This window comes from Lissotriton helveticus, chromosome 1_1, assembly GCF_964261635.1.
Source record: "Lissotriton helveticus chromosome 1_1, aLisHel1.1, whole genome shotgun sequence".
Lineage (NCBI taxonomy): Eukaryota > Metazoa > Chordata > Amphibia > Caudata > Salamandridae > Lissotriton > Lissotriton helveticus.
The window spans coordinates 1,712,832,828-1,712,959,641 of record NC_136057.1 but is presented as its reverse complement, the minus strand read 5'-3'; the positions used below and the strand labels follow the sequence as shown (position 1 = coordinate 1,712,959,641).

Here is a 126,814-nt window from a genome sequence, read left to right as displayed (position 1 = left end):
GACACCTATCTGGTGATCTCCTCGTATTCATTTAACACTCTCGCTACAGTATCAAAGAGATGTATCCATCTACACTCGCGACAGAGGGAGAGTGGATACGCCGCAAACATCCAAGTGATTACAGACACCATTGGAATTGGTTGCGAATATTGGCACCATTCTGACTGTCTACCTACTAAGATGAATACCCAATGTGAAGAATTGACTTGTTTAATTTAGAACAAGGCTATCATCGCCACGTATACTTGAAGCTTTGAACACTATAAAATTCTTGAGAAGAGAAAAAACTTTCGACATATTCTCAATATCTTTCGCCCTGAAGAAGTCCTTCGGACGAAACGCGTTGGCTACGCTTTGTATGAAGATTTTGAAGACTACTAGAGTATGTGAGGGTTAAATGGACAAAAGGAATTGCTTCCTTTCCCACAATCTAGTGGGTAATAGTTTAAAGTTCTCTTTCATTCTTCCCATTTGCATTGATCTTTTAGACCTCGCCTAGAAGCTCGTGGGGTACTTGTTGTGGTAGATAACATCTGAACCCAACTGTAACATCCCTTTACCCTTTGGGTTTTTTAAGTGAAGGTCTAAGTTTTTTAAATGCTATTTCCTAACTAGAACATCCCAAGAACCTTTGCTTTTTTTCTGTGAATTTCTAAGGTTTCCTCAATTTCGACTTCCTCACTATAACATCCCAGTAACCTTTGGTTTTCTCAGATAAATATACATACATACATATACACACACACACACACACACACACAATCCTTTGATTTCTTTTCAGACTTAGATACGGAAATTTATACGAAGATACAGTTTATAAAGAGTAAGGCTCCTTCATGCTATTGCAGTTGTTTCCATCAATGTCTCGTAGAGCTCAGGCGGGTACTGTTACAGTTCATCCATTGTTTGATGGTCATTGTGATTCCAGCCCGACGTGCGATTTCCTTTACTTTGTTTAGTTCTAGTTTGCATATGGGCAGGGAAACTAGAATTGTACGATTGTGCGGCTGCAGCATTTTCAGCTTAATTATCAATCTGCCATTATTTTATCATATTTTAACAACAAAAAACTTTTTGTAGCTCGAACGGATCAGAAATTACAAAAATGAATATGCTACTTACCAGTATGCATCTGTTCTTGGCATGTAGGGCTGCTAACATTCATATCTTAGCATTAGATCGCCGCCTAGTGTTGGGTCCGGATGATCGCACATTGTTGTCCTGGAAGAGTCTTCAAAGTATCCTGAGATAGGTGGCTCCTCCCCTGGACTACAGTGCGCATGGGCATCGGCTCCATCCCCAGATTGTTTTTCGCCATTGTGGCAGAAGATGGAGTGAAAAGTGTAAAGGATGTCCATGCTAATGATTGAATACAATAGTATATCTGCAGCTGCGACAGGCACCGGGGAGGAGGGTGGGCGATATGAATGTTAGCAGCCCTACATGCCAAGAACAGATGCATACTGGTAAGTAGCATATTCAGTTCGAGGCATGTGGGCTGCTAAATTCATATCTTAGCATAGAATACATAGCAGTCCCTCCATCAGCGGCGGTTGCCCGTGCCAGCTGCAGAAACCTGAAAAAGTGTTTTGAGAACAGCCTGTCCTACAGCAGCTTGCTGCTTGGAATGTACATCAACACAGTAGTGTTTTGTAAAGGTATGTGGTGTAACCCACGTGGCTGCTCTGCAAATATCCTCTAAAGGAATGTACCCTAGGAAAGCCATGGATGCCCCCAATTTGCGTGTGGAGTGCGCCCTTGGGGGTATCGTTAAAGTGCGCTTGGCTTTTTGATAACATATCTGGATGCACTTAACAATCCACCTGGCTATTCCTGCTTTGGAAATAGGGTTGCCTTTGTGTTGTGGTGCGAAGGCAACAAAAAGTTGTTTTGTCTTTCTAAAGGGTTGTGTCCTGTCTATGTAGTACATCAACGCCCTCCGTACATCTAAGGTATGGAGCATTCTTTCCGCCACCGTTTGTGGGTTTTGAAAGAATGCCGGCAAGTCAATCGTTTGGTTGAGATGAAACTGTGACACCACCTTCGGAAGGAATTTGGGGTTAGTGCGTAGCACTACCCTATTTGGATGAATCTGAATGAATGGCTCTTGGATTGTGAGCGCTTGTAGCTCACTAACACGCCTCAGTGACGTAATAGCTATTAGGAAAACCACCTTCCACGTTAGGAACTGGAGTTTACACGAGTGCAGTGGCTCAAAAGGTGGTCCCATCAGTCTGGTGAGGACCACGTTGAGGTTCCACACCGGAGCTGGTGGTGTTCTCGGGGGAATGACTCGTTTCAGGCCTTCAAGAAAGGCTTTAATGGCAGGCACTCTGAAGACCGAGAGATGCTGCCTGTTCTGAAGATAAGCCGCTATGGCGGATAGATGTATCCGAATGGAAGTGTACGCTAGATTGCACTTGTAAAGATGCAACAGATAGCAAATGATGTCAGGGATAGATGCATCTAGCGGGTTGATGTCATTGGCTGTACAGTAAATGACAAAACGCTTCCATTTCGCAGCATAGCATGCTCTGGTAGTTGGCTTCCTTGCCTCCTTGATGATATCCATGCATTCCGGAGGTAGGTTAAGGTATCCAAACTCTAGGACTTCAGGAGCCAGATCGCCAGGTTGAGCTGTTGCGGATCTGGATGCTGAATTTCTCCATGGTTCTGCGTCAAAAGTCTGGGCGTGAGGCGCAGTCTTTGATGCGGTACCACTGAGAGTTCGAGGAACGTGGTGTACCATGCTTGGCGTGCCCACGTTGGAGCAACTAGGATGAGAGTCATCGCGTGCTGCCTTAGCTTTCTTGCCACCAGCGGTATCAGAGGGGCTGGCGGAAAAGCGTACGCAAATTTGCCTGACCAGTTCATCCATATCGCATTCCCCTGCGACTGTGGGTGAGGGAACCTGGCGGCAAAGTGTTGGCATTTTGCGTTTTCTTTTGTGGCAAACAGGTCTATCTCCGGATGACCCCACTGCTGGAAGTACGGGTGGAGGACAGACGGGTGTATCTCCCACTCGTGCATTTGATGGCTGTACCTGCTGAGCAGATCCGCCATCTGATTGTCCTTTCCTGGGAGGTGTTCTGCCATGAGGAAAATGTTCCTCTGAATGGCCCACTTCCACATGCTCTGAGCCAGATGAGACAGCTGTGGCGAGTGGGTGCCTCCCTGCTTTTGAATGTAGTACATCGCGGTCATGTTGTCCGTCCGGACTAACACTACCTTGTTGCACAGATGTACAATGAAGGACTTGATCGCCATGAAGATTGCCATCAGTTCCAGATAGTTGATGTGCATCTTTTGTTGCTGCGTCGTCCATAGTCCCTGCACTGTGTAAGTGAGCAGATGAGCTCCCCATCCCTGGAGAGATGCGTCCGTTGTCAGGATAACCTGTGGCACTGGCTCTTGGAACAGTCGGCCCTTGCAAAGGTTGTGTGGAGTCCACCAATGCAGAGAGTCGTATGCCCGACTGGTAACCAACACTAGGTCTGTCAATTGTCCCTGAGCCTGTGTCCACTGATTCGCTAAGCACTCCTGGAGCGGGCGCATATGTAACCGTGCGTGAGGGACTATGAAGATGCAGGAGGCCATCATGCCTATCAACTGCATGAACACTCTCGCTGGAAGCGAGTGTTGTGGTCTGAACTTCCGGATTAGAGACTGCATGCTGTCTATCCTGACTTAGTTTGGTTGAGCCATGGCCGTCAGGGTATTGATTGTCGCACCTAGAAACTGCCAGACATGTGCCGGCTGAAGATGCGACTTTGGGTAGTTCAACGAGAAACCTAGATTGTGAAGGAGGTGAATGGTGGTCGACATGTCCGCGGCGCCCTGTTGTTCCGACTTGGCTTGAACGAGCCAGTCGTCCAGGTAGGGGTAGACATGGATGTTCTGCCTCCTGAGGTGCGCTGCTACTGTCGCCAGACATTTGGTAAACACCCTTGGGGCTGTGGTGACTCCGAAGGGTAGGACCTTGAACTGGTAATGCCTGCCTTGAATAGTGAACCTGAGGTATTTCCTGTGGGACGGGTGTAGTGGAATGTGGAAATAAGCATCCTTGAGATCTAAGGTTGCTAAGAAGTCCCCTTGGTTTAACAAGGGAAGAATCTGTTGCAGTGTGAGCATATGGAAATGTTCTGACAGTATATACAGGTTGAGGGGACGTAGATCTAGAATGGGTCTGAGAGATCCGTCCTTCTTTGGAATAAGGAAGTACACCCCTGTGCCTTCCTCCTCCACCGGCACGAGCTCGATTGCGCCTTTTTGCAGCATCACCAGTACCTCCTGCTGCAATAAGTGCAAGTGCTCTGCGGACATAGGCCGTTGCCTTGGTGGAATGTTGGGTGGAGTGGATTTTAACTCCAGACAATAACCGTACTGTACAAGTTGTCGCACCCACCTGTCTGTGGTGATGTTTCTCCAGACGGGCAGGAACTGCTGTAGTCTCCCCCCGACAGGTGTTAAGTGGTCGGGGGGCAGTGACAGAGAGTCACTGTTTGCTTGGGGTAGAGGAGCGGGAGTTGTTGTTTCCTTTGCCGCGACCTCTGTTGCTGTTATTTCTGTAACCTCCCTTGTTCTGTTTTGTGAACGAGGATTGTGCTCCACCTCTTGAGAATTGCGATTGTTGACCCATTTGTCCTCTGGTGACTCCACGTGCACCTGAGCGACGAAAATTATTGCCACGAAACTGTTGTGACTGTAGGGCCCCCATGGACTTAGCAGTTTCTGTGTCCTTTTTTATCTTTTCGAGGGTGGTGTCAACATCTGGACCAAACAGTTGATCAGGATTGACTGGCTGATTAAGGATGGTTGTTTGAATATCAGGTTTAAACCCAGATATGCGGAGCCAAGCTTGTCGTCTCAGCATGACGCTAGTGTTGATCGCCCTAGCTGCTGTGTCTGCGGCGTCAAGTGCACACTTGATGGCTGCGTTGGAGATTAATTTGCCTTCCTCTATAAGCAGTTTTGTGCCCTCTTGAAACTGTGGAGGCAGGTGTTGTACAATCTGCTCTAGGGTGTCATAATGCGCCCTATCGTAACGTGCTAAGAGTGCTTGTGTATTAGAAATACGCCAAAAGTTAGCAGCCTGTGCAGCTACTCTCTTGCCCCCTGCCTCTAGCACTTTGGACTCCTTATCCGGGGGAGGAGCTTCACCCGTTGTTTGGGAGTTGGCCCTTTTGCGGGCATTGGCGACCACCAGGGAGTCTAGCGGCAACTGTCCCCGAATGTATGCAGGGTCTGCAGGTGCTGGTCTGTACTTCTTTTCAATACGTGGATTGACCACTCTCGCCCTGGTAGGTTCTTTAAAGATGTCCGCAGCATGTTTGAGGACTCCCTTGAGCATAGGCAGCGTCTTTACAGTCCTCTCAGAGACTGAAAAGGTGTCAAAGAGAAAGTCTTCTTCAACTGGGTCAGCATGCATGTCCACATCATGATTAGCAGCTGCCCTCTCAATTAGTGCATGAAAACCTGCAGAATCCTCTGTTGGGGATGCACGTGCACTGAAAGGTTGTGGGTCTTGCCCCACACTCTGGGTGCCTTGGTCACCAGTGTCATCATATGCATCTGGATGTGCATCTGGTTCATTGATGGGGAAGGGGTACTGGTCCTCTTCACCATATCCCTCACCCTCAGATTGTTCTGGTGAGGGAGTAGGGCTTCTTCTAGGAGGAGGCTGGATAGGCTCTATGAGGTTAGAAGCGTCCTGAGGAACCCTTTTTTTCTTTAGTGGGATGACATAGGAGTCCAGAGGCTCTGAAGTGATCCTCCTTTTGTATAGGGTTAATTTGCCTGTGTTGGCGTCGATGAAGTGCTCAGAATCGTCCTCTGATTCGAGTTCTCGACCTGAAGGTGCAATTGCCGTAGAAGAATCCGACTTCTTTGGCGTCGATTTAGTGGAAAAGGCCTTCGGAGCCTCTTTCGGCGGCAGAAGGAAGAGAAGCTTACTTTTAGGCTTTGCCGGAGCGTCACTCGGCGTCTGAGGCGACGGCAACGGAGCCGACATAGCAGCGGCCTTATCCCTGATTCTCTGTAGCGAAGCGGCGATGGGGGACGCTTCACTCACAGTGGCTTTTGGCGCCGACGAGGATGTCTTGACCTTCCCCTCGGATCCGACGTCATGGTGTCCTTTCTTAGGTTTGGACGCTGAGGCTGTTGTCGCTGACCCAGAGTCCTTGGATCGATGCGCAGATGTGCCAGCTGTCGATCCGTGCGCCTGCGTCGTTTCCGTGTCCACTACGCGACCGACTAACGGAGTCCCAGGCGTAGCCGGAGCCGTGCCGCTGGCCTTGGCGTGCTTAGACGGTGTCGCTGCGGTTGATCCATGCCGACCACCCTTTGTAGAGGATCCCTCCTCTTGCGCCGTTTTTGACCCTTTGGAATCGACCGACTTCTTCGACTTCTGCGGACCGGAGGTCGACGGAGCCGATGTGGCGGGTGCAGTAGTTTTCTGTGGGCCGGCCGCCATTTTAGGGACGCTCGAGTCCACAAGTTTCGGTTTCGTTTTCGGGTCGGCCATTTTAGGTGTAGTCGACACCGTAGTTCTCGGTTTCGATGTGGCCTGCTCAGCAAGTACGTCCGTGGCCGGGCCTGATGGCGGGGCCGTGGCTTGCGGCACAGGGTCTTGGGTAAGGCCGACTGGCGATCCCGTGACCCGATCGTGATCCTCGAAACCGTCGGGGCATAGCTCGTCCCCTGAGCTATCTGCCGCGGCCCCATAAATCTCTTCGACGTCCCCTACCTCGTCGACGTATTCAAGGCCCTGATCCGCGACTCCGTCGTCGTCCACCGGATCCGCCTCGACGTCCGTTTCGGGTGAGGATATCTGGAGATGATGACCCTGTTCATCTTCTTCTTGGTCGCCGAAGATGTTTTCTGGATCCGGGGCCGCTTGTCTGGCCTCCAGGCGCACCGCGCGCCGGAGCTTAAGAGTCTTCTTAGACCGGAACTGAGCGCAAGCCTTGCACTTGCCGTCGTCATGGTCCGGTGAAAGGCACTTGTTACAGACCGGGTGCAGGTCTATATGTGGGTACTTAGACCCACAGAGCGGACAGTACTTAAACGGACTCCGCTCCATGCTGGAAAGTTGCGGTCGTGTCGCGATGAGAAGGCCTCGATGTCCGAAGAGTGAAAAAACTCCGCTGAATCCGACTCCAAGAGACGGAAGAACTCGAGACCGTGCGCAAACAATACCGACGCTATGAATACAAAGCCTTTTGGCCTTAAAAAGTTAGTTTTACTCGGTTTCGACAGAGAGAAGTCGAGACCGCATCCGAACCCAATGGCGGAAAAAAACAATCTGGGGATGGAGCCGATGCCCATGCGCACTGTAGTCCAGGGGAGGAGCCACCTATCTCAGGATACTTCGAAGACTCTTCCAGGACAACAATGTGCGATCATCCGGACCCAACACTAGGCGGCGATCTAATGCTAAGATATGAATTTAGCAGCCCACATGCCTCGAACATGTTGTTACACTTTTGTTATTATGCTGTGGAAGGTCCATCACAAATGTTGATATGTTACTTCTCAATTTCTTACTGCTATATCTGGGTGTTAAATTGCTATTAATGAGGTCAAACTTTACCCAGTGTTAACGTGTTAAAATGTCAAAATAATGAATGCTAAAAATAAGTGCCACCTTACACTGCATAACTTAGTTAAGCCTGTCACATAATTTGGTCCTTCGTGGTTGTATAATTCCAGTAGCCCTACATATAGACCAGTTGTAACACGTACAGAATACTGTAGGTTTGTTCAAGTGTTGTTGAAGGAAGTGTTTGTCGGTTAGTTAACATATTCTTACTGGCATAGTATTTGCTTGAGATTTTTGGTTCCCAGAAAACAAATTTGTGGAGTTGGTGCCAATGACTCACTAATGAATGGATTATCAGGCCTCGAAAAATCTGCTCGCTATGGCGAGCAGATATTTGGTCAGGTAGAGCTATTTTCAGAAACTAGCTATCTGTTCTAGGAGTAAACTTAAGCTGGAAAGGAACTAGTGTTCTGGTCATTCAGAAAGTGAATGAGCAATCACGATGCCTTTAAATGTTGTTTTTATCTTAACACATTTGCTGTCTGTTCAAGGATAGACAGCAAATGTAATTTAGTCTTTTTACGAATTGCTGCTTATCTAATAATGGAAAATGGTGTTTACTTTTCTTTCTCTTACTGCTAGTAAAGGTTTTTGTCAAGTGAGCTATCTGATAGTCGTTGCGGAACAAAAGGCTGTAAGATACAACACTTAAACAGCTTGTAAATGAATAGTACAAATATTTCAAAATATATATCAGGAATTACGAAAGCACTTCTTTTGTATTAAGCAGCGTGATGCAAACAAAGATTTAAATAGGAGCAAAACAAATCAGAACACTTTACGAGGTGATGTGCAAATTACAAATATTTGCAAAGACTCGATTTCCAAACATTGTTTGTACAATGGAGTTACAATAAAACCGCATGTCAGTGAAACATTTTGTGGGCATTTCAATTACAAGTCTGCTGATTGCAAATGACAGCGTGCTACCACTTCATAATTTAGTTATATATTTATTAAAAGTGATAGTTTTTAAACATGATTTGAGAAACATTCCTGCCCTTGCCCTGATGATAATGCTGTTAATGAACTAAGAGGCTAGTCAGGGGTCATATATATCCTATATGTGGCTCGATTTGTATTATATATGGAGCAAATGTTTAGTCTATTATCAAACAAGAGTTTTTTGTACAGCAAATATGCTGTATCTGAAGGTGCTCTCATATGTGATAATGAAGAAAATGGTGACTGTGAATTAAAACATTTGCCCAGGATCACATAATTTTAAACCAGTTTATAGGTCAAGAGCCTTACAATTAGGTTTAGTAGATTATCAAAGTCAGTAGACCTACAGATCTAGTACCAATTTTTATGATTTTTGAGGCTTGGTTAGTAATTGCCAATGACTTCTGAGGATCTTTCTGATGTGATAGTTGGCTTAAGTGGCATGGAAGAGACCAGGCTCGAAATAAACGAATGCAAAAACGTCTAATCCTGGTCTCATCCACATTTACATAAGGAGGTAAAAAGACATTGTTAATAAAATCGGGATCTTGGGCTTCCACGCGAGATTTGATGGTGCATTGTATTTTGCAGAGGATCTGTACTTGGGCACAGATTTCTTGGGGTAATTTGTGTTTTCTTTCAATTAACGGCTAAGTTGCTACTTCATTCAGCGACACGGATTTCTCCAATTAGGAACGACATTGGGACAATTACTGCAGATGGGAGCAGCAGAACGCCAACAGGGGTGACAGATCACCAGACCAGGTAGTACAAATCCTCAGGAGCAGATTCGAGAACACTTGCGCAGAAGTAGGTTAAGTCTCCAAAATAGGTCAATTCAGCTTGGCTACTTTCACAGGCATCTTAAATGAATAACACAAAGAGCAATGAATGATAATGTGTGCAATCAGCTTAACCCCTTATTACTCTGGGAACATTCAATTCCTCTACAATCTTCTGTGTGCCATTACAGAGATGAATAGTCCAGCTTGAAGTGCCCGGCCATGTCCCTTCTGAACAGATCCAACCAGGACTGGTCTCCTCATCTCTACCCACTTTTTTTCTTGTTCATGCATCGGGATGTGCAAGTCGTAAGTGCGACACTCATCAGGGTCCGAGATACCACGTCACTGGTGGAGATTATCCAACAAAACTTACACTTGGAGGAGTTCTCTAGTACTAAAGTGTCGCCCTGGACAGCCATATGTTTTTACCCCCATTATTATATTTTAAAGTAGTCACCAGCTTCTACCCTTCTCCCTTATTTTAGTTCTTCAATTAAGCACAATGTCTGCCGTCCTTGGCCTAAACATCAGCACTGGTTTTGGCACCCTGTTTTTCTTTCACTCTCGCCTCTAAAATCGGTTCAATATCTGTACCATAATGATTTGTAGCAGATAAACCTAGGAATGGAAACATGGTTCATGACGACATGGAGTGAGGTGGCACCCGTATGAACGTAGTTCAGGCCAAAATCCTAAGGGACTATGAAAAGAAAAGCATTTGTACATTAGGAGAACTCGAAAGATGGCCAAACCACGCAAGAAAACAGCAGTTTGGGTCAACCATGTGCATGCACCAGCAAATCAGAATTGAGCCTGAATATTGGGCCTTCAAGGAAACAGTGCCAATGTTACATTCCTTTGCATACACAAGAACTTGCTATTTATTTCAATACAGTTGCGCCTTAAGTGTCTGCAATAGATTTTCATGGACCTTCGATTTAAAAATCTGAGGCAGATTCTTTTCTATTTGTTTTAATAAGGCATCAAATTAAGACTTTTCCATGCTGCCTACATCAATGTATTTAGGTCGGTAAGGTTGGATATTATGCAGGCACTCAGTAATGGTTCTTGCTACATAAAGTGAAAAAAACTATATCTATACCAACGATGGCCAGGAAGAAGCTTGTAAAGAGACATTTAATAACATGCTGAGGGCTGTACATTCACGTGGGACCTGCTTAGTTAACACACTATTTGTAAAGCGTATTTGAATGAATGTGGATATTATTTTCATGAAAGAGGCAAGTTCATCAAATTTCCATTAAATCAGTGCAAAGAAGCTCCCTTTATTTTAAATACCGACTAATCTGTGCCCATTTATTGACCACAACATGTGATTTTTAAGAACATTTTCCCAGAAGACAGTCTATGATTACGAAGAAGGCCACCATTGTCCCAGAAAGGCCTTCCACAGGACCTAGAGACCACCCGTCAGCATGAGACATGAAGGCCGAGGGAAGGTGGCTCCGTCAGGGCTGAGGCGGCATCAGGTATGATGGTATGATGGTATGAACCGGGCCACATCCGTTTGATGGTCCTTCTAAGTGGATAGTTGGTGCCAAGGCCACATCTAATCCTTCAGGATCTCACTGGTCTGGCTCTCAGCAGCCTGCTTGAGCACTTCTCTGCGCTGGAAATAACGGTATGCACGGACACTGCACAAGTACCCGCCGTAGAGTGTAAGTAGCATCATTGAGCCGGAGAAGGCCTTGTACCCAATGTCTGCCAGGCGTTTCGTGGACGGCATTGCTGCTCCCTGAAAACCAAAAGACATCTAGATAAACAGGTCAGCACTGAAACTTCTCACTGATCATTCCATAAGCCCTTCAGGACACAACTCTCGTCTTGTAACTCCACCCAAGTCACAGTATAACCAGGAAGCCTCTTAATACATTAATTCACAACACCCCTCTTTGCCCCAATTGTACATCCACATAACAGGCTAAACACAATAAATGTACTTGTTAAATACTTGTTCGACAGGACAGTGATACTAAGGATCACTGATGGGTGCGGTTGCAGATCGTTATCCTACTCTCAGGATCACTGCAATTCCCATTTTCTCTCTAAACCCCCTCATCATCCCCTTCCCCTCAAAGTAGGAGTTGCTGTTGGGGTGCAGCTACAATGGACACGCTAAATAGGGAACCATCATGTAGCTTGTGAGAAGTTTAGGATTTCATCAAGGGTAGTTTCCCTCCTCTGAGCCTCATTAAATGCAATACTTAGAGGAGTGGCTATCATGGAAACCCATGCAGCCACCACCATGGTGACCTTCCTTTCCATCACTGATGAGTACCGCACAACCAGGACAAATTTATAATGTTTGGGATGTTCTCTTTACTGAGTGTCATTGTGCTTCCTTCTCTTCCTCTCCACTCCAATTCCTTTCCAATTCCTCTCAACTTACACAGCTCCATGAATGAAAGAAACATATGTCTGATGATAGGGCATGATACCCCCACAACAATAATACGGTCACCATTGTACATCCTGTTGAAGAATGCAGGGTGTACCTATATCGCTTGAGTATTCAATCCAAAATAAAGCCCACAAATCTATTTTCTGCAATTTGGAGGTCTCCACCACTCCACTGGCCTGTGACCAGTCACAAATGATCAGCAGTAGTGGGTACTGAGAGTCCCAAGATCACTTGTACACGCAAACATTTCCCCAGAGGCCATAAATGTGATCTGTGCCATGCCCAAGGGCTGCATTGATGCGTGCATGGTGAAGATCGTGGTGGTGTAAAGTGAGCATACATGGTGTGTGAGAAGCTGGCTTGGTATATGGTGCACACTTATGTAAATGGGCACCCTGAACCAATCCAGATGACCCTTATGGGGATTTTAGTGGTCTTGTACAAACTGTTAAAGCTCTCTAAGTGGTAGCTGTGAAGAGCAGCCTTCAGGTTTAGTCCAGAAGGAGTGTAAAGCAGCTTATTTTATCAGAGCATAATCTTATTGGTATAAGTTAAGTGAAAAATAACCGCACAGTGTATTTATAAAAATATGTATTGATTATAAGACGCTCACTAACACATACAGGTATCTCCTAGCTGGAGATATACACAATGCACACCATACTTTGCAATAGAAATAGGTAAGTAGCACAGATACACAGTGGTCACCAAGGGGAGAGCAAACCATATACTACAATAGTGGTATGCTAACCACGACTAGAGTCAAGACTATACCCAGAAAACGTAGAAGTGCCGGGAACCCAAGGAACCACCCGAGGTAAGTACCCGGGAACCCCACGAAGGCCATGTGCAGAGTGGCACCACGACCGGGGGCTCAATATAAGTCAATGGAAAAGTTGCGGGTGCAATTTCTAAGAAGAAGGACCCTGCCCAGTGGACCCTGAAGAAACCCTATAGAAGACAGAAGGTTGGAGAGCCACCCCACCCGTGCATACTCTAGGAACCAGGATACCTACACCAGGGAAGCCGGGTACATAGGTGTGAAGTGGCATCGGAAACTGCTGTCAAACGAAATGGAGGACTTCAGGAAGATGCCGCTGCTGGAGAAGGTGAAAGTGTCCAGTGGAACCCAAAGGTGGATTCAGGATGAGAAGTACCTGCAAGGAGAGGGGACAGAATCTATGGCACTTGGAAGTGACCAGGAGGTCCGGAAGACGAATGCCCACCGAAGTAGAGTGTTGCAGTAGTGCTGACTGTGACCTTCAAACTACAGCTGTGCGGACCAAGCAACGCTGTGGAAGACCAGGAGCTGTGCACAAATAGTCCCATGTTGGATGTCGAGAGTTGAAGGGTCGGTGTCTGTTGGAAGCACCAACAAGCCTTTGCAACTGCTACCAACGTGGAAAGTGAAGAAGGTACAGAGTCGGGACCAGCAAGGTCCAGGTGACTCACCACAAGCAGGGGAGTCAGGGCAGGCCTGAGCATTCAGGGGAGCCCGCAGAAATCAAAGGAGACCCTCAGGAGGACCACAAGCCGGAGGTACCGGAGTCGCAAGAGGACCTCGAGCAGCTCACCAAAGATGCAGGCCCATGACGCAAGTGATGCGGTGAGGACGAAGATCTTGGTCACAGGAAATGCTGGAGGTGAGGGCTACGTGGAGCACGAACATCTCAGTGGAAGGAAGCCAACAAGCCTTTGCAACTGCAAGTAGACGCGGTGCCAGGGGTTTGGTTCCTGTGGCTCCGACGAGGGATACTGACCTCAAACTTGGTGAGAGGTCAGGGCAGGCCTTGAGGGATGTGAAGAACCACCACCTGTGTTGCTGAGCCTTTCAGAGTCCGTGGGAGCCCAGGATCAGCAGACCGGTCAGCTTAGTTGCTGTGGCTGCAGATGCAGGTAAGTGACTCCTTCACTTCAAGGGAGATTCCTTCAGGTGTCTTGGATGCCCACAGGTCTTGGTAGGTTCCTGTATGGAGCACAGGCACGGACGTTGCAGCAGACTAGCAGGGCAATGAGATCAGGAGTCTTCCCAGTTGCAGCCTTGATGCCCACAGCGAAGTCCAGAGTGCCCAGACCGTCAAAGAAGTGGTGTCTTGAAATGAATCTTGTCCCACAACGAATCTAGGGACTTAACTAAGCCCTTAAGTACCCTAGGGAAAGTGTTGGGACGATTCAGGTTTTCTTCTTCGGGGGGGGGGGGTTCAGCCAGTGGGGAGAATACTCCCATGTCCTTTGTCCAGTTTCACGCCAGAGTAAGAGCACACGGCTCCCTAAGCTTGTTTGAACAGGATTTTTCAAGGGGGCACCAAATGTTTCCCCTTCCAGCAGACTGAGTGGCGCTGGCAAGCGCTCGCACCCGGCCCCAGTAAACTAAACCCTGTCTGGGAGGTGGTCACACCTCCCTTTGACAGGATACCTATTGTTCTGCCTTCCCCTGCCCGAGCTTGGCTCAGCAGCAGGAGCGCAGAATTGTGTCTCTGGTCAGCAGCAGCCATGTTGTGCTGTCCGGGTCTAGAAGACTGGTACTGGTAGCACTGAGGGCCTCCTGGAGGAGCTTTACAGTGCATAGAATCATAACTCCCACACCGTGTATGATGATACCAAACATGACATGGTTAAAGCCAGTTTAGAGCTGGTCATCGCCTAATGACGCATGGCCACTCTATGTATAGTAATGGCTGATGCACTTACAACCCGGGATGTAGTATAGTTCCTATATTCCCAATAGGCTCTGCACATTGGAATATTATATCCTATAGTTTAGACGTAGGACTGAGGTCGACTAGGTCTCTATAGAATATAGAGAACTTAATAGTGAGAGTGCCAGCTAGCTCAGAGGTCACTAGAAACTTTCTCAAATACACAAGAAGGGATTAGTTTCTGACAACTGCATAAACATGACAACTTTGTTTCCCAAGAATAAGAACTGTATCTCTAGAGTCGTGGAAACAATAGATAAGAATTTCACTCAGTCAATCGTGCATCCTTCGTTTCAACAGAGGTGCAGAGAAATAGAGAGACGGGCGTTTTCAATAAAAGGTTTTATTGAACAGTCTTCTTTCTTATGCAAGTAAAGTGAACTGCTACAATCGTAATGCAGGCTGCAAAGAATAATGCGTACAGCGAGAATAGTATTATAAAATAATACTGTAAAAGCATTGTATGGTTTCTAAGCCATATAAAAATACATACATAAATACACAGGCTAAAATACTCAACTGGTGTTTCTAAAATACACCTACCCCAATGTACCTAACCTAAGTCTAGTACGCGGGAGGGAGTAAGTTGTTTTCTTTGCCAAGAATCTATCCAAGATTTCTCTTAGGTTCTAATTAGCTCCATACCTTAGTTTTAGAATAAAGGAGGTCTGGTATCTCGTTTCGAGACTCTATTTCCCAACACCCCGCAAGGGGAGCTTGGAAACACTGGAGCTGGATTCTCAGCGAGAGAAAGGACAGCTTCTCGATCAGTGCATCAGCTGGAGGGTCGGCTTCCTTCGGCACTTGCTGTAGCGAGCTGCATCGGGCAAGTAGATAGTCGAACTGCTCCGAACCACCGTGTCTTGCTATAGCAAGTGAATGCATATTTATACCTTTACGGTGTCTAGTTTGACGTAAAGTCGGGCATAAGAACGTCAGTAAAGAACCCCAAGGGAATAGCAGTTTGTTGTAAAGTACATGAGTTCTTGGACAAATCAATATTCAAGCAAGGGGATGTCCCTGACTGCTTAAGCCGATTTTCCAAGAAATCGTTGTGACGTTTTGGTACGGGTGGAAGTAGCCATGCCTGTATTTGGACTGCATGGGCTATGTCTAAATAAGGGTATGATTTCTATGCCTATATTAGGGCAATGTGAATTGTACTTATATAAGGGCATGAATCGGGATAATTCGCTTGGATCCTAAAATGCCATACAACAGGGAGAATGAACTCCGCAGGTTGTAGGGGTGTCCTGCTCATGCAGGGGCACCCTCACACTTAGAAAGGAGCACCCTGCCTTCAGGATTGAAAGGCCTGCTTTAGGGGTGACTTATAGGTTTAAGTGCAGTGACTTTACATATAGGAAAAACTATATCTTTCGTAAGAGGGGCTAGCACCAGCTTACAAAGGCTGCATTGGCAGGTCTGTAGTTACAGTTTAAATGGTCTCCCATGGGAGGCATAATGAATGTACCCTTGGTGTACCTATGCCCCAAGTACCTCAGTAGTTTATACTAGGTATTGATAAGGATATACCAGTGTCCAATCTGGGATGTACCCAAGTACTTACCATACCAAATTAAGAGAGAAAGCACAGAGTCTGGGAACCTGATTAGCAGGATCCAAGTCAGACTAGTCAGAAACAGCATAGCATCAGGCAAAAAGTGGTGGTAACCATAAACGCAGATCCTACTTTCCTACAGTGTGAACAACAAACCGAGCCTTAATGTGAATTCTACCTTCCACCCTTACTCAAATCTCATCCACCAATAATTAAAGATAAAGCATTAACTTTCTGTGTAAAACGTGGGGGGGAAAGAGATACTCATCTAGTGGTTGAACTACACAATGTGAAACCCAGAAATCTTGGGATCAAACTCAGCTTCCTGACTAACCAAGTTGTGTAACTCTTGGCAATTGTTGCATTTGACTTTACCTCCTTTTTCTTCATAACCACGTATGAGAGCACCGTAAAATACATGAGTTCATGTTGTGTGCTGTGCAAAAGCATCAGTTGTGTTTGATTTAATAAACCATAGCGATGATCCAAAACTAGGCCACACAGAGGGCGCACCTTATAAATGACTTGTCTCATGGTTCACCAATGGCATTGTTGTCAGGTTAGGGGAGGGGGGGGGAGACATGAATGTTTTTAAGTTCATACCTGAAAATTACCACAAGTTCATTTTCCCGGCGCCTTCCCAGCACTACTGTTATGGCATGGATATATATCAAGACGCCCTCACTGACCTCATATCCTGGATTGTATTTTGATAACTTCTGCCCCAGAATATGCTCCAAACAATGACACCAAGAACCACAGAGAAGGTAATGGTATGTCTTGAATCCAGATGGAGTTCCCCACAGATTGGGGCTCTGAACTTTTCAGTGGAACACAACATTCTAACTTTCTTTAATTGTTTTCTTCAAGTAAATGTAGAAAGGAATCAAACTGTGGTGAAAGGGCACTAGGTGGCACTTTGTTAATATGCAATCTATCCTCCTTACTTGGAGCCACCTTAATGTCTATGAAGATTGCCCATACATTATTCTAGAAAATCCTTGACTTCACACGTGGACACCTTTTACGACTGATTGAGGCAGCTGCCACAATCGAGCATGCGAGGAGTTCATCCATCTCCCGCAGGAATAGTTGTCAGATGGTGCACTATTTTAGTGCGGCGCCAGATTTACTAAAACCTATCTAGGCTCTGTGTGTATTTGCCCGCATAAGCAGCGTTTTTTGGCATTGATTCGCCTTCATCACATTCTTCACGCTGAAGTATCGGGCGGATGGCCTTGTGTTCTACTAAGGATTTATACCGGAGCTGTGGATAGAGTAGTGTTCTTGAGTTCGTTACTCACCTTTAAGCTGGAGGGAACGCTGGCCTTCATTTGTTAACGTTACGTTTAGAAGCCAGATTTGGCATCGGATGTACCTCTTGAAAACCCTACTATAGAGAGTTGTTTTTGCAAGCTGAATAAGGTGTGTCAAAAATTGCAGGTCTTCACCAAAACGCACGTCGCTGCAGTTTTAGAGAACAAGACTTGATTAATGGAATGTTTGTAACTTCAATCAATAATGTTCTTATAAATAATAACAAAAGAATTACTTGATTAATATGTGTATGTAAAATAATTGAATTTTCAAATTTTTGTTTCTCTTTCTTTTGGCTATGTTTGTTTTGGTTATCAGTTTATTGTGATAATTATTGGTTTTGTTTTATTGTTGTCTTATTCACTAGTTGATGTGGAGATGTGAGAGAATATTTGTTGAATGAGTGGGGTGAGAGTGGTATGGGTGTTATGAATTTCAAGTCGAAGGGTTTTAGCTACATGGTTCTTAAACGTTTGGTACATCAATATTTGTATGTATATGTATTTGATTGTTGTAATGTCCTGAATTGAAAGTATCCTCATGTGACGGAATTATAATAAATAACATTTTTGATAAAACTTTACATGAATGTATTGATGATTATTAATATGTTTGATGGACTGATTTGTAATTGATATATACATTAAGACTTCTTGATGACTTTGTAAGCATCTTTGAAGTAGGGAGATATACTCCGCCAACTAAAATGTTTACAGGCATGTTGTTTTGTCTTTTTTTGGTAATTCTATTTGCTCCCCTGATTTGTCTGCCTGTGTATCTATGTACCTCCCAGAGGCTCCCCTTTTGTTGTGGTATACACACGTAGACACAATCTGTATAAAATTTAACATACTGCAACACAGCAATGTGTACATGTCTATTACAAACCTTTCCATCTATTTCCTCCATATGCACAGGACCACGTTACAGTAGACTGCAGAAATTAGAATTTTAAGTAGCTCAGTAGCGCTATTGATTCTGACTCAGTGTCTGAGTTCTCACAGTTCTAGTCCTCAAATGTTCACCTTGCACTTGGTAAGAGACTAGTATTTACGTCAACTCCTTCTCTAATATAGAGACCACAAAAATACCCACAGTGGGATGGCAGCATGAAGACAGTCTATACACCGGTATCACTTCTGCCTAGTGCACCACATGCCTTCTCTGCAGATTTAAATTCGAAAGTCATCCTGTTGCATGGTTAGTTTTTTCATCATTTCACCAGGCCTAAACACTCCATATTAGTGTAGGCATATTCAGACACAAACCATTGTGTTTGTTTGCTCTTACAATCTCTCCACCATGTCAAGTGGTTCTTGTTTGACAGGTTTCAGCAAAAAACATTCAACACTGATTGCCTTGGCGTGCAAGAGTTCTGACACGCCACATTTTGAACATGGATTTCTGAAACATTCCCAGCTCTCATATGTGAGCCAGTCTAACTTGGTGGACCGGAAATCCTAGATGAGCTGAGCCCTCACCTCATATTTACATTCCAATAGTGTGCAGGTGCTATCTGATTCCCTGAAACATCTATGCAAGCCATGAATATACCCTCCCGTCTGCCTGCTTGGTTTTGTGTAGAATCTTTTTTTTTCATAGTCCGCATTTACCTTAAGCCCAAAATGTGCACGGAGATCATCACTGATATGCATAGTTGGCACCAATTTGTGCACCATAGAATTTCACCATGCTGTCCACCTCCCGGTTCGACACCAAATAACTAATAGCCACGCAATCCATAGATTCCATCTTGGTACCAAGAAAAACAAGCATTAGAAATGCAATCGGGCTCGGATTTATTTGAGTTTGAGCTAATGGCATTGTAAATGGTAATGTATTTTTGCTAAGTGTTATGGAGTGTGTTAATGTGGTGTGTAGTGGAATTATGTGTGTTAGATTATAATTGTAGCAATGGTGGCATGCTGTGTTTTTACATGAATATGTTTAAAACTAAAGTGTACCATACTGAGATTGCTACAATACTTAATTGTGGATGTGTAACAATCGATGCATGTACTGATGGCCGTGACTGCCTGTAGAAATTGTGCACTGATGGCTGGTGGTGAGCAGTAGCATTGGTGGTGGTGGTACTGCTGGCCGTAGTACTGGTAGTGGTAGTACTGGTGGTGGTGGTACTGGTGGTGGTGGTACTGGTGGTGGTGGTACTGGTGGTGGTAGTACTGGTGGTGGTAGTGGTATTGGTAGTGGTAGTACTGGTAGTGGTAGTACTGGTGGTCGTGGTACTGGTAGTACTGGTGGTGGTGGTAGTGGTAGTACTGGTGCCTGTAGTACTGGTAGTACTGGTGGTGGTGGTGGTACTGGTGGTGGTAGTACTGGTGGTGGTGGTGGTACTGGTAGTACTGGTGGTGGTAGTACTGGTGATGGTGGTACTGGTGGTGGTGGTAGTGGTACTGGTAGTACTGGTAGTGGTGGTGGTGGTATTGGTAGTACTGGTGGTGGTGTTACTGGTAGTACTGGAGGTGGTGGTACTGGTAATGGTAGTACTGGTGGTGGTAGTACTGGTAGTGGTAGTACTGGTAGTGGTAGTACTGGTGGTCGTGGTACTGGTAGTACTGGTGGTGGTGGTAGTGGTAGTACTGGTGCCTGTAGTACTGGTAGTACTGGTGGTGGTGGTGGTACTGGTGGTGGTAGTACTGGTGGTGGTGGTGGTACTGGTAGTACTGGTGGTGGTAGTACTGGTGATGGTGGTACTGGTGGTGGTGGTAGTGGTACTGGTAGTTCTGGTAGTGGTAGTACTGGTAGTGGTGGTGGTGGTGGTGGTGGTATTGGTAGTAGTAGTACTGGTGGTGGTGTTACTGGTAGTACTGGAGGTGGTGGTACTGGTAATGGTAGTACTGGTGGTGGTAGTACTGGTGGTGGTAGTACTGGTAGTGGTGGTACTGGTAGTGGTGGTACTGGTGGTGGTACTGGTAGTGGTAGTACTGCTGGTGGTAATAATGGTAGTGGTAGTACTGGTGGTGGTACCGGTAGTGGTAGTGCTAGTGGTGGTGGTACTGCACGCGGGTCTGTAAAATTGGAAGTGTATGGCGGCCCTGCGACTGTATGCATTTGTAAAGTCTGCACGTTTGAAGCCTTGTGGCGCTGCAAGCACGTGTGTCTTAAACATTGCAAGGTTGGTGGCACTGCACTTATGTCTGCATAGCTCACGTTCTACGTGGCACCGCACCCGTCCCTGTGAATATGAAGACACGTTCATAAAGCACGAGTTCGTCGTAAAATCAAAGCGTTACTAAATTTCTCATTTAAAAATGTAGAATTTTGGAAACTATCATGTGCACTGGTAAAAAAACACACATTGAGTCCATAGAAAGGAGACATAGCTAAAGCTATTCTCCAGTAGGTGCAGCAGAGTGGGCGCGGGTTGTAATTGGGATGTACAGATTGTGTTTACCTCTGGATAGAATGTTGATTAACCAATGGACAGTAGAGAGATGGCAGCGGCTGTCGATCATGATGATGAAACCTATGTTTCACAGGGACTGGGATGTCTTGTTCATATTTACGGATCCCTAGGACCTATAGGCTTATACCACTGCATTTTGTTAAATAAAAGCACTGTGTATGTGGGTATGCAGCTGTGTGGACATGCATATATATATTATTTACATAATGTGTGTGTATATATGTATATACATATATATATATATATATATATATATATATCAACGTTTGTAGACATCCGTGCAACATCGGATGTATTCATAATGCATTCTTACCAGTGGTCAGTTGCACGGATGTCTACAAACGTTGACTGTATTTTAGCACCATACTCTATAGGTCCACGTTCGATGAGACTGCCACTCTATTTCTGTAAACATGCATGCACCTTTCCATTGTTTGATGAAGAAGGTGCGATGCCAGCTCATACAGGATTTCGTTACAGAAGTATTTGAATTGAATTTCGTTGTATGTCAGTTACTTTTGAGAGTTCAAAGAGTGTGCATACGTAGCTGCAGCGCTGTGCATGACGGGTGCTTCTATTACACGCTTTACATAAGGGGCACGCTGTTTGCAAAAATGTATTTAATGTTTACTAGTGCGGCTTCAGTCGCTGGATTATATTTAGGTCGTTTATATTACAGGGGGGTTATGTGTTCTGTTTGCAACCTGCCTGCCTTATTACAGTCTCTGATATTCTAATGCAGTTATAACTAGGCAGATCATTGGCTAAACTCTAAACCAAGCCTTTAGTTTTTACGTGGTCGCGGGGCCACACATCAGCCTGCCCCAGGTCACACGGCTTTGTGAGATCTCCAAATGTACAATGCGAGAATAGTAGAAACTGGGCTACCTCTCCTCACGAGGCGCAGTCCTTGAACTGCGCCATAATTGCTGTTAATTCTGCACCCTTTAACTCACTACAAATGCTGAAACGCAGTCTCCGTTTGAAGATATATCCGTATATTTTGCATTGCGGCCATGTCATGTCGCATTCGTTTTGTTATGGCGGCTCTCTTTAAAAACACTTATTCTCCACGTACAGCAGTCTGGACGTTACTCACGGCCTTGTCGCCCTTCGTGCTCGTATACACGGCCTCGCTGTTAACTGCGTCATTCATTCCTTCGGAGCGCTAGGCGCTGTGATATTGCGCTTTACCTTGCTGGTTCTGGGAGGGATACTGTGTTTGCAGATGTGTCCTGGGGAGGCCCCGAGGTCACTCTATAACCTGCAGTGGGGGCTTCAGACAACCGCTGCCTATGTGGGGCCTCCTGCAGACTGCGCCCACAGGACCGCACGGCCCTGCAAATAAAACTGCTTCCCCGCGGCTGACACAAGCCAGATCACTGCAAATTGATGGCCCTGCTTTTCTCGTGAGACAGACCCGGAAAATGTAGTTGTGTCTGATGGATATTGGGCTCCGTCTACACGAAGCTGCAAGAAACGTCCTGGAGGTCGGAGAAGCTCTGTTCAGATCAGATGTTCAGTGCACAGCTTCAACCGAGGGTACGTACCTGCAGGAATGTAGCGAGGTACAATGCGAAACTAAATTACAAGACAGTATGTGGAGGGAGAAACCCGCTCTGTAACGCGCTGCAGAGTTCTACGAGTGTGCATCTCAGGAATCCCTTTCAGAGAAATAAAAATGTCTTAAGAAGTGTGAGTATACGAATCATATTGATTTGTGTGATGGATTGTGCAATTATAAATAAATTGGTCCTGAAGTTTCCAATTCTTCAGTTAAATAAACAAAAACACCTTTCGGAAATACTGCTTATTTCGCATGGACAATTTGGCGAAAATGTCGGAAAGAAACTGGAACAGAAAAGTGTGCAGGCCCGTCCCTTGCGGTCTGAGCGCATGCCAGGAAACTAGATTTCTGTTCGAAAGTCCTCATTACCGGCCCTTGCTATCTGGCGGCAGCGTTTAATGGGCTGCGCGGGATTCTTTCCGAAGCGCCGTGTGTTTTGGTTGCTCCGTATCCTGAGCCAGCTAGCGCCTTAAGGAGGCATGCGCCTACGCCTGGGCGCCAAGGGTGCTCGGCTCCTTTTGTTTCGACGTAGTTACCTCTCGCAGTCCACGACAAACTTGGGAAATGTAGCTCTAGTTTACCATGGGCATGTTATCACGGTCCTCTCAGGAAGCTGCGCGCTGAGAGCTGCAGAATTGTGAACGCGCCCGGCCATCTGGATTCACTAACGGAGGCACGCTGACAGCTCCTAATTATAATTTATGTACTTCTTAGCGCGAGCACGCACGAAATATGCCCAAAATGGCGGAACTAAACTACATTTACCCTATCACTTCAAGCCTATTAAAACGAAAACACAAGGAAGACGAATCACTGACCAGATGACAGAAAACGCTAAGGAATGTCTGGAATTTCTCTCTCCAAGGCCCTAGGAGATACTTCTTCTTTTTTTTCTCCTTTAACATTAGTTCTCAAACTCCTCCCAGTTTCACTGGGAAGGAGTCCGAGCCCTAAAAAGCGGAAAGTGTTGGTAGAAGACAGGTAATGGTATATTTGGTGCATGCAGACCTATCGGAGATACTAGACGGATTTTCCTCACAAAATCTCCTAAATCACAATTACCAACAAAATGCAGGTCAAGGGATATCTAGGATCCTCTTAGACAGACCTAGCAAATAAAGAATCTAACATATTACCCACGTAATTAGGCAACGAGGGGGAAAAGAAGAGAATCTCAGAATACTGATGCTGAGGAAGGGACCATAGACAGTGCAATGCTAATGTATGTGCCATGTTAATAAGAATCCCTTTACAGAAGTTGATATCCCGGAATATACACGGATTGTAACAAATGAACTGTTTATTGCTTTATTATGAATAAACTTTAATAAAGTAATGTTTCCAAAATGAGCACAGTACCGTGATGAACAAGAATGAGAACATGTATTTTTTCCTTTATCAATGAAATCAGAAAGAGTCTCTACAAACACCCCCTCGCAGAAAGTTTGAACTTCCTACTTAAGCAATTGAAAGGGACTAGGTACAAGACAGGTCCTACCAGAGACTACAACATCAACTTTTACATAAGCCGGCCTCACCTCTTAACCAACAGACATCACACAAGATCTCGGACATTCATACCATTAATTCAACTGCCCCACACACCACCTCCACTAACAGCTCACCTTCTCATGCTGCTATGCTTTCTTCCCACTTTTAAGTTACTCGGTCCATGCTCGGCTCATCAAAGATCCACATACATCTGCTTTCCTCCATACTTCTCCTCCCCCATCCTCCAGTTGGTATTATTGAAAACCAGACTTTTTCCCAGAGAATAATATCTCAGTCCCCTCGGTCTGGCTCTCGTGAATTTCAGTTACGCATAGTGTCCTTTTTAGGTCTCGACTGGCGTACATTGCGCAGCAGTGTCGCGCAGCTCGAGAATTTTTGTTTTTCAGTACTGGGGTTGAACCCACCTCTCTCTTCGATTGGCTAGCTCCATAAATGGAGGCTAGCCATTGGAAGAGAATGATGTCAATCAGTCTTGGAGCAGATTCGTGGGCGTTTCTGTCTTTCTTAAGCCCCGCCCCCTTTTCTCCGTCATGTAGAGGTGGGCGTTGACTTTTTTTTTTTTTTTTTTACACGGATGTTTTTCATCATTGCTAACCTCGTCCCGGTCCCGCGTGGTTGTGTCCTGCCCCCCTCCCGCTGTCCGTCCCCCCTCCCACTGTCCGTGTCTTTGTTCCCGCCCCCCTCGCGCTGTCCGTGTCTCCGTTCCCGCCCCCCCTCCCGCTGTCTGTGTCTCCGTTCCCGCCCCCCCTCCCGCTGTCCGTGTCTCTGTTCCCGCCCCCCCTCCCGCTGTCCGTGTCTCCGTTCCGGGAACCAAAATGTCTAAGAGAGGTAAGGGAAACTTTATTCTGCACTGTGCTATCTCCTGCCATCTCCTGCAGGAGGGACGCGAATGTCACAAGTAATGGCGTGCGCTGCTAGGGAAGGGCATCTGCCATCCCCACGAGCCTATATGTTTACGGAACGCTGCAGCTAGAGATGAAAACCAGCTAACCGATGTAAGCTCTTGTGCTGGGCTCTGTGAAACCATGTTTAACCCATGGGGATCCGGGAATTACGGAAGGGGGAGCGGGTTAAGTTTGATTTTAAAAATCTGCGTGTGTTTGAGGTAGTGTTTCCACAATATGGGGGCCGTTCAGTTTTGGGGTACAGCGTGGATGGAGATAGCTGAATAGAGTCTGTACCTTCGTTATCGGGAGACAGTGTTGGAAAGATACCAGCCTTAATGCAAGCGCTTGTGCGCTAATGACTCTGGGATTGACCGAAACGTGTTGCATGTCTGTGTTATTAGAAATGTCAGGACTAGCTACTGATTGTGCCGTTTTGATGAGCTGCTAGGGGACAGCTAGCAAAGCAGGGGCGTTTACTTGTTAAGAACTGGTTATATGACTGAACTTTAATGAGTGATTTGATTAATTAGGGCTAAACCTACTGGAAATGTGGGTAATGTCACTGTCCTAATGGCAGGTTAGACTTTGAGGGGAAGTGATAAGTAAATCTCAATGTTTTGTGCGAGCAAGGAGTAGCGTTGCATTTACTACCTAGATCCCGTATACTTCTCTGACCATTCATGGGGCGTCGATACCTTTTCCAGGGAGGCTTTCTCTGTGTTTTAGAAATTGTTATATGGTTATGTCGGACAGGTTAGTTTAATTGCAAGCCAACGTTATTCTTTAACTTAGTAACTTCTACTCCACCATTAGAAAGATAATGTAGCAACGTCTGCCTCATTTTTTGACTTGCCCTCGTACTAACAGTCACTCGTTCATTCAGGCTTTATTTTCCCATAACACTGGTTGTCCGCACCAGAAATGTTTAAAATGCTTTGCGCTTGGAAACTTAAACACGTTGCGTCTGTGGGAAAGTGCAAAACGTGTATCAGTACTTACTGTTTTGTGGAGTTCGACCAGTTGTTGCACCCCATACGTCATGTCTACATCCTTTCCTGTTTCGAGCGCGAAAGCGGTGTTAAATCTGATCTGTGTGCTTAATCCCTCACATTAACTTGTTCGAGATATTGACCCCAATAGAAAGGGATGTGTTGATAGCCCGACAAGCACACAACTGGTTCTTTGAATGACCCCTCCAAAAAACACTTGCTGTGACTCTTGTGGCTCAGTGAGTTGTCGTTGAAGTCTATTCCCGGAGTTCTTGGTCCGACTGATCTTCACGCAATCTGGGCTACAGCTATCGCAAGAAAGTCTAGTAGAGCTGTGCGTCCAGAGAATATCCCACTAAACACACCCCGAAGAACCCAAAACTCCGCTTTCATCCCCGAGTACTGCTGCTGCTCTTCTAGGAGACCCCGGTTATAACCCCTTCCCCAAAGCCCCAAGTCATAGACACTCCAGAAGAATGCGGACACAGCCGTCCCCAAACAGACGCAACAGATAGGATGGATCAGATTTTTTAAGGCACAAATGTAGGACTCTGTTGGCACTCATCGTGGACATAGGGGAAGTAAGGTGCCAGCAATCGCTGATACAGAAGGAGGATACATATGCACATTGCAGGACACTTGCATGGGCGTAGAGCTCTCGCAAGCAGCGATACGCTTTACAAATGCGGTGCGTTAGAAGATGTTTATTGTGGGGTGTGCACGAAGAGTTGCTGATAGCATTTTTGGTGATAGCTTAAACTCCCCACTATCGCTAGCTTAAACTCCCCACTATCGCTACCTTACCACCACCACACACACCACCACACCACATCCACCACCACCACACACACCACATCCACCACCACCACACACACCACATCCACCACCACCACATCCACCACCACCACATCCACCACCACCACATCCACCACCACCACATCCACCACCACCACCACCACACACACCACATCCAGCACATCTACCACCACCACATCTACCACCACCACATCCACCACCACCACATCCACCACCACCACATCCACCACCACCACATCCACCACCACCACATCCACCACCACCACATCCACCACCAGATCCATGTGTGTGTGGCTCTGTGTGTGTGGCTCTCTCTGTGTGTGGGTGCAAATGCAATAGGTCTCGCATTTGCGAGAGATTAAGCTATTGGCATTGTAAATGACAATGCCATTTATTTATCTGTTTTCAAATCCAACACATTAATAAAAAAATTGTCATTTACAATGCCAATAGCTCTAACTTTTGCAAAGGCGAGACCGTTGCATTGTAAATGCTTGTTTAGGTAACCGGTCACCCACTGACACAATGTTATAATCAGACAGAATATGCACATTATGTGACAGTTCTGCAAATTATGCACATTATGCAATATGCATATTAGGTGACTGAGACAGTTTATGAATGCTGGATAGGTCTTAAAAGACCTTGTGTCCAGTAACAATTTAAGCGCCTTCTCTAAACCCAATCATAAATGTGGCGGAAGTCTGCTTTTTTTTTTTTTATAAAGGTTATAACTGTAGCCAAACAAAATGAATCTCAAGTGGCTATCCAGGTGTTTCAATCGGTTCCATAAGTGCTTCTATAACTTTCTTCTGATTTATCCCCCCAGACACTGCTCCCACTGTGAATTCAGCAGGTAATAACCTACTTGCTGAACATGCTTTACAAGCTGCCGCCGGCACATCTGACACGGTTTTGCCACGTGATCTAAATGTCCATTAGGACCAACCTTCTCAACCACTCTATCTACTATACTGAGTTTTCCTATCAATAGGCTGTAAAACCCACCCACCCACCAAAAAGGTACACTGGATATTCCCTATAGTGACTGCTTTGTAATTCCCTGGACATTGTTGGGTAAATAAGAGATGAACCAAAGATGCAATTCCAATAAAGTTTACAATTAGCAAAAATGGAAGGCAGTTTCTGTTGGCAGCCTATCGACTTTTATCCAATGTTCAAGGGTCCAGAGACTGTCAACCCTCCAATATATTTTTCTGTATGTACCAATCTCTTGTACGCTATTGCTGAGAAAGTAATCTCAATAAAATCAAGTTATGCTTGGAAACTTGGTAAAACAGAACTGTAAAAATTTGAGCTTAAACAGATGAAAACGTGGAAAGTGGTGGTAATTGCTCACACTTCGCTAAATACAATGGCAACAGTTCATTGCAGATATAAATACGCTACCAACATATCCACTGCTATTTTTTCTGTAATAAGGTAAAATAAATCTCCAATTTGCAAAGTAGAGGCGATGTCAGATGACAGTTGCAATGACTTTGCAGACTTTTTTAATGATAAAACTACTGACATTATCTGCAGGGAGCTTGAACTACAGCTAACTCAGTTTCCATTTTGTGCCTCCCCTCCCTACAACTCAGGTGCACCATTTATCCTCATTAGCTGTTAATTGCTGTCAGCAGGCCCTTAGAGAATTTTTTACCAGCAGGCTTGCCTATAAGCATGTTCCTTATGAAGCGCCTGAGAGTCAAAAACATGATCAATGTGTCCCTGGCATCAATTCTGAAAAAAACTAGACAGAACATATTGATCAAATATTGGCCCATCTCCCAGCAGCCAAACCGCTCTAAATTATTTAGGAAAAAAGCTTATATACAACTACAATATGATGTTGGAAATAATTCTATTCAACACCTGATGTAGGAAGGAACTCATTCTGGGTGCAATAGTGAGGCGGATTTCGTAGCTGCACTAGATGATTTTTGGATAGCTTTCGATAAAAGACCTATTTGTAAATTTCATCAATGTGGCCCATCAGGTCTTAAAGTTTAAACTGAACACAGCTGCATCCATGGTGTGCCGTTCAGTTGTTTTACTTATGTCGTGCCAACAGAACACAGCGTGTTGAACTGGGAAGTTACTGAGTGTCTAATTCACTCTTTAGATCCTTTAATCTTGGAAAATCTTAGACCCATTTCTCTGGGTGGACTAAATTGGAGTGGAGTGGATTGAGTGAGGTGGGGTGGGATGGATTGGGGTGAACTGGAGTGAGGCGGATTGGTGTGAATTGGGATGGGGTGGGATGAATTGGAGTGGGGTAGATGGGATTGAATTGGGGTGGTTTGAATTGGTGTGGATTGGACTGTAGTGGGGTGGGTTGGATTGTAGTAGGGCGGAGTGGATTGGTGTACGGTGGAGTGGATTGGGGAGTAGTGCACTATTTTGTGTTACATCATCATTTTGGAAATTACATACAAGAAACAATGTTGATTTGGAATATTTAGAACAAGATAATCGTCATCTTTTGAGAACAGAAAACATGAGCAAAACCAAAACATGAGTCTGTAAATTAAGAAAAGAAGATTTGACAAAATGAAAGATAGTTAACTATAGAAAATAAAAACATAGCAATTTTGTTTGTCCTGCTACGCATGTTTTGCCAGTCACACTGATCTTCAAAAATAAATTGCAGACCAACCTTGAAAATGCCAATTCAGCTCCTGTGGTTTGCCAATAATGCTGGCATGCAGCTAAAAGAGTTCCCTTTTCCTGAACCCTGGTTTAAGTAAAGTTCTCTTCCCATTATCTGCATTATACATGGGTTCACACTTTTGAGCCTGCTGACTTCTGTTTGCAGGGGACTAGAAGTTAACAAGCATTGGCATAGCCAATAGGTCTCGCTTTTGGGACCTTATAAGTATTTAGTTATGCAGCACAATACCTTTGGTGCAACAACATCAACGGTTACATGGCTAAACACTTATAAGGTCCCAAAGGCGAGACCTATTGGCTATGCCAATGCTTTTTTTTTTTTACTTTCAGCAATGCTGCACTGCAGCTCTGCTGCTGTACAACATGGATAAGCAAAACAGTGACAAAACCAACAGCCCTTGCTTAGACAAGGTCTTTAGGCTTAGCTATTGCTAGTTTTCACTGAGTGGGGTAGTGGTAAGCATTAGAAGAGGAGTGTCCAACGTAAGCCCACGAGGGCCAGCGATTGAAAATATTCACATAAGATCCATTCATATACAATAAATCTAACTGTTTCAACATAAATCACCATTATCCTCAAAAGGTGTTATGGATTCAGTCTCGCTGGACCATTGTTGGACATCTGTTTCAGATAGTCTGTGGGACTGGAGAGGAAACAATCACTGGCGGTGGTGATGCATGGAGGCCCATGTGACACATTCTTCTGTCTATAGACGACAGATATGATTGTTATCATCACCCAGGCCTTCGGTTTGCAATGATTTGGCCTCTGGTGCGCATCACTCTCCATTAATTATTTGGAAGCTTTCTTCCTTTGTGGGAGGAAAAGGAGTCCTTGATGCGCCTGTGCCTTATGTTACACAGTCTGCGACAATCTGCAAGTGCTGTGAAACGCTGACTCTGAAGCGCTCAGCAATAAATCAAACCTCTTTAGAGCGTCCCCGCATGCCAGCAATCATAGCGTTCCTTTAATAAATGCACACCAGTATGTCACCAAATGCAGGCAATCACAGAATCGCTATAATAAATGCACCCAAACTCCGCAGTACTGTGCCCTATTGTCCCCATTGCAGACAAAGTGGGTAAACTGAACCATAGTCTTGTTTTGGCAAGCAAATTTCCAAAATACTGCTTATTCGAATAACATTACAAATGACATATCTGAAGGAACAACAGAATAAACGAGCTTGAGGTGAATATTACTTTGACATGCAAATGCGCTATTTTGCGCAAGTGGAAAAAAGCGTTCTGAGAGACAGCGCTTTTTTTCCAGTTTTATACTTCGCAACCCAATTGTATTGTAGCGCTTTACATTTGCACCATTTACACTAAACAAGTTCATGTTAATTGTTTAGGCAAGGTAGATAATGTAATTTGCCCACAATCACAGGATGTTGAGCTAATGCTGCGACTATAACCTAGATCCCTAGTTGGCTTCTCTGGCTATAGTACCACACTCCTCTCTCCTGGGAATGTTACGGAGAAGAGAGGTGCTGCTGCATTGAGTGAGGTGAGGGGGCGGGGGGGGGTTGGGGTAGGCCAGGGAAGCCGTAGGAGGGATGGTGTGCTAGGTGGGAGGGTTAGTGTCTTTTGGCAGTGCATGGCGCTGAGGGGGGGGGGTGATTGTTTGCAGATGGGAGCAGCGAGGGGGCATGCAGAAGGCCCACGTGCGGTTTGGAATCGGGCGCAGGAGCGCATGGTGGTTGCACAAAACAGTGGCAGTGAGGGGCAAGATATAAGGAGTAGGGGCAAGGCTCGGACCTGCCTACGTTGGATCAGGGGAGTAAAGTTTGGGTCTTGGAGTAGCTCAACAGTGCGTAGGTGGCGCGCAAGGGGGTGCACACAGGCTTGGTTCGGCCGTCTGTCATTCTGTGCAGAGCCAAGCACTGTGGCACCTTGATGTAGGAGGCGCAGATGAAGCGCTTTCGGTTTGCAATGTAGCAGTTGCAAATAGGGTGCCGCCGCAATTCAATTGGGGATGGGTATAATGTTTATGTTGCCCGAGATGTGGTTTTCCTGCCTCTTTCACACCGGGATACCCATTGCACAGCAGGGTAAATGCAGCGCAGGGAGAGATGCCGTGGAGGCGGGAGGGGGTTTGCGCAGATGGCTGGGGAGCGGACGGTCGCTGGGGGGGTTGGAAGGGTGGCACGAGGCTGTGGCTCCGAGTGGGGAGAGGATTCAGGGAGCTGCTGGGGTCCTTCGATGTTAGCTATATGGAGCCCCAATCTGCTTTCTACAAATGCCATCAACTAATAAAAAATACTAAGCAACTACGCTTAGCAATGTAGTCGCAGATTCCCGGCGTTCTAGACCGAACTTCAACTGTGAGAGGTACAGTGCTTCAACGAACCACGACTATTCCCATGACGAGCTGGCTTTAAATCTCAAACCACGTACGCGACCCGGAAGTAGTGTGGTAATCCGTCCTTAAAGGCAGAATGTACATAAAGTTGCGAACAAAAATGTGAGAAACTAAAATAAATGAAAAAATTAGTGAAAATAGAAAAAGAAAAACAATTCTAAAGAGAACAAAACAAGGCCGGATTCTAAAGTGGTGCGGGCGAAAGTGAAAGCACATATGTTTACAATTAAGGCGAGATGCGGCGGAGGAGAGGCAGAGGAGCGTTCAGAAAGCAAGCAAGAGGAAAGACAGATGGCACCTGATCGGGCGCTGAAAGCTGGCGGCTGCGCGTATGCACGGCATGCGTAACCGCAAGCGCTAGGCCAGCAAAAGCTGGTAGCACTTTTAAAAGCCCACTACAAAATGTCTCGCAGAGCAACGCATGTGCTGGCTCAAGCGAGACCTAAAAACAACAAAACAGTACCTCAATCACGTTTGGAGCAGCGGACGGGCACTGATTAACTTGAATAAATTAGCGCTTGGTCTCTGCTTCACAGAATGGAACGGCAATTAGGCTTGGCCAATTACGAATCTGTAAAGAAGAATGCCGCGCAAACCAACAAATGGTAAGCAACAGGGGGGCCCAAAGCCCTTTTTGTAAACAACAGTGTCTTGCAAGAGAGTCACATGCGCTGGCGCATGCTATTGCAGACTCTACCCTAATAACCTGGGCAAGGGAAATAAAGGAATAAATAGCACTAGAGCTTCCACTTCAGTTGGAATGATTCAATGTTTCCAGTCCAAATCTATTCTGGAAAAATCATAGTTATTGGCACAATTGGTTCAACTGACTTAATGAAAGCAAACAAAGATAATAACTCCCAGAAGTTATAAAGTTGTGAAATGAAGGCCAAAGCACAGCAATATGGCACCCAAATGATATGAAGTTATGAAGCACTTCTCACCGCACAGCCAACACAAACCAATAGGTGGCAAAGCCAATTGGTCTCCCCTTTAAAAGGCATTAGATGTTCTTTTGGCTTTGCAAAAGAGTAATGCGGATGCTAAAAAGCATCTGAAAAACAATTACTGACAAAGCTCAAAGGTCTTGTCTTGGGAGGTATTATTGGCTTTGCCAATGATTTTTGGTGGAGGTGTACAGCACTGCACTACTATACAGCATGGCTAAACAAACAAGCATTGAAAATGAAATAGGTCTTACCTTTGATTAAGTTAAAGCCATTTGCTTTGCTAATGGTATTGTATAGCAAAGCAAATGGCTTTAACTTAATGAAAGGCGAGACCTATTGCATTTTTAATGCTAGTTATTTCCCCCCCCAATCAATATGAGGGGCGGGGTGCGGATGCTAAAGACGTACGGATTTGTACATTTGCATGAAACCACAGCAAGCCTCTCTTTTAGAGTAATACTTCATACACAGTACATGGCATACATTAGAGATTTTTATTTATATTTTAAATGATTTCAGCTAACGTCTGACTTTTCTCTTTTCCATTTGATAAGGAACAAACAAAAACTTAACCCTACTCAAAACACATCCCAAAAAACGTGCAAAACCAAATGAGTTTGAGTCATCTTTGTTTTTCGAAATGAGTGTCGTTTGGCTAAACCCCAAATATTCCTACCACAAAATGGGCTAAATTGTCAGTAAGTCAGGCTGAAGGAACTGTTTTTTTTTTTTTTTTACACTTTAACCCCTGCGGTGCTCATGACGGAGCGGTTCCGTCATGAGCGCCGGTTGAGCTGTGCTCATGACGGAACCGTTCCGTCATGACCACACCCGTTTTTAAGAACGTTCAGCACAGCGCGAAAATTCGCGCCGCGCTGAACGGGTTAAGGAAGGAGGAAGAACACAGTACGAGCAATGATCGAAAGCGAAAAGGCCCTGTCTGTTAATCAAGCAGGATTGCATTTGGTGACAAGACGCACAATATATACATTATAAGTTATTATCACTTTAACCGCATCGCTGCTGCGGCTTTTCCCGCTGTCTGCGGCAATTAACAAATTACCGCGTTACATGACAAGCTCAGCTCGTCATCCGCGTACGGCAGGTTACGGTAATGACGAGCTGAGCTCGTCATCAGCATGGAAGGGGTAAAGAGAGAGGTACTGCCCCGCTAAATGTATGGCAGCCTTCTGGGGACATGCTGGCCCGACCCTTTGACAATATAGCAATCTTTCAGGGGGCGCCATTACAGTGGCAGCAGCCCCTCTGGGAAGCGATGAGCCTGCGAACCTAACAGGACAGTAGCCTTGCTTAGAGTGCAGCTACAGTTCCATTAAACTATGGAACTCATGCTCCGAAGTTCTGATACTATCCCATTAAAAGTATGGAATACATGCTGAGAAGACCAAGCATTATCCCAATAAAACATATCCTGAAAAGTTCTGGTAATGTCTCTTTATAAGTATAGAATACATGCTCACACGTGCTAGTACTGTGTACATACAATTATACAAAGCATCCTGAAAGGTTCTGGTTCTTCCCCCATTCAAAGTACAGAATTCCTGCTGAGAAGTGCTGATACTGTCTCACTAAAAGTGTAGAATATAAGCTGAGAAGTGCTGGCACTGTCCCACTAAAAGTGTGGACTATATCCATAGTGGTGGAACTGTCCCATTAAAAGTGTGGAACGTAATCTGAAAAGTGCTGGCGCTTTCCCAGGAGAAGCTTTGAATAGAAGATGAGAAAAGCTGGCGCTGAACACTTTTAGCAGACCACCCCTGAGAGGCTCATTGAAAGAAAACCGGCTCCGTTTCCTCTGCAAAGGATGTGTGCCACTCCCTCCCGCTCTGCGTGGGGACCATCTCGAACCGGCACCTACCAGAGGTCACTGGGGGAAGGTCACAGAGAACAAGTTCAGAGGTTAACCCTGTGTGAAGGCACACTGGCCTTTGGTGCTGGGGGCCGGTGGATACAGGGAGTGTCTGCAGCCCTCTGGGTAGAGAAAGTAGGGTGACCTCGGCGAAGTGGGGCTGCGTTTCCGGTTCCGAGGGAGGAGGTAGGAAGTCTGTTTAGAATGTGAGAAGAGCTGGTGCTCCTACAAGTGCAGCAGCTGTGATCAGACGTTTTTGTACCAGCACATGACTGAGCCGTCGTGTAATGCACAGCAGGAAGGGAAAGGGTAGATTCCGTGCCCATCCTTGCCTTGCCAGCTGATCCTACCAACACCTTCCACTGCTTCTGTGACATGCTCTTAAATAACTATACCAACTCCCTGCTAATCAGCCCGCACACATTTCCACTGCAAACAAACCTACACTTGTTTTGCCTTTAAAATGTCTGCTTTCTTGTTGTCCGAAGCAGACCTTCCTTCCTTACTGCCTTCGGTTACAATGGCTTATCAATTGTCGATCAAGTGTTTACCTGAGGACTTTATAACCGCAAATCTGATGGCAGCCTCAGAGCTGTACTTTCAAAATCCGAAAATACATTTTCCAAAAAGGACAGTCCAGCCAAGTATCACGCATCATGTGTTAGACTAACGCATTCCAGTGTGGTACTCCGCATTACCCGCACTGAAATGCATTGTAACGCATATGCATAGTCTCCGACTTTAAGCTGTGACACTCACCGAAGTGCTGCCTAACTGTTAAGTGTGGTACAAAAGGGGGTGGTGATGGACGGAGCATTTGAACTAATCAAACACTCACACCCAGTCAACAGATCTGGGTTTAATCCATCACCGTTCTTTAGCCCACTCTGCCACCCCAGTTCAGACATGGCCATATGCAAATCAGTCTGACCCTGTGCCTCATGCGAACAGTCAAGAAAGAATGGTGATGGCTTAAACCCAGATCTGTTGACTGGGTGTGAGTGTTTGATTGGTTCAGATGTTCCGTCCATTACCACCCCTTTTTGTACCGCTTTTGGCCGCATCAAGTGTGGCAGGGTATGCTCAGACGTGAGTCCCTTGCTCACTTTGCCACTGGATTCAAGCAAGCCAGGCTGAAGACGGCTGTAATGCCAGAAACCGGTCCTCGGAAGCTTGTTTCCGGTCCAGGGAAGGCATGGCTTGGCATTTCGGGCTGGACCATGGTACCATGCATAGTGGGTTAGGAAAACTCATTGGAGTACTAGGTTCCAAACCATGCATTAGAGCGCTACATCAAGCATAAAGAAAGTAGCTAATGATATGTGCAACAAGGCACTGCTGGTCTCAGTTTGGTCGTTGGTGCTCAGCAGTCATCGCATTTGCTGTGCTGCCCTGGTTGTTGGTGTATGAGCTCGGACTCTCGTTTCCTTATGTAGCATATACTGAGCCAGGATATTATGCTTACATCCAACTGTTCTGGCAGGCAGTGTGCTCGGATTGGACTATGAAGTCATGGACATGCGTTTCCTTTTGCAACCGCACAGACTGAATGGCACTTCTCTGCCCTGTCCCAAGGTGAATGAATGTGAGCACTGCTGCACTTTAAGATCTTGCTGTAAAAAGCACTTGGCAGAGGGTGTGGAATCTTAATTAAGCGGTGTGCATGTTGTATTCATTAAACAATGCTCAAACAACAGGTTTTCTTGTATTCATCTCTTTACATCATTTCATTGCTTGGTTTTACTCATGACAAAGTGTCACTCGAAATGTCACACATTTGGCAGTAGAAGGTGCCTTATTTACGGAAACCATAGAAATGCAACACCTAAGCAATCCTAAAATGTGGGACCTCGCACACTTGGAATTTGTAGTTCTGGTTTGCTTTAGTTGATATATTTTAAGTAACAAAATGTTAAATAATTATTTGGTAAAGAAAGCCTAGGACTAGGCCGCCACGACTCATTGAGAACGGGGGGTTGCCATCTGGTCAGTTTTTTTACCCACATTTCCAGTATTTTAATATCCTGACTGTTGTATAAATAAATAAATAATAATAAATCCACATTTGTAAAGCGCACAATCACCCGTAAGGGTCTCTAGGCGCTGGGGGCCGTCGGGAAGATTAAGCAAGCTATTACCCAGAGTCACATGGTGCTGGGCTAATCTGCCGCCGGTGCCGGGGATCGAACCATGATCCCCAGATTCCGGAGTCAGTCGCCCTGGCCGCGGCGCCACACCTCTTCCACCTCTTGTATCTTGGTAACATGCTTGCTCTCGGTATCCTAGTGATGTCTGAGCCTTCCATGTTCTGAAAGGTTTGCCAGAGAGTTGGACTGTTGCTGCCAAGAGAGGAGTACTTCAGTGGTTATTCGTGTAAACTTAATAAACCATCTTCCACCTTAATGTGTGGTCCCATTCTTAAAGATGGCGACGAGGATGGGATGAAGAAGCTGTGAGGAAAAGCTGTTACCACCAGGATCAACACTTTAATCAGTGCTGGAACTCAACCCAAAATTTCAATTTGCGAAACGTTTGAGAAATTTTCACTTCTAAGTTGCTAACCCAGCTAAATGAGAGTCTCCTTTGGACGTAGCTATGATCCACCTGGATCAATTACTAGGAGTATTGAGGAGAATCAACACAGGGTTAACATTGAGCTGCATGTGTTACATCAGTTGAACTGAAAGAACTGGTAGACAAAGTGAGCTACGCAAAAGTGAATTGCTTGGTTCACACAATTGGGGCAGTGGTGACAGCGAACCAACGGCAGCGGTGAGTAACAACGATGTTGTTATTGTTTAATTTCTCATCGATGACTATCCCAACGACTTCCAAGCATGCTGAGGAGCACAGCCAGCGGGAAGGAGACCAACGATTCCTGTGCGTGCTGAGGAGCGAGGCCATCGGGGGCGAGGGCGATCATTTCATGTACTGGAGACAACATTGTCGCGTTTCACGTTCTTGGGACGTGTAAATTTGCATCCTAGCAACTGGAAACAGCGTTGTCGTGTTATGCAGCATTCTTACAGCATCGTCACGGGACGCGCATCAGTGGTGTGTGTGGTCACTGTTTCCTAGCAACAGGAGACAATATTTTCGTCGTTGTATGAGCAGAAGTTGTAAATTTCCTCTGTGGCAGTGGTGAATTTTTCCGAGCAAGAAACCACTACAGCGGTGAGTTTTTACAAGCGTAAAGTGGTGAATTTCTTTAGAGGCCGCAGTGAGTTCTTCCGTGCAAGAACGAGCAAGGAACTAGTGCAGTGTGATAACTGCACATTCAACAAGGCCATTGTTTGGGTAGTTAAATATGCAGTGATCTACAATTTCAGCGAGGTTGTCCATATATTCATATGACGACTGTGACAACTTTATTTATTTTAGTTTGTTACTCACTTGTTGACTCTGTTTCAGAATTACAAGGTGTATTAAGGCACCTATTTGTAGTACTATTTTAGGGCAATTGTATTGTGCTGTGTACCGTGTCTCCTAACTTTTAAAAATGGATTTATCTACCATTACAGCTCCACCTACATTCCTGCAAAATCCAGGTAAACCCATTACACCTTGGGAGGATTGGTTGGAGTCTTTTGAGACTTATTTAGAAGCTATAGGTGGGAAGGATGTTGTGGCTTTCAGTAAGGTTGCTTTACTAAAACATAATTTAGGGATTGGGGGTAGAAAGGTTCTTAAAACATTAACTATCGCTACCAGAGCGCCCATCTCTCACGAAGCTGGTGAAGGTGACACAAATGAGGGCACACGTGCGGATAACACTGATGAATTTGTGGAAGAAGTTAAGGCACCTGGAGGAAAACTTTGCTAAAAAGGTCAGTATAGTAGTTGAGAGAGACACATTTTTCTCCAGGGCACAAAACACTGGTGAATCCGTTGAACAATATATTTCAGTACTTAGAACGCTCGCATCTACATGAAGATTTAAGCAACTACATGAAGAAATAATCAGGGACCAATTTATCAACAGACCAAATAGTGTTAAAATCCAAGAAAGGTTGCTAGAGTTAAAAGATCCTTCATTACATAAAACCATTGAACTAGCCAGGCGCATAGAAAATACCTCCAGATATCTTGAAGAATTGAAATCTGACCAAAGTTCTGATAAGGGTACTAAGGCAGAAAATACCAAAGTTTGTGCAGTAAATATTTAAAAAGGTGATACTATTGTCAAAAGGTGATACTAATGTCAAAATTACTCCAAGCGCACCCGTTTTTGTTTTACGTGCGGCAGTACAAAACATACAGCTGATTATGACAAGTGTTTTGCACTCAAAGAAAGGTGTAACAAATGTAAGAAGGTGGGCCATCTTGCAAGCATGTGCAAAGCTGGTAATCCAAACAGTTGGAAACCATCAGTTCATGCCATCACTGAATACAGCGATGAATCATAAGATGAAGTTGAGATATTAGTGATCCATGTTAACACTATTAATGAAATTCAGGAAGGTTACATTCCATCTAAGTGTACACTAGGTTTTAATGACATCAAAGTTTCAGTTTGGGCGGATTCCTGCTCACCATACACTATAATCAATAAGGATGTTTGGGAAAAGATTGGCAAACATAAATTGGACACACCTAATGTCCAACCAGTTTGGTATTGTGGCGTTAAGTTGCCATTGTTCAGTTTTTTTAAGTGTAAATTAACATATAAAGACAAAAAACTCCTTGCAAAGTCTATGTGGTGGAAAAACAGAGATCTTTACTGGGATGGGGTGAATAGAAAATGCTGGGCATAGTGCTAGCCCCTATTCACCCCCAGCAGGTGTTAGTGACTAATGACACTGAGAAGAATAGATGGAGAGCCAAGTTTCCAAAACTGTTCAAGGAAGAGCTTGGTTGATTAAACCAATTTGAACATCGTATTGTATTAAAAACTAACAGTGTACCTTGTGTGCATAAAGCCAGGAATGTCATTTTTTGCGCGGAGGGAACAATTGAAGAAAGAATTACAAAGACTGTGTGATGCACAAATTATTGAACCAATCGTCTTAATGGCTTAGTCCTATAGTTTTGGCAGGCAAACCGGACGGAAATTTGCGCATGTGCATTGATTTAGGAGATCTCAACCGTAAAATTTTAGTCGACCAATATCCTCTTCCACATATCAACGAATTTGGTCTCATCTGTAATTGATGCAGAATATTTTTCCTTGACCGATTTATCTAGCGCCTACCATCAGATTCGATAGCACCCTACATCCAAGCACCTCACTTCTTCTATAACACCAGAGGGTGCTTTTCGTTTTGTACGAATGCCTTTTGGTTTGGCGTCTGCTTCTGCAGTGTTTCAGAGAGTAATGTGTAAAATTTTGAAGGATATATCCAAAGTCTTAGTATTTCAGGATGATGTACTAGTGTGAGGTTCAAACCGTGGGGAACAAGACACATTTTTTAATGAAACATTGAGCACATTACAGCATGTTGGTTTAACAGTGGGTATGCACAAGTGTAAGTTCAATGTAGAACAGATAGATTACTTACGTCACACTTTATCCAAGACTGGTATAAAACCCAAAAGAAAGTTATTAGATGCCATTGCACCCCCTCCAAAAGACAAAGAACAATTACGATCATTCCTGGTTCTGGCAGAATTTTATGCTAAATGTGTCCAACACTTTGCAGACAAGGTGCGCATTTTAAGAATTTTAATGAAAAAAGGTAACAAATTTATATGGAGTGAAGAATGTCAAAGTGCCTTTGAAGATATTAAGAAAAAAATTGTGAAGGCCATTGCACTTAAACCTTTCAGCCCAAATGACCAGACGATTGTAGCAGTTGATGCAAGTGCATACAGGTTAGGTGCTGTTCTAATGCACAGGCATTTGGGGTATGAGCGAGTTTTTGCGTTTGCCTCTCGAACACTCAAGGGAGCTGAACCCACATACTCGGTGATAGAAAGGGAAGCTTTAGCATGCTGGTGGAGGATTGACCACTTCAAGACTTATGTGTGGGGTACTCACTTTGAAGTTAGTTCAGACCATAGACCTTCATTAGATTTATTCACCACCAAGGGGGCAGGGAAAGCCACCCCTAGAATTGCCAAGTGGTTATTTAGACTGCAAGGATTTGACTTTACATTGAACTGTGTCCCGGGCATCTGCAATATCAATGCTGATTGCTTGTCTCGATTGACATTGCAATGCATGAATGAAGATGAGGTCAAGGAGGATTATGTGGTTGCAGATATTTCTGAAGCATGCAATGGAGCCATTTCTGTAGATTAACCCCTTCGACGCTCATGACGAGCTGGGCTCGTCATGGCGTAGCCTCCTCGCACGCTCATGACGAGCCCAGCTCGTCACGTAACATGCGTTTCCGCAAAACCCAGCGTACGGGCGGAATTCCGCCCGCACGCATGCGGTTAATGGAAATCTGCTGTGAGGGAGGATGACACTACATCGACTTGTTGAAGGAATTATCTTGTCCCTCCTTACCTAATATGATGTTGAAAAAGAAATGTGGTGAGTTTTGGACTGTTTGGGATGAGTTGTCTGTTGAGGAGGGGTGATCAATTTGTTGTACCTAAGGGTTTGTGTTCTAGATTGTTAAAATTGTTACATGAAGGACACAGTGGGATGTCTAGTATGAAAAGGAGAGTGAGAATGACTTTCTGGGAGCCAGGTATGGACAAGCAGGTTGAAGAATGTGTATGGCGATGCAATGATTGCATGTGCAGTGATAAGTCCCATCGTGTTGAAGAATCCACCATTACATCCACTGAATTTCCTAGCAGACCTTGGGAAAGGGTAGCCATGGATATTTGTGGTTCCTTTTCTGCTAAAGGCTTGGCTAATGTATTTGCAAAAGTCATGATCGATTATTATTCCTAATGGCCTGAGGTGGCATTTTCAAGTGAAGTTAAGGCCTCTAATATAATTGAATTTTGTGACAAGATTTTCCACAGAGAAGGATGTCCCAGTACATTAATTACGGACAATGGTCTTCAATTTGTAGCTGAAGAGTTAAGAAATTATCTGTCTAAGATGGGAGTTATACATCATACCACTGCGGTTTGTAATCCTAGGGAGAATTGTCTGGTTGAGCCATTCGACCGCATCCTGAAGGAGTGCGTGCAACTGAATGATAGTAATGGGTGGAACTGCAAGGATGCGGTTATGGAAATGCTTTGGCGCTATCGCACCATTCTACATTCTGTCACTTTAGAAACTCCATTCATGCTTTTGAAGGGTAGACAGCCGGGTACCAAAGTGTCTCCCACATGGATGTTCAAGGGTCATACTCATTCTATAGACAAGGATTGTCTGGTACAAAGAGAAATAAAGAGTCAAGCTAAGTATGTGGACAGACACAATGATAAGATAAAGAAGAGCAAAATAATATTTGGTGTGGGTGATTGGGTTAGAACAAATAGTTTGGGCACTCAGAAAATGTCAAAATGATCTGTGCCTAAGTGTGTAACTAAGATAGTTGTCAACAATGTGTGGTTGTCAGATGGAACGTGCGCAGAGTCACCTTATATAATGCTCTGGCAAAGGAGGTTCGGGCCAAAAAAGGTTTGTGTGACAATTCAGAGGAGGAGGTTGTTGATGGTAAGTCTGCCAGTGGGAGTAACAAACATGTTGCAAGATCTGGTAGGTTAACCAGTAATAGAAAACTGGATGTGGAGGCCTGTGTCAGGAGGAGACCTGTATGGCTTGATGATTATATTTGTGATTGATTGTACGTTTGACACGGTTGACCATGACACTCTGAAACAAACACTTTATGAAGCCGGCATAGTGGGAACTGCTCTAGACTGGATCGCGTCCTACCTTCGAAACAGAACTAATGTCATCCACACCCCACCTTTCTCGTCCAAACCGTACTCCACAAAAGCAGGGGTCCCTCAAGGTTCTATCATCTCGCCGATGCTTTTCAACATCTACATGAAGTCTTTACCTGTACTGATCAATAAATTTCACCTCACGTGCTACAACTATGCAGATGACACGCAAATACTCCTTCAACTGGAATGCCCCAAAGACATTGGAAAATCACAATTTTTCAGCTGTCTCAGAACTGTGTATCAGTGGATGACTTGGAGCCATCTCAAATTGAATGCTTCAAAAACTGAAACACTCACGTGTGGCGATTGGAAAAATGACAACCCGCTTGCCGTATGGCCTGATGAACTGGGATCACTGCCTAAAGTATCGAAGGAAGTAAGAAACCTCGGAATGACCATGGACTCCAAGCTGTCGCTGAATGTCCAAGTGGATAAACTAGCAAGATCAAGCTTTGCTACTATAAAAACGCTGCGACAAATTTTCCCTCATTTGGGATTTCCACACAAGGTCCAAGCTACTATCTCCCTTGTTCTATCCAAACTCGATTACGCCAATAGCCTCTACCACGGATCACCTTTAACGACCATGAAAAGACTACAACGGATTCAGAACTAGGCTGTCAGACTACTCTTGCATATCAAACCACGAGACCACATCTCCCCTGCCTTGAAAGCCCTGCATTGGTAACCGGTTGCCAGAAGATCCACGTTCAAGCTGCTTTGTATTACCCACAAAGCAATACATGGAATAGGACCACTCTTCATCAAGAATAAAATCACCAAACACATTCAACAAAGGAACCTCCGCTCTAAAGGAGCATCTCGCCTCAAAATCCCACCATACAAGAAAAAACCAATGGGTGGCACATCCTTCTCTATTCAAGCAGCCAAAACATGGAACTCTTTACCCCCAACATAAGATCCACCGACAACCACCTTATCTTTAGAAAACTACTCAAGATCTGGCTCTTTCCCACATAAGCACCATACGGAAAAAGAAATTTACAGCATATCGCTCTGTATATAAGCATTTGTTTTCACTATAGATTTGTACCTATCTTTGTGTATTACTTTATAAAACATGTAAAATAATTATGTTAAGAGAAAATAAAATAATAATAATAATAATAATAATAATATTCATCAATAAATAAAAATCATCTTTGGTCTACATGTACATACTTCCATTGTGTATCGATGTACCTTTCATGTACTTGGATCTGTGTGTCTGTTACTTTTCTCCTGAAAAAGCATTTCCAATGCACTACCCTATTTCTCATCCTGTGCCTCTATCAATATATTTAATCTAAATATACTTACTTCCTTTATGTATCTATATACTTTCAATGTACTTATGGATCTATATATGTATCACTTTCTTCTAATTTAGCATTTCCAATGCACTAGCCTATTTCTCAGCCTATACTTCGCTCTATATATCTTCTAGCCCAACCTTCTGACTCATCTCAAACTTCTTTCTACTACTCCTTCTAATGCACTACTGCTCCTTCTAATGCACTACCCTATCTCTCATCCTATACATCTATCAATGTATCCTCTACATCCACTCTCTCATTTATCCCAAACCCCATACCACTACTATGATCGCCAAAATAACCCTTTCTAGACTCTCTCCTGCTCTACCCCTCCTTGCATCATCTGACACCTCTTTTTACTAAACCGATCCCCTAAAACAAACCTTTCTAAACTCTCCCCTCTGACTCCTTCCCTCCAAAACTCCTTTTTACTCATCCAAAAGCCTCTTCCTACTGCTAAGACCTTAAATAGTAATTACAAAAAAATCCTTCACTCTTTTATCCCTCAACTAACCTTTTCAATCAAAATTAACAGACTTAATGTGTGTTCCCATTCTTAAAACTGACCGCTACATTAAAAACTCGGAAATTCAACTGGAGCTGCTATTTTTGTTCATAATCTGCACATAATTTAAACAGTAAACAGGAGAATAAAACACTTTAAATGTTTTCAAGAGCTGTCATAATGACCCATGGCTGTTAGTTAAGGTAAACAAAAACAGAACAGCCAGGTTAAAATAGAATATGGTTGACTTTAAGTCCTATTTAAGTAATATGCCCGGGCTTTGCAGAACTTGAAAAACATGAACAAATTCCCGGTATGCTTCTTTAGGAAAGGTGCAACCCTGCTGATGTTGACATAGAGCCACGTGTAGCCTTATTCTGCTCCCACGCCTACCCATGCAGTCTTCCTAAATACAATCAACGGAAAAAGTTTGTTTTTTCATTTCGGATTATTTAGTTCTCCGATTCTTATTTTCTACCAATACTACCAATACTTAAATATTATACTAAAGTAAACGGCATCAATCAAATTTACTACTTACACATACAGTCCGTGAAGTCAGCTTGTATCCTTCTTTGATCTTCTAACGAATGTCATTTGTCCTCCATATCATGACCATTTCCGGGTCGCATAACAACCAATCCCACGGATGAACATATTCTAGCGGCCATATGCGAGTGAGAGGTAGTGACCTAGGATTGGAGCATTAGTGATCATCGGCCAATCCCAAAGCGCTAAACAGAATTACGGAGTGCTGATTGGCTGTTGGAAATCACTCGTCCTTGCAAGCCTTCCTCCAACACAGCCAGTTCCGGAGCGTGTTGTGGTTAATAGAACGTCCGCTTCAAGATGTGTGATCATGGGTAATGTGGTGACAGCAGTTTGTGGGCGAGACAGGCAAGACTAGGCTGCTACCGCATGTCTCTAGGGGGAAAGGGGAGGCGGAGGGGTAGGAGGAGAAGAAAGGAGCAGGGAAGGCAGGGTAGGACGGAGTAGGGTGAAAGTTGGTATGTTATTCACTTCCACGGTATTCTAATGGGTGACAGCCGTTCTTAGCATGGACAGATAACTTCCACAGACAGGCAGTTTATCATCATTAAAATCTTTGGCCCGTGGGTCGACTTTGAACATTTTGGAAACCAACAACAGAAATGATCCTTTCTTAATAGCATCCACTCACCTTTCCCTCTTTCCACCGTTAATACTTGCCCAGTTTCTATACAATCAAAAGTTCTTTGAAACGTATAGGATATGTCTGAAGGTCTGGCTTTCCGCTGCTCAAATTGAAAGTAAATACAGCTGCTGGCCCCGCCTTGGTACTCTCCAACTCAGCCATAGTTCAGTGTTCTGCCCGGAAAAAACTGGAGGAAACTCTGACATCCGTAGTCAATTAAGGGATGCCAGATGTACTCCGCATCAGACTATCGACCAGTCTCACAGTTTAGGAATAACAGGCATGCAAGGCTCAGGCCAAGAAAGAGCTCCTATGTGTGAATTTGACTTTGACAATACTGTTAATGTTTTGTTTGAAATTCACGGGGGGCTCAGTTATAATACTTATTAGCCATATAATAAGTGAACTACAAGAATGTGGTGTAACGTTTACATTTCTTCATCCTTATTTTTAGGTTCCTCCTAGGCATTGCATTTTCCTTCGAGACATGCTGTATCTAGAACATGCGGTACAAAAGGGGGTGGTGATGGACGGAGCATCTGAACCAATCAAACATTCACACCCAGTCAAAAGATCTGGGTTTAATCCATCACCGTTCTTTAGCCCACTCTGCCATCCCAGTTCAGACATGGCCATATGCAAATCAGTCTGACCCTGTGCCTCATGGGAACAGTCCAGCCCGAACTGCCAAGCCATGCCTTCCCTGGACCGGTAACAAGCTTCCCAGGACCGGTTTCTGGCATTTCCGACGTCTTCAGCCAGGCTTGCTTGAATCCAGGGGCAAAGTGAGCAAGGGACTCACGTCTGAGCATACCCTGCCAACTTATGGCAAACAAAGTGGTACAAAAGGGGGTGGTGATGGACGGAGCACTTGAACCAATCAAACACTCACACCCAGTCAAAAGTTCTGGGTTTAATCCATCACCGTTCTGTAGCCCACTCTGCCACCCTAGTTCAGACATGGCCATATGCGAATCAGTCTGACCCTGTGCCTCATGGGAACAGTCCAGCCTGAACTGCCAAGCCATGCCTTCCCTGGACCGGAAACAAGCTTCCTAGGACCGGTTTCTGGCATTTCAGCCGTCTTCAGCCAGTCTTGCTTGAATCCAGTGGCAAAGTGAGCAAGGGACTCACGTCTGAGCATACCCTGCCAACTTATGGCAAACAAAGCGGTACAAAAGAGGTGGTGATGGACGGAGCATCTGAACCAATCAAACACTCACACCCAGTCAAAAGATCTGGGTTTAATCCATCACCGTTCTTTAGCCCACTCTGCCACCCCAGTTCAGACATGGCCATATGCAAATCAGTCTGACACTGTGCCTCATGGGAACAGTCCAGCCCGAACTGCCAAGCCATGCCTTCCCTGGACCGGAAACAAGCTTCCTAGGACCGATTTCTGGCATTTCAGTCGTCTTCAGCCAGGCTTGCTTGAATCCAGTGGCAAAGTGAGCAAGGGACTCACGTCTGAGCATACCCTGCCAACTTATTGCGAACAAAGCAGTACAAAAGGGGGTGGTGATGGACAGAGCATCAGAACCAATCAAACACTCACACCCAGTCAAAAGATGCTGTATCTAGAACATGGGCTTGTAGCACCTCCCATGTTTTCCATTGGCTCCTGTTAATGCCCTTTGTAAATGGCTGCTTGCGATTGGTGAATATTGTATTGTATTGTAATTGCATTTATATAGCGCTTACTACCCCTGACGAGGCATCAAATCACTTTTTCGGCGAGTAGCACGCTACTCCGGCACCCATAGAGGATTAGTGTTGAATTAGTATAGTGAAACATGCAAGTACATTTTAGGTGGTGGATAGGTTAGTCAGTTATTTGGATTTGGAATGATAGCAGACGGATAGAGGAGGACAAAGGTTTGTATTTATATAGCGCTTGTTGACGCACGCTATTCAGGAAGCCTACAAAGGATTAGTGGTGAATTAATATGGTGAAATATGAAGTAATTTCAGTGGTGGATATTAGTCAGTTACTTGGAGTGAGAAGGATAGCGGAGGGATAAAAGGGGAAGAAAGATTTGCATTCATATATCACTCGTTCCCCTGATGGGTGTTGAATCGCTTTTCTGGCGAGTAGCATGCCACTCCGGAACCCATAAAGGATTACTGTTGAAAATTAGTCTAGTAAAAAAAAATATGAAGTAATTTGAGTAGTGGATATGTTATTCAGTTATTTCGGTATTTTATTTGCCTCTGGAGCTCTCACTGCCTGGGCTGCAGATAGTAGCGGCTCCTGGAGGGAGTGCTGTGGAGCGGGGCAGGGTGGGGAGGGTAGTAAATCCCAGCATACGACAGATCGGAGTTAGGTAAAGAAATAAATAAAACAAATTAAATTGCGCGCGTTGCAAAAGCATTTGGTGTTGCAGCATGCGCAATTTAATTTGTTTTATTTATTTCATTACCTAACTCCGATGGGCCGTATGCCGGTGTTTACTACCCTCCCCTCCCCCACCCGTCCCACTACCCCGCAGCACTCCCTCCAGGAGCCGCTACTGGCTGCAGAGAGCACGCAGCAACATTCAGCAGGCTCCTCACTGTACCGCAACAAATGCTTTGTCTGATGCCTGTTCTGCTACAGAGTGCATTTCTCTCCTCCTCAAGCATTCTGTTAGTAAGGTCAAGTAACTTGCCCGTTAGAATGAGGAGAGAGGTATTCTAAGAATTTGCTTGGCAGTGTCTTCCTGAACTATTATTGACTCATGCCGAGAACCATTTCGGTAATCGTTTCTCTCTTCCTGACACAATGCTCACCAAACAGTATCTGTATTTTGTTTTATACTGCATGACTTTTTTAGCCATCGGTGTGCTTCCTATCAAATTCTTCAGGATTGCAGGGTGCAGTTCCGTATGTGGCTAATAGTGGTCCCATTAGAACTCCAGAGGGACACCTAGTAAAAACCTGTGGTACTGCACCCTTTCCCTACTTCGTGAATTTTCCATTATTGCTTATGTTTATTTTTTTACTTATCGGTGTACTTCCAATTGGATTCTTCAGGATTTCAGGGTACAGTACCTTAAGTGGCTAATAGAGCACTCATGGCTGCAACCAATATGCAGGGGGTCGGGGGGTTGCAGGGCAGCAGCAGAGGGGATTTGAAATAAAAAATAAACATACCTGATCCTGCTGGCCGCTCCGTGCTTCAGTAGTCCTCCATTCTCATGCTGCTCCTGATAGACCCTGGGACTTACCCCCAATCAATCCAGATGCTGCTCTCATACAATGAAAGCAGCGTTGGGATTGGCCTGAGCGGGCTCGTTTGATGCTCCGCTCAGGCACAGGGAGTCTGTGCCGTTTCTCCACCCAGCAGTAGAATACAGCTGGGTTAGAGAAGCCTAACTGCGCATGTCTGTTTGGTTGGCCTGAAACAGCAGGCCAAACCACCATGCACACTTAGAAGTGCAACAGCCACTCCTTTCTGTGACCCTAGCTGCGCCCTACACACGTTGGCTCCGCCAGCAGCTGAAAAAAATACCAATAATAAAATATTGTTTTATTTTCCAGCTGCTGGCTCTGAGCCAGTGGGGCATTGCTCCTCTGCAGCCACTGCTGCAATAGAGATCCATAGGGATACATAGTAACATCCTGTGGTCCTGCACCCTTTCCCTGGTTCGTGGATTTTCTTTTATTGCTTATGCTACTGCTGAGAATCCGAGACTCCCTTGTGTCTTGCACAGTAGAACACTTGTGGCCAGTGCTTTAAATGGGGAAAAAATAAGTGCAGGTACTCATTAATATCAGCTAGAGGCGTGGCGAGTGGCCGGGTCTAGGGGCGGAGCTTAGGACAACATATGAGGGTACATAATGACTTCTATATCAGTAGCAGCAACTATGAACAACACATGAGAAATGTGCTCATGTAAACGAAACAGGTTAACTCATTTCACAAAATGAAACCCAAAAAGGATGACGTGAACAGTTCCTCGTTTTGTAATACTTGTTGCTTCTTAATGCCTTACTGTTATTTGTTTGACACAATACTATATACTCTCAAGCGTACATACACACACACGCAAACACACACACTCTTACACATTCTATCTAAAATCTACTGAGTGTTCTGATTCTCTCCCTTTTCTCTCACAGAAAAACAGGCGCACACACACAAGTAAAAGCTACATGAACAGATTTGTTGCACGCACGGTATACAACCCTCAACTTTTTTTTAAGCTCTGCATCATTGTGCTCAGGATATGGTTTTACTCCAAAATTGACATGATTAGACTAAAAAACATAAGTGTAACTAAGTATGTCGTTTTGGGTAGCTCTTCTTCACTCCTTGAGTTTGAACCTAGGGGCATGAAAGGTTTTTTTGTTTTTGTTCTAGAAAAAGATAAATGCAACCTCGGTGCAGGTTTTCTTTGCCAACTGTGTACTCTTTCACCAGGCGAGAATCTAACATTTGCAGGATTTGTCTGGAAATTATTAGTGTAACCTGCATGTAAGTAGTTTTTGCTAGCTGTTCCTCAAGACATCCTCAGTTTGCACTTCTGGTCATATCATGTGATGTGATGGTAAGCCTCATATTCTTAGATTCTGTCCGCAAAATAATTAATTGTAGCCTGCTCGTGTGCAGCCTTGACTATCAAACTGTGCATTATACGTCTAGGGAGGAGAGCCTAAGATTTTCAGCGTTTGTCTAGAATCGATTAATGTAACCTGCATGGATATAGTCCCGCCTCATCGCATGTTCAAGCATGCGATGTGGTGTTTCCCATCAAAATGTCAGGCCTATTTATGTGATGGAAGATTGCACCCAACCTTTGGTGGAGCATGTGGGATGCACTGTTAAAAACCCACGGCCGGAGAAGTGGGGTGAATAGTAGGCTCGGCTCCTGCTGAACCACAAAGTTCATTGCCAACATTAGTCAAGCGTTTGGTTCTTCCTGATTCTTTCTTGGACATGTTGGTAAAGTAACATGTTTGTTGTGGCTGTGGGGAAGGAGAGCATACCCCCGTATGGCCCTCATTCACAATTGCCTGGAAGGGGTCCCAGGAGCGATGGTTATTTTTTCATGTCTTGACTCCGCACCATCCCTACTCCTGCCTTCCACAAAGAGAAGCAGCTCCTGTCCTGAATAAAAAGAAGAAGGGAAAAAAACGGCTTTGCGGAGGCAGAGGATTTTGTTGGGCTGTCTGTCAATATCCTAAATAAGACTGGATTACTGACTGACTGCCCCTCCCAACCAATTTACCCACCTGATGGAGAGGGGCGGGGATGAGACTAAAGCACTCTCAGACGAATAGTCCTCTGGCACCTGATCGACGGTGAAGGGTCTGTGTAGACCCTGCACTGTTAATCACAGCGTGACACACGACAAGCCCTCTCAGACCCCTGCAGAGTCAGACCATTCACATGGGCGCAGCGACTCTGCAGGAGGCTTGGCGCTTACACGCTCCTGAGAAGCAGAGCGACATCTACGCTGTGCTATAGGAGAGACATAACCGGAGCCTGCAGTCCCGTCTATTAGGGTACCGGTACTCTTCCCTGCCTAATAAGAAGTGCCGGTACTGAGGGACAGAAAATTCAGAAGTGCCGGTACTCCGTACCGGTGAGTACCGGCCCATTTAAAGCACTGCTTGTGGCTTGTGTGAGCACTGTGGTTGTCATTCCACTGAGGGGGATGTTTGTTTTTTGTTTGAAGGAACCTTTACCTCTCCACATTCAATGCATAGCCGACCCTCTTAAGCATGCCAACAAAATAACACCAGCCTGACAGGTGCAGGGTAAATGTTGTTCAGGGCTTCCTTTTTAGGTTTTGCCTGGCGAAAAGATGCGCTCTGCGCATCTTTTTCGCGCAGGCGAAAACCTAATGAGAACTGTAGTGTGGGTTTGGGTCGGCCCTCGTCATTCATTGGCTGGCTCCATAAATGGAGCCTAGCCATTGGACGAGGGGCCTGTCCGTCAATGCCGGACCAGATTCGGGGGCGTTCCCGAGATTCTTTGGCTTTTGCCGACGTCACGCGACGTCAGCCGAAAGCCGGGAACGCCCCCGAATCTGGTCCGGCATTGCCGGCACTTCTGCGTCTCTCCACCCCCCTTTCCCGCCCCCTCCCGCTTGTTGCCTGATGCTGACCTCGCAATGGCGCTGCGTCTCTCCTCCCCCTTCATGGTTTCCTGCTTATGCCTGTGTTCACCTTTGGCGCTCGTAGCTGCTTACATTTTAATGCAGCATTTATCCCATGTTCTGCATGCCCACCCTGCGTCGCTGTTTCTTCTTTTTGAAACTTTCATAACAGTGCTGGTCTGCCAGGTTTCCGTGGAGCGCTTCCCTATCCCTCACCCTTCCTGCCTCGTTACAATACCACTGTGCAGCTGCGGCTGTAAATCTCACGACTATCTTGAAGATATGCCATTTCAAGTAAATAAAGTAGTAGAAACAAAATGTGTACACTGTAAAATCGTAACGAAAGCAAACAATGCGCGCTGTTTATGTACAAAACAGATGCATCCACTTGCAGTATGTAGCGAAATCAAATTAATATTTAACCATTAGCAATACCATTAGTATACGATGTGCTCAAAGAATCGAAGACTTTCACATAGCTTAAAAATGTGCTTGCCAGTGCTTTCTGCAATTGAGCTTTTTACAGCAACATTACATAGCAGGCAATATTTTAAGGGGTAGGCCATATTTCTGTAAAGGGCACTACAGTTAGAAAGTGTTGTCCTTCTTCACTGTTCTTGCTTATAGAACTCCAGCAACAAGTACCAAGACGCCCAAGTGACGTCATGGTTCTAAGGTCCCGCAAGTTGAGCAGACGGAACCAACCTGTTTCTAAAAAGTGACAGGAGGAACGCAGCACGTTTACACATTTGCAGGCAGCGTCGAGGGGTTGAGATGGTTCAGCTGAAGTCTGTGCGTAGCAGTCAGGACTATGAAGCGGACTGCAGTGGTATGACCGAGGTGAGCTCTATAGCAGCACAATTACCAACAGATTGGCGGGGAGCGCGATGTTATGCACTCGCACTTCCCAACAATCAGGGGAATGCACTTGCGCGGGCATTCTGTTTATTTGTATAAGTAACATTGTATAGTGTCACAGGGCTCCCGACTATATTGCCCACCTCCAGAGGCCGCGGCGCAGTGTGAGTAGCTGACCGTCGGTACACATTTACTGTCTGTCCTTGTCCTTGGTTTTGAAAAGAAGAGAACTTCCGCTTTGCCAGCTAGCGTCGGTTTCTGCTGAGCTGGGAGCCTTCTGAATTATTCGGACCACCCTGTAGCCCCATCTGAGGCCAAGAGCTTCCATCTGCCCCAGACTCACCCTAACCCCCGCTGATGTTAGTTCTACTCTACTTTTGTTACACTTCACTTCTACATGTAAAGATGACACCGGTAGTACTGCCGTGTACGTCAAGTGTATACAGTTCATTGCACATGATTCTGCTGCAGACCTTGTGCTTCTAACAGACGCAGTTTCCCCAATCTCATAGAAGGAAACACTCTAAAGTATGCATGTACGCCGTTCTCTTATAAAAAGTGAGGAAATAGATATTTACATTCCACCATAAGAGTTAGAGGTGCAGCATTTCATACTGGACGCATAGGTGCCTGTGCTAGTCCGAAAATAAAAGAACAGACCTAAGGAGGTGCAAACCCCCTCAGGAAGTTTCTCTTCTTCCATTATCTACATTTTCTCTAGTTTCCCCGTGCAGTTTTTGTCCTTCTATAATCTTGAATCCACTCTTCCCTGAAATGTCTGTGGCTGCTACCTCTTCCACCTCAACCTACTATACTTCCCTTCCCTGCTTCCGATCTCTTGCTCGTTCTCCCGCCTCTCCACTGCTGTCTCTATACCCCAACATTTATTTTGTGAGGTCTTGGTCTCTTCTGTCTTATTCTTCTGGATATCCTATCTCTCTCTTACCTTCTACCCCCCTGTCTCTGGACCCTACCCGCTCCTACAAAAGGTGTTTTTATCTTCGTTGAGTTTCCCAGCTCTCTCACCTTTTCCCCCTGAAGACTCTCTGTACCCCACTCTCTCTTCCGTGTAGTGTCTCTTCTTTGTCGGGTATCCCACATCTCACTGAGTCTAACGCCTTTCTTTTTGGTACCAGACTAAACGCAAAATGCTCAAACTTCATGTCAAGAGAATGCTGCACAGCAACGGCACTGCTTTATATAATTACAAAAAGATATGGGCACAGCCAATATCCATTGCACAGGCGGGAGCTATTGGCTATGACAGTGCTTTTTAGGTTTTGCCTGTGTGTGTGGGGGGGCTCTGTGTGGGTGTGTGTGTGGGGAAGGGCTCTGTGTGTGTGGGGGGGGGGGGTCTCTGTGAGTGTTTGTGTGTGGCATTTGCGAGAGATTAAGCTATTGGCATTGTAAATGACAATGCCATTTATTTATGTTAAAAAAAACGTAAATAAAAATAATGTCAAGAGCAATGCCAATAGCTCTAACTTTAACAAAGGCAAAACCATTGCATTGTAAATGCTTGTTAAACAGACGTGACCAGAATCAGACCCTAATTCCTTCCCCTTGCCCACCGGCAGCTTACCTCCCCCACGCTCAGCCTGCTTCCGTTCTGCTCCACCTCTCCCTTTCTTTGCCTGTCCCCCTTTTTTCACTGTCTCTCCATTAAGGGCCCTTTCAATCCCTCTCTCCGCCCGGGTAGGTTCTACTGCCTTTCTATTTTTCACATTTAGGATCCACACTTCTCTCATTTTGTGCCTACATTCTTTGCCTCGTCTCTCTAATCTCCTCTGCTCCATGGAAGCCGCATTCACTGTGTGCTGAAGTATATGGAGGTAAGGTCAGTGTGTGAAGCCGTATTCACTGTGTGCTGAAGTATATGGAGGTAAGGTCAGTGTGTGATAATCCCTTGCTGCCCACATTCTCAGCCTGCTTCCGCTCGTGCACCCCACTCCTTCTTTGCATGTCCCTCTATTTTCACTGCTATTATTGGGAGGGCCCTGCGCAAAGGTAAAATTGTAAACCTTCAGTTGCTTATTGCTGTATTTGGGAGTTTAAATGGTGCTAAACATTTGAAACCTTTGCCAAAACAGTGTTAACGCATACAGATGACACAATAATTAAATACTATCACAAAACCTGCCTCGTTATCCTACATAATTTTCCCTTTCTTGCTCCATAATTTAGTCAACGCTGCAACATAATTCTTTTGCTCTGCTATGCCTGGGCACCTTGTTTCGTGCGTATTCATATTTTGGGAGTTGTTTACTTCGTTCACTGACCATGGGTTAAAATGAGAGATTGCATAGGCTTATAAGATGAAAACGTGCACCTGCAAGCACTATGTTCCCGTCACATGAGTCCTTGCTAAGCAATTACACTAGGTTCACACTTAACCTGATCTGAAGGACTCTAGAACCTGCCATATTGCTGTAAGTTTCACAGAGAATACGCAGAAATGTGAGTGCTCTGGAACCTGCAGTGCTGCAATTTGCGTGCTTGAGAACACTAGATCAAAAGCACTGTAGAACCTGCAGTATTGCTGCATGCTACTTGTGCGCTTTAGAGAGCTGGCGTTCATGCCACATTCAGTCCTCTCCTACCTGTGCTTTATCACCAGAGGTCCTGTTTAGCTATATGCCATCTGCTTCTGTTAGTTCTCTAACGTATGTAGGAATGTGTCTGTCATCAACTGCCATGAGTGCTCGGAGTGCACACCATAACATGCACCCGGCTGCACCAGGGAACAGCTTCTGCGGGTTATCTTCATAGGAAGGAAACTGACTGCAACGTTTAATTTTTTTTACATATTTGACAGTAATAAAGTGTGGCTCACATGATTCATTTACCAGCTAGGGGACACAGAATCATCTGTTTTTGTGCAATATCAGGTCTGATGTCCTGTGCCTTTCTTCATTTAACCCACAAACCTCCCCTCCTTCAGCGCACCACCTCTACAGTCTAATATTACGTATCCGTGACGAGCAGCAATGTTTCTTTTGTCATCCGTCATGTGTTTTCACTGTGCTGTTACTGAAACGTCTCTGTCTGTCTGTCATTTAAGTAGCCTACTTAAGGGAAAATATCAATTAGCACGGGGCACTTACATAAACCCTTTTATTTTTATTTTGGTAGTAGCTATTATTATGTTTTTATTTATTTTTTATTTTGAAAGTTTTATATAGCGCAAACATGACCACTGAGGGTATTAGAGCGCTTTACAGGTTTTGCATCAACAAGCAAACAAAACGGAAAAACACAAACGAAAAAATTCACAGTTTTAAAATGTCAGACATACACGTGAGCCAGGCAGCTGGGCAACACATCAGCGGGTATGGCCCCGGAAACAAATGGAGAAGCAAGACTGAGGCAAAAATCTCTTCATCAGGAGCCCTTTAACTTCTTTTTTCAAGAGGTCCGTGGAAGGGTTCACGCTGACTTCGGGGGGAAGAGAGTTCCAGATCCTCTGAGCCATACCTGAGAAGGCTCGATTGTAAGTCTTTTTTTTTTCTTGAATTTTTGTGGTTTGAGCAGAAGGGTGCTGGCACTGTAGTGTAGTTCCTATATTCCCAATAGGCTCTGCGCATTGGAATAATATATCCTATAGCTTTGACGTAGGACTAGGGTCTACTACGTCTCTATCGAATATACTAGACTTAATTGCGAGTGCCAGCTAGCTCTCAGAGGTCACTAGAAACTTTCTCGAAAAAACAAGAAGGGATTAGTTTCTGACAAACGCATAAACATGACAACTTTGTTTCCCAAGAATAAGAAATGTATCTCTAGAGTCGCAGAAACAATAGATAGTTATTTCACTCAGTCAATCGTGCATGCTTCATTTCACCAGAGGTACAGAGAAATAGGCGTTTTCAATAAAAGGATTAATTGAACAGTCTTCTTTCTCATGCAGAGGAAATGAACTGCTACAATCGTAATACTGGTTGCAAAGTAAAAATGCGTACAGTACGAAGAGTATTATAAAATAATACTGTAAAAGCATGATATGGTTTCGAAGCCATAAAATACATACATTAATAAATAAAGACTAAAAGTACTCAACTGGTGCTTCTAAAATATGCCTACCCCGGTGTACCTAACCAAGGTCTATAACAAGGGAAGAAGTAAGTGAGGTGTAGCTTAGTTTCAGTATTCTTTGCCAAGAATCTAATCCAAGAATTCTCTAAGGGTCTAATCAGCTCCGTACCTTGGTTTAGAATGAAGGAGGTCTGGTATCTCTCTCTCAGGACTCGATTTCCCAACAACCCGCAAGGGTAGGTTGGAAACACCAGAGCTGGATTTCTCGGCAAGAGAAAAGACAGCGTCTCTCTCAGTGCGTCTGCTGGAGGGTCGACTTCCTTTGGCACTTGCTGTAGCAGGGCGTCGGGCAAGTAGATAGTCGAACTGCTCCAAACCACCATGTGTTTGCCTGGGCAAGTGTGGGTATATTTATACCTTGAAGGTGCTTAGTTTGAAGTAAGGTTGGACATAATAACGTCATCAAGGACTCAGTTCTTTGAAAACTCCATGAGTTCTTGGATAAATCAATATTCAAGCAAGGGGAAGTCGCTGACTGCTGAAGGCGGGTTTTTCCAAGAAATCGTTGTGGATTTTCGGAACTAGTGGAAGTAGCCATGCCGTATTTGGACTGCATAGGCTAAGTCTAAATATGGTTATGTTTTCTATGCCTATATAAGGATAGGGTGATTTATACCTATATATGGGCATGAATCGGGAAATTTACACTAGGGTCCTAAATTCATATACAACAGCGCTTCTGGAGGCTCTTGAACCACATGAGAGCTCCAGTTTCTGAGTGAGGTACAGAAAGGTCTTGAAGTGGATGGCTTTGTGTGCCATGCAAGCAATTTTTAACTGTATCCGGGCTTCATATGAAAGCCAATTGAGTGCCAGCAAGTCCAGAGAAATATGGTTACATTTTTGGGCCCGTTATGAGCTTAGCAGCAGGGTTTAGGGCAACCCTCAGAGGAGCCGCCTTCACTCTGGGCAAGCAGCGGAACGTTGCGCCACCATAGTCCAGCTTTGAGATTACTAATGCTTGCACTGCAACCTTTAGATCATGAGCAGGGAGATATGGTTTGAGCTTTCTAAGGATGCTGAGTTAGAAGTTTGCTCCTTCGGTGAGGGAACTGGTGTGCTTCTGCATGCTCAGACTTTTGTTTAATATAATACCCAGAGAGGATGCTGAGTCAACGAGGTGAGGTCTACAGTTAAGAGCCGTGAGTTGATTCAACCATTGTTCCATGACGGAGATTGTTTATGGGTTGAGATTAGGAGGAATTCATTTTTTAGAGCATTGAGCCTCAGGTGGTTATGTGTCAGCCAGCTTTGTGCTTCCAGCAGGACTGAGTTGAGGGATTGAATGCTTTCGGGGGAGGCGATCTTCAGGTATAGTAGGGTATCGTCCGCATACATGTGATAGTGAATGCTGGATGATTTCAGAACTTCTGTCAGAGGCTCCATGAACAGGTTAAAGAGCCTGGGAGAAAGTGCTGAACCTTGGGGAACCCCCAGAGTGACCGGTGACGGATGGGACAGGGATTGGTTCACCTTAAAGCTTTGGGATCTGTTCTGAAGGAACAAAGAGAACCAGATATGTTCAGGCCCCGACAGCCCCATCCTGCGTTCCAGGAGGTCGATTAGGTTATCATGTTTGACCGTATTGAATGCTGATGAAAGGTCAAGAAGGATCGAAAGGCACGACTCATTGTGGTCCAACATTCTTAACGCATAATCAACGATGTGGGTTAGTGCAGACTCCGTACTATGGCCCTGGCGGAAGCCAGATTGGCATTGGTCCAAGATTTGGAAAATTGTTGATGTGGTTACAGAGTTGGGCAAGCACACGTTTCTCCAGGAGCTTTGCCAAGGTGGGGATGTTAGAGATTGGGCGAAAGTTATGAAGGTCCGTGGTATCAGCAGATGGTTTCTTTAGGATTGGGGTAACTTGACCTGATTTTAGGCAATCCGGAATAGCACTTTACCGAAGTGATGCATTTAGGATCGTAGTTCAAAGTGTTAGTAAGGAGGATCTCACTTCCGGGAAAAGGTTCGATGGCTATGTCTCTTTAAGTCTTGCCTGATTGTTTTCCAACATGATTCTTAGAATACTGTATTGCATGGTATTCTGTATTCCATGACCGGCAGAGTTCTGGTGTGATCAGTTGCCTCTCTGGTCATGAGTCCCTGTATTTGGATGAAAGACGGCTTCCATGTACAATACTTAATCTCCTGCATTTCTGTCTACCGCGCCACAATACTACATTTGGTTCCAGGAGTGGGGTACCACTTTGGGAATACATCGATGTTCTGAAGGCATGTCATTTTGTGACTGTAGGAGGCTGGCTTAATATATGGTGCACACTTATGTAAGTGGAGCACCCTGCACTAATCCAGACAACCCTTATGGTGATTTTAGTGACCTTAGACAACCTTAGAAAGCTCTCTAAATGGTAGCTGTGGAGAGCAGCCTATAGGCTTAGTACAGAAGGAGTGTAAAGCAGCTTGTTTCACCAGTTCTAATCCTATAGTGTAGGTTAAGGGAAAAGAACCTCATACAGTGTAATTATAAAAATAGGTATTTATTATAAACACTCAATAACACATTGCAACATCTCTTCCCCTGAGATAAATGCCCACTACACACAATTCTTCAGTAAAAGAACACTTAAGTAGCACAAATACACAGTGGTCTCCAGGGGGAGACCGAACCATAGATAGTCGAATGCAAACCACAACCTAAGTCAAGACTGGACCCAGAAAATGTAGCAGAGCCGGGGACCCGAGGAATCACCCAAAGAAAGTACCCAGGAACCCCACTGAGGCTGTGTGCTGAGTGGGAACACAACCAAGTGCTCAATACAAGTAAATGGGGAAGTCGCGGTTGCAATTTTCACAAAGAAGGACCCTTCTCAGAGGAACCTGAAGAAACCCAGTGGAAGATGGAAGGTTGGAGAGTTCCCTCACCTGGGAATACCCCGGGAAACAGGATACCTACCCCAGGGAAGCCGGGTGCATAGGTGCGAAGAGACGTCAGAAACCGCCGTAGGCCAGAGTGGATACTTCAGTAAAGATGCAGCTGGCGAAGAAGGTGAAAGAGTCCGGTGGAACCCAAGAGCAGAGGGGACAGAGTCTATGCCACTCGGGAGTGACAAGGAGGCAAGGAAAACAAATGACCACTGATGTTGGAAGATGCAGGAGAGTTGACAGTGACCTCGGCCCTTAGCTGTGTGGACCAGGCGATGCAGTGAAGGACCAGGCGATGCAGTGAAAGACCAGGAGCCATTTACAAGCTGTCCCACGTGGGATGTCAAGAGCCAGGGGATCGGTGTCTGGTGGGAACACCAACAAGCCTTGGCAGTGGCAACAAACATGGCGGATGAAAAGGGTGCAGTGTCTGACCCAGCAAGGTCCAAGGGTCTCACCACGAGCAGATAAGTCAGAGTAGGGCAGAGCAAACAGGGGTGCCCACTGGAGCCAAAGATCTTCAAAAGGACCCACAGGCCGAAGGCACAGGAGTCGCAAGAGGATGTAGTGAGGACTAAGATCTTGGTAGCAAGAGATGCTAGAGGCTGAAGCTTCTTGGAGCCCGAAGATCTCTGGTGAAGATAGTCAACAAGCCTTGGAAACGTTGACGGGGTACACAGGGCTACTACTCCAGCAGTTCGAGCGAGGGATACTAGTTTGAAACTTACTGTGAAGTGCATGCCTCGAGGGAGTTGCAGAACCACCACCTGTGTTGCTGAACCTTTCCGAGTCCGTGGAAGCTCAGGAACAGAAGACCGGTCAGCTTTGTTGCGGTGCCTGCAGATGCAGGGGAGTGACTCCTTCACTCCAAGGGAGATTGCTTCCGGTGTCTTGGATGCCCACAGGCCTGAAGAAGAACCTGTATGGAGCAAAATATAAATGCCAGCATTTGTAAAGTGCACAGCTACCTCCGTTGAGGTGTCCCGGTGCTGGGGGCCGTCGGGAAGATTAAGCAAGCTATTGCCCAGAGTCACATAGTGCTGGGCTAATGACGCCGGAGCTGGGGATCGAACCGTGAACCCTATGGTCCAGAGTCAGGCACCCTGGCTGCTGCGCCACACCTCTTCCACCTGTGCACAGACGACACAGAAGACTTTCAAGACGACGAGACCCGGAGCAGCAGGAGTCTTCCCGGTGCAGTCTCAGTTCCCAAGGCAAAGTCCAAAGTGCCCAGACGGTTGAAGATGAAGTGGTTTCATATCTGAATCTTGTCCCACAATGAATCTGAAGCGCCGCTCATAGGTAAGCCCCACAGTACCCTAAGAAAAGGGCTGGGAGGATTCAGGGATCCTGCAGAACAGTGATGAGACAGGAGAGAAGTTTATTGCAGCTTTGCGTGTTCTTGCTTCTACGTGTAAATCTTAGAACTGTGTTGCAACGTAAATCAGAGATTGTTTTTTTTCCAAAATAATTGTTATTCGAAGAAAACACAAGAAAGATTGCTTACATGTAGGAACCCATCTCTAGGGTAGGTAATAGATGTAGCCAAAAGCATTGAAAGATCTATTATCTCCTTGCAACTGTTAGCCAACTATGAGGGTCTATCACCTATGGAGTGTATATCAGAGGATTCAACTGTTTGTGCCTTGAATGCTAACGTTTTGAAAAATAAGAGATAGCAATCTTGTTACAGATGTGGGTCAAAAGCTCACTTAAGTAACAATACAACTTGTCTTGCTATAAGCAATCAGGTGACATGTGAGGCCCAGGACGAACTTTATGAAACCGAGGCATAGCCCAAGACTTCAATTTGATTTTTTTTTTAACACACTTTAATATTGACTGCAAGATTGACAGGGTGAATCACATAATTATGAAAGCATTAGACAGTCCTTTTCATTTATCCCCCTCCCTAATCTGCCGGGCACATAGATCACATCGTTGTCTCATATGCAATTCAGTATAGCCCTTATCAGAAGCAAAGCAGTACTTCGTAGACATGACCCAGCTAATCAATTAAGGAGCATTTTCGGTACAATTCAAATATCGGTGCAATAACGTGCATTGTTTACAATTAACTAAAACTTCTATAAACCCTTCCAACCAAGCCTACCCTAACCCGCCCCCCTCCCACTCCTGATCTTCCCATTCCCGGCCTTTCACTACCCGTGGATAATCCCAGGCATTTCTCAAACTATAGGGTACATGTGACAGAAGGAAATCGCCTGTGTCAGCAAAACGTGGTCATTAACTCTAGAGTATCTGGGGGCACATGCACATTACTGGGACCCAGCCACCTGTGTTGGGATTAGGTAGAGTGATTCAAATTCAATCAGTATGGTTTCCCATTCCAGTGCTATAGGGTGTTTTCGCAGCCCTCTCTCCTCCTCCCTCCGGAGGGCCACCCCCTCCGCCCGACCCCACTGCACTAAGTCCGCCTGCCACACAGTCACTGCAGGGGATCTGGGAGACTTCCATTTCATCGTTATGACTCTTATGGCCAAAACGAGTGCCAGATCTAGGAATTTTAGCTTGACTTTTTGCCTTCCTGAACGGTGCCGCAGTCCCGCAAGGCAGTATAAAGCCTCGGTAGGGACCGGCAGTTGTGTCAGAGTCCTGAGGGTTTGGCAGACCTCTGCCCAGTATCCCCGTAGTCGAGGGCAGGATAACATCATATGGATAAAATCCGATGTATTCTCTTGGGGGTGAGATATGCCTGATGGAGGACCATCGTTAGAATAAATTTAAGTCTGACATTATGTGATACTCTTTTAGGGTGGTCTAATATGGTCTTCCAAGCTCTATCCGTGATTTCAGTGTCTGCGTCCTCTGCCCAGCGTGTTCTAAAGGTCAATAGCGGGATCGCTGCATGTACCCTTATCCCTGTATATAACCAACACACTAGATGGCCTCCCGGTCCCATGTAATACAATAGGTGTAGAAGTTCATGCTGTGTGGGTTTGGTTCATTGTGGTGCCCAAGTGGTCCTAATATAATGTGTCACCGTGGCATGGAGCAAGTATAGGCATGGTGGAGCTCCAGTGATCTTCACAAAAGTTTCGTGGTCCAGTAGGGCATCATCCCCAAAAAAGGAACCTACTTCCTCCACCCCACTATCTGTCCATCCCTGAAGTCTATTTCGTGTGAGTCTACTCTGCGGCGTGGGGATGCCTAATAAAGGAATGTTCGCTGCATAGGGTGGTATCGCCGACGTGTAGGAAAGAGCTTTCCTCCAACAAAGTAAAGAGGTTTTTAGCAAGGGGGGGCAATCCGGAGGAATCTGGATCCTGGGCAGCAATAAAGAATGGAGTTCTCCCCGATTAAGAGGCCTATTATGATTGCGGTTTTCCCGCATCCTCCGGGCCGGCGGAAGCCACCGCCGGCCCGGAGGATGCGGGAAAACCACCGCGGAGCCTAGAAAGACCCACCGCCATATTAGGATGGCTGGTGGGTCTGGCATTCCGTCCGCAGGTTTTCCGCCGCGGTCGCCTTCCGACCGCGGCGGAAAAGCTGTAACATGGCTGGTGGTGTCTATCAGACACCGCCAGCCATATTAGGATGGTGTAAAATGTATGCTTTTCCGCGGCGGCTTTTCCGCCGTGGAAAAGCATATGGACCTTTACTTCGGGGGCCCGTTGCGGGCCCCTTTGGGTGAAGGGGGGGGTGGGAGGTGCACATGGGGGTTACCTATGGTACCTCCCTCAATTTGCGTGAACAAAGCAGCAGGCACCGCGCGGTGCCTGCCGCTTTGTGCACGCAAATGCGAGGCATGCATTTTTAATATTGCGGCGGGTGCAGCTTGAAGCTGCACCCGCCGCAATGTTAAAGATAGAGGATGTGACCGCCACCCTGGCGGTCCCATACTAATCTGCACGGCGGGAACGCTGCAGCCCATGCGGACGTTCCCTCCTACTCTGGGGTCCTAATCGACCCCTAAGTCTTTCCAGCGTGAAGCCGATCTCATGCAAATTCCTACCCGCAGTCCAATAGGAAAGCCATTGGAGCTGACTAGCATAGTAGCATCCCCTAAAGTCAGGGGCCCCCAGCCCGCCTGCCATCGTCCCCAGCTTAAGTTTCCGTAGGCTGATCCGTCTCCGCCCAGCCCCACAAATAAGAGTGATCAAGATGGTATTTAGTGTACTAAAAATAAATTGAGGGAGATTCACTGGTAGATTCACGAAATAATACAGGAGGCGAAATCTCTGAAATGGCAATTCTTCCCATCACTGATAGGGGCAAGGAGGTCCAGAACCCTACACTACTCCGGAGCCTCGTTATTGCACTTTGGATGTTGCCATCAATCTGATCTTCTGGTGTCCGATACACCTGTATACCCAGGTACTTAAAGGTAGTAGGGGCAACCGGCATCCAGTGTGTGCCAAACCGTATGTGAGTTAGGTGTGGTGTCTCTTGGAAGAAAAAACTGATTGACTTTACAGGGTTTATCGCTAGTCCTGATAACTGCTCAAACGTGTCAAATATGTCAGATATCGGATTGTGATCTACTGTAAGATCGCGGAGATATAACAGAATGTCGTCCGTGTATATAGATATAAGATGTTGCGTGCCGTCGATAGGGATGCCCAGGCGGTCAGCCGTTCTCCGAAGGGATAAGGCTAGGGGTTCAAGGGCAAGCACAAACAACAATGGGGACATGGGGTAGCCCTGTCTCGTACCTCTGTATACCCTGTAACGGTCTGAGATATATCGACCGGTGTGAGCCCTGGCCGTAGGATATGTATACAATAGGCGGACCCTTCAGGAAGTTATCCAGAAACCGAAATCATTTCAAAGACTCAAACACAAATTCCCAGGATAGAGAGTCAAATGCTTGTTTGAGGTCAAGCGCTATACACCCCTCGTGTGAAGTAGCTGTCATTATCGAGTGCAATCTACGAGTGTTCAGCGAAGTGCTACGATTTGGAAGAAATCCGCACTGATCTTGGTGAATAAGTGTGGAGAGGTGTGACAGTATACGGTTAGCAAGGGCCTTACTTAGAATCTTGTATTCAGTAGAGAGCAGGGAGAGAGGTCTATTGTTGGTCATTTCTAGCACGTCTCATCCCGGCTTAGGTATGAATGTAACAAACGCTTGCATGGTGGAGTCAGGTAGGTGGCCAGAATCAAATGCTACCCTATAGACAGTCTCCAGTACCGGCACTAGGAGTTCCGAGTACGTTAGGTAAAACTCCATAGGGAGACCATCCATGCCAGGTGTCTTATTGCGGTTCAGGCTCCTAATCGCACCCCGCCAGGCATCAGATAATGTCAATTCATCTACCCTGGAGGTGAATTGCTCGGTCAGTCTGTTCGTTACCGAGGCCTGAAGTGGGGGATGCGATCTATCTAATCCTATGTCTAGTATCGCATTCCAGTCCCCTCCAAGGACCCAAGGGATCTCATCCCATTCCGCCAAAACCGTACCCAGCCTGTATAGGAATTGATCTTGATCAAAGTTTGAAGCATAAATGCTCCCCAGGACCAGCAAGGAGCCATCCAGAGTTCCCTTCACTAAGATATATCTCCCCTGGTCGTCTACTCGACGTTCAAGCTCAACAAATGGGATCCCATGTCGTACCCAGATAGTTTCCCCTCTAGCAAAGGCAGAGTCATTTGTAGAATAAATGCGTCCCCTCCATTTTTTCCACATCTTCTGAGTTTCAGCATCTGTGAGGTGGGATTCCTGGAGGAACGCAATGTGTGTTTGGTGTCGAAGGAGGAACGCATGAATACGGTGGCGTTTCTGAATTGATCCTAACCCCCGCACATTCCATGTGAGTAAATTAAAGGACCCTTTAGTTTCAGCTGACCGTGCCATATTCCCAGTGATAAGGTGTTGTCTCTTCTCGTGTTTAGTGTTCGGGTAAGCGCGACCAGGAGTCCCTGTTCCCCATAACTATAACTAAACCCGACACAGTGCTGGAACTGCGCGGAGCCCAACAATAGTGCAACAAGCAAATAAAATAAATAACGGTGCATACGCTTAAAGGGAGGTGGCCAGTCGTTTGCCTGGCCGTAGTGCAGCCAATCGTTGTTACCCAATGGCTCCACGGAATTCCATCCCGGGGTAGAATGGATGTTATAAATGCGGTAGGAGTGGTACTTTGGACATAGCCCCATGGTGATCTCTAAGTAGTCCCACGACCTTAGTACAGGACCTCAGTTGCCTCAAGGTTGTAAAACATACAAACAAAACCCATAATCAGGAGACCCAACCCTCGGTGTATTATCAATCAATGGCTTCATACGTGGTCCAAGGAACCCAGTTACAAAATCGGACAGCAATTCCAATCCCCAAATGCTACCACAGTAGTATCATCAATACTCGTAATCAAAGTTCTTAAAGGTAAGAATTCGATATCTACAGTCAATTATCCATCAGGTCGTCCGCCGCTCTAGACGTGATGGTGGGGAACAGGATGGAACTGTGTTCAGAGTCTGAATGTAGGGTGCTGTCAGTCAGTCAGTCAAATTATCTTTATTCGTTTTTTTTTAAAAACCATACAAAGAGGTAAACGGTAAAATACATTTCATACAAGATTTGTCATAAAATACATGATACAGATATCTAACAACAATTTAAAATTTATAGTAAACAGTTTAAAAAGAAAAATATGCTTAACATTTATAATTAATCTTGGCAGGCGGCTTTTGCCCCTGAGGCAGCTACCAAAAATTTAGCAACGCAGTAGGTAATGTGAGGGTTCGGTAGTAGTTGTAAATAGAGTAAAGCCGGCCTCACCTGTGTGAAGCCGGCCTCCTTGAGGATTGGTAGCAGGAATTTCTTCCTAGACTCTATATATAAACCGCAAAACATGACAAAATGCATTGTGTCCTGCACTGAGAATTGGTCACAGCTGCAGGGCGGGGCTGATTCTGGTTTCTGCCAATTTTGAAAAGAACCTAAATAATAATGCAACAAATTAAATCTACATTTTGTTAAAAGAAACCTGTGAAAAGGAAGTGTGACATAGCCAAGATAAGGTTCAAGTGAAGGTGTAGTAAGCAACAAACAATGATCCCTCACTGCCGGCTTTGCTAATTCACTCTCTTCACGGCACATCTCCATCCTTCCTAAAAAAGACTTTTTAACCGAATCAAGATCTTGGATCCTAATGGACTCCGGAGAGGTAAAAAGCTCTGGGCGACCTATGTCGGCAAAAGCTTTTGCAAGATAGGCCAGCCATGGAATTTTATTAAATCTGTCAAGGGACAGGACATCGGTCAGGATCTTATGGTTTAATGGAAGTTCTTCATTCATCCATATTTTTAACCATAGAATCAGAGGGGCCATACGCAACTTATCCGAGAGAAACTGAAGGCCAACTTCTTTGTGTATAGAGTACGTCGGAGTGGACTGAGGTACAGAGAGCAGGGCTCTAATGAATCCATTCTCCGCTCTCTGTATTGGCTCTACGTTTGCGTACCCCCACAATGCGGAGCCATATAGTGCGATAGCCACGGATTTACTATTGTAAATTTTTATTATGGCTTCCATAGGCCTAGCTCCTAGCCTAGCAGCAAAACTCAGAATTGCTGAAGATGATCGAGTGACGGCCAACCTCTTAGCTCTAACCTGTGGTCCCCAGGTCCCTTTCTGGTCAAACAAAATGCCTAAATAGGGAAATGTAGATACCCTGGTGACCAGGTCCCCCCTACAGGTGAATGTTTTGGTTCTCTTCCTGCGACACTCTGAACCCACCACCATAGTGTGTGACTTGGTTACGTTTGTTTTAAGGTCTAGTTGGTCCATAAACGTGCCAAAAGCATTTAATAGGCGCTGGAGACCAACTCCTGTACGCGCGATCAGCACTGCGTCATCCGCGTATAGGAGTGCCGGGATCTTGGTTGCTCCTACACGCGGGACATCGGCTTCCTGCCCCTCCAGATGTGCCCCCAAGCCATTAATGTAGATGGTAAACAGTAAGGGGGCCAAAATGCAGCCCTGCCTCACGCCCCTTAAGGATCTGAAGAGAGCGGTACACCTACCCTCATTAGTCACTCGTACACTCGAGAAAAGTTCTTGGTGCAGGGAGGACATAAAGGTGACCAATGCTTCATCTATGCCGATCTCCAACAAGATGGACCACAACTTGGTCCTATTGACCAAGTCAAAGGCCGAGGAGAGGTCCATGAATGCAAGGTACAAAGACCCCTTCTTGGCTATAGTGTATTTGGAAATGAGCAGGTGTAAATTAATGCACTGTTCGATGGTACCCTTTTTTTCCCTGAATCCATATTGGATTTCGGACAATCCACCACAGCCCTCGACATTCTCCCTTAGCCTAGATAGAAGGACTCTGCCTGTAGGGTGCTGTCGTCTGAGTCAGTCGTGACTTTGTGCGAGTCTTCTTGAAAGGCACCTGCCATTGCCAATGCCCCTTCCTGGTCTCTCCTCTGTTGTTCCTTCGAGGGGCCGGCCCCTCTGCTGCCCCGGCTGGATCTTGCCGAGTGGCGAGCGGCCCGCTCCAGGACCCCCCCCGGAGTCCTGTGTAGAGCCCTCCGGAACACTGACCTGGCATAATCCCATGCACATCACTTCCATCCACTCTTCAACGACTGCAGGACTCTCAAAAAAGTGTGTTTTCTTCTCATGAATAACCTTCAGTCGAGCGGGATATAAAAGTGCATATTTGAGCTGTGCATTCTGTAGTTTCTCTTTCACTGCTTGATATGAAGAGAGTTCTCTTTGGACCATCATGGTGTAATCCGGGTGTAAGGACACACGGTGGTTCTCATATTGGATGAGCGATTTCTCCCTAGCTTTCTGTAACAGGGTGTCCCGGTCTCTATAATTAAGGATCTTTAGGATCAGTGGGCGGGGCGGCAATCCGGGTTTAGGTTGTCCTGTCGGAACCCTGTGAGCCCGTTCCACACAGAAATACGGATAGAGTCCTTTGGGTGCTACATGGTCCTTGAACCATTGCTCCATGAAGTCCGCCGCCCGGTTCCCTTCACAGCGCTCCGGTAGTCCAATAACACGTACATTGTTGCACCTATTTCTCCCTTCTGCATCTTCAACCCGATCCAGGAGCGTGCAACCTGCTGTTGGAGCTGTTTCAAAGAGGAGGAATGTTCCGCTACTGTCGGTGTGAGGCCCGTTAAGGTTAGGCCATGTTCCTTGACTTGATCCGCCAGCTTGCCATGGTCTGCTTTAAGGAGAGTCAGACCAGTAGTAAGAGTGCCTAGTTGTAGTTCCATCGCCGCTCTAGAGTCTTGTATCTCTTTAAGAATTAAATCCAGTTTATCCGGGGGGTGTTCATCCACGTGTCTAGTCGAGGCGGCCCCTGGCGAGGAGCTCCCGCTTGCATCACCTGTCATATTACGAGGGGTATCAGCGCCGTCCCGTCTCTCCTGCCCATTTGCTCGGTTTCTGCCCATGATATTGGGTATCTGTCAAACTTCCGCTATCCCGTTCTGCTAGGACAAGGGTCGTTCCGGCTTCCAGGGTCCTGAGGTCGCGCAGCTATGTCAGGTCGTGGCGGCACCCGCCTGCGCCCAACAGGGTGGTCCTCAGGGTGAGATAATTACTCCGCAAGGTGATCCAATGTAATGCTGCGAGGGAGAAAAACACTCAGTCTTCGACCTCCTGATCAAAGTCTAGGCCAAGAGAGGGCAATCCGCGAGGACAGTCCCAGACTATCTCTCTCAGGCAGCGAGAGTCGCAAAGAGCTAAAGGAATAGGGGGCCCACAGGGAACACCCTCACTCACCGCTACCACTCCACTGGACCACTCCTATTTGTTTCATCTCCCCCGCCGTGTCCGTCTCCAGGTCCGACCGGCCCCGTCTGGGGGCACAAGCGTGGCCGCCAGCGAGATCGGGCGATGAGGTCCAGTAAATAATGCAGGTGTCCCGACTAACAGGAGGTGAAATCTCCAAGCCTGTTATTATGGCACAAGGCTTCCTGTAATGTAGTTTCTCTTTCCCTAGCCTCACAGCCAGGCAAGGCATCTCAGAAGCTCCGGCCTGGACCGGCCTTGGGCACTTCTAGGCAGCCGCGCCGCCCCCCCCCCCCCCGCAGCATCGGGCCCCCGGCAGCCTCCGCGATCTCTCCGATTATGCCCAGGCAGTGCGCACTCAGTTGTGGTCAGCGCTCAGGCCCCTATGTCGCAATCTGTGTCGGGCCTCCAGCCGAATGGGGTCTCTCCCACCCCATCGGCGCCCGGCAATCAATGGCAGTCTCGCAGGGCCACCCGCAGGTTCAGGGCAGCACGATGCCCACACAGCACCCGATTCCGTAGCGGGCACTAGCCAGCCCCACAGCAGAACCCAGCAGGTTCGGCCACCAATCACAGGCGGCCTTAGTCGACTCCTCGGTCCTGGGGGGGGGCCCTCTCCCGACAACTCCTCTATTGTCCCGCTCACTCGCCCGGATTCCTCCGTGAGGCCCGCAGCAGGCCCAATTCCAGGCAGGCCTTATCAGCTGCAGTGGGCCTCGTGTCGCTCCGCATTCCACCACGGCTCCTGGCCTCACACTCGCGGCTCGCCCTCCGCCTCCATCTGGACACTGGCAAATGACAAGCGGCTTCGCCGCGACCCGCAGCTGCAGCCGCAGAACCGCATACGCAGCCTCACTCCAGGGGTCTCGGTCACGGCCTGCAGGAGGCGGCTCCTCGGAGGGCGGGCCACGCCTCTACCAGAGCTTCCGGCTGCGGCCCACTCCGATCAGCAAACAGGCCTCCTCGTGCTTCCCCGGCCCAGGGCAGTCTCTAGGAACGATGCGGACATCTAGGGGCACCAGCGTTATTTTCTCCGCTCGTGTGCGAGTGTAGGCGCCGCCAGGACCGCGACTTCAAGGTGACTTCCCCCGGCAGGATCCGGAGCTCTATCGGGCTGCGACCTCCATCTTGGCCGGCTAGCCACGCCCCCTTCAAGACTTCAATTTGATGCAGTGTTCAAACCCTTAACAGTACCAATTTCACTTTTAAACACTTCAGGGAATTTCTTGACCATTATTTGTAATAGATGTTAGTGTGCAGTACATCATTCCTTTGTAGAGCTGCTTAATACAAAAAAATTAATAAAATTCCTCACTAATGTTTCCAGCTTGAGGGGGGCCCTGTACCTAGGAAAGGTCTGTCTGGTATCTGATTGCATCAATTTAATACTATACTTAATAGTGAAACAGTTCCTCTCTCCTTTAAAAAAATCTAGGCTTTGTACAGTTACTAATATAATTGGTGAGAGGGGACATCCTTGGCGGGTGCCCCGTTCTATTTTAAACAATTCCGATATGACGGAACCAGTCTGTACACTTGCAGTTGGGGAACTACACAGTAAGGTTACCCACTGTAAATAGTGAGGCCCTAGCCCATAGCATGAGAGCACTTCTCACAGATAGTGCCAGCCTAGGGTATCGAAATCCTTTTCTATATCTAGAGATGCTACCCAGCAGTGTGTCTTGGTTGTTTTTGCCCAATCCATCAACATTTCTGTCAAACATCGGTTAATCCAGATTTACTACTTACGCTGTGCTTAACTCTCCCCCATTTGCGTATACTGTGCTGGCTTTCTTCCTGGCACTAAAGTGCCCAAGATGTGCATTAGAAGGTGCAGATTTCTATCATATGATTGGGTCCTGTACTGCACTCACTCAATACTGGATCGCAGTGGTGAGAGAGGTCCCGGCAACACTGGGATGGGAGGTCCCTCTGACTCCCCTGGTTCTTATCCTGGGAGTTACGGAGGGTGTGGGTGGCTCTCAGGCCGACAGACCTTTCCGAGGGAGTGCCACCATGGGGGCCAAAAGAGATATAGCTGCGGTAGGTCTGCTGTATTACAGCGTAATTATATAAACGCAACCAGAGCAACCCACGCTACATGGGACACAGTGTCATCATCCTTGTGGTAATTGCAGCAGTTGCCACTTAACAAAGAAAAGCAGGCACCTGGCGTTTAGGAACGGAACTACATGGGACCAAAGAAAATGTACAAACTGTAATAGTAAGCATGTCAAATACATGATTACGTACCCATGCCCAAGACCAGTCAAAACCAGAATCAGTGAGCACAAGAGCAATGTAAGGTGCAAGAAAAGCACAATAAAAATGTTGACATACTTTCTGAATGAAATGCACTGTGTAACCGACCTACCCTGGACCATAATTGAACAACTACCCTCTCAACAAGGCCTTTTTGAAAAAGAGCAACGCTGGGTGTTCCGGCTGGGCACCCACGTGAGTGGCCTAAACGATGACATACCGTGGGGTCAGCAGAATTATTATGTCCCCCACCTGAATTGCTTTGCAACAAGACAACATGACACCGGTACCAATATCTTATGGTGTTTTGGCTGAAAACCAGCCATCTTTCCAGGTCCACTGTAATTTAGTCCATACACACCTAACCATAATAGTATGCACATGGGTGCAAAAATGACTTCTTTAGACTATTTTGGTAATCCTTACGCCCTTATAAGTTTGAACAAATATTCATTGGATTGAACACATCACTGCCACCATTCTTAAGGTCTGATATATCTCGGGAGAATCTCTCTCCATGATTAAGTATCCATTACGATCCCACAGGTGGCAGTACCATCCATACCTTTCTATATTTGTTTATTTTTATTTGTCATTTAAAAACTAAACTAAACCAAAACTAAACCATTGTTTTTGGTGACGATTTATCACATTAAATGAAGCTTGAATGCGCTTCACACTGACTTTGCCAATATCAAGCACAATACCATTGTTTTTGGTAACGATTTATCGCATTTTATGAAGCTGGAACGAGCTTCACACTGACTTTGCAAACATCAAGCACTCCGCTAATGCTTTGCCGCAGTATCCACACGCCCATGTGCAGGACCCTAGACACTCTGCCATCGGGTTTGCACATGCGCGATAACCGCACCACGCCCGGCCGCATTCAGCATATTAGACGGGAGGCAGCCATGACTTTACCGGCAACCCGGAAATGCCTTATATTGCTCACAACTTTTCCCGGTTTTTGACCAATTAACCAAACAATTCATGGCGGTTGGTGGGTGTACTTAAGGCTCAGATACCGGGCTCTTTTCACTACCAACGTAGCCACGGTTGGGGGAAGTAAGGCTCAGAAATTGTCGGGTAGCAGTGAGTATAATTAACCACTGAGCAACCTCGGTTGCCACCACCAGAAGTAAGTGAATACTAGGCGTTCATACAGATTGAGCATTATACCATATCTTTACAGGGTGCAAATAGCACTTCAACCCCACCGTTTGGAGGCTCATGGTGCCAACCAGTACTTTGGCAGCAAGTATGCTCACAATTGTTTCTTTCCCAAATGGCTAACAAGATTAGATTCCTTTCTTAAAAGCTTTATAGGTTAATGAACTAGAGCGTGTCTTTTATGTTATGTGTTGTGTATGTCTTGTCTGTGTTCTTTTTTACAGGGCACACCACCACAATAGGATGACCTATTATGTCTAGCAGTTGTTGCACTCACAATTTTTTAGGTCACTGAACCTGCATTTCTGGATATTATATCGATAATACCAACATATTCTCCTTTTTGTGTTCTTTTTGTCCTTCTTTTCAGGTTCTCAATGTAGAAACTTCTCAACAGACAAGTAGGCACATACTAGCCTTTTTTAGCTTAATGCACAAGTTACTACTTGTGTAACGATATATCTGTAAGAGACATTAGTTAGTAATAGATTCCTTACCTTAGAATATCCCCAGGCGTCAGACTGGATCCGGAAATTTTTGCGTAGCAATACCCCTGCGCGTCGGTAGGCGTCGTCCGCGGCTCCGCGTCCGTCGTCGGCATCGTTAGCGCCGGAATGACGTCGTCGGAGTACTTAGACACCACCCATGCGCGCTGACGTCAGTTCTGATACACAGCTTTTCCGCGCCAGATACGCAGAGCCATGATAGAACCAACTCTGGTGCCAAGAAACTAGGGCCCTGAAAGGGGATGACCTTAACCCTAGATATCAGTTCGCAGAACGGGGAGGATGGGTGGGTCGGTAAGGAATCTATCACTAATAATGTCTCTTACAGATATATCGTTACACAAGTAGTAACTTGTGCATCTGAAAGAGACACGTTAGTGATAGATTCCTTACCTTAGAATAGATACCCAGCAATACCAACCCCGGTGGTGGGTCTGCGAACCAATAATCACACCAGAAAGTCCTGGAGGACGGAACGGCCAAAGAAGCCATCCCTCCGGACTTGACTGTCCAGGCAGTAGTGTCTTACGACCGTGTGCAGCGAGTCCCACGTAGCTGCCTGGCAAATGTCCTGCAAGGGCACTCCCCGGCCCAGGGCAGTAGTAGTCGCCGTGGCCCGAGTGGAATGAGCCCTCAATCCAACAGGGGGCTCCTTCTTAGCCATGGAGTAACATGCCTGGATACACAAGATGATCCACCGGGAGATGGTCCGCTTGTGCACCGCTTTCCCCTTCTTAGCGCCCACGTAACCAACAAAGAGTTGGTCATCCACCCGGAACTGGCGTGTGCGATCCAAGTAGAACGAGAGCGCACGTTTTGGGTCCAGACGGTGGAGCCGCTCTTCCTCTTAAGAGGGATGCGGAGGCAGAAAGAAGGTTGGCAATGTGATGGACTGCCCGATGTGGAAGGCTGAGACAACCTTGGGCAGGAAAGATGGCTTAGTACGCAACACAACCTTGTCCGGATGGACAGAAAGGAAAGGTGGAGTACAAGAAAGGGCCTGGAGCTCACTCACTCTCCTGGCAGAGGTGATGGCAACCAGGAAAGCAGTCTTCAGAGTTAGAAGGCGGAGAGGACAGATGTGAAGTGGCTCAAAGGGAGCGCACATCAGGAAAGTAAGAACAAGGTTCAAGCCCCACTGGGGCATCACGAAGGGAACAGGAGGGAACATGTGTGTGATGGCCTTAAGAAATCTATTTACAATAGGAGACTTGAACAGAGAAGGCTGATCAGGTAGCCTTAAAAAGGCAGAAAGGGCAGAAAGGTAGCCCTTGACAGTGCCCAGAGCAGAGCCCTGCTGGGCAAGAGAAAGAAGAAAGAGGAGAACCTCAGAAAGGGGGGCTTAGAGTGGGTCCACAGCCTTTGCTGTGCACCATGCCACAAATCTGTTCCACCTGCAGGCGTATACCGACTTTGTGGAGGGACGCCTGGCTGCCAGAATGACATTACAGACTTCGGGAGGCAAGTCAAATAACCTCAACTGTCGCCGCTCAATCTCCAAGCTTGTAGGTGGAGACTGGACAGGTTCGGGTGGAGGACCGTCCCCTGCTGCTGCGACAGAAGGTCCTCCCGAAGAGGCAGACGAATCGGGGGATCGACTGACATGCTGAGTAGCTCGGGATACCAGTATCTTCGTGCCCAGTCCGGAGCCACAAGGATAACCTGGGCCCGGTCGCGCCTGATCTTCTTCAGCACTCTGGGCAGAAGTGGTATAGGCGGAAAGGCGTACAATAGACCGCAACTCCACTCGCGACGAAAAGCGTCTCCAAGCGAGTGCTGCCTTGGAAATTCCAACGCGCAGAACTGATGACATTGCGCGCTCTCTTCGGTGGCGAATAGATCTAACCAAGGCTCTCCCCACTGCTGAAAGAGGCCTTGCGCCACGCACGAGCTCAGACGCCATTCGTGATCCATCAAGCACCGACGGCTGAGCTCGTCCGCCCTGGCGTTCAGAGAACCTGCCAGGTGTTGAGCCACCAGGGTCACGCCCTGGCGTTCCAGCCATTGCCAGAGGCGAAGAGCCTCCTGGCAAAGGGTCCACTACCCCACCCCGCCCTGTTTGTTGCAGTACCACATGGCGGTGGTGTTGTCCGTGAACACCTGCACTACACTCCCCCGGACAGAGGGGAAAAATGCCTTTAGTGCTAGACGAATCGCCCGTAACTCCAACAGGTTGATGTGGAGCCGGGCCTCCGCCGGAGACCAGAGGCCTCTGATCTCCGCCTCTCCCATGTGGCCTCCCCAGCCCTGGAGGGACGCGTCGTCACAACTACGTGCTCCGGTTGGGGAAGGGAGAGGGATCTGCCGCTGACCCAATCGCGGTCCGTGAGCCACCACTGCAGCTGTCTCGCAGTGCCCTCCGAGATCAGGACGTGGTCGGACAGGTTGCCCTGATGCTGGGCCCACTGAAACTTCAGGTCCCACTGCAGAGCCCGCATCCGCCACCTGGCGTGATGCACCAGTAGGATGCAGGAGGCCATCAGCCCCAGAAGCCGCAGCGTCAACCTGACCGAGACCCGGGATAACGGCTGAAAGATGGGAATCAGAGCCTGAATATCCCGGACCCGCTGTTCGGGTGGATAAACCCGAAACTGCGCCGAGTCGAGAACCGCTCCGATGAAAAGGAGCTTCTGAGAGGGGCACAGGTGTGACTTCGGCACATTGAAGGAGAACCCCAGCCGGTGCAGGAGATCTGCCGTAGTCTGGAGGTGGCTGACGACTGTCTGGGGCGAGCCCGCCTTCAACAACCAGTCGTCGAGGTAGGGGAAGACTGAAACCCCTAACCTGCGACCACCGCCATCACCTTTGTGAACATCCGTGGGGCGCTGGTAAGGCCAAAGGGGAGCACGGTATACTGAAAGTGCTCGTGGCCAACCGTGAACCGCAGGTAGCGCCGGTGGGCCGGCAGGACAGGGATGTGGAAATAAGCGTCCTGCAAGTCCAACGCTACCATCCAGTCTCCTGGGTCCAGGGCAGCTAGGACCTGAGCCAGTGTCAGCATTTTGAACTTCTCCTTCCGGAGGAAGCCGTTGACGCTCCTTAGGTCCAAGATAGGGCGTAGGCCCCCCTTGCCCTTCTTGGGTACCAGAAAGTAGTGGGAGTAGCAACCACACCCTACTTCTGGCCCAGGAACGCGCTGGATGGCCCCCTTGGCCAAGAGGGCCGTAACTTCCTCCTGCAGAAGTCGCAAATGATCCCCCGATACACTGTGGTTCTGCGGTGGCATGGCTGGAGGAGTCGCCTCGAAGGGGAGGGAGTAGCCCCTTCGGATGATTTGCAGCACCCACCTGTCCGAAGTGACAGTGCGCCAGTGGAGGTGGTGATGGCGAACCCTGCCCCCCACTGGCGTCACATGTGCCTGAAAGCACGGACTAGGAGGGTTTTGAGGCGAATTCTGCGGGGGAAGGTGTGGACTGACCTCGCCGTTGTCCCCGACGGCCGGGACGGCGGTTCCCACGGCCGCCACCGCGTTGGGTATTACCTTGCGGAGAGTGGCTGGCAGCACGTGTGGGTACACCCCTTCCGTGGTCACGAAAGGAGTGAAAGTCAGCCGATTGCTGGCGCGGGTCCGAGAGGCCCAAGGACTTGGCCATAGCCCTGGAGTCCTTAAAGCGCTCAAGCGCATGGTCTGCCTTGTCGCCAAAGAGGCGACGGCCATCAAACGGCATATCCATCAGAGTGTTTTGGACATCCGCCGAAAAGTTGGCGGACCTCAACCAGGCGTGGCGTCTGACCGCCACCGTCGTTGCCATCGCTCTACCTAGTGAGTCGGTGGTATCCAGCCCACACCGGATAGAATATTTGGCTGCATCCTGGCCCTCCACAAGGGCTTGGCCGAGTTTGGCCCGTACCTCTAACGGGCACTCTGGCAGCCCTTCCGCAACCGTATCCCACAGAGAGTGGGTGTAGCGGCCCAAGAGGCATGCGGTATTGGAAGACCGTAGACTCAGACTAAGGGACGAGAAGATCTTTTTACCGTACTGCTCGTACCTCTTGGATTCCCTGTCCGGCGGCGCCAACGGGAATGCGGTCTGGGAATTGGAGGCCTGGATGACCAGGCTCTCGGGGGTGGGATGGGTGGACAGGAAACATGGGTCGCCCGGGGCTGGGCGGTGGCGTCTGGCCACGTTCCTATCTACGGGCGAACCCGTAGCGGGCTTGGACCAAGTGCCCAGAAGAACGTCGGTCAAGGCCTCATTAAAGGGCAGCAGAGGCTCGGCCAAGCATGACTGCGGTTTGAGGACCTCAGTGAGGAGGTTAGTCCTCACGGCCGCAACGGGGAGCTCAAGGCCCAAGGTCTTGGCAGCCCTCATCAACACCACACTGTAGATTGCCCCCTCCTCCGAAGCCACGGTAGGAGGGCAGACAAAACCAGTGTCTGGAGAGGTGTCCAGGCCACTGGCCTCCCCAAGGTCTCCTGCCTAGTCCTCATGAGACTGACACTCTCGGGTCAGAGGGTCCTCAGACCCCTCCCAATCCCCTTCATCACCCATCTCCTGATACTCAGGGTTTTAAATCAATGGGGCCTGTTCATAGAAGTGAAACTCTCCAAACGACGTCTGGAGTGTGCCCATCGGGCCGTCCCGACGTCGGAACAGGAACGAAGGAGGTATCGGGGACGGCGCCGTCCGAGGACGGCGTCGGAGGCGACACCTGCTGGTCCGACGCCGGAGAGGTTGTAAGGTCCACTGGCGACGATCCAGATCCCAAAGAAGGTTTAGGAGGGTCCCGCGGCGCCGGGCCCGAAGGCGCCGGCGGCGCCGGGACCGATGGACCCTGCGGCGCCGGACCCGAAGGCACCGGCGGAGTCGGGATTGTGGGACCCTGCGGCGCCGGGCCCGAAGGCGTCGGCGGCGTCGGGGCCGGAGCACCCGACGGCGTCGGGGCCGAAGCCCCCGACCCGCTAGAGGCCCCAGACGGGTCCGCTGGGCCCGAAGGCGCCGCGGTGCCCGTCGGAGGAGAGAGGTTCCTCATGGCCATGAGGAAGCGCTCGATCTCCTCCGGCGTCGCGTTTAGCCCAGGCACCGGAGGGTGTGGAGCTGGACGCGGCGCCCGCGACTCCGACGGAGCCGCGTGGGTGGTTTCACCCGAACCCCCGGCCGCAGCGCGCGAGCGTCGGGGGGAGTCCGAAGAGCGATGACGCCTCTTGGACTTCTTGTGCTTCTTACCTGACGACGACTTCGACCCGGAGGAGTGCGGCCTACTCTCGGAACTGTGGTGGCTCCGAGCCCGCGACCTGTCCCTCGACCTCCCGTGGGACCGAGACCTCTTGCGGCGCGGGACCGACTGCCGGAGTTCGAGTCGCCTGTGGGACCGCTCCCGCCTGGCTTTCGAAGAGAGGGCCCGGCAGTCGGAGCAGGCCTTGTCGTCGTGGTCGACGCCTAGACAAGTTAGGCACAGGTGGTGAGGATCCGTGACCGACATCGTGCGGTCGCAATCCTCGCAGTGCTTAAAGCCAGGCATCCCTACAGCACCGATCGGAGTCGTAAGACTTCGAGAAATGATCAAAAATGATCCAAAAAGTTAGTCAAAAATTGACTAAGGGTTACTGCTTTTTCCAGATCTACGCTTGCTGGCGCGGAAATAAGAAGAACTGACGTCAGCACGCGGAGGCGGCGTCTAAGTACTCCGATGACGTCATCACGGCGCCCACGACGCCGATGACGAACGCGGAGCCGCAGACGACGCCTACCGACGCGCAAGGGTACTGCTACGCAAAAATTTCCGGATCCAGTCTGACGCCTGGGGGTATTCTAAGGTAAGGAATCTAATACTAACGTGTCTCTTTCAGATGTTGTGTTCAGTAGAGGACATCACTGCTCTCGAGATAGTGTTTCTATGATGCAGATAACTCGCAGAAAGACACATGCTTCTCCATTGAACGCTTCGTTATTTGCAGGATTTTCATGCCGGCTGCTGGTTGGTGAATTAACACTATTGGCCATCACAAACGGCTTCCACCCTTGTCAATATGCTTTCTGTCATAGCACTCTGACTCCTACATTTTGGAGCACACTTTGGCATTGCTGCTACCTGCTGGCATTTCACAGCCAATAGCATTGATGTGGATTTCCTTAAGGTATTTCAATTTTCTCTGTAATGCTTTTTTATGCCTGTTGACAACACTCCTCTCCCTTTTTTAGGTCTCGCGCCTGCGATGCATATGGCGAAGCCATATGCATCGCGCAGGCGCGATACTATAGTTGCGGAGTCTGCTTCCCAGGAGACAGAGACTGGCGCGCGCACGCTCAGGAAAGCGATCGGAGCCGGCCGCGCGCGCGCGTTCCCAATCTCCTGTCTCTCTGGGAAGCACACAAGCAAGCCCAGCAAGCCCCGCCAAGGCATCACGAGCACGTCCCAGCCCGGGGTGCCAGCCAGAGCCAGCCCGCGCGAGGACACCCCCTTTTCTTTTCCCAGCTGCCGTCATGGGAGTGGAGATCGAGACCATTTTTCTTTATTAGTTCATGGTGTGCGCTGCGCAAGCACCTTTTATATTTGAATTAACAGACCGTAAGGATGCTCCATCTATAAGAAACATTACTATTGACTTGCCATTCCTTCGGCGAGCTGGCCCCTCCGGCCGCGCAGAGCGGGGGCGGCGCCCGAGGCCCCTGGCTGTCAGGAGACGGCCAGTTTACGTCTCCCGTCCAGCACAGGAAAAGGATGCACTCTCGGGCCATGTGCGGCCCGAGATAAGACGCGGCTTTCAGTGCTCCAGCCTTATCAGGCCTTCCTGCTTCGGCGCTGGGCAGACCTGGCCTCGGCGGCAGGGACCAGGGCCTCCTCCGAGACAGAGCAGCCGCCACGAGCACCCCGAGGCCGCCGCCGCGGTCCCCTACTCCATGGACACCCCGAAACACCCACCGCGCCCCATAACGTGACTCCACCAGGTGACGCGGGGACTATTCCTTCTGCAGAGCAAGGGCCGTTTCGTTTGTATTATTCAACGAATTGTTATATGCCAACGGATGAATTGCCCCCCTTCGACGTAATATTTGCCCAGGTGCACCCGTACATAGGGCGGATGTACCAGGAGACACCCAGGCACAGACAGCCACGCCCCATACGCGTGAAGTCTGCAGCAGCACAGTACCTGACCAGGGCGAACATCTATGTTTTCCATCCCACAAACATAATTTTGTATAAAATGACAGAACAACACTGCTCCTACCAGCACAAAAAGGTTAAGATTTAAGGTAGGGAAATTATGTTTTCATATCTCGCCCACATATAGGCACTACCAATGTTTACAGCGTCAGCCCATTATCATTGCTTGGCTCTCTTGCCGATCTCATTTGCTGGCTTCTTAATCAATAGCTTTCTTTCCTCCACTTGTGTTTCTGCCTCTTACCATCCTTTTGATTTGGTAACTTACGCCAGGGCTTTATTTTTTTCCCTTCTACTTTTCCTTGCTCTCCCCTCTCCTCGCCATGCACTTTACCTGTTGCACTCACTCTTGCTCAGCTCACACGTTGCTTCCACCCTGTCAAGTTACACTTTTTTCCCCACTCATATCTCCTCTGCTCCCCCATCCCTCTCTATTTACCGTTCCTCTACGCTCGCTGAGCACTCCCCACCCCTCCCTATTTGATTATATTTCAGACGTCCCAGCAGCTGCAATTTGCTGCTGGGCTGCTCCTCTCAGCAGCGTTTCATATTATTTTTTACTTTAGCGGTCCAAGATGACCGAACGCCATCTTGGAACGGTGCATTAAAAAAAGGGGGAAAACATTTCAGTTGTAACAAATGTACACATGCCTGGCGGTCCATGCGTGAGTACATCACCACGCTCGGGTCACTAGTGCATTATGATGCATACATGCGTGTGAATGATGACTCGGGCACCTATACATCTTCAGTCTGTGTGTGTGTAGGGGCAGTGTGTGAGTGTGCAGGGGCAGTGTGTGAGCAGCCCTACCAGCAAGGGGTTGCTGCAGCACTAAAACTCCACCAGAGGCAGCAGTACCAGCCCCAACAACACAAGCAGCAGGGACACCACCAAAAGCAGCAGCACCGCTGTAGCTCCACTAGAAGTACCACCACTGACAGCAGGAGGACCACCACTACCTGCAGCAGAAAAAGTCTCTGCAGTAAAACAACCACTACCAGTAGCACCACCAGCAGGTCTAGCAGCTGCAATACTAGTGCAATCAATACCACGCGTTACCAGCACCACCAGTCAAAATACTACAGCAGCAGCAACAACACCACTGCCATACACACAGGGAAACCGCCACTGCCGTGCACACACGGACACCACCACTGCCATACACACACACGGACACCACCACTGCCATGCACACACGGACACCACCACTGCCATGCACACGGACACCACCACTGCCATGCACATACGGACACCACCACTGCCATGCACATACGGACACCACCACTGCCATGCACATACGGACACCACCACTCCCATACACACACGGACACCACCACTGGCATGCACACACGGACACCACCACTGCCATGCACACATGGACACCACCACTCCCATACACACACGGACACCACCACTGCCATGCACACACAGACACCACCACTGGCATGCACACACAGACACCACCACTGCCATGCACACACGGACACCAACAAAAAAAAATTATGCAAAGCATTGTTATTTACAATGCCAGCAACTCAAACTTAAATGCTGCGAGACCTATTGCATTGCAAATGCTTGTTCATTCTACCTATTAAGCCACTGTAAATGTCACATCCAAATTCTGCTGCAGCTTAAAAGCAACTGACAAGGATCCACCAGTAAAATTGGTGCATGCTGTGGGAGGTCTATGATTCAAAGAAAATCTGAAGCCTCGGTTTGAAGACTGAGATGATTGTAACCTGAGCTGTGATGGCATGCCTGCCATTACGGTGCACGCCCTACTCCTATCCACCATGTGAAGGACCTGCAAGTCAACCAAGGCAATGACCCGCACTGATGGCCAGTAGGTATAAAGCATCTAAATGCAGTGCTTTGTGATCACTGGTTGTTGGAAATGTAACATTCATAGTACACATTTATTTCTATGACAGCCATGTGCTACTCAGTTTATTGTAGGTGTGTTCCAAAGCATCAGACATAAACTATGCTTTTACCTTCCAACCTTTACTTTTGTAGGATCAGAGAAATGCCATTTTTTCTCTAGTGCTAAAGACATTGGTGATTTGTAGATCACAATACCGTCCATGCTTCTTGGCAATGAAGAAGCCATCACACAAATCTCTGACCACACAGCTTCCTTATAGGGTAAGGAGCCAGGATTTTAGTTGTTTTCTAAAGGTGAACAGCACTGTCTTGGAGCATGGTTGACATCGGACAGAATTCCAGAGTGGCTGCTGCTACAGAAAAGGCCTCTCTCCTGGTCTTACTTTACATGTTTGAGGGATATGTAGCAAAAATTGATTGAATTGTTGTTTTATACTTGTGAATATCATTTTCATTTTGCTGCAAAAACGGGCGAAGCTCCGGCGACCACCTTAAATATGATTGTAAGAGATGTATACTTATGAATTTTGCGTACAGGTAACCAGCAAAGTTGAGAGTGGTGTATGTTACCAGTTTCTTCACCACCGATTAGTTTGGCTGCCGCATTTAAAATGAGTTGATGAAGATTTAGGGCTATTTCGCTTTAGTTTAGGTAGACTCTATTACTGTAATCCATTCTCAATCCGAAAATTGTATTGATCACTAGAATATGATATTTTGGATCGAAAATATAATAATAATCCATATTTGTAAAGTGCAAACATATCACCCCTTGAGGTTTCAAGGCACAGCGGGCCGCCAGGGAGATTAAGTGAGCTATTGCCTAGAGTTACATGATACTGAGCTAAGCTGCCGCTGGTTTCGGGGATCGAACCATGAGCCCCACACTCTGTATCGAGAAGTGGTGAGATGCTGTGCTGAGCCTTTAGTTGAATAAAGCAAGAACCTATAACTAAGGATACTTGAGGGTTTAGGGAACGATGTCTGACCTTAAGAAACCCTAAGATTTGAACTACTTTAGAAGGCACCAGATGAATCCCCATGGAGAGAGAGGCCAGCCAGTGCTGTTCCAGGTTGAAGAAGTGCTGTCTGTCATTGGTACGTCTTTTTATGTGAGATTTAGCTTCAGAAAGTATGTTGTCTTCTGCCACTGATTTAAGGCAATGGATTAGGTGACCTGAAGCTCCTAAACAATAGCTTTCTCCAATCCTCAGTGCTTAAACAGAAAAGAGGTGGGTAAAGTGAAAGTGTATCATTATTTGGGAGTACTGCCCTGCCTCCTCTGCTGTCCAAGGCATTTATGGCCTTGTTAATCAATTTACTCTCCTTGTCCCCATTATCTCTACAGGCAATTGCATTTTGCAAATATAAATGGAATGAGTTTCAGGTGAAACTATATCTCACCAGTGTTTCTATTAGGGTGTCAGCTGTTTGACAGACCTGTTGTCTGGCCCAGCTCCCTTGTCTCACTTCTGTTTCCCTCTTGTACCTTCACTTCACAAGCTCATATACTCTCTGACTTGAGTCTCTGAGCTCCATGGCAACCTTCCTAATGGAGGATCAGAGCATGCAGGCCTGGACACTGCCAGAGTTGATAGCAGGGCTTGAGTCGGGGTACCACGCGGGTGGAAGGTGTCCCCCCACTTATTTTACCGGGGGGATGCCGTCTCCCCTGCCAAACAGCTGGACTTCACTCTTTGGCCTCTCTGGGATGAGGAGCTCGGCATCTTTCGTGACGTTACTTCCTGTTGCGACTTCACTTCCGGTGGCAGCGTCCCCCCAGTTCTTTTTTGACGACTTGTGCCCTGGTTGATAGACACATAACAAGCACACATTTGCCACCTCAGGGCAGGCAGGCACGGCTCGCGTTGACCTCATCCTGCTTTTGTTTTTTCTTGCACAAACGACAAGCTTGTGAGAGTTCCTGCGAGATTTGGTGATCTTCAGGCACACCTGATGTGATTTGACGTTATTCATGCACTTTTGCTGAAGTTCTAATTCTGTATTGTTTAGACCTTTTATTTGTGTGCCCCTGTACTGGATACTGCAAATCTCTGCTATTTACCTAGCATCTCATTCAATCTATACCCAGTAGTAATTTACTTTATGGTGTGCATGTCATATTTATTATATCAAAACAACGAGAGAAGTCGGGATGCACACCTATTAATTATTTTCTGTTTTCAAACTTGTCCAATTGTACATAAGAGTGCGTGCAGCTTGGTTTAGTGCCTTGCCCTGGTAGCACTTAAAATCATTCCAATGCATAGAGATGAGACGGACTTCCGCCCCAAACCAATTTGCACAGCAAAAAAGCGCCTCTATGGCTTATTCATTCCATAATTATTCCATCTTTTGATCATTTTTCTTCAAATTACTCCAAAATTTCACTACTATTTTTTCAATTATTTATCCAATTCTCCACATGCAGGGTTCATATGGCGTTTTCCCATTTTTCTCATGTAAAAACTGTGCCCATCCAAGCCTCTTGTTTAAACACGACAAATGCCAAGGTTCGTTGCAAGCAGTGTTTATTTCTAGCCCAATGCATTTCGGGCGGGATACGCCCTTCGTCAGGGGTCACTGTAAAGCAGTAATAAAAACATACCTGTGTTACATAACTGACTGTAATAGTTGCATTCATGAAATACAATGTAGTACTTAAATAAATTCTGTGCTCAAGAAGATCATTCTGAGTATACTGCTAGTGCATGTATATTCGTGCAACATGAATAATTCCGTGGAGACGTAATTCGCTATTCTCGGGATACACCATAACTTGCATTTAACAAATTACTTACATAATAATAAATGTCACCTCTAATTAACCTCATATTTATGTGCCTTTGCTAAAGCGTGCAATTCACCAAACACCTTTCAAGACACCACAGTAAAAACTCCAGCTCACTCTCTGTGCCCCGTCGTTTAAATCTGATTAGTCCTCTACACCTCTAACCCTTGGATACGCAACCTTCATTTGCAAGCTCCCTTGAAACTAAGACATTTTATCAGCGTGCATATCGCACTTCGTAATCTGTTTACTCAGTCTCAATGTATAAATACCATGCAATCACCCCTACATATCCCCTTCTTATGCAAGACTAACAGTCACTCCCATACCTGCTGCAGAAATTTACATGTTGTCCGTTCTCTTAATTCGAAAAGAATGCCTGCGCGCCTTATTACTATTTCACTTTTAAACCCTTCACACGTGACCTGATGTTTGCTGATTGGTGCTCCGAACATTATTTTCCCGCCATGCCCTGGCTGAACTCCACTAACTGCATTTGCACACTCATGAGTCCACAATGCATTTCGACTGTCCGTATCTAATAAATATTGTAAAATTACGTATTGACTCTCAATCAGCATGACTGTTTACAGTGTAAATTCATTTCACAAAAACATGTTCATCAAAGTGATTGTCCCTTTCATGAAACGCCGCTTGGTTTCCGAACCTGAATGTTTACTCCTTCCATGTAGAGCTTCTGAACTGTGATAAATGTATCGTCATGTTCTTTTTTTCTTTCTTTTTGTCTTTCGGGTGCTACCCCTCAGTAGGGCAAAATATTGTCACAAAACAACGAGAGAAGTCGGGATGCACACCTATTAATTATTTTCTGTTTTCAAACTTGTCCAATTGTACATAAGAGTGCGTGCAGCTTGGTTTAGTGCCTTGCCCTGGTAGCACTTAAAATCATTCCAATGCATAGAGATGAGACGGACTTCCGCCCCAAACCAATTTGCACAGCAAAAAAGCGCCTCTATGGCTTATTCATTCCATAATTATTCCATCTTTTGATCATTTTTCTTCAAATTACTCCAAAATTTCACTACTATTTTTTCAATTATTTATCCAATTCTCCACATGCAGGGTTCATATGGCGTTTTCCCATTTTTCTCATGTAAAAACTGTGCCCATCCAAGCCTCTTGTTTAAACACGACAAATGCCAAGGTTCGTTGCAAGCAGTGTTTATTTCTAGCCCAATGCATTTCGGGCGGGATACGCCCTTCGTCAGGGGTCACTGTAAAGCAGTAATAAAAACATACCTGTGTTACATAACTGACTGTAATAGTTGCATTCATGAAATACAATGTAGTACTTAAATAAATTCTGTGCTCAAGAAGATCATTCTGAGTATACTGCTAGTGCATGGGAAAACGCCATATGATCCCTGAATGTGGAGAATTGGATAAATAATTGAAAAAATAGTAGTGAAATTTTGGAGTAATTTGAAGAAAAATGATCAAAAGATGGAATAATTATGGAATGAATAAGCCATAGAGGCGCTTTTTTGCTGTGCAAATTGGTTTGGGGCGGAAGTCCGTCTCATCTCTATGCATTGGAATATTTATTATATCGCCATAGTTTATTCCAGATATGTCATTTAATCGGGATTTTTTGGCGCCAGCCAGCCATAATAAGGCTGTCTTGCCCTATTATGTTTTACTCATTTACAGCTGGGTTCACAATGGAAAGTGAACTTCTGAAAATACTCTGTTGCTGCTGTGGAAAGGAACGCAAAACACTGACCACACAGAGAGTTAATGTGATAGGCTTTCATTCCTTCTCATCCTTTGTTGGCATCTCATGAGTCCTTAGCAGCTACTATAAACAAGAAGGGAAAAAAGCTGGGTTTCCACTGCTACATGCTACTGTGACAGCCACTTTTGGATTTCTGTTTTTAGATATTAAATTCTTGACCTTCCTATATTCTATTCACTCTTGGTAGTGCCATAAAAGTGGCGCAATCCCAACACAATATCGGAGTCTCAATTAATGCATTATATTTTTTAAGCCCAGTGACAAAGAAATTGGCAACAAGGAGAAGCATGGCAGTAGATCTGTTATGCTTAATTGGTTGCAAAGTCTACATTTTAAAATATTGATTTGGTTAAGGCATCTGCTGTAAAGGTGCCCAGTAAATCTCAGGGAATAGTAATAATGGTGAAAAAACTCCAAAGTGTAACGCAATTGTTGGAGAGATCTGTGTTTTGTGAAGTCACAGATTTGAATCAAAGTAGTATAATGTTACTGTTGTCTCCTGCAAAGAACCTCCCGTAACATGCAGAGGACAGATTTTTATTTAACGTAGATAGTAAAGTGGGTTACTGCATTGAACACAGATCGTTTTGTTATCTGTAGTTCAGAAATTGTAATCTTTGTAATATAGCACTGTGAGCTATGAAGGACATGTGCCTCCTACACCTTGTAACCCTGTCTCATGTAACTCATCTTGTACATTATTTATTGTCAATGTATAATGTGTATGTTACGTAAACTCTGACACCCTCCATTGGGTTGCCTAGGGCTGTAAAAGAAATAAAATAGGTCTATTGAAATTATTTGCGCAAATACTGGGACAGACGAACACGCCTGACATTTTGACAGTGCATGCATCTATAATATACAGGGACAGAAAAAAGGCAAAGCTGCCTCTCTTAAGTAATTCTTTTCCCTCCATGGCGTTTACATGTAAGTGTAAGGTTCCAGGCTGCCTCCAGTCAGGACAGTCAAACAAAAGGAGGCCTGATGGCCCCTTAACTTCGGCCCAGCTGGATGTGAAAAAAAAGCCCCCTCCCTGCCTGCACTTTGCTGCTGGGAATTGAAAGCAGACAACATACAGGCACTGCTGCACTTGTCCCAGTGTTTTCCATGGGACCAGTTCAGCATATATCTGTGGGGCGCAACTGCTTGGCAGGGGGACGGCATCCACCATGTGAAAACAGTGGGTGGACGCTGTGTACCTACGTGTCCCCCCGACTTGTGCCTTGGCTGCTAAAGAGAATACTTTTTATGTCGAAGCCTACTAGCTGACATAGGATTGCATTCCGCCCATTGCTTACCTTTATATTTGCCATTCACAATGCTTTCTAATCACTGGACTCATTTGTTTTAAGTAGTCCGTTTTATATTTGCCCCCTCCCATGGACCATCTCCCTGACTGTCTCCTTGTATTCTTCCACAGGTGCTCTCTCTCCAGGAACTACTTTTTTCTATTTTGGGAAGCACGCCGTGAGAGTGCATACTTTCCAGCTGTGTCTCGTGTATGCTTCTCCTCCCAGCTGCGTCGCGTGTATGATTCTCTCTTCCCAGCTGCGTGCTTTGTCGTTCTCTCGCACCAATCTTCACGTTGATGTCTGGCCCTGTGTTTCGGTCCTCTCCACCCACGCCTGTATTGCTTTTTCCCACCCGTGCTTCTGTCCTCCCCGCCTGCACCAGTTTTGCTTTCTCTTCCAGATGTGTTTCTGTCTTCCACACCCGCGCCTGTATTGCTTTTTCTCACCCGTGAGCTTCTGAGCCCCAAACCTGCCTTACTCTCTCTGGTCCGTGTGCTTCTACCCACCTTCGGCGTCGCTTCAACCCCTTCCTAGGCCTGCTTTCCTGTTAACATTTTATTGAAAGTAAAGCGCTTTTGTTCTACTGCTTTTTTGTTTAACTATCGCTCCTTCTCAGATAAGTAAATAAAAAAATGAAAAAATAAAAAAATAGACACACTGCTGTGGCCACGTCATTTTGTAGGGTGCATCCGTTGTTAGAATTAGCAAAGTCAATAGGGCCTTAAACCGAGAGACCTGTTGACTTTGCGGATGTTTGTTTTTCTTTCTAACTGTCATCCAGGCTAACCTAACACGTCACTTAAGCCGCAGGACTAACACAGCCGTATTATCAGCCATATCCACGTAACAAACGAGATAGTTGAATGGCCATTATCTGCTGATTAAGTCTATGTTTATCCCAGAGTGACGTTTCTTTCCTGACACTACACAGGACAAACAGATTGGAGAGACGGGTACCGGCTGCCTTCTGGTGGCATTTAAAAAAAATGTTTTAATCAGAATACACTAAACTGAACTACAGTGCAGGAGTTTATAGGGGCACGCGGGATTCCTTGCCCTGGGTAGACAGTCGAAAATAATTCTCCCTTACGAGACAGACATCTGCAAAGCAGGTGACTCCTTGGCGAGATGTCTGGCTTACCGAGGCAAAGACTTCTCGTCACTAATCCCTACCACAGTGGTGGGTCCTTTGAGCATGCCCCCTCGCCGTTTATGTGTTTTTGTAACCTCTTAATGTATCGGTGATTTGTAGACACAATTCACTCACCACTATGCACAAGTGTGTTGTCCCTTTGTGGTCTGGTGATACGAAAGTGACCTGATTCTCCACTTACCCAAACTGTCTGATTCTGGCCAAATCACACTAAATCTCTGTGCCAAAGCACCATTACCTCCTCGTCCGTCTTCCTCGCCACAGTAAATACAAATGAGCATCCTGCTCCCACAGAAACTCCAAGCAAAAGTTAACATACTCGTCTCCCTATCCCTCCAACATGGCCCCCAGTGGCAACCACCAATCACATAAAAGGATACAAGATCCACATCACAACCTTTTTTTTTGTTTCTGCACTGCTCCGAGTGCTGTTCATGTTCCTGTTGATCAGGTAAGTTGGGGGTGGCGGTCCTGCTATAGCGGACTCTTGGGCCCCGTTCTCAGGGGGGTACAGTTTCATTGTTGTGCTGTTTTTTCCTTTATCCCCTGTCATGCTCTAGCTGCCTTGTGGGGTCTTGGGGTTGTTTGTGCCATTTTGGTTTTGCCTCCGCGTCCTGCTCTGTCAGACTCGGTGTCTTTTCCTTTTGTTTTGCAACTTTGCCTCTTATGGAGGGGGTGGTTCTTGGTTTATGGCTGGATGTCGGTCATCTATTCGGGTGTCGCCTGTTTCTGTTTGTTCCCTCTCGGATGGTCACTGCGAGTGCCTGTCTGTTTCCGGGGGGGGCGCTACTTTGGACGACTCTTGGATGCGATGCTGGTGGTCAGTGGCTCTGCTTTCTTGTTTCTCCGTTTGCAGGAGGCTGACGGCTGTTCAGTTGAGTCGCTTGACGTTTACTGCCTTGTTGGTGGTTCATCGTGTTGGTATCCGGACAAACTCTGATGTTGTCCTGTTCTGCTTCTCTGTTTAGGGGGGTTGCAAGGTTCATTCCCTCAGTTTCATATGTCGACTCCGTTGTTCCTGGACTGGGTCGTTGTTGGACTTCCTGTCTGCGATTTCTCTCCCGCACCGGGGGATTGTGATGGCGGACTGTATGTACGGGATCTTTCCCTCCTTGAGGTCTTTTTCTCTGTTCTGGATGGTATTCCAGCCATTGCAGTGGTGTTTTGGGTGTCAGACCATGGGCTTGGCGGATGGTTGCGATGTCCTTCCAGTAGCCGAGGGGCCTGTTGTATGCGTGCCTCTTGTTCCCCTGATTCCGGCGATTGTGCTGTGGTTTGGGTGTGTTGGGGCATTGGTGCCTCTGATGGTCCCGGGTTGGCTTCGACCCCCGTGGTTTCCTCTGTTGTTGGTAGTGCTTGCTTCAGCGGCACATATACTACAGTTGGAACGATACAGGGAAGGTTAGCATGGCCCCTGCGCAAGGATGACACGCAAATTTGTGAAGCGTTCCGTATAATGGAGGCATTGCGTCCGGATTGGACGTTGGTGTTCCTTTCATTTCCATTTGTTGGGCCCTCTGGTTCCTCTTCCGGTGTTCCGGTCATTGTTCCTTCTGGGTTGGCTCTTCTGCAGTGTTCCCTGTTCCTGCAGGATTGTTCGTTTGGAGTTGCGGGTCTTTTCCCGCTGTGCAGGCGCCCCTCTACTGGTACTGTGCTATTTGAGGTCTGCACTATGGTTTGGCTCCTGATCGGGTCCTGGTTGGTTTTTGGGGGTCGGTGTTATTGGGCTTGGCCCTTTCTTCCCTCCTTGTTCAAGAGAGGCTTCCTTTGGAGCTTTTTCTTGGTCTACCTCATGTGTCTGTGGGGCTTTTGATGACTCGTTTTTTCGGGTCTCTGGCACTTCTCCGCCCTTGCCCTGGGTTCTCTCCTCCCTGTGGCACCATTCTGTTGGTGTTGGGTGAGTTGCGCAGGGTTCCCTTTGATCATTTGGGGTTGGGGGCCTTGCTGGTTTTGCCGTTGTGAGGGTTTGGGTGCTCTTGTGTGCTCTTCCTTCGTTTGTGCCTGCTTGTGCTCTTGTTTAGTCAGTCGGCGTTGGTGATGCTGCCTGTTGACTCTTTTGCACGTTTTTGGTTGTGTAGCATGCCTTGGTGTGTTATTGTCTCGCACGGCTGCTTTTTCCTTGGTGGCCAGTTGCTTGTCGTTCTGGCTGCTCCGTTGAGACTGCTGCCGTCTCTCCGCTCTCTGTCGGTGGCTTTGGGCGGCTGTCCTTTTGGTGTCTGTTTCAGTCGGTGGTTCCCTCGCGTCCGATTCAGGAGCGTTCTGCTAATTTTGTTGCGGTTTCTTGAACCGCCATTCAGGATGTTTCCATGGGTGTTTTGCTGGACGGCCACTTGGTCTTCCCCTCATGCCTTCTTTTCTCATTACCGTCTTGAGGTTGGTGCTTCTGTTGCCGTTGCCTCTTTGGTTCAGTACTCAGCGGTTTCTTGGGGTGTGTCTCTCTCCGTTATTGTCACTGACTTTTTTTTGTTGTACTGCCTTCCCTGTGTGGGCTGTGTTTCCTATCCATGAAGCTGATATTGCTTTGGTATCTGCTCATTGTATTTACTGTGGCGAGGAAGACGGACGAGGAGGTAATGCCCTGGTTACTTACCGGTAATCTTCATTACTCCGAGTCCTAGTCTTCCTCGCCACAGTATAGTTTCCCTTCCCTCCCGGCCCTTTGTTGTGGCTTCATGTATACAGCTTTGGTTTCCAGGTCGTGATGTGGATCTTGTATCCTTTTATGTGATTGGTGGTTGCCACTGGGGGCCATGTTGGAGGGATAGGGAGACAAGTATGTTAACTTTTGCTTGGAGTTTCTGTGGGAGCAGGATGCTCATTTGTATTTACTGTGGTGAGGAAGACTAGGACTCGGAGTAATGAAGATTACCGGTAAGTAACCGGGGCATTTCATTTCATCATAGCCCGCACACTAATATGCGCAATAGGCTATGTAATGCAATTTGGAAGTGTATGTACGTTTGTATTATTTCCTGTACACCTTATTGTCAGGCTAGAGGCATGGAGCCTCGGCTGCTTTCTGGGAGTTACTTGACTGGGAGCTAAAGGCTTCGGCAGCACCTTTTCTGAAGGCTGCTTTAAAAGATGCTTGGGGCTTGCAGAATCTGCCCGCTCAGCATTTATGCTCTCCGCGGACAAAGCGACCAGTGAGCTGATCTTCAGAAAATACCTCGAGCTAACTGTTACCAAAAAAGCTAAGTAATAATGGAAAAAAAGCTGGTGGGATGACATTGTCAAACATGGTTTACTCAAAGAAAATGACGTTGAGTCAGTGAAATGTTTGAAAAACTCCACATTGCATAAGGTAAAGGGCCGGCATATCTTCCAAACATACTTCTGATTTATCGACATACCAGAAATCAGAGATCCAAGGATCCATTCATGCTCCACCCCCACCGCCTTCGTACAGTCTGACATGTCGGCCGATCCTTTTCATATCTGGGTCCTTTTCATTGTAACAGACTCACTGCACATTCATGTTTGTTCTGATTTTGTCTGCTTCAAAAAGCTACTTAAAAACCAGCTCTTATGAAAGCATTTTTTTTTTCCTCTGTGTCTGTGCTTCAGCGGCGAGATACTCCTTTGGGGGTGAATCGGTATAGTATATCAAGTTTTGGTTACATAACATAATATTGGGAGTTGATGGTTTTGAGAAAGATTCCTCAGTTTGGAACCAGATCCCATTTGGGGGTTGCGAAGACAGTCCTTTAGTTTGGAGGCGGATCACGCAAAAAAGAGGGGGTAGCTATCAATAGTGCTGGAGGTGCACTGGCACCAGGGCCTGGGGATTTTAGGGGTGGTCTGCACCTCACATATGACTGTATTTAACTACTGAGCAGCTGGAATATGGGGCACATTTTCCTTGCCTGTGTTAATACTCATCACGCCCTTCCTACGCTACTTCCATTGGATCAGAGATTTATTTCTATGCTTGCAGCAGCCTTCAGTGATACATGGATCACTATCAGACTGAGTGGATACTCATGCAGAGAGGTTAGCAGGTTTGATGGGTGATACACGATAATGGTGATGTTTTGTAGGGGTGTGTTTTTAGGTCTGGCTAAGACCGCAAATGCGGTGTCTGTTGCTCAATGTTAGCTCACATTGGGCGAAGAGTCGCCCTTTGCTTACCATTACTTGGCTTTATTGTTGCTCTGATGTACCTGCTTCTTATTTGTCAACTTATGTAGGCTTTTCTTTCTCTTCTTGTGTTCGTTCCCCCTACAGGATCATGGACACACCACTTTAAGCGTTAATTCTTTCTTTTTATGTAAGTACTATATACAAGTGTGTTTGTTTTCCTGATCCTCGACGTACCACGCCATGACCACATCACCCCCACCTGAGAAACCTGCACTGGCTCCCCGTCAACAGGAGGATATCCTTCAAGCTCCTCACACACGCACACAAGGCACTCCACAAGACTGGCCCAGCCTACCTCAACAGACGGCTTTCCTTCTACATCCCCATCCGCCAGCTATGCTCCGCCGACCTCTCACTCGCCACCGAACCGCGCAGCAGAAGAACAACCACCGGTAGGAGATCCTTCTCCCACCTCGCCGCCAAGACCTGGAACACCCTCCCACTGAGCCTACAACAGACCCGAGGCCTGCTGACCTTCAGGAGGATACTCAAGACCTGGCTGTTCGATCAGTAGCACCCCCCCACCCCGCGCCTTGAGACCCTCGCGGGTATGTAGTGCGCTTTACAAATGAATGATTGATTGATTGATTTCCACCTTTCTCCCTCATGTTCTTCTTCCTCCTCGGAGTTCCTCTTTTCGTTTTCCCTCAGTTAACATTCTTGCTTCTACCCTGCCCACTTTCCTGTGTCATTCTTGTTTCTCAACCTCTCCCTTGTCTGATTGCTTTCTTAGCTCTTCCTACACATCCTCCATTGTCAGCTTTCACATCCAGCCCCTCCGGCCTGCCCTCAGTTGTGAGCTTGCTTCCACAGCCCCTCCCATGTGCCCTCCATTGTCAGCTTGCTTCCCCAGCCCCTCCTGCCCACCCTCCATTTTCAGCTTGCTCCTATCTCCTCCTGCTCAACTTCGTGTTCAGCTTGCTTCCCCACCACCCTGTTGTACACCCTCCTTTGTCAGCTCGCTTCCCTAACCCATCCTTACTGCTCTGTTGTCAGCTTGCTTCCCCACCCCCTCCTTCCTGTTCTCCATTGTCAGCTTACTTCCCCACCCCCTCCTTCCTGCCCTCCGTTGTCAGCTTACTTCCCCAGCGTCCATTTTCCGTTTACCTTCTCAGTGCCTCCTGCCCACCTTCTGTTGTACTTGTGCTTCCCCTTTCTCTTACATGTTTCTCTCCTACCCGCATCCTTCTCTCACGCCCTTCCTCGTGTTGCCTTTTCCTGCAACCCACTCTCCTGTCATAGCTCTTTAAAAAATATTTTTAGCCATGCTTTACATGGCTAACATTCACTGTCCCAAGGGAACCCAACACTAACAAAACAAAATCCCACTGTTTGCTATACTGTAGATGGGCAAAAAGCGGTGTTATCTAACTTTAAGGCAACCATGAACTGGATAAATGTGTATGCTTTTGCGATTGGCCACAATGAAAGTAACAAATCTGTGGCAAGGTTATCGGTTGCGCAAACCTAAAGTATTCCCATGTTAATCTCTCGTTATCTTACAGGGCTCAAAAGGGAAAGGAGTGGCCAACTACACCCACAACTTCGTTAAGGATAAAATCCCCAACATAAATGAACTTGTAAAACATATCCGAACATTACAGAGCACTTAAACAACAGGATCCAAGATATCTCATGCAATTCATCCGAAAGAGTGTATGGCACAGGGTGAATACAAGAGCTTTAGGTTTCATGGTATACAAACTGTAGTAAATGATGCTAGGTGTGACATTCTAGTGTTTCGCGGGTCTCGGCCGAGACCCGGAAACACTCCCACCATTTGTATCACCTTCTGGCCAGGCGTGGCCAGAAGCCTATAAATAAAAGGACGGAGGTCGCTTGTGGCGTCAGGTCCGACCAAGTATCTAACAAGTGTGGTCTCAGTTATTTGTGTGCCTGTGATCGCTTACCGGTGTGCCCCTGGGGTAGTGATCTCTGCTCCCCTACACTGGCGACGAGGGTGGTGAAGCCCGAGGAAGAACCCTGGCTGCGGAGCAGGATGGTCCTGGCGGTGACGGAGTGGCCCCAGGTCCACGTGCAGTCCGACGAGGTGGCAACGAGGCGAGAAGGAGACTGGTGCCGGTAGTTAGCCTCGCGCCGGTAAGCAGCGTGTGTGGAGCTGCGTGGTGACCGGCGTGTGGAGGCGTCTCTGCGGGTGAGACACTGCGTCGCTCGACTGTGCGGCGTGAAGGCCCGGCCGCTGCCTGATGGAGTGCGCGCATGCGCAGTAGAACTGAGACCTGCCCCAGCGTCGGAGACGCGCGAAGAAGCCTCGGTCTGGGCGAAGGGGAAAGCGTGGTCGGCGGGGAGCACTGGGTTCCCCGTACCGGTGAAGCGACGCCTGAGAGCTGGTGTGTGGGCCGAGGCTGTCCTTCCTGGTCCCAAACAAGCCTTGGTACCTGCATCGAAAAAGAAAAAAAACGGCGGAAAGGAAAAAGTTATTAAATGGATAAGGGAGAGGACATGAAAGACTATTAACACGAGCAATAAACTACAATACAGTGTACTACACAGAGAGGCAATCATTGGTCGTACAGTATCAAAGGAAAGTGGTTGCTACGCCATCAAAACTGTCACATTTCACGCACAAGCTCAGCACGTGGAATATAGAAACCAGTTCAGACAGTCACAAACATGTCAGTGGTGCAAGATGCGGCAACGGCAGGAGGGGCCCAACAGGCAGCAGCCCCAGCGCAAGGGACAGAGCTGGCAGGACACCAGGTAGTGGGCACAGTGGTCCAACAGTCGCCGCACTCCCAGATCAATCCAATCCCTCCGTTCAGCGCGCTGGCCGACCCAGGCACAGCAGCGCCACGCTGGGCAGTGTGGCTAAGTCGCCTGAATAACTATTTCACGGCAACGAGGGAAAAAGACAATGAAGTGAAAAGGTCCAAATGGGGGTGGGGTCGCACACTACTCACACACCGGCGGTGTCACCCCTAAGGACTCTGGTCAATGTAGTAAAGTGTTCGCGATGCATCATCTTTCGATCTTCTGCTATCTTTGCTGTCTTCGCCATCCCTGGACACGTGTTTCGGGGTATTACCCCTCATCAGCAGGGATAGGCCGTGTACTGGGGTTGCCGATGGCTGCCAATATCTGCCAGGTATAGTACCACTCAGGCGCGTAGGTGCGGGATCCCAGGCTCGTCAGCCCGCTGCTCAAGGGAGCTTTAAAGTTACAAATGGGGGTGGGGTCGCACACTACTCACACACCGGCGGTGTCGCCCCTAAGGACTCTGGTCAATGTAGTAAAGTGTTCGCGATGCATCATCTTTCGATCTTCTGCTATCTTCGCTGTCTACGCCATCCCTGGACACGTGTTTCGGGGTATTACCCCTCATCAGCAGGGATAGGCCGTGTACTGGGGTTGCCGATGGCTGCCAATATCTGCCAGGTATAGTACCACTCAGGCGCGTAGGTGCGGGATCCCAGGCTCGTCAGCCCGCTGCTCAAGGGAGCTTTAAATTTACAAATGGGGGTGGGGTCGCACACTACTCACACACCAGCGGTGTCGCCCCTAAGGACTCTGGTCAATGTAGTAAAGTGTTTGCGATGCATCATCTTTCGATCTTCTGCTATCTTCGCTGTCTTTGCTATCCCTGGACACGTGTTTCGGGGTATTACCCCTCATCAGCAGGGATAGGCCGTGTACTGGGGTTGCCGATGGCTGCCAATATCTGCCAGGTATAGTACCACTCAGGCGCGTAGGTGCGGGATCCCAGGCTTGTCAGCCCGCTGCTCAAGGGAGCTTTAAAGTTACAAATGGGGGTGGGGTCGCACACTACTCACACACCGGCGGTGTCGCCCCTAAGGACTCTGGTCAATGTAGTAAAGTGTTCGCGATGCATCATCTTTCGATCTTCTGCTATCTTCGCTGTCTTCGCCATCCCTGGACACGTGTTTCGGGGTATTACCCCTCATCAGCAGGGATAGGCCGTGTACTGGGGTTGCCGATGGCTGCCAATATCTGCTAGGTATAGTACCACTCAGGCGCGTAGGTGCGGGATCCCAGGCTCGTCAGCCCGCTGCTCAAGGGAGCTTTAAACTTACAAATGGGGGTGGGGTCGCACACTACTCACACACCGGCGGTGTCGCCCCTAAGGACTCTGGTCAATGTAGTAAAGTGTTCGCGATGCATCATCTTTCGATCTTCTGCTATCTTCCCTGTCTTCGCCATCCCTGGACACGTGTTTCGGGGTATTACCCCTCATCAGCAGGGATAGGCCGTGTACTGGGGTTGCCGATGGCTGCCAATATCTGCCAGGTATAGTACCACTCAGGCGCGTAGGTGCGGGATCCCAGGCTCGTCAGCCCGCTGCTCAAGGGAGCTTTAAAGTTACAAATGGGGGTGGGGTCGCACACTACTCACACACCGGCGGTGTCGCCCCTAAGGACTCTGGTCAATGTAGTAAAGTGTTCGCGATGCATCATCTTTCGATCTTCTGCTATCTTCGCTGTCTTTGCCATCCCTGGACACGTGTTTCGGGGTATTAGCCCTCATCAGCAGGGATAGGCCGTGTACTGGGGTTGCCGATGGCTGCCAATATCTGCCAGGTATAGTACCACTCAGGCGCGTAGGTGCGGGATCCCAGGCTCGTCAGCCCGCTGCTCAAGGGAGCTTTAAAGTTACAAATGGGGGTGGGGTCGCACACTACTCACACACCGGCGGTGTCGCCCCCAAGGACTCTGGTCAATGTAGTAAAGTGTTCGCGATGCATCATCTTTCGATCTTCTGCTATCTTCGCTGTCTTCGCCATCCCTGGACACGTGTTTCGGGGTATTACCAGCAACCCCAGTACACGGCCTATCCCTGCTGATGAGGGGTAATACCCCGAAACACGTGTCCAGGGATGGCGAAGACAGCGAAGATAGCAGAAGATCGAAAGATGATGCATCGCGAACACTTTACTACATTGACCAGAGTCCTTAGGGGCGACACCGCCGGTGTGCGAGTAGTGTGCGACCCCACCCCCATTTGAAGTGAAAAGGTCCTTGCTACTGCATTTTGGTGGCGATGAGCTATACAAGTTGTTCTTACACCTGCCAAACACCGGAGCGGCAACAGACTATAATGCCGCGGTACAAGCGCTAAATGCACACTTTGACCCACAGCTGAATCCCCATTATGAAAGGTTCAAGTTCAGACAATCCCGGCAAAGGGACGGAGAAACGATGGACGCTTTTCATGCACGGTTGAGGGAGCTGATCAGCACATGCCCGGATGATGATCAAGAAAAGGAGGTAACAGCACAGCTGATTCAGGGGTGCAAGAACAAACATCTAAGGACACTGATTTTGAGACAGCCCCGCATAACGCTGGACGAAATACTAATGCTAGCCAGGTCACTTGAGTTGTCAGATGCGCGAGCCACAGCAATGGAGTCAGCCATCAACCCGTCAACGAACACTGAAGTGACAGTGACGACAGAGAGGGTGGACGCCGTGCGGAGCAGCAGCCGCTGAGGTAGAAGAAGGTGGCCGACCAGGACACAGCGGTGCGCGCGTAATGTGGTTCCTGCGGGTATGAAGAACACAACCGAGACAGCTGCCCTGCACGTGGCAAGACGTGTGACAAATGCGGGGGAACTAATCACTTTGCCAGCGTATGCAGAGGTGGTACGAGAGGAAATTTGCGAGGACAAGGATCAGCGGGGAGGAAAACACCCACCAAAGCGGTTCGGCAACTGGCCCTAGAAGACACACGGGATAACTACCCGTCGAGAGGGAACAGGACACCATCCCGCCACCCACAGCGGCTGGATGACTCGTCGACGGAGGATGAGGAAGAGTGCTATTATGTCTCCTTTGTAAGTGAGCTCAAAAGACGGCGAAGACCACAGCCGAAGTGTCAGATCCAAATCGATGGATCAACGGTAACAGGAGTCATAGACACTGGAGCTACGATCAATGTAATGGGAATTCAGCATTACAAGGCGCTACGACCAAGACCTCAACTGGTGCCATCAAAGGCTCGCATCCTCACTTATGGCAGCAAGACCCCATTACCCCTGAGAGGGAAGATGACAGTGCAAGTGAAAGCCGAAGATCAAGAGCTGACGACCACGTTTCACGTGATTGATAAAGAAGCAGACTTGCTAGTTGGCAGTCACACGGCGGAGGACCTCAAGCTAATTGCGTTTGCAAATGCGGTCAAAGCATTACACACAGAGGAGATCCTTCAATTATTCCCATCATTGTTTCAAGGTCTAGGTACTATCAAGAGGCCACCTGTCAAGTTACACATTGACAAGGCAATACAACAGATTGCTTTAAGACATCGGAGGATACCATTCCATCTTCGTTCGGCGGTTGAGCAAGAACTGATCAAACTGGAAGAGCAAGGGGTAATAGAAAAAGTAACAGGACCGACACCGTGGGTGTCACCGATGGTGATTGCTGAGAAACCTCGACAGCCTGGCAAGATTCGAATATGCATTGACATGAGGATGCCCAATAAAGCAATCAAGAGGGAGAGGCATCTCACGCCCACAGTGGATGACATACTAACAGACTTAAACGGAGCGCAATGGTTCTCCAAATTAGACTTAAACGCCGGCTACCATCAATTGAAATTAGCGGAAGAGAGCCGGTACATCACGACGTTTTCAACGCACTTAGGCCTGAGGAGGTATAAAAGACTCAATTTTGGCATCACGTCTGCGGCCGAAATTTTTCAGAACACTATCAAAGAGATTCTGTCTGGATTGAGTGGGGTATTAAATGTCAGCAATGACATTCTCATCCACGCCAAAACCAGCGAAGAACACCATAGGAGACTGAAAGCTACACTCCGGAGGTTGGCGGAGTTTGGTGTCACGCTGCATAAAGAAAAGTGTCAGTTTTTCAAACAGTCCATAGAGTTCTTTGGATACGTATTCGGCTCAGAGGGAGTCAAGGTAGATCCACGGAAGTCAACCGCCATCAAGAGTGCTCCAGCCCCGACCACCGCATCAGAGGTGAGAAGTTTTATGGGCATGGCACAATACTGTGCCCGGTTCATCCCGCAGCTTGCCACCATAGCTGAACCGCTGCGGAACCTGACAAAAAAGGAGAACCCATGGAGATGGTCCCGGGCAGAAGCGGAGGCCTTTGACAAAATAAAAGCAGCATTGCTAGACAGCACAACGATGGCATATTTTGACACGTCAAGACAGACGGAAATACTAGTGGACGCCAGTCCGGTTGGGCTAGGTGCATTGCTGACACAAGAATCGGAGCCTGGAGTGTGGGTTCCCCTGGCGTTCGCAAGTAAAGCACTCACCGCGACGGAGGCCAGGTATTCGCAGATTGAGAGAGAGGCACTGGCCGTGAAGTGGGCCTGTAAACATTTCCACCTATATATCACCGGACAACCGTTCAGGATGGTCACAGATCATCAGCCTCTAGTACCTTTGTTCAAAGGCACAGCCCCACACCCGCCGCCGCGGATTGAAAGATGGGCCATTCAGGTCCAACACTATCAAATGGATCTAGTCTACAGACCCGGAGCAAAAAACCCGGCAGACTTTCTGTCACGACATCCCCAGGTGGAAACGGGTGAAACCCTGGATCAAGAGACCCGGACCGAAGAATTCATAGACATGGTGTCCCAGCTGTCATGTCCCCAAGCACTAGCACCGGAAGACATTGTAGCTCAGTATGGCGATGACGCTGTCATTACGAGGGTCAAGGTAGCGATGGACACCGGATCCTGGGAAAACTTTCTGCGTAATGTGAGTGATTGGGACGAAGCTGACCGGAATCGTTTGTCTCAGTTCTGGAAGATACACAATGAGCTCAGTAGGGCGAACAATGGGCTTATACTTCGGGGGTCACGAGTGGTGATTCCATACACTCTCCAAGACCGTGCAACTTCACTAGCTCATGAGGGACACCAAGGCACGAAGCGGATGAAAGCCAGAATGCAGGGAAAGGTGTGGTTCCCTCACATGGATGAAAAAGTGGACACGCTGGTAAAGAACTGCCGAGCCTGCCAGTTGACCAGTCTTCCGGAGATGCCTGCCTCCATCATCACGGAAGAGCCATCCCCAGCACCCTGGACCTGGGTCAGTTTAGACTTCGGGAGCTTTCCAGATGGAAGGGTGACCGTAGTACTGGTAGACAGTTACACGAAATACCCAGTAGTTGAAGTTGCACCATCCACCAGCTTTGCAAATGTACAGCCGATCCTCAGTAAAATATTCGCGATGTTTGGTATCCCCCAAGTGATGAAAACGGACAACGGGCCCCCGTTTCAGGGACACGAATTCAAAGAATTCCTGCAAGGATTAGGGATAAAACACCGACGAATCACGCCCCAATGGCCCCAAGCCAATGGAGAGGCGGAAAGATTTATGAGGACTGTCAATAAAACCCTGAGGATCGCATTAGTAGAGGGGGCAGACCCAGAGGCAGCACTGCAACGCTTTCTGAGGGAGTACAGAAGCACCCCCACAGCACTACTCAGAGATCCCCATGGTCGTTGATGTTTGCAGGACCCCGGCGTGACCTGCTACCGACAGCGGAGAACTGGATGCCTGAACCATACACATCGGCTGCCACCCAAGAGAGGAGGAGAAGGACGAATGAGAAGGCAAGCCACAAAAGGCGGGCGCGAGACAGAGTGTTAGTCCCAGGTGACGCAGTGCTGGTGAGGACACGCAGGCCGGGAGGAAAGTTCCGTACTCCATATGAAGTTGAACCGTGGACAATCAAGACGACCAAAGGTACGGCTGTAACAGCACAAAAGAATGGGGAAGAAATCACCAGAAATGTGTCATTGTTTAAACGTATTCCATCTAGACATGAGACCCAAGAGACCGGCGACGGGCCTGTCGCTGAGCCGGCTGGCCAATCCGACAATGGTGGTGAGTCCGCTGAGAATGGTGACATTGCCAACACATCATCATCTCCAGGGAAAAGAGAACCCGAACCGGTACTCACCAGAGGGCGAAGTTTTCACAACCTTCGACCGAATCCCAGACCCAGTCGGATGCTGGCGGACTTTGCATGTTGACTTGATAAGACTGTTATAATGGAAAGAAAAACAAATACCAACTTGGGAAGGGATATGACAGTCTAGTGTTTCGCGGGTCTCGGCCGAGACCCGGAAACACTCCCACCATTTGTATCACCTTCTGGCCAGGCGTGGCCAGAAGCCTATAAATAAAAGGACGGAGGTCGCTCGTGGCTTCCGGTCCGACCAAGTATCTAACAAGTGTGGTCTCAGTTATTTGTGTGCCTGTGATCTCTTACCGGTGTGCCCCTGGTGTAGTGATCTCTGCTCCCCTACTCTAGGGGAGGTAATCGTGAACTTAAGCTGAGACCATGTGAATCACGCTGGATAATGGATTTGTGAACAGATCACACGGGACTGAATATGGACCAGAAGATGCAATATTTTTTTGGAACCTACCTTTAAATGATTTATGTATGTACTCTTTTACTCTTTTTTCTCATATGCTATGTACATGTATATAACATAGTGATTCTATCATGCATTAACAGTTGATTAGTGCCTTAACAAGGATTAGTGTCATTAGGCCAATTAACTGATGTCTCCACTGATACTGAATATATAGTTGGATTCTACATGTAATCATACCTTGTGTTGTGTACATTGCAATTCGAGATGTAAATGTATTACGATAATGAACGCATTGCTCAGTAGATAGGGTCCCCCTGTAAATTAGTTTTTACTGAATTTAAAACTTGTTCATATATAAAATAATAATTTAAAACACAAGACCCTTCACGGTTACATAAAATATTATGCATCGTTTTTGGCTGTAGCATCATACCAGCTTATTTTGTGAATGTATATATGGCCTCAGACAGTTGACATGAGGCCACATTTATTACATATTTGTAATTCTGGAGGAATTAAAATTTGTTTTAGCATTAGGATTTGATTGGCATAAGTCTTATACCTGGTTTACCAGCTCATACTGAATGACCTTGCATATTAGAAGCTGGCCGCTGTTTTTGGTTGCCCTGTACCGAGTAGGTTGATACGTATATTATGGTCGCCACATTGAGTATGTATAATGCATATTGAGATAGGCTTATAGCGCTATGTACAACTGTGTCATTTAAACTTAGGATAATGTGTTTGCTGGAAATAGCAATTGGGGTTACAATAATGTGCGGTTGTGCATGCATTATTGGAGGCCAACGGGTGGTGAATCGGTAGGGTATATATAGCCAACACAGGATGGCGCTGATTGAACATGCGGGTTTTCACACACATAGGAGCACTCTCCTTTGGATATGGTTAGCAAGATTCAGGTATTGTGTTCATGACCACAGCTCATCTGGTAACCGTGGTATGTCTATCAAGGACTGCCATTTTATGTTGTTGGCTGTATGAGTTGCAGAAATAGAGATGCTTACGTGCTTGTACACAAGTTTAATGACGGTTATGGCATTTACGATAACGCACCTTGTACTTGGTCCTTTCTTACGAAGACACTCATGTGTCCATGGAAGGCTAATTGAAATTGTGTGTATTGGTAACGAATGGTGAACCTTTTAATTAGTCTATGTTATGAAAATACATCATGAGTATACTTATTTTGGCGATATTTGATTGGTGATTGGATCGCATTTTCTGGCTAGTTGGACTTATTTACTCAGTAGATAGATAACAATAGCACTTAATTTTGTATTAGTTTTAATTATAGGTGTTCACAGGAGATCAATAGAAACAAACATACATGCCTAAGGAGACTTATTACTACTTATGACTGTTGAGATTCTAGCTTGTGAGGATTTTTTGTATTTAGATATAGTAACTCAAGTCTTTTTATTGATTTCTGCATTAATCATATCTTTACACAGATCATGAATACGCTTGGGACTTTAATGTGTTGATAACGACAATTTAGTATGATTTATGAAAGTATAGGTGAGCTGGTATGATTACATCTAGACACTAAGACAAATATAAGGGTTATAAGTTACCACTGGGATGTTTCAGAGGACATAGCATGCTTATTGCCTTGCCATATGTGGTCAATGCCTATCTCATGGATTTCAGACTAATTGGTAACCCTAAGATAGCATGTCTAAGTTTACACGCTGGGTGTTTGTTCTTCTGTTTCCAATTCTATCCATTATATAATTAGTCTTGGGGGCAGGTAGTTGCTACAACATAAGAGAGTACACGATCTAACTAATTAACCCACCAGAGGTCATTACTTATATTATAGAATCTGGCAACTGGGAATTATGTAGTTTGTAGTCATGTTCTGAATTGTAATTCAAGCTTTGCGGTTTATTTTTGTAGCCCTGATGAAGTCAGAGGTTTATGTACCTAATGACGAAACACATGATGGCTACTGGATTGATCAAACTGACTGTAGTCTGTATTGAGATAACCTAATCTCATGTGAAGAAGATTGAATTAAAAAACAAAAAAACACCATTGGACTTATATACTGACATCTTGAACAGTGGGCTGTCAACTGTTGTTGCCATGCACATTGGGTTGGCCTCTCATGCTAATTCTATTGGTATTACCATACCTTGATTTCCTCCTTTGGAATACTTCAATATCTTAGTAGATGTGTAACCCTTGGTTGAGTACAAAATCCCTTTGTTTAGTGAAGGGTGCCTAGAATTCGAAAGTTATGAGTCCACACTTAACTACGGGAAGGCTGTGCTATTTTTAAGTCTCGCCTAGTCAGCGCATGTGCGGTCTCTTCGAGACAAGCTGTATCCATTCTGGGGGGTACAGCCCGCCTATTGCTTTTGATTTGTTTCTTCAAGAGTACTTCCCAAAAGTTTGCTTCTATGTGGGTAATCTGTGCTTTTGTCCCGCCTTCTTGTGTCTTGCTCCCTCCCCCAGAGAAGTGGCCTATTACTTGTATCGTTTCACTTTTGCCTATTTCAGTTCATGTATGTGCACAATATTTTCTATTTCTTCCAGCCCGTGTTTTGGGAAGGTTCCTTTTAGTTTCTTTGTAGTGGTAATGCTCCTAGCGCAGTTTCTGTAAACAGTGCTGTAAATCTTGTCCTTATCTTGTCACATTTCCTGTTTTCCGAGGGTGCCTGACTCCTCCAAACGACTCCTCCCTCATCTCTGCTTGCCCCCTCTGTCGCCGGCTGCTCTTTCCATCTGCTCCCCTCGGAGTCCTGCTTTAGCCTCCAGGCCCCTCATTACAACTACTTCCAATGGAGAGCTACATGTGAGACTGCCAATCATCACACAAAGGCTCAATGCATTAACAATAATTATTGTAACCATATATGCAAACCCAAAACTTGACATATATGTATTTTATAAAAACGAACAGTTAGTGCATAACCTTGAAGCTACCTCGTGTGCTCCAAAAGTTAACGCTCAAGAGCAACAAAAGCAGTTATGTGAGCAGTCTACTTCATCGTCTTCTAGCTGCGCCACGTAACTCAAGTTCGCTGACCGGTTGCACTGGGACGATGCAGCAAAAGGTGATTGATTTACAGACATTGATTCACACTTTTATGTCAAACCGCATCAGCAATACTCCACCAACTAGCTACTACGGATGTATGACGTTACAACGCATGCTTTTACCACGCATGCCGTTACAACGCAGTTTTTACAACGCATACCATTACAACGCATAGCGCTTTGGGGTGCTGGATAGTGAATAGTTTAATTTACTATTCCAACTCCAGTCCCTGTGAATAGTAGGGAAGGTGTTGGATAGTAAATTAAATCTATTCCCTATCCTAGAGCGCACCCCAGCGCAATGCGTTGTAATGGTTTGCGTTGTAATGGTTGCGTCGTAATGGTAGTGCGTTGTAAAAGTTTCGTTGTAAAGGCTGTTCACCAGCTACTACTTCTACCATAAGTTGTGATGGCTCTGCCTTAACAATAGTCAGAGCTCTGCTGCCTATCAATTAGGTTTATATAAAAACACCTCATACATACAACTTCTATACTGAATGGGGGCTACAATATGACCCCCTCTCCTAGTGAAAGAACCAAGCCTCGGTGTGCTGTGCTAAAATGACTTAACAAAAGTACTATAGGTCACTAAACGCATGCAAAGGGAGCTTATGTAATCTGCAGTAATGGTTTCCAATGCTATTGAGGTATTGCAGGGCATTAATGCTTCAGCTGGCTAACATTGATAAAAAACATTAGCAAAGCCAATAGGTCTACTGCGACAGACAAAACATCCAACATACATCACTTAATCAGCAAAACAATGATTAAAAACTATTTTATTAGCACAATCTACACTTACGAGTCACACAACTACTGTAGAATAAAGCAAACAAAAATAGAACCTCTCGCAAAGTCAAGACCTATTGGCTTTGCCAATGGTTGGTATTTTTATTTATAATTATAATTGAAATTTGCCTTAATTTTGATACTCCTTGACTTTTCCAAAGTTGCTTTTTGTAGGTGTTTTATAAGCCAGGCTTTGTATGGCTAACTTGTAGATGCAGAACGTGAGCCGAATTGCCAGGAGGCAAACGTCTGAGTAACTTCTACAGCTGGCATCATCATTTGAGAATAAGTCTGTTCAACGCTGATGGCTCAACATATTGGGGCATCATCGCTGTCAGTGGTAGCAAGAGAAATGCTTTCTGCACGTGCTAAGCAAGAACCTCAGCACTAAAGGAATTGAACGCTTGTTAAGATCCTGGAATGGTCTCATATACCTGAAAGAGCCACCCTTGAAGGAGTCTACTACCTAGCTTGCGTCCTGCCTACTGAGGTCACAGCAAGAAGCAATTATGTACTGTAAAGACTGTCGCTGCGTAAATAACCCTTAGGATTAGCAGTTCCTGATCTCTTTTTTTTTTTTGCACTATCTTTATTGGCATGTAAACACTGAAGAACCGCAAGATTGGGTAAATGTAAGTGCACAAACAATTGTGTTGGAGTTGCGGCACCGTCACTATCATCCTAAACATAATCAGCAGGGTGACAACATATGAAGATAAAATTTGACGAACACTGGGACGCTTTGTACACATCACCCCCTTTCTGTGCAGTGTGTATGACATGCAGGTTACTGAGAAATACAATACATTTAATTCAATTTACCAACCCTAGGGCAAATCCCATTGGCCCTCCACTCAGGGCAGTCTCTTGTCACTCTTAGTTTCCAGGTTCAGGACAAATACTTCCACACAGTGCTTTACTGGGCTCCTCCTGCTGTGCAATCGGGCTCACGTGAAGACATCTAACTTGACCGTGGCCCATTTTAAAGGCTCTCTAAGCTCTTCGTAGCAGGTGTCACATAGGCCTTCTTCAATATTGCCATCTGTCATTTCAAAAGTACCAATGCTAGTTCAGTGAACCTATGTATAAGCTTGTACTCTTTAGTCCTTCAGCATATGCCTAACAGGCAGAACTCTGGCATGAGTGGAATTATGTGGTCTACTATTTCAGTTATGGCTGCCATTACCCCTAGCCAAGCCTGTTGTAAAGGAGTGCGAGCCCAAGCCATGTGAATAAAGCCAACATCTGGTGCGCGACATCGAGGACAGTCCGATAACGCCCCTGTGAACATGCAGCAAATGTATTGCGGTATAAGGTAGGTCTGGTGTAAGTAATTAAATTGGGTGTATTGGAATCGGGTTTCTGTAGATTTCCTTCGCCTGTTACTTTGCCCATACTCATTGTTTTGTCAGTTGTTTCTGTGTGTAATGCTTCTGCTCACCTAACTCTGATTGACAGCGGTGGTGCACATCTCTGAGAGTGGAGCGCCTCATACAACATTGATATAGCTTTCTTGGAGTCACTGTGTGTCAAAGTTGCCTGGAGAGGCTGGGATGTGGTAGGCTCAGAGCAACCCTGTCCCCATTGTGTGGACCTAACATGTTGTAGAGGGTTAAGGATTGGCCCAGTGGTACCTCATACTTATCTCGCAAAGCCTGAAAGGTTTGCATGACACCCTCTGCATATGTGTCCCCAACACAACACACTCCAGCTTTCATCCATATTCGGACTTCATCGTGGGACAGAGTTTCTACTATGGATGGCAGAGACCAGATAGAGAGAGGGGGGGCATAGGACGCGCAAGCCCTTGCCGTGCGGACATACCTGTCCCAACATCGCCTAGCTATTTTCATCAGTGGAGTTTCGGAAGAGGGCATCAACCATGAAAAAATATGTTCTCCACCCAGTACTCGTTGAACCTCCACTGTCTCCACACTGCCGTACCCAGCCATTGCATTGGCCACTGCAGTTGCGCTGCTGCATAATAGAGGTCATAGTTGGGGCCTTACTGGTAAGGCAGTGAATAAGTATAACAATCATGGCAAAATTAACATTTTGGCTATTGCCACACCACCCAGCAGCGACAAGGGTTGCGATGTTCAGAAGCAGATATTTTGATTGAAGCAATGGCCCAGTGTAGATTGCTAACAATTAAATCTGCTTCGGAACGGTAGATATATACTCCTAAGTATTCATCATATCAAAATGCCAGGATAATCCAGTTTGTTATAACCCCTCCCTCCGAGGTTCCAGCATTGGATACCGTGGGAACAGACCTGATTTAGTCCAATTATTCTTAAACTAGAGACCTCCCCAAACTTTTCTAGTAGTGCCATCAAATGTGGGAGGGACATGCATGGTTCCCGTAAATAAATTAGAGCATCATCTGTGCATAAAGAGACTATATTCCAGTTTCCCACCACTCTTACACCCCATTGCGGTGCCTTAGTGCGCAGCAGACATGCAAGCAGCTAGCACGAAGATAAGTGCGGAGAGTGGGCACCCCTGCCTGATGCCTCTATGAATCTCGATTATATTTTCTTTCCTGTCCTCACTCTCATCCAGAATAGGTACTCCAGGCCGCCCAACTTTTCGAGAACTGCAAATGGATACACCTAGCCCAAGGTATTGAATGCCATGTCGATGTCAAGCAAAGCTCAATCAACCCCAGCAGTTTACAGATATTTAAGACGGTATTGCGGTCCGATATAAAACTGTTCTGGTCATTGTGTACTAGGCCGCTGATTATTGGCATTAGCCTGTTGGCCACAAGGTTCCCCAGTATTTTATAATCTCAGTTTAGCAGCGAAAAGAGGTGATGTGAACAGAAGTACCAATATTAGGGTCTCCCTGAGAGAGTCCACTCTCCATCCACTGGCGTTCAAGTGACCATCAAGTGCTGCATAAGCATGCGACATGTGGCTCCATTTGCTGGTGGGGTGGACGTGACAAGGTCTATGTTTGGGACACAATTATAATCACCGCCACAGAGGCAAGGCTCTTGGGCATTAAGCAGACAAGTCAGGGTGATCTGAGTCAGGAACTCTGATTGTTGCATATTCAGAGAGTAAACCTCGATCATCGATAGGGGAACCCCATCCAGGTTGCCTCTCCAATAACACATATTGACTCTTAGAATCAATATTCTGCTCCTCAGCATGCTCCGGTAATCCCACTAGGCACACATTGTTGCTTCTTGATCGCTCTTTGGTATCCTCAGCCCTCAACTGCAGGAATTCACATATGGGAATGTACCTCACTGAGGGTGGGCCACATCGTGGTTATAGCAGACTCCTTATCGTCAACCCTGTGGGTCAACTTGCTATGATCTACACGCAACAAGGAGACCTCCAAAGATACAGTTTCAAGCTTGGCCTCCAGGGAGGTCTCAGTGTCCTGAATTGCTATTAAAATTTTGGCAAACTTCTCCCAAAGCTTTGTTAGGGTAGTCTCCAAGTAAGTCAGTGTGCTTCCTACCTGCGACAAAGCCCTCAGGAACTCCATAATGCTCATGTTCGGAATTGTTGGAGGCTTGGGCCCTGTGGGCTCTACCATCCTTTGTAATGAGATGAGGCCATCAGTTAGGTGTGAAGCCCTCTAGTCCTTCAGGAGCCGACCTCAGTCCACAGTTGTGGCAAACCGTCTTCCGCAAGCCAATCATTTCAGTACACAACTCAGCTTAGTAACACTGCCCCCTGGGGATCTGTGCCAAATGAACACCTGCTCAATAATGTCTGGTTAATATAAGCCTCACTGGGGCCAACACTCCAGTAGTAACTCTCAAGACCTCAGGCCCTATGGCCCATTAAGTGCAGGCATCATCCCATTGGAGGGTGGAAAGTGCAGAGCCTATATTGCAGCCAGCTTCTGTTCCAGCGATTACCTCTATTGTGCCTCAAGGATCTGGCATCTTGTGTGCGGGGATGCACCACGGGGTCTCTCGTCCAATGAAGGGCCGTCGCCAGCAAGATGTGCACAGCCTGTGCAGAGCAGGATGTCCACAGCACGATTGGCCCTGATGCCGCCAGCGCAGGCCAAGCTGTGCCTCAGGGTTCTTTCTTACACCACAGTGCTCAATGGGGTCTTCTGCTCCTGGCTCTAGTATGGGTGGCCTCCACCAGTTACTAACCCCCATGTTCTCATCCTCTCTCGGACAGGTTTAAGGCTCCTTTCGGCAGCAGCAGTCTGCATGGCAGCCCTGGTAAGCCGCCCAAGTCCGGGCTGCGCCTGCCAGCCCTACTTTGGGTCCGAAAGGCTCCAGGTATGCTGCAAAGAGGAGCTGGGCCTGGGTCTGGGGAAGAACAAGGTGATCAATGCAGAATTAATTAAGGGTTATGTGATTTGTATTATGGTTGCCTAGTATTATCAAGTGTGTGTATTGTAACTTTTTGAACATGCAACGGGGATAAGTTACATATCCCAGGTAGTAGGTGTAAAAAGGGATATTATCTGAACTGGAAGTGCGATCTAACTGTAAAGCGCTCTGACACCCATGTTTTTGGGTCATGTTCGCGCTATAGAAAACATTGAATAAATAAACAAGGACCGTGACCAGACTTCTGTACTACACGTATGCCTCGGGCGCCATCTTGGCCCCGCCCCCAGAGGCCCTAACCTCTTGTACAAGAGTATGATGAACTCTTACACAAATGAATAATGGACCACACAGCTTGACCAAAGGCAGATTATTTTTTTTAAAGAGTATAAATAGTGCAATATTAAACCATCCCACCCTTCCAGGAACTCTTTTGTAACTAACAATAATCAAAGAAAACACTCTAACATGTAATCCCCACATCTGTGACTAAATGGCTCTAGATATTATGCATAACATTTTTAACAGCTTACCCTTCAGCCTAATGCTAAATCCTATTGTATTGAAATTGTATTTATATAGCGCTGACTACCCTTGACGTGGCGTCAAATTTCTTTTTGGCGAGTAGCACGCTTCTCCGGAACCCAAAAAGGATTACTGGTGGATTAGTATAGGGAAATTTGTGTATATGTTTAAATGTCTCTAAGAACCCTACCCATTTAACAAGAAGAAATCGCACAAGTTACTACTTGTGTAACAATATATCTGTAAGAGACATTAGTTAGTATTAGATTCCTTACCTTAGAATATCCCCAGGCGTCAGACTGGATCCAGAAACTTTTGCGTAGCAGTACCCTTGCGCGTCGGTAGGCGTCGTCTGCGGCTCCGCGTCCGTCGTCAGTTCTTAGACACAGCTTTTCCGCGCCAGAAACGCAGAGCCATGTTAAAAACCAACACTGGTGCCATTGAAACTAGGGCCCTGAAAGGGGGTAACCCTAACCCTAGATATCGGTTCGCAGAACGGGGAGGATGGGTGGGTCGGTAAGGAATCTAATACTAACTAATGTTTCTTACAGATATATCGTTACACAAGCAGTATATTGTGCATCTGAAAGAGACACGTTAGTATTAGATTCCTTACCTTAGAATAGATACCCCAGCAATACCAACCCCGGTGGTGGGTCTGCGAACCAATAATCACACCAGAAAGTCCTGGAGGACGGAACGGCCAAAGAAGCCATCCCTCCGGACTTGGCTGTCCAGGCAGTAGTGTCTTGCAAACGTGTGCAGCGATGCCCACGTAGCTGCCTGACAGATGTCTTGTAAGGGCACTCCCCGGCCCAGGGCAGTTGTAGTGGCCGTGGCTCGGGTGGAGTGAGCCCGCAATCCAACAGGTGGCTCCTTTCTAGCCAAGGAGTAGCATGCCTGGATACACAAGATGATCCACCGGGAGATGGTCCTCTTGTGCACCGCTTTCCCCTTCTTAGCACCCATGTAACCAACAAAGAGTTGGTCATCCACCCGGAACTGGCGTGTGCGATCCAAATAAAATGAGAGCGCCATCGTTTTGGGTCCAGACGGTGGAGCCGCTCTTCCTCTTCAGAGGGATGCGGTGGCGGGAAGAAGGTTGGCAAGGTGATAGACTGCCCGATGTGAAAGGCCGTGACAACCTTGGGCAGGAAAGATGGTTTAGTACGCAACACCACTTTGTCCGGATGGACAGAAAGGAAAGGTGGAGTACAAGAAAGGGCCTGGAGCTCACTGACTCTCCTGGCAGAGGTGATGGCAACCAGGAAAGCAGTCTTCAAAGTTAGAAGGCGGAGAGGACAGTTGTGAAGTGGCTCAAAGGGAGCGCACATCAGAAACGTAAGAACCAGGTTCAAGTCCCACTGAGGCATCACAAACGGAACAGGAGGGAATGTGTGTGTGATGCCCTTTAGAAATCTATTTACAATAGGGGACTTGAACAAAGAAGGTTGATCAGGCAGCCTTAGAAAGGCTGAAAGGGCAGAAAGGTAGCCCTTGATAGTGCTCAGAGCAGAGCCCTGCTTGGCAAGAGAAAGAAGGAAGAGAAGAACCTCAGAAAGAGGGGCAGCAAGAGGATCCACAGCCTTTGCTGTGCACCATGCCACAAATCTGTTCCACCTGCAGGCGTATACCGACTTTGTGGAGGGACGCCTGGCTGCCAGAATGACGTTACAGACTTCAGGAGGCAAGTCAAATGGCCTCAACTGTCGCCGCTCAATCTCCAAGCATGGAGGTGGAGACTGGACAGGTTCTGGTGGAGGACCGTCCCCTGCTGCTGCGACAGAAGGTCCTCCTGAAGAGACAGAGGAACCGGGGGATCGACTGACATACTGAGTAGCTCTGGATACCAGTACCTTCGAGCCCAGTCCGGAGCCACAAGGATGACTTGGGCCCAGTCGCGCTTGATCTTCTTCAGCACTCTGGGCAGAAGTGGTATAGGCGGAAAGGCGTACAGTAGACCGCAGCTCCACTCGCAAGGAAAAGCGTCTCCGAGCGAGTGCCGCCTTGGAAATTCCAACGTGCAGAACTGATGGCGAATAGATCTAACCAAGGCTCTCCCCATTGCTGAAAGAGGCCTTGCACCACGTCCGAGTTCAGACGCCATTCGTGATCCATCATGCACTGACGGCTGAGCTCGTCCGCCCTGGCGTTCAGAGAACCTGCCAGGTGTTGAGCCACGAGGGTCACGCCCTGGCGTTCCAGCCATTGCCAGAGGCGCAGAGCCTCCTGGCAAAGGGTCCACGACCCCACCCCGCCCTGTTTGTCGCAGTACCACATGGCGGTGGTGTTGTCCGTGAACACCTGGACTACACTCCCCCGGACAGAGGGGAGGAATGCTTTCAGTGCTAGACGAATCGCCCGTAACTCCAACAGGTTGATGTGGAGCCGGGCATCTGCCGGAGACCAGAGGCCTCTGATCTCCGCCTCTCCAATGTGGCCTCCCTAGCCCTGGAGGGACGCATCCGTCACAACTACGTGCTCCGGTTGGGGAAGGGAGAGGGATCTGCCGCTGACCCAATCGCGGTCCGTGAGCCACCACTGCAGCTGTCTCGCAGTGCCCTCCGAGATCAGGGCGTGGTCGGAGAGGTTGCCTGATGCTGGGCCCACTGAAACTTCAGGTCCCACTGCAGAGCCCGCATCCGCCACCTGGCGTGATGCACCAGCAGGATGCAGGAGGCCATCAGCCCCAGAAGCCGCAGCGTCAACCTGACCGAGACCCGGGATAACGGCCGAAAGATGGGAATCAGAGCCTGAATATCCCGGACCCGCTGTTCGGGTGGATAAACCCGAAACCGCGCCGAGTCGAGAACCGCTCCGATGAAAAGGAGCTTCTGAGAGGGGCACAGGTGTGACTTCGGCACATTGATGGAGAACCCCAGGCGGTGCAGGAGGTCTGCCGTAGTCTGGAGGTGGCTGACGACTGTCTGGGGCGAGCCCGCCTTCAACAACCAGTCGTCGAGGTAGGGGAAGACTGAAACCCCTAACATGCGCAGATGAGCTGTGACCACCGCCATCACCTTTGTGAACACCCGTGGGGCGCTGGTAAGGCCGTAGGGGAGCACGGTATACTGAAAGTGCTCGTGGCCAACCGTGAACCGCAGGTAGCGCCGGTGGGCCGGCAGGAAGGGGATGTGGAAATAAGCGTCCTGCAAGTCCAACGCCACCATCCAGTCTCCTGGGTCCTGGGCAGCTAGGACCTGAGCCAGTGTCAGCATCTTGAACTTCTCCTTCCGGAGGAAGCCGTTGATGTTCCGGAGGTCCAAGATAGGGCGTAGGCCCCCTTTGCCCTTCTTGGGTACCAGAAAGTAGTGGGGGTAGCAACCACACCCTACTTCTGGCCCAGGAACGCGCTCGATGGCCCCCTTGGCCAAGAGGGCCGTAACTTCCTCCTGCAGAAGTCGCAAATGATCCCCCGATACACGGTGGTTCTGCGGTGGCATGGCTGGAGGAGTCGCCTCGAAGGGGAGGGAGTAGCCCCTTCGGACGATCTGCAGCACCCACCTGTCCGAAGTGACGGAGCGCCAGTGGAGGTGGTGATGGCGAACCCTGCCCCCCACTGGCGTCACATGAGCCTCAAAGCACGGACTAGGAGGGTTTTGAGGCGGATGCTGTGGGGGAAGGTGTGGACTGACCTCGCCGTTGTCCCCGACCGCCAGGACGGCGGTTCCCACGGCTGCCACCGCGTTGGGTATTACCCTGCGGAGCGTGGCTGGCAGCACGTGTGGGTACACCCCTTCCGTGGCCACGAAAGGAATGAAAGGCAGCCGATTGCTGGCGCGGGGCCGAGAGGCCCAAGGACTTGGCCGTAGACCTGGAGTCCTTAAAGCGCTCGAGCGCATGGTCTGCCTTGTCGCCAAAGAGGCGACGGCCATCGAACCGGCATGTCCATCAAGGTGTTCTGGACATCGGCCGAAAAGTTGGCGGACCTCAACCAGGCGTGGCGTCTGACCGCCACCGTCGTTGCCATCGCTCTACCCAGTGAGTCGGTGGTATCCAGCCCACACCGTATGGAATATTTGGCTGCATCCCGGACCTCCACAAGGGCTTGGCCGAGTTTGGCCCGTACCTCCAACGGACACTCTGGCAGCACGTCCGCGACCGTATCCCACAGAGAGTGGGTGTAGCGGCCCAAGAGGCATGCGGTGTTGGAAGACCGCAGTCCCAGACTTAGGGATGAGAAGATCTTTTTGCCATACTGCTCGTACCTCTTGGATTCCCTGTCCAGCGGTGCCGACGGGAATGCGGTCTGGGAATTGGAGGCCTGGATGACCAGGCTCTCGGGGGTAGGGTGGGTGGACAGGAAACATGGGTTGCCCGGGGCGGGGCGGTGGCGTCTGGCCACGTTCCTATCTACGGGCGAACCCGTAGTGGGCTTGGACCAAGTGCCCAGAAGAACGTCGGTCAAGGCCTCATTAAAGGGCAGCAGAGGCTCGGCCGAGCTTGACTGCGGTTTAAGGACCTCAGTGAGGAGATTAGTCCTGACGGCCGCGACGGGGAGCTCAAGGCCCAAGGCCTTGGCAGCCCTCATCAACACCACACTGTAGGTGGCCCCCTCCTCCGAAGCCACGGTAGGAGGGGAGACAAAACCAGTGTCTGGAGAGGTGTCCAGACCACTGGCCTCCCCAAGGTCTCCTGTCCAGTCCTCATGAGACTGACACTCTCTGGTCAGAGGGTCCTCAGACCCCTCCCAATCCTCTTCATCACCCGTCTCCTGAAACTCAGGGTTCTCAACTAATGGGGCCTGCTCATAGAAGTGAAACTCCCCAAACGACGTCTGGAGCGGCGCCCATCGGGGCCGTCCCGACGTCGGAACAGGAATGAAGGGGGCATCGGGGACGGCGTCACCCGAGGACGGCGCCGGAGGCGACACCTGATGGTCCGACGCCGGGGAGGTCGTAAGGTCCACCGGCGACGATCCAGATCCCGAAGAGGGTCTAGCGGCGTCCCGCGGCGCCGGGCCGAAACCCCCGACCCGCTAGGGGTCCCAGACGGGTCCGCTGGGCCCGAAGGCGCCGCGGAGCCCGTCGGAGGAGAGAGTTTCCTCATGGCCATGAGGAAGCCCTAGATCTCCTCCGGCATCGCGTTTAGCCCAGGGACCGGAGGGTGTGGGGCTGGACGCGGCGCCCGTGACTCCGACGGAGCCGCGTGGGCGGTGTCACCCGAACCCCCGGCCGCATCGCGCGAGCGTCGGGGTGAGTCCGCAGAGCGATGACTTCTTGTGCTTCTTACCGGACGACGACTTCGACCCGGAGAAGTGCGGCCTACTCTCGGAGCTGTGGTGGCTCCGAGCCCGCGACCTGTCCCTCGACCTCCCGTGGGACCGAGATGTCTCGCGGCGCGGGACCGACTGCCGGAGTTCGAGTCGCCTGCGGGACCGCTCCCGCCTGGCTTTCGAAGAGAGGGCCCGGCAGTCGGAGCAGGCTTTGTCGTCGTGATCGACGCCTAGACAAGTTAAACACAGGTGGTGAGGATCCGTGACCGACATCAGGCGGTCGCAATCCTCGCAGTGCTTAAAGCCGGGCATCCCTACGGCACCAATCGGAGTCGAAAAGACTTCGAGAAATGATCAAAAATCAATCAAAAAGTTAGTCAAAAATTTTGTAGGGTTACTGCTTTTTCCAGATCTGTGCTTGCTGGCGCGGAAAAAAGAATAACTGACGTCAGCACGCGGAGGCGGCGTCTAAGTACTCCGACGACGTCATCACGGCGCCCACGACGCCGATATGGACGCGGAGCCGCAGACAACGCCTACCGACACGCAAGGGTACTGCTACGCAAAAGTTTCCGGATCCAGTCTGACGCCTGGGGATATTCTAAGGTAAGGAATCTAATACTAACGTGTCTCTTTCAGATATAACAAGCAGCTAAAATTATATTCTATCCCTTCCCTGACAGCCAATACACTCTCCCTTCTCCCCTCTGTCTGCTGCAGGCCACCCAACAATGAATCGGACCACACAAGCTTTAAAGAGTACTTTGAAGGTGTCCTTTCCCTTCACCAACCTGTTATTTAATGACGGAACATAAGGATTTACTTTTATTTCCACCTATAAGTGGAATTCATTTGTAACTGTTTAACATGTTTTAGTTGGTGAAAAAGGTTTAAGTATGTTATTTGTTCCTGGGCCAGATAAAGTCTTTGACCAACATGTGGGGTTCCTGAGAGAAAACCTCTTTTCGGAAGCAGATCCTCCATACTTTACAAATTGAATAAGAGTAAAAAAAGATGTAATATCTATCAGGCTTGGTCCAATTATTTCATTGATTCATTTCAAGAATACCCTCAGTAGTGCACATGGCAGGCATTTTACCAACCTCCATGCTTCCCCCACCCTGTACCTTACACCAAGCAGTTTAATTAGCTGGTCAATGTTAAGCCTAGAGACAACTTTAATAGCCTCTCCTGAGCTTTTGAAAATGATACTGTAAAAAATAATAAATGGAGGTGATGTTGGTCAATATCTTTCAGCCATTTATTCAAAGTGAGCCTCACAATGAGCACAGTATCACTCAGAGAGATGTGGGGTGACTTGAGGGTTTAAGTAGTGAAACAGTCTCAGTGTTGGGGACAGTCTCACACAGTCCGAGTCGCACTCTTAGGTGGACAGACCCATGCAATGACTTTAGCTCCACACCGTGAACTAGAACCAAGCATTGAGAGTCTTGGACTGAGAGGCACCGTATCAATCTCTGAATTGAATCACTGAATAGAAGCAGTCTTGATCGTGGAGCAATCTCACTAGCAAACACAAGCATGCATCAGTCACTCTAAACATGTTTTGTGATTACACAAAGTGATATGCTCAGCATTTTTTATATCAGCCCTGAATCCTTATTGAGTCTAGGTGCCCCCTGTTGGATGAGCTACCTTTACCCTTCTGGATTCGACTGGTCCGAGGGACTTCAGTACTTTACAGATAGACGCTGTAGAGTTGGTGTTGTCTAGTACATGGCAGTGGAGGCATGGAGCTGTGTTAGGCGAGGCCTCCAGTGTCTGAGTCTGCCCTCTGGCACTGAGTGAGCAGGAATGCAGGCTGAGAGTGAAGAACTGAGTTCCATCCTGGGGTGTCTGTATGACCTGCTGCGCCTGCACACCTGCCGTGAGGGGGAGCAGTCCAGTCTGCCTGTCCAGACCTTTGTACACTCCTCTTTCGCTGCTATGTTTGCATTTCCACAACACAACATGCAAACCACTTGCAAGTGTGAAGAGAGGGAGAAGCAACCTTGACACCTGCAGGCCTGTCGGGGGTCTCTCACATTCAGCCATAAGGACACCTGCCCCGCCAAGTCCCCCAATGAACATGAGTTTAATCTCTCTCTATATTCTGCCCCCATCTAGAACACAGAGGCTTGTGTCACAGCATGTCCTGTCACCTCCTTTCCTGGGGATAGACAGGGGCTCTGCCCCAGTGGATTGTTCACAGGACCTTAATCCCCATCTGACCCTCACTTTCCTGAAAGGATAATGACGCCCCAAGCCCGGCAGCACCGTTCTTCCCTGAATTCATAGATGTGTGTTTGACTCAAGAATTCAAACCCCCCCCCCCTCCCCATGATTAGGAGGAATGAGTTGGGGATTGAGTCCCCCGACCCATATCCGCAGTTCCCCCCTTGGTCAGCGGCACTACACTACCGGCTGAATAGATCAGAGCTGCACAGCACTGCATTAAGGGGGTGTTAGGTCAAGGTTGGAACACACCACAAGCACGGGAGCAGCAGGTTGGCGTGTGCTGGCTTACACCAGGCTACCGTATATTATCCAGAGGATCACGCACTCCACGTTTCTCAATATTAATCAAATGGTGTATTCAACTTGTAGCGTGCAGTAGGGTTTCACTCTCGGATCCTAGTGTGCATGGCAACTCAGTAATTCGAAAGCGTTCCCCGCTGGGGTTCGTCCCCTCTTTGCACAGCTTGAAATCATAACCAGTAGGATTGTTTGTGAAGTTCATGAATCTTAATCACAATTGAAGACTCAAATTTTCAGAATCATTTTTTTATTCATAGAACTTCCAATGGAGTTATTATAGGTAGTCTGTGACTCAACCAATCCAAAGGACCAGCAACATGAATGCAATTGTAATCCAAAGGTGTAACCAAGGAGGAACAAAGTATTACTTTGTAAGCCAAAGATAGAAAACATGCAGTCTCATCTGAAATGGTAGAGGTGGTGGCGCTGGTGGCTCAGATGAATCTGGAGAAAAGTCATCAAAGTCGATGAAGTAGCCAGAGGCATCCCAATCTATTTTTGGCAGTTCGGCAGGTTTTGTAGAACTGGGAGATGACTCGCTCTGTGGTACATTTACATAAACCGCATTCGTGTCAGGATTCCGAATTGAAATCTGTATTTCTGTACTAGTCGATTGTACAGCAGTTGTTATATTAACAGGTAGAAGAGATACTTCATTGTTGGTTACTGCTATCTTCCGTTGGGAAGAGGATGCTTCACCAGCTTTTAAAGCTTCCATCAGAACGATCTGTATTGTAGTGAGAGGAGGCAGGTAACTACCCAGGAGCCCACGTGGCCTACTGCTGATGAATCGGCCACATAGTGTGGTTTGTTTAGATCAATGGAGACAAATCTCTTGTTTCTGCAGCCAGCAGCAGGTGGAAGAAGTACAGTTCTGGTAGCTTCAACAGCCAGGATAGGTACAGGCATCTGTAGGATGGCCCAAAATCTTTGTCGGACAAGTTACTTACCTTCGGTAACACCTTATCTGGTAGAGATGATGATCTAGCTGCAGACTACTTATCTTTGAATTTCCCAAGTGCCAGACTGGATCCACGATTCCCCTGCGCGTCGGTGGGTGGCGTCGGTTGGCTCAGCGTGACATCGTCTGTGTTGTCCGCACCTTAGGGACGTCTGCAACACTTATTAAGGCACCCCCTTGGGGCGCTATCGTCAGTACATTTCACATCAGGAGCACAGAGCCATGGGGTGCACTGAGATTGGTGAGTTTCTAAACAATTTTAGGGCTCTGACGCACAAGTTACTACTTGTGTAACGATATATCTGTAAGAGACATTAGTTAGTGATAGATTCCTTACCTTAGAATATCCCCAGGCGTCAGACTGGATCCGGAATTTTTTGCGTAGCAGTACCCTTGCGCGTCGGTAGGCGTCGTCTGCGGCTCCTCGTCCGTCGTCGGCGTCGTGGGCGCCGTGATGACGTTGTCGGAATACTTATACGCCGCCTCAGCGTGCTGACGTCAGTTCTTAGACACAGCTTTTCCGCGCCAGAAGCGCTGAGCCATGTTAAAAACCAACACTGGTGCCATTGAAACTAGGGCCCTGAAAGGGGGTAACCCTAACCCTAGATATCGGTTCGCAGAACGGGGAGGATGGGTGGGTCGGTAAGGAATCTGTCACTAACTAATGTCTCTTACAGATATATCGTTACACAAGTAGTAACTTGTGCATCTGAAAGAGACACGTTAGTGATAGATTCCTTACCTTAGAATAGATACCCCAGCAATACCAACCCCGGTGGTGGGTCTGCGAACCAATAATCACACCAGAAAGTCCTGGAGGACAGAACGGCCAAAGAAGCCATCCATCCGGACTTGGCTGTCCAGGCAGCAGTGTCTTGCAAACGTGTGCAGTGATGCCCACGTAGCTGCCTGACAGATGTCTTGCAAGGGCACTCCCCGGCCCAGGGCAGTTGTAGTCCCCGTGGCCCGATTGGAATGAGCCCGCAATCCAACAGGGGGCTCCTTCTTAGCCAAGGAGTGACATGCCTGGATACACAAGATGATCCACCGGGAGATGGTCCTCTTGTGCACCGCTTTCCCCTTCTTAGCGCCCACGTAACCAACAAAGAGTTGGTCATCCACCCGGAACTGGCGTGTGCGATCCAAGTAGAATGAGAGCGCACGTTTTGGGTCCAGACGGTAGAGCCGCTCTTCCTCTTTAGAGGGGTGCGGTGGCGGAAAGAAGGTTGGCAAGGTGATGGACTGCCCGATGTGGAAGGCTGTGACAGCCTTGGGCAGGAAAGATGGCTTAGTACGCAACACAACCTTGTCCAGATGGACAGAAAGGAAAGGAGGAGTACAAGAAAGGGCCTGGAGCTCACTCACTCTCCTGGCAGAGGTGATGGCAACCAGGAAAGCAGTCTTCAAAGTCAGAAGGCGAAGAGGACAGTTGTGAAGTGGCTCAAAGGGAGCGCACATCAAAAATGTAAGAACAAGATTCAAGTCCCATTGAGGCATCACAAACGGAACAGGAGGGAACGTGTGTGTGATGCCCTTTAGAAATCTATTTACAATAGGGGACTTGAACAAAGAAGGTTGATCAGGCAGCCTCAGAAAGGCTGAAAGAGCAGAAAGGTAGCCCTTGATAGTGCCCAGAGCAGAGCCCTGCTGGGCAAGAGAAAGAAGGAAGAGAAGAACCTCAGAAAGAGGGGCAGCAAGAGGATCCACAGCCTTTGCTGTGCACCATGCCACAAATCTGTTCCACCTGCAGGCGTATATCGACTTTGTGGCGGGACGCCTGGCTGCCAGAATGACGTTACAGACTTCAGGAGGCAAGTCAAATGGCCTCAACTGTCGCCGCTCAATCTCCAAGCATGGAGGTGGAGACTGGACAGGTTCGGGTGGGGGACCGTCCCCTGCTGCTGCGACAGAAGGTCCTCCTGAAGAGGCAGACAAACCGGGGGATCGACTGACATACTGAGTAGCTCTGGATACCAGTGCCTTCGTGCCCAGTCCGGAGCCACAAGGATGACTTGGGCCCGGTCGCGCTTGATCTTCTTCAGCACTCTGGGCAGAAGTGGTATAGGCGGAAAGGCGTACAATAGACCGCAACTCCACTCGCGACGAAAAGCGTCTCCGAGCAAGTGCCGCCTTGGAAATTCCAACGCGCAGAACTGATGACATTGCGCGTTCTCTTCAGTGGCGAATAGATCTAACCAAGGCTCTCCCCATCGCTGAAAGAGGCCTTGCGCCACGTCCGAGTTCAGACGCCATTCGTGATCCATCATGCACCGACGTCTGAGCTCGTCCGCCCTGGCATTCAGAGAACCTGCCAGGTGTTGAGCCACCAGGGTCACGCCCTGGCGTTCCAGCCATTGCCAGAGGCGCAGAGCCTCCTGGCAAAGGGTCCACGGCCCCACCCCGCCCTGTTTGTTGCAGTACCACATGGCGGTGGTGTTGTCCGTTAACACCTGCACTACACTCCCCCGGACAGAGGGGAGGAATGCCTTCAGTGCTAGACGAATCGCCCGTAACTCCAACAGGTTGATGTGGAGCCGGGCCTCTGCCGGAGACCAGAGGCCTCTGATCTCCGCCTCTCCCATGTGGCCTCCCCAGCCCTGGAGGGACGCGTCTGTCACAACTACATGCTCCGGTTGGGGAAGGGAGAGGGATCTGCCGCTGACCCAATCGCGGTCCGTGAGCCAGCACTGCAGCTGTCTCGCAGTGCCCTCCGAGATCAGGATGTGGTCGGACAGGTTGCCCTGATGCTGGGACCCCTGAAACTTCAGGTCCCACTGCAGAGCCCGCATCCGCCACCTGGCGTGATGCACCAGTAGGATGCAGGAGGCCATCAGCCCCAGAAGCCGCAGCGTCAACCTGACCGAGACCCAGGATAACGGCTGAAAGATGGGAATCAGAGCCTGAATATCCCGGACCCGCTGTTCGGGTGGATAAACCCGAAACCGGGCCGAGTCAAGAACCGCTCCGATAAAGAGGAGCTTCTGAGAGGGGCACAGGTGTGACTTTGGCACATTGATGGAGAACCCCAGCTGGTGCAGGAGATCTGCCGTAGTCTGGAGGTGGCTGACGACTGTCTGGGGCGAGCCCGCCTTCAACAACCAGTCGTCGAGGTAGGGGAAGACTGAAACCCCTAACCTGCGCAGATGAGCTGCGACCACCGCCATCACCTTCGTGAACACCCGTGGGGCGCTGGTAAGGCCGAAGGGGAGCACGGTATACTGAAAGTGCTCGTGGCCAACCGTGAACCGCAGGTAACGCCGGTGGGCCGGCAGGATGGGGATGTGGAAATAAGCGTCCTGCAAGTCCAACGCTGCCATCCAGTCTCCTGGGTCCAGGGCAGCTAAGACCTGAGCCAGTGTCAGCATTTTGAACTTCTCCTTCCGGAGGAAGCCGTTGACGTTCCGTAGGTCCAAGATAGGGCGTAGGCCCCCTTTGCACTTCTTGGGTACCAGAAAGAAGTGGGAGTAACAACCACACCCTACTTCTGGCCCAGGAACGCGCTCAATGGCCCCCTTGGCCAAGAGGGCCGTAACTTCCTCCTGCAGAAGTCGCAAATGATCCCCCGATACACGGTGGTTCTGCGGTGGCATGGCTGGAGGAGTCGCCTCGAAGGGGAGGGAGTAGCCCCTTCGGACGATCTGCAGCACCCACCTGTCCGACATGACAGTGTGCCAGTGGAGGAGGTGATGGCGAACCCTGCCCCCCACTGGCGTCACATGGGCCTGAAAGCACGGACTAGGAGGGTGTGGAATGACCTCGCTGTTGTCCCCGACCGCCGCCACGGCGGTGGTTTCCACGGCCGCCACCGCGTTGGGTATTACCCTGCGGAGCGTGGCTGGCAGCACGTGTGGGTACACCCCTTCCGTGGCCACGAAAGGAGGGAAAGGCAGCCGATTACTGGCACGGGGCCGAGAGGCCCAAGGACTTGGCCGTAGCCCTGGAGTCCTTAAAACGCTCAAGCTCAAGCGCATGGTCTGCCTTGTCACCAAAAAGGCGACGGCCATCAAACGGCATGTCCATCAGTGTGTTCTGGACATCGGCCGAAAAGTTGGCGGACCTCACCGTCGTTGCCATCGCTCTACCTAGTGAGTCGGTGGTATCCAGCCCACACCGGATAGAATATCTGGCTGCATCCCGGCCCTCCACAAGGGCTTGGCCGAGTTTGGCCCGTAACTCCAACGGACACTCTGGCAGCACTTCCGCAACCGTATCCCACAGAGAGTGGGTGTAGCGGCCCAAGAGGCAAGCGGTGTTGGAAGACCGCAGTCCCAGACTAAGGGCAGGAGAAGATCTTTTTACCGTACTGCTCGTACCTCTTGGATTCCCTGTCCGGCGGAGCCGACGGGAATGCGGTCTGGGAATTGGAGGCCTGGATGACCAGGCTCTCGGGGGTGGGGTGGGTGGACAGGAAACATGGGTCGCCCAGGGCCGGGCGGTGGCGTCTGGCCACGTTCCTATCTACGGGCGAACACGTAGCGGGCTTGGACCAAGTGCCCAAAAGAACGTCGGTCAAGGCCTCGTTAAACGGCAGCAGAGGCTCGGCTGAGCATGACTGCGGCTTAAGGACCTCAGTGAGGAGGTTAGTCCTCACGGCCGCGACGGGGAGTTCAAGGCCCAAGGCCTTGGCCGCCCTCATCAACACCACACTATAGGTTGCCCCCTCCTCCGTAGCCACGGTAGGAGGTGAGACAAAGCCAGTGTCAGGCGAAGTGTCTATACCACTGGCCTCCCCAAGTTCACCTGCCCAGTCCTCTTGAGACTGGCATTCACGTGCCAGAGGGTCCTCAGACCCCTCCCAATCCTCCTCATCACCCATCTCCTGGTACTCAGGGTTAGCAAAGGATGGGGCCGGTTCATGGAAAGTGAACTCTCCGAACGGCGTCTGAAGCGGCGCCCAGCGGCGCCGCTCGGCGCCGGATCGAGGGAGGCGTCGGGGACGGTGCAGCCCGAAGACGGCGCCGGGGGTGACACCTGAGGGGTCGACGCCGGGGTGGTCGTTAAGTCCACCGGCGACGACCCGGATCCGGAACCGGATCCAGCGGGGCCCTGCGGCGCCGGGCCTGAAGGCGCCGGCGGCGTTGGAGCCGAAGCACCCGACGGTGTCGGGACCGAAGCCCCCAACCCGCTGGGACCCCCAGACGGGTCCGCTGGGCCCAAAGGCGCCGCGTAGCCCGTCGGAGGAGAGAGGGACCTCATGGCCATGAGGAACCGCTCGATCTCCTTCGGCGCCGCGTTAGGTCCAGGGACCGGAGGGTATGAGGCCGGACGCGGCGCCTGCGACTCCGACGGAGCCGCGTGGGCGGTGCCACCTGAACCCGCGAGCGTCGGGGGGAGTCGGAACAGCGATGACGTCTCTTCGACTTCTTGTGCTTACCTGACGACTTCGACCCTGAGGAGTGATGTCGACTCCCGGAGCTCCGATGGCTCCTCTCCCGCGACCGGTCCCTCGACCTCCGTCCGGACCGGGACCTCTCTTGGCGCGGGGTCGACTGCAGGAGTTCGAGTCGCTTACGGGACCGCTCCCGTCTAGCCTTCGAAGTCAGGGCCCAGCAGTTGGAACAGGTCTTGTCGTCGTGGTCGACGCCGAGACAGTGGAGACACCGACGGTGAGGGTCCGTGACCCGCATCAGCCGGTCGCAATCCTCACAGGGCTTAAAACCAGGCATCCCTACCGGCACCGTTCGGAGTCGAAGACTTCGAAAAAGGATGATCAAAAGATCAAAAAAGTTCAGTCAAAAAGTGACTAAGGTACCACTTTTTCCGGATCTGCGCTGCTGGCGCGGAAAAAAGAAGAACTGACGTCACCCCGCGGAGGCGGCGTCTAAGTACTCCGACGACGTCATCACGGTGCCCACGACGGACGCGGAGCCGCAGACGATGCCTACCGACGCGCAAGGGTACTGCTACGCAAAAATTTCCGGATCTAGTCTGACGCCTGGGGATATTCTAAGGTAAGGAATCTATCACTAACCTGTCTCTTTCAGATCCTGGAAACCTGTCTTCTGTGGGGGAATGATGGGTGGGTGTGTGGGTAGGTAAGGAATATGCGATCCACAACCCCACCCTGCCCTGTTTGTTGCAGAACCACATGGCGATGGTGATGTCCGTGAACACAAACCAGCTTTCCCTGGACTGAAGGATGAAAGGCTTTCAATGCCAAATTAATAATTTAGAGCTCCAACAAGTTGATGTGGAGCCTATATTCTGCCGGAGACCAGAGCCCTCTGATAGCCACATCTCCCAGATGGCCACCCCATCCCAGGAGTGATGCATCTGTCACTGTTGAATGATCTGGGTTGGGGAAGGGAGAGGGGTCTGCCTCTGACCCAATTGCATTTGGTCAGTCACCACCAGGGCCGGAATGAGAGCCAAAAGCAGCCCAGGCAAACTTTGTTGTACCAGCCCTCTCACTGTGTAATCAGTCTCAGGCAGCTCCGTTCAGCTGCCAATGCTTGTATTTTCATTGAATTGCACTACTGGAATTACTCCGTCCTGTTCAAGCCTACAGTGAGAGCAGCCCGAAAGATGAAATTCGCCCACCTTAAGTGAAAAATCGCACTCCTGGCCTCCAGCCTACCGGGGAAACGCTCAATGCCCAGTATGGCCAGTCCAGCCCTGGCCATCACTGCAGGTCTTGTACAGTTCTCTCTGAGATCTGGACCTTGTCTTAGAGATTCCCATGATGTTGCGTCCACTGGAACTTTTAAGTCCTACTGCAGAGCTCACATACGCCATCTAGCATGTGTCACTAGCAGGAGGCCATGAGGCCCAGCAGCCTCAGAGTCATTCTTATTGAAATCCAGGACAGATGCCGAAACATCAATATCATTGCCTGAATATCCCAAACTAGCTGCTTGGGAGGATAGGCCCAAAATTGCACTTTGTCCAGAACAGCTCAGATAAAAGGGAGCGTCTGACAGGGAGTCAGGTGTGACATTGGCATGTTGATAGTGAAACTCAGCAAATGCAGACAGTTCACTCCAGCCTGAAGGTGGAAGACGATAGTCTGGGGCGATCACGCCTTCAACAGCCAGTCACCGAGATAGGGGAAGACTGCCACCTCTGATCTGCGCAGATGAGCTACAACATCACTTTGGTGAACACCCAAGAGGCGCTAGTAATGCCAAAGGGGAGCACGGTGAACTGAGAATGCTCA

General features: G+C 48.0%; 1 protein-coding gene, 1 long non-coding RNA gene and 1 other non-coding gene across 4 annotated transcripts; 2 read left to right on the top strand and 1 right to left on the bottom strand.

The window, feature by feature from the left end:
* Positions 1-10,286: 10,286 nt before the first annotated feature.
* COX14 (cytochrome c oxidase assembly factor COX14) lies at positions 10,287-44,699 on the bottom strand. Of its 2 annotated transcripts, none has more exons than XM_078689121.1 (2): positions 44,554-44,699; positions 10,287-11,086 (listed from the first exon to the last, which is right to left on the bottom strand). In XM_078689121.1, the coding sequence occupies exon 2, from the start codon at positions 11,075-11,077 to the stop codon at positions 10,901-10,903; it is 177 nt and encodes a 58-aa protein (XP_078545247.1). In that variant the 5' UTR covers positions 11,078-11,086; positions 44,554-44,699; the 3' UTR covers positions 10,287-10,900. The 2 variants fall into 2 exon arrangements, with proteins under 2 accessions (XP_078545247.1, XP_078545248.1); XM_078689122.1 differs by having other exon boundaries at positions 44,560-44,654.
* A 32-nt stretch (positions 44,700-44,731) lies between these two features.
* Positions 44,732-94,695, top strand: LOC144832851 (uncharacterized). The gene is made up of 3 exons (XR_013610963.1): positions 44,732-44,875; positions 92,986-93,449; positions 94,407-94,695. It is a non-coding gene; the product is annotated as an uncharacterized LOC144832851 (long non-coding RNA).
* LOC144780424 (U6 spliceosomal RNA) lies at positions 90,111-90,217 on the top strand. The gene has a single exon (XR_013600745.1). It is a non-coding gene; the product is annotated as a U6 spliceosomal RNA (small nuclear RNA).
* Positions 94,696-126,814: the final 32,119 nt, after the last annotated feature.

Coding starts and splice junctions, on each gene's coding strand:
- COX14 (XM_078689121.1), bottom strand. CDS start 11,077: ATGCCGTCCACGAAACGCCTGGCAGACATTGGGTACAAGGCCTTCTCC.